This window comes from Pseudorasbora parva, chromosome 14 (genome assembly GCF_024679245.1).
Source record: "Pseudorasbora parva isolate DD20220531a chromosome 14, ASM2467924v1, whole genome shotgun sequence".
In the NCBI taxonomy this organism is placed as follows: domain Eukaryota; kingdom Metazoa; phylum Chordata; class Actinopteri; order Cypriniformes; family Gobionidae; genus Pseudorasbora; species Pseudorasbora parva.
Genome location: NC_090185.1, coordinates 40451107 through 40595285, shown reverse-complemented (window position 1 = coordinate 40595285; position 144179 = coordinate 40451107). Strand labels below are relative to the sequence as shown.

General features: G+C 40.0%; 3 protein-coding genes across 4 annotated transcripts; 1 reads left to right on the top strand and 2 right to left on the bottom strand.

Moving 5' to 3' along the window:
- Positions 1-6292: 6292 nt before the first annotated feature.
- Positions 6293-28321, bottom strand: mfsd8l1 (major facilitator superfamily domain containing 8-like 1). The gene is made up of 12 exons (XM_067416403.1): positions 27927-28321; positions 22042-22227; positions 21907-21969; positions 21711-21830; positions 20458-20537; positions 20061-20379; positions 17773-17846; positions 14481-14694; positions 14282-14404; positions 11198-11328; positions 11034-11119; positions 6293-7355 (listed from the first exon to the last, which is right to left on the bottom strand). Exons 1-11 carry the CDS (start codon positions 28000-28002, stop codon positions 11039-11041), a joined length of 1467 nt encoding a protein of 488 aa, XP_067272504.1. The 5' UTR covers positions 28003-28321; the 3' UTR covers positions 6293-7355; positions 11034-11038.
- A 14466-nt stretch (positions 28322-42787) lies between these two features.
- polr2h (RNA polymerase II, I and III subunit H) lies at positions 42788-58120 on the bottom strand. The gene is made up of 6 exons (XM_067414931.1): positions 57980-58120; positions 57752-57852; positions 50804-50887; positions 50608-50701; positions 43432-43515; positions 42788-43284 (listed from the first exon to the last, which is right to left on the bottom strand). The coding sequence occupies exons 2-6, from the start codon at positions 57822-57824 to the stop codon at positions 43167-43169; spliced, it is 453 nt and encodes a 150-aa protein (XP_067271032.1). The 5' UTR covers positions 57825-57852; positions 57980-58120; the 3' UTR covers positions 42788-43166.
- Positions 58121-58644: 524 nt separating this feature from the next.
- LOC137040624 (lisH domain-containing protein ARMC9) lies at positions 58645-124008 on the top strand. 2 transcript variants are annotated; one of them, XM_067416401.1, is made up of 26 exons: positions 58645-58808; positions 59204-59289; positions 59371-59496; positions 62636-62806; positions 66312-66467; positions 66664-66756; positions 72266-72290; positions 75651-75808; positions 75900-75998; positions 79550-79585; positions 83613-83647; positions 84581-84692; positions 85038-85130; positions 87086-87176; positions 89789-89912; positions 91966-92105; positions 92283-92359; positions 93151-93225; positions 102791-102881; positions 103131-103195; positions 103312-103410; positions 103838-103947; positions 109530-109660; positions 116644-116752; positions 118971-119146; positions 123426-124008. In XM_067416401.1, exons 2-26 carry the CDS (start codon positions 59215-59217, stop codon positions 123446-123448), a joined length of 2490 nt encoding a protein of 829 aa, XP_067272502.1. In that variant the 5' UTR covers positions 58645-58808; positions 59204-59214; the 3' UTR covers positions 123449-124008. The 2 variants fall into 2 exon arrangements, with proteins under 2 accessions (XP_067272502.1, XP_067272503.1); XM_067416402.1 differs by lacking the exon at positions 79550-79585.
- The last annotated feature ends 20171 nt before the right edge of the window (positions 124009-144179 follow it).

Sequence of the window (144179 nt, the reverse complement as noted above, 5' to 3'; positions counted from 1 at the left end):
CAAAACAGTTGTATTTTCTGTGTTACTGAAGGAAATTTTCATTTATTTTAAGGAAATGTTTATTATTTTCATGCAAGTTGCTTTTTATGATTTTAAGTATTAACCATGTTGCAGATGATGTTTCACAGTCTACAAGAATTAAGTATACAGTATTAATTGTATTTTTCACCATGAAGTATTAATGATTGAATATAATGTTCATTATGTATTTATTATGTTTGTTTATGATGATTTAACATGCAGATGATTTTGCAGAAGCGCTATAAAAGGTGTGAAACGAAACTGAGGAGAAGTAGATGCAGTACGAGGTCAAGCAAGGGTGAGACAGCGGGGGTAGAGCATTTCTGAGAACCACATAGCTACAAGTGAAACTGAGGTTAAAGATGAAACAAAGATGCAGAAGGATATGTCTTATAATATGGAAAAATACCAGAGCTGTACTTTCTTTGTGTGTGTGTGGTTAACCTGTGTTCATAGAAATACTGCCTGGAGACTGATGATGCGGTACACCCAGATTGGAGGAAACGTGGTGTGGGGAGATGGAAGAACAAGAATATAAACATAGATGAAAAAGTTGTGCGGCATTCAGGACTGCCCTGATGCTTATATCTGTTGTTCTGAATCCTGAGCTCAGAAGCTTTTTTACTCGCTGTTACTTTTAATAAATTTATACTTTTAATTGATAACTCGACTCCTGGCCGATTATTGAACTTGGGGAGGACTTTGGGGAATAAAAAGTCCAACATTATCAAGATCCTGGGTCAGACGTAACAACCCAGTTTTTGGGTAGTTGTTGTGTTACACAGATCCTGGGTCAGATGTAACAACCCAGTGTTTGGGTAGTTTTTGTGTTACTCAGATCCTGGGTCAGATGTAACAACCCAGTGTTTGGGTAGTTTTTGTGTTACCCAGATCCTGGATCAGACGTAACAACCCAGTGTTTGGGTAGTTTTTGTGTTACTCAGATCCTGGGTCAGACGTAACAACCCAGTGTCTGGGTAGTTTTTGTGTTACTCAGATCCTGGATCAGACGTAACAACCCAGTGTTTGGGTAGTTTTTGTGTTACCCAGATCCTGGATCAGACGTAACAACCCAGTGTTTGGGTAGTTTTTGTGTTACTCAGATCCTGGGTCAGACGTAACAACCCAGTGTCTGGGTAGTTTTTGTGTTACAAAGATCCTGAAAGCTGAACATGACAAACTCCAGTATGAGATGGAGCTGTTACGGTGGAAGCGGGACAACAGAGGCCGCTCGATTACACTTGAATTACTTCTACAAGTCTAATTTTTACTTCTTTTATTTGTTAAACAAGCTTAAATGTAGGCAGTATTCATTTAAAAAATATATATAAAATGTGTGATACTGTACAATAATACAGTGGTTGTGAGTATTTTTAACAGTTTAATTCATTCATGTATGAAGTAAAAAAAAAAAAAAAAAAAGCTAGTATTATAGTAAAAATGAATCAACCCATTATGCTTGGTTAAATAAAAAACCCAAATTGCTGGGAAAAATGACCCCAACATATGTCTTGTCCTATATTTACCCAGCCCAAGTTGGGTTGTTTTTAACCCAGTGTGTAACCATTGCTATGACTATTGCAATATTCAAATTCCGACAGGATCGTTTTTTGACTTGGATCTTTTCAATGGTTTGGTTTAACTAATTCACAGGAAAAAGTCTGATTAACTCTTCCTCGAATTGGACTAATACACTTCTACACATTCTTATTATAAATTGCGCAACTGTGTATGAGCTGGCAAAAATCTTATTTTTAGTGTTTTTGTTTTCCTATAAAACTCATAGTGAGGTTTAGGAGTTTAGCATACAATCAGCATTGTATGTTTTTGTATAACACAACTACAATGGTAATTTCATTGGTAATGGTAATTTCTGCCGTTTTGCCATTCCATACGAAATTGGATTGCATCAGCTTACATAGCCTGTTTGAGGGACACTTGGCACACTATTTAAATGGCATTTTTCCCCCTATTATTATTATTATTTTCCCCCCCTATCACACGTTATAATAATCAACGTAAATTAGGAATCATTCCAACCACTCAGAATTTGTCCTGTGGAAACCGTTTGAACACTCTGGTGCTCTTCTGTCATTTTTGACTGAAAAATTTTACGTTTTGTTTTTGGAATGGTACAAAACTTGGTAAAGGTGTTGTAACTTGCTATGTGAACACACACACACACACACACACACACACACACACACACACACACACACACACACACACACACACACACACACACACACACACACACACACACACACACACTGTTTGCATGTTTTATGGGGACTTTCCAAAGGCATAATGGATTTTTACTATACAAACCGTATTTTCTATATATTTAGCATTTTTACTTTCTCAAAAAAACTCCTCTTGTATAAATTATAAGATGTTTTCCTCAAGGGGACGAAAAAATGTCCCGACAAGGTCAAGGTTTTCGGATAGATGGCCATCTTTGCCATCTGCGTTATTGTCATAAAGTTAAATTCGGCGTAATTGCATGCAAACGCCAACACGGCACCCATGACTTTTCCCCCCTAAAAGCCCACTCGACATTTCCTCATCGTCCAGCAACAAAAATCCATGATTTTCAATATTCATATTCATATGCACATCCATTATCGAGCAGGATATCCGACCACAGCCCTCAATCGCACACGTCCCCGCACTTCCAGAAAATGTCCCGCTGGATTATTTAAAGGGTTTTTTTTTTAGGCAGTGACACTTGATTTACAACTCTTAAAAGCATCATCCAACACTATTGTATAATCTTAATATTTCATAAAGTATAGTGAAGTGCACTCGGCAATATATTTTTAAAGTCTCAGTGATAGTGGCGTTTTTGACATTATAAAGTGCATAAACTGAAAGCGGAGAGGTTGACAGAAAGCACACAAAATGGCGCTTGAGAAGTCGCTTGAGCACGAGGTCAAACTGCGGTCAGATCTCGGATGATTTCGGTTATTTCTCCAGTGTTTATCAAATGTCGAATCTGTATAAACCCAAACAAACCCAAATAGGAACTCTCGCTGTCGCTGTGAAAGAATTAAGCGCGGTTCATCTGAAGTTCATGTGTCTGTTATCATAGATTTACATGGCCAAGAATAAAGGCGGATTTTTTTATTTGTTGTTTTCGGGGGGGCTCAAAACTCATCACAGGCTGTCATGTCAGCTATGACGTGACATTTTCTGAACTTCTGACCCCGATCGGCGGGTCATGGTTCGGTCAGAGCCCTCCTGCGGGCCAGGAGTCGGTTCTCTAAAACATAACCCAAATATCTCGCCATTGCCAGCCCTTCATAACCTGCCCCCTCCTCATCCAGAACCAGAGTTCACAGAAAGGCCAGCCACTCAGCTCCGCCCCCAAACAGCTTTGCTCCGCCCCTCGTTAAGCGACTCCCGATTCGTCAGACAGAAACACAGCGCCCCCTGTTGTTTGGAGCTGGAAAATACTTTTTAAAATAATAATTACATTATTACAAAACAACAGACCTACTCCTATGTTTGTTCAATATTTCAACATGATTTTATGGATGCCCTGTCAAATATAATATAACGTTTATTTTATACTTCCATGATCCCTGTGTAATTTACAAGTAACAACTACAATTCAGCATTTAAATCTTGAGCTTAAGCCTCATTATTAATATTTGTCACTTCCAAAATATCCTGTCTGTTTAAAAATATGACCTATAATATTCAACAGGCAATTTAAAAGGCAAGCACGGTATTTTTCTTTAAGTACGATTCAACAAGCTGTACAATAAATGAATGCCATATGTATTTATTACTCAATACATTTAAATTCAATAAACTTTTTATCTAAATTGTTTTGTATATATCATTTATAATGAAATTAACACACACACACACACACATATGTGTGTGTGTGCGTGTATACATATATTGAAACAATGTTTTATCAACAGATGCACAGCAAAATCTGGGATTAATATTTCATTTAATCCTGGAAATAACATTATGACATAAAATAAAGATCCTGCAACACAAACATTTACATTTCTCAAATCTTGCTGGAAAATATGATAAGCTTATTTTTTTTCAGGTCAACTTTTATGGAAGAAAATGAATGCCAAATGTATTTGAAACAAAAAAAAGCTTGTTGAATTGCAGTAACTGAATACATTGATGGTAAATGGTAAATGGACTGCATTTATATAGGGCTTTTATCCAAAGCGCTTTACATTTTTGCCTCACATTCACCCATTCACACACCATCGGCGATGTGTCAGCCTTGTAAGGCGCCATCCAGCTCGTCGGGAGCAGCTGGGGTTAGGTGTCTTGCTCATGGACACTTCGACACTTGGTCAGGCCGGAACCGGGGATTGAACCACCAACCTTTCGGTTTGTAGACAACCTACATGAACCACTGAGCCACTGCCGCCCCCATTGAAAAAGCATTGCATTGACCGAGCTTGCATTTTACGGGTTGGGTTACAGTTGTATATTTAAGCTGTGAATATTTCAACTCAAAACATTTTCACACACATTAAAAATTCAATAATCCATATTCACCTTTTAGATTTCACTTCTAAAATATTCAGTCTGTTTAAAAATACGACCTATAATATTTAACAAGCATTTTAAAAGGCAAGGTAATTCAATGTTTATTTTAAGTACTACAATTCAACAAACCTTATATTTGGCATTCATTTACTTCCATAATGTTTCATCTAAAATTGTTTTGCATATAATTCGTAATGAAAATAAAAATTGTTACATGTTTACATACTGAGTATATAAAGTTTTTGCAAATTAATATTACCATACAAAATGTAATATTATATAAAAGGAATATTAGTATCTTTTTAAAGAGAAACATCCTCTTAAAAAATGGAAAAAAAGAGAGACTGAGATTTGTAATAAAAGTGACTCATCCAGTTGTAGTCGGCCCGGGATGTTTCCAAGGGCAGATTATTAAAGAGTGTGGGATAAAAATAGGTTTTGTGGGAGGAAAACATAAGAGAAACACTGCAAAAAAGACGTGTAAGGCCGTGTGTGTCCAGAAACACCTGCATGATCCCACCGGAGACTAACAGGAAACCTCTGGCCAACACGGATTACATTATTACTGGCATGAGACTGAAAAGATTTACACTCTAGAAACGCTGGGTTGTTTTCACACGTTTGGGTCAAATACGGACAAACCCAACCATTGGGTTTAAAAATTAAAACCAATATTTTGTAGATATTTAATATTATATATACACTCACTCTCACCTAAAGGATTATTAGGAACACCATACTAAATGTGTTTGACCTCCTCTCGCCTTCAGAACTGAACTAATTATACGTATATATATTATATATATATAGGTTTGTCCAAACATGGGTTAGAACAACCCAGCATTTTTTAATAGTACATTTATATTTTTATTTATGTATTTATAGAGCCTAATGTGATATATTTTATATTTAACCCATATAAACCCATCAGATAAATCTGTGACCGATGTAAATTAATCAAGAAGTTAAAATGACTTTCAAAACACAATAAGACATATGTTTGCACTAAAAACTAAATTAAAAAATATAAATAAATATTGCTTTTTCCACATAAAGCTATAAGTCCGACCTTAAATTTAAATTATGCAAATTCATGCCACACATTAAGACACGCATATTAAATACGTTAAAACAAAAATTATATTCGTTGAATGTTGGCTAATGTTATAAATATTAAAGAGATATAGATATAAATAAAGAGAGAGAGAGCGAGAGCGAGCAAGAGAGAGAGAGAGAGCAAGAGAGAGAGAGAGAGAGAGAGAGAGAGCAAGAGAGAGAGAGCAAGAGAGAGAGAGAGAGAGGAGAGAGAGAACGAGAGAGAGAGAGCGAGAGAGAGAGAGAGGAGAGAGAGAACGAGAGAGAGAGAGCGAGAGAGAGAGGAGAGAGAGAGAGAGAGAGAGAGAGAGATTTTTATTGCTATGTTTATTTTCATGTAATTTTATTTTATTTGTATTATTATTTATTTCGTATAGTGTTATGAATGCTTTGGCAATGTAAAGATTTCCTTCACCATGCCAATAAAGCTATTTGAATCTTGAATCTTGAATCTTGAATCTTGAGAGAGAGGAGAGAGAGAGAGCAAGAGAGAGAGAGCGAGGAGAGAGCGAGAGAGAGAGAGAGCAAGAGAGAGAGAGAGAGCAAGAGAGAGAGAGCGAGAGAGAGAGAGAGGAGAGAGAGAACGAGAGAGAGAGAGAGCGAGAGAGAGAGGAGAGAGAGAACGAGAGAGAGAGAGCGAGAGAGAGAGAAGAGAGAGAACGAGAGAGAGAGAGCGAGAGTCCTTTAAAACACAATTTGAGTCAAAAAGAATCTTGTGTCTTCTGCTAACATAGCCATTTTTGCTTGTCCTAAAATTATGTCCTCTTAAGAGAGAGAGAGAGCGAGAGAGCGAGAGAGAGAGGAAATGACTGAATCAGAAACACTGAATTATTCCCATTGAAGGCTTTCTGTGGTGAAGGACGTCCTCTAGTGTTCACATGATGCACTGCCGTCTCATACAGGAGAATAATCTCAGTCTAAAACTGAATCTGCACAAACATCAGTCAGTGTTTTAGCTTTTATTTCTCTGACTATAATGCATTTGCACGTCCCTATTAAACACCAAGCCATTATTAAGGGTTATTATAAAAATAAAACAGGTTTAGTCAAGATCTAGTCATCTTTTAGAATCACATCCTGGCATAAGAATATAATCTCTGATAAATAATATCATATTCAATCCTGTAACATTCAACCCCAAAACACTTTTCGGATGTAACTAGGTTTACTAAATATTTTGGAGAAAGACAATGCACCTTTCTCCAGTAATAATCGACATATCTTACGGTACTTTGGGCCTGAGGCTGTCAAAGGTGTCTTTGTGAAACATTAAATTAAATACATGAAGAAAAATTACACCCATGTGAAGTTCACTATTTAAAAATGCATCAGTAATATCTCTTTTATTCATATATCAATCAGCAAAATATCCCCAAAATAGATGGTCCTAGACTTAGTGCATTAATCTCTTTATGAACGGATTTCCCTGGGAATGTGACCTGTTCGTTCTTAATCATAAAACATTTGATCTACTGAAATTTCCACAGGAAATAAAGCAGAGACGCACATTTATAAAAGAGTCTTTGCCTTGACCGAACCTCCGCACAGAGCAGAGATGAAGATCAATCCAAATATTCCCGTCCTGGTGTCCGTTTGTTTGTAGATGTGGTCTTACCCCAGTCCTGAAGCTGAATGCAGATTCTCTTTAGCCCTCAAAAGACTGCAAACCACTTACTGCAAATGTTTCAGTCAACCAACAACAGCACATTCTAGAAACCAACAAAGACAACTGTTAAAATCATAATAAATATATAAATAGACACCTGGGCCACAAAACCAGTCATATGGATTTTTTTCCTTTTTAAATTGAGAAGTATGCATCATCTGAAAGCTGAATAAATGAGCTTTCCATTGATGTGTGGTTTGTTAGGACAGAAGCATCTCTGAAAATCTGCAATCTGAGGGTGCAAAGAAATCTAAATATTGAGAAAATCTCCTTTAAAGTTGTTCAAATGAAGTCCTTGGCAATGCATACTACTACTAATAATACATTTTTATGTATTTACGGTAGGACATTTACTAAATATCTGGATGTACATATAGAACATGATCTTAATATCTTAAAGGGGGGGTGAAACACTCAGTTTCAGTCAGTGTCATGTCAATCTTGAGTACCTATAGAGTAGCATTGCATCCTGCATATCTCCGAAAAGTCTTTATTTTTTTAATAATTATATAAGAAAGATGCGCTGTTCCGAGTCTTTCCGAAAAAAGCCGAGCGGGTGGGGGCGTATCGTGTGAGCGGAGCTAAATAATGACGTGTGCGCGCTGCTGCTATTGTGTTAAATCGAGTGCGTCGTAAAGCTGTGTCATCCCTAACAGCGGGAAAAAAACTTTATTCAAAATAAAAATATGTCTTTTAATCAGATACAGCCATACATCTATGATCCGGAATCAGACCCAGAGGCTGCAGTTGAACAGGAGCAGCAGCAAAAACGACTAGAGCAGGACGTCTCTATGTGGTACAAGTTAGACACTAACTATATAATATGCTTAGCGGCTTGTGTTATTTACATATTTATACTTGAATTATATCGTCGTATTTTTTTCTTTGAAGGTGTACATGTGGGAAGTGCAGTTGTGCACGTGTGTGTGTGTGTTTACGCGTGGTTTGTGTAGACATTTGTAGTAAGCGGACTGGTTTTGCACCGCAGGCTAGTGTTTAACGTTACATAGAAAGACACGGAATAGTAGCGCATTTAAATGAAGAAGCGTGCTTATTTAGTTCAACATATTTCCCCCCTCTTTGTGTATTGTTGTCTGGAGTGCTTTTACAATACACAAACATAAAGTTTTACATATAGTGGCCAGCTAAACAAATGTACACGCACTACACATCGCATGCTCCATTGATCAATTAACTATACGTGATCATGTTTGGGCTACTTGATGAGCATAGGCAAAAACACAGACATTTGAAGCAGTCTCACTCACCGCCTACGGTTCTAACGTTGGGACCTTTATCGTTGGGACTGCTCCATCCTTCAGCATTAGGCGATCGGAAAATCCGGCGTCGAGCTGGGCCTTGTTTATGAAACAGTCGGCACCGAAATGCAGCGAACAGATATAAACATTCGCGCAACTCAGTTGCTGATCCGGAAAAGCAAATTACATCCACTGTTGCCTTACCGCGGGGTTTTGGGGAATCTGTGCAGGACTGTCTTGGTCTGGCAACCAAAAACGCACTTTTTTGGTGACATTGTAATTGTGCACATCACCTGTGCAGCAGCCTACAAGCCAGCGCTTTAATGGGCGTAGCCTGTTACTTTCGCTCTCTCGCTCTCTCTCTCTTACGCTCTTCCGGTAGAATTGTCCGTAAGGCCCATACAAGGAAATTCCGCCCCCATTAACGTCAAAGGGGACGCATGATCGCAAAAAACTTGCCGAAACTTATGACTAACCGGAAGTAGTATTTTTGACAAAGAAATACTCCCATCAAACATCCACCTTAACTTTTGAAACTTTGTCTATGTTTAGTATGGGATTCCAAGTCTTTAACAGTGTAAAAAGATCAGTATGCATGAAACAGCATTTCACCCCCCCTTTAATGATTTTGGCATAAAAGGAAAATGGATAATTTTGATCCATACAATGTATGCAGGACTGGTGAAGTGCTCCAGGGTCACATAGATTCAATTTTATAACTTACTAAAAAAAGTATATACAGGTATATTATATTATATTATATATATATATATATATATATATATATATATATATATATATATATATATATATATATATATATATAAAATTATGTATTTATGTATGTTTCTGCTTGTTGGTTGTACCACATGGCTTTGATTTGGTGGAGAAATATTAATGAGCAATTTAATCATTTTGTAAAAATATATATTTTTCCCCTCTTAAAAATCATTTTTAAGGTACTTTAAGGTACCAAAGTACTTAATCAGGGTTTATTTTCAATACTTTTGTGCATTTAATATCAAAATTAATTTTAATTCATTAATTAAAACATGTTCATCGTAGTGGGGGTGTATTTAGTAAACGAGGATATCCCATGCATCCCTATGCAATATGCTCAGCTTCACCTTACAGCTCCTCTTTGGGATAAACATTTGACTGTAAATGGGAGAGTTATGTTTATACAATTAGGAGAGAAAGATACTAAACAACACTTGATGAAAAACGTGAGTAAGTCAGGTGACGAGACACTACAGGCCAATAGGGAATTTTTTTAAACTACAAGATATTACTATGAAACTTCTCCAGTTTGTTACTGGCATAAACATACGAAAAAAATGTATTACAAGTTGTGTGTAAATTCATGTTTTAACATGCAAATGAGGCATTATATACTTAAATATATACACTCGTTTGCATATATTTCCAAAAACAAAATCTGGAAATTGGAAAGGACCAGGCTCAAAATGTTTGGTTCTATTTGTTGACATATTAGATGAGAGGGCTTTATTCTGGATATCTAATTTTGTGCTTTAGTAAATTATAGAATACTGACAATAGCCTTAATAAAGCCGTTTTATTTAGAGTAAAATGACCTATAACTCAGGATATGAATGATATATCAACAAATCCCTCTGTAAAAGCCTTCACAATATAGTTAAGTATAAGACTGGAAGAGTTGGTGCTTGTAGATGCTACTATATCTGACACTGAGTGTGAGAAAAAACTCATTTTGAGAAAAGGCCTTTAAAGTTTTGTATTAAACAATTGCTTAAATAGCCACCAACCTACAGACAAAATAGATATTCAGTTCATTAATATCAGCAGTGTATAATATTGAAAACACATTAAAATTAATAAATTATTAATGCCAAAAGCCTAAGAGAACTACCTTAACAAACACATAACAACGGTCTCAAAAACTGTCTGTTTGTATGTTCATCTATAACTATTTCAATCTAACTCTGATAGGGTTGTCCTCTAATCTGTTGTTGTTTACCATCTTTTTATCAGCTCTTGCTACTTTGTCCTTTCGGTGAACATTTATGAGCAGATTTCGGCACATTTTCTCTCTCAAGCGGATACACAAAGAAGCGGCGGCACGTATGACGTAATGTGAAATTCACATCGGCCAATCAGATGTGTTTTTCGGGTGCAAACTATTGCGTTTGGTTAGTTCTACATAGACAGTCTCATACACAGCACTGAGAGCTTTATAATGATACCAGACGTGACATGTTTCTGTGAATGGAGACGGCACGGGAGCTCGTGTTGGAATAACTTCTGATGATTTCGGGTAGAACTCTAAAGGCGCAAGTTGACAAAATATAGGGAATTAACCACTTTAATGTGTAATGTCGACATATTTTCGCCTTAAACTGGACTTATTATGCCCCTTTTTACTAGATGTAACAAATGTCAGGTGCCTGTGAAGTTCCCGATTGATCTGATGAAGTGAGCACCTGTGTCAGTCTTCAGACTCAGCGTGTGTCGGACTGTCCACCGTTACAGGCTCCACCAGACGCTCATAGGACACCACCAACATGATCTGCAATCATCATCAGGAGTTACACTTTAACCACAGAGATCAAGCATTCAGTGTGTGTTCTCACAAACAAGGACTCACGGTAAGCAGGGCAAGCAGACCCATCATCACGCCCATCATCACATAAAGGTCAGAGGTCAGCCCACCGGCCCAAAGAGGGCCGAGAATGGTGGCCAATCCCCCGACAGAGCGGCGAATCCCCTGGCTGAAACCTGAGAACAAACAAACAGGGCTGGGACTGACAGGCGAACCAGAAAAACTAGAACAAGTTTGTCAAGATGAACTTTGCCTGACAATGCCTTGCCTGGGAGTTCCTTACATTAGCACATTCTTTACACATTAGCACAATTTCAGAGGAATTTTCACACAAAAAGGCCCATTGTCAGTGGTCAATAGTGTAGTGATGTATGAAGCACAGCTCACACTGAAGTCACACTGTGCGGAAATCACCGATCAGGTGCAGTCTTATTAAAATTACTGGATTGTGGCGCTGAAAATGGTAAACGTGACCACGGCTTGAATGCAAGAGTTGTTTCAGGCAATGGACCGTTCGCAAAGACCCGCCCCCTTTAGTTACTGTTACATGTCCGACAAGCCATGGCGCTCGCATGTTGAGGAAATACATGGCGGAGCAAAGATGACACTGATCACACGCCAAAAGAGCAAGTTACTTTCGATATAAAACAGTCTCAACTTTCACATGTTGTCATTTTTTAAAGAAATTTAAACAATAAATAGTGTTTTGCGGCTCTTTAATGTGTTGTGATCACTAGCGCATCAGTTTAAAGCTGCCTGCAAACCGATCATCTCTTCCTTCTAGTTTATTGATAAGCATCAAGTAAATATGAATGAACACTAAAAGAACAGTTGTTTCCACCATGTAAAGACATCATTACACACTGTTTTTCAAGTCCAAGACCACCGACGTAAATCTACTAACTCTCCTGACAGCTTAGTCAGACAAAACAGCAGATTCGACGATGTGATTGGTCAGATCACCTGTCAATCAAACTTGCAGCAAAGGGTGAATTACTGTGTTTCTTAGGTGTTGCAAAAGTGTCTTGAATGTTTGCTATTAGAGGCTGACCGATTCATTGGTTTTACCGATTAATCGGCACCGATAGCAGCAAAATCCACACTGATAGTTTTTCGGATGAGAGGGGTGTGTCATCATTACACAGTACAAGAGCGTTGAGAAGGGTCTTCTGGCATTATATAGCACGAGAGCAGCCTTTAGACGGCCAAATAACAACTTGTGTTGTTTATATTGACACGCGAGGCTAAATGCTGCAAAGAGAGCGCCCACACATCAGATGCGCGTTTAAAAAACCAACAGCGAAACAGTATGAATACAGAACACTTCAGTACATGTGGCCAAATCTTATAAAGTTATTAATTTGTTGACTAGATGCTGCATTATCAGGGAAAGAAGTGAGAAAGAAAACTGCATAGTCATGCATCTGACAGAAATATGAACAAATCAGAAACGCATTCAATTTCAATACATATGTTGTTATTTTGATTAGATAATCGTCAAATGTTCTATAAAAAAAAAAGCTGTTTGGATTTACAAACCCGATTCCAGCCTGCAGTCCAGATCTTTCACCCATAGAAAACATTTGGCGCATCATAAAGAGGAAGATGTGATAAAGAAGACCTAAGACAGCTGGGCAACTAGAAGCCTGTATTAGACAAAGATGGGACAACACTCCTATTCCTAAACGTGAGCAACTTGTCTCCTCAGTCCCCAGACGATTGCAGACTGTTATAAAAAGAGGGGGTGCCACACAGTGGTAAATAAGGCCTTGGCCCAACTTGTATTAGACGTGTTGATGCCATGACATTTAAAATCACTTATTTTTCATTTTCAAGTTTAAAAATGTTGTATTCTGAATAAAATATTTTAATTTGAAACTTCCACATCATTGCATTCTGTTTTTATTCACACTTTGTACAGTGACCCAACTTTTTTGGAATCAGGTTTGTATATGAAATGATAAAACTTAACAATAAGATTCCATTTGTAACATTAACTAAGATTAATAAATGCGGAGAAGTATTTTTAGAAGTACCCTTTTTATTTGATCTGTTAAAGGTGCACTATGCAACTTTCCGTCCACTGGAGGGCGTCTATTCAAAACAAATGTGTAGTTTGATGACGCAAAGTGTGAGCGCAGCATCTTGGGACATGTGGTCTTCACATCACAGCCGGTGGGAAATAGGACTCGGGCAGAAATCACGTTCATGGATGTGGTTATTAACGTTACTGTAGTCTAAAGCAGAGCAGGACCGAGTGTTGTGGAGCTGAGCACGGCCGCTGGAGCGAATGTTAAACAAATACCCGCCTCGCGAACAGCGGGACTTTTATTATGACGGGACGGGACACAGTCGCCGGGCGCCTGCACTGATCCGCTCTTCCGGTTATGATTTTGAGGTAATGTAGCTCTGTTTATCATATTAGATACATTTAAGTGTGTTTAACACGATGTTATGTGGTTACTCCGTGCGTTCAGTTGTTCACACTGCTAAGAGTAAAGCGCTCCTGCCAAATAAAAGCCGAAACCGAGGGTAGCGCAGATATGACGCAATTGACAGGTGCTCCCTCATTTTTCTCACAATTTACAAATAGTTGGAAACATTTGGGATATTGTAGGTACTCAACTGAACAAAATATATAACACCGGCCTAGTGGTTTTTGGATATTTTACTGCAAAAATACTACATAGTGCACCTTTAACCTTGAATGAACAAGTTCATTGCTCAAATATGAATACATGCTGTCAAATGTATATTGCGTAATGCATGTAAGCTAGCTAAATAAGCCAATAGATCCTTGCTAAAAAATGCAACTTGCAAAGTGTTACCTATGAACTGTACATGCATGTTTCTAGGTTATAACTAAAGAAACACATTTGACCTGTAATATTTGAATGTTTAAATTATTTTCTGTATAATTTATTCGACAGACAGACAGACAGACAGATATAGACAGAGATAGATAGATAGATAGATAGATAGATAGATAGATAGATAGATAGATAGATAGATAGATAGATAGATAGATAGATAGATAGATAGATAGATAGATAGATAGATAGATAGATAGATAGATAGATAGATAGATAGATAGATAGATAGATAGATAGATAGATAGATAGGCCTGACCTTGTGTCTTCTGTGATGTTATTTTGGAGAAGAGAGACACCTGGGCAACCGCCACAAAAGGGAGGCCCAGGACCTGAAGGAAAACACCAATGATGAACTCTGCCAGCTGCCACGCAAATCCACCTGAACCAAAGCAACACCTGTGAGCCGTGTGGGATAGAGCAGCTTATAAGCATCCGGAGCGGTGCGCTGGCCTTACCCTGAGGATTGGCCAGGAAGATCAGGCACCAGACGCAGGAGATATTGCAGAGGATGAGGCCGAGGGCGAGCACCACTCGCTCCGCCACGCGCCCGCTCAGCCAGCGCACAAACAGGAAGCCGGCGATCACCTCCACGCCACACACACAGTACATGATGCTGTTCTCCAGCTCGCCGAAGTTAAAGAGCTTCTGCGTCAGAGGAGTCACCATCGTCTGGAGGGACAGATGCCAAACGTGCTCTCAGTCTCAAAATAATGGGTCATGAAACCCAAAAACACTTTTTTTGAGATGTAAACAGATATGCACATCATTGAAAACACTAAGGGTACTCATTAATGTTATTCATATGTGAAAAGTAGTCATTTTTCAGAGCAATTTCTGTCTTCCGGTTTGAAAATACACGCAGTAAAAGTTGACTTCCTGTGTCCAGTTTAAAATGCATTTGAAAAGATTTTTAAAGGCAAGTCAGGTTTGTGATCATTAATTATACAAGGTAAATGATTTTTAACATGTTCTTTTACTGCGTGTATTCAATCCATTGTATTTAATCTGTATGGTGTGTTTTTGAGGATTTGGTGTAATCCTGCCCAGGGACAACAGATGAAATTTAGCTGTGTAGCTAATGCTGGGGTAGTATTTTATCGTCCAGTGTCCCTGTCAAATAAAGAATAAATACATTTAAAAAACATTTTTTTAAAGCTGAGTCGGAGCAACGTCACAAAATCTGACAGCGTGTGCTTTTGCCCATGTGGGAACATGCTGACGTTGACCGTTTCGAGCGATTCTCGATATACATTCATGACATAAAGCTCATTTAATCCGATCACTGCGCTGTAGTGTGCATACAAGATAATTTAGTTAATATGCATGAGACAGTCACTTCTGTCAGGCTCGTCTTCCAGCATTACTGTAGAGACAAAGTTTTGGAAGCAGCGTGCGGTAAAGTCAAGGAGGAAAGTGAGGCTTTGTGCTGATCAATCAGTCAATCAATCATATCGCGCTTTTACAATGACGATTGTTTCAAAGCAGCTTCACAGGGTCAAACAGGACAATATTGCAACAAAATCTGATTTGGCTGTACAGTCGTTCTGGAGAAAACAGTGATGTTATCAGCTTATTTTAAGTTATCATAGAGCGACAACGTTGTCAGATCAGTATTTGATATGATACGAAGTAACGTAAGTTTGCCGAGCGAGCTGTAACCGCGACACCGTCTGTGGAAGCCAATACTACAAAGGCTCGGTAAAGTTAAATTAACTAGAGGAATCGCACGGCACCTGCAAGCGTTGACATTCATATCTTAATTTATGTCAGGAGTGCAAAATAAACGATCTGCAGGCTAATGAACAATATTTTAATGAAATATCAACAAGAATCAAAAGCCACGTCTTCTCCGTTTTATTTGTGCCGTTCTTAAGTATTTCATTTAGTCTGAATACTTAGGATCTGTGATATTTCAGTTTCTCTTTTTTAATAAATCTGCAAAAATGTCAATAATTCTGTGTTTTTCTGTCAATACGGGGTGCTGTGTGTATATTAATGAGAGAAAAAAATACTTAAAGCTCCACTGTGTGATATTTTCCCCCATCTAGTGGTGTAAAGCTATATGACCATCCAGTGAATAATTGTTTCTGCTCCTCTCAATTTCGATTTCGTTTCAACTCCTACGGTGGCCGATTTAGTCATGGCTTCAGTTCGACCTCTTCGGTGAGTGTTGCTTCATGTGATGAGGTAACTTTTGAAAACTATTATAATTTGCAGTTATTTAATTTACCAAATGATCTATGATCAAGTTAATCTATGTAAAATGAATAATAGAACTGAATAATAACCAGTTCATTGCTAACATCAGCTATCAGGTTCCCAGACGAATGCAAGCTAATCTTAGTAAAGTAACTTTTATCAGAGCTATCATTATTCTGTATATTGTACAACATCACTAGAGTAAGGCATAAAATATTAATCTCATGTTATCCGTCATAGAACACGGATTTATGTTATAAGGTAAACAATACTTTTTCATCATTGACGCGAGGAAAACTATCCTAGACGTCGTTCTAGTGTTATGCTCAGCACACCATGATATAATTAGCCAAGCAACAATAAAACTTCCAATATACACAAATAGGCTGAATTAATATTTCCTGTCGAGAAGAAAGCAGGCAACGTCGGCGTTCTTTTTAAAATCGTTGCTCCTCATGAGCTCTTTCCATCTTGGAAAGGCCACTCCAATATTTACTTTTGTCTTGTTGATTTGCCTGTTGCGTTGCCGTCTTAATTCTCTTTTCCGCTTCCTTGGCGACTCTGATACATATCCCGCAATGTTACTAGGTCCCCGACCCGGGTCGAATTCGGTAATCAATTCCAGGACGTGGTTGCTTTCACACAGAAGGCGACCCGGCAATGCTCCGGGAATATTGCGGGTCCGACGTGCAGTGTGAAAGGGGCTTAAGAGTGATCCTCCATCATCATATCGCAGCCTCAAGCAATCCTCCTCTTCACATTCGACACGGTGCCATCGAGTGTAAAAACGCGAAAAGCGAAGCTTGAATTTACGGGTATGTCCCTCTTTGGCAAATGTACTTTCAAGATGGAGGAGCAACATGGCGACCGGCATCCGAACCCTCAACACGTATGTGTTTTCAATGGTATATTAATTATAAAATTACGAGAATACATTATTACTTGAAAGAAGTAAATATACATTAATGAGCACATATATTTTTGAAAGAACTAAGTGATTTTAGCTAAGAATAAACTAAAATAGTTACACAGTGTAGCTTTAATGATTCAAGCAAATGGCTGCAATATAACAAAGAGTAGAAAATGTAAGGGGGTCTGAATACTTTCCGTACTCACGGTTTACTGCAAAATTAAACTTTTGTTTTGATGGCATAATTAGTTAACAGCTAATGATGACATTTTTTTTTTTGACATTGTTTCACTATGTTAAATCTAAATTACAGTTTAATAAATTGTAGTGTCATTTCAATTCAAAATCCCATGTCACGATTTCAATTCAAATCATATGAAATTCAAATCCACATATATATTCAGATTCAACATTCTGTGAGATGTGTGCGGCAAATTCAATTTAAATTCCAGTTAAAATCTCTTTAAATCCAAATCCAGATCAATTCCAATTCAATATGGGAGTATGGAGTGTGTGGTAAATTCAGTTCAAACTAATGAATTCACACAGAATTCATTTGCTGGAATTTAAATTGAATTGGTGTTGGAATTTAATTTACATTAAACTGTGTGAGTGTGTGCGTGTGCATGTGTGTTCACCTCCAGAGCGGTCTGATTAAACAGTGTGATGAACTGAGCCGCCAGCAGCACCACCACCTCCTCTCTGAGGAACTCTGAAAGGAAAGACAATCAGGCACACAAATGTACATCAAGCCAAAGTCAAACTGACTACCATAGAGCCTGAACTTTACAGCACCAGGACCAGCACCAGGACCAGCACCAGCACCAGGACCAGCACCAGGACCAGCACCAGGACCAGCACCAGGACCAGGACCAGCACCAGGACCAGGACCAGCCATGGCCATGTTTGTTAATATTTTTTAGTATAGTAATATGCAGCCATGTGCCTTCTCTGATGACGAGGGCGGGGCAACCTGTCACTCACATGAGATCAACCAATAGCAAACCACAGCCATCCAATCAATTCCACACCGACACAACCAAGCCCCGCCCTACATTTGTTCTTGTTTGAGAAGAGCTTCACTCGATATACGGCACAATAAAGAAAAGACGTGTGCAACTTCTGTCTGATGCTGACTCTAACGCTGCATTCACACGGGGCGTAGGCGTTAACGCTTCCCATTTACTTTGAATGGGTGACATCATCCGTTGGCGAACTGAACTGTGGGTTCCGTCGCGGTGCTTCACTCGCGTTGCACGCGGCAGAAGTTGAAGATTTCTCAACTTTTCAAGCGCCAGCGCAGGCGTCATCCAATCAGATCGCCGTATGCAAATATCCTACAGCAGACACTAGCCAATTGCGTTCATTACTGCTCCGTGAGCCCTCCAGACGCAGCTCCCGGACCACTACGTGATATTCTTCCCGCTATCTGCGCTTTTTCAGGATTTAATGTACTTAACAGCTTCTTGCACCTGTGCAGTGCACTGACAACAACTACACGGGCAATCGCACTCACACATACAACCAAATCGGGATCCATTTCGTCTGACAGACTAGCTGTCATTAAAAGGCGCTTTTTTGTGTTGTGTTTTGGTCCAAGCGGCAAGTTAATGTGATTGGCTGTTGTCACTATGACGATCGCGTCAGCACCCAGCGTCAGCCACGCCCTCCGTCAAGCGTTAACACCTACGCCCCGTGTGAATGCGGCGTAGGGCCGCATCTACACTGCAGGTCTGATGCACGATTCCGATTTGATGACTATATGCGTTTTTTTTGACGACCCGCTTACATCATCTTTTAAAAGCGGCCCGTATCCGATATTTGCATTTACACTGTACACTGGCGAAACAGCCCAAACATTCTTAACCTGAAAAGGAAGTAAAACGGTGCGATATGCAATGGACGCAGACAAAATGATTTATACAATGTTTTGCTCTCCGCACTTTTCCACACATCTTTAAAGGTCAGCAAAACATTTCTCTCGTAAGGCGGAGAAAAAGAGGAGAGCCCTTGACTGGGTTGCCAGATTGTCACAACAAACCCACCTAAATTGCAACTCAAAACTGTGTTAAAGTACAGTCTAGACGAGTCGAGCCACGAGCGCTGTGCTAAGTGAGCTGGTCCATAGGAATTAAGTTTGTGAAATCTAATTACATGGACATATTTATTTTTATTCATTTATTTTCTCTGTCACATTCAGTGCTTTCTTCCGGAAACAACGGACCATATGAGATTCACAGTCACAGTTCATCACTTAGCACAGACCTCGTGGCTCGACTCGTAGAGACTGTTTTCCAAAATGGCTGCCATCTGTAAAAGCGTAATGTACTGTGTTTATAAAGTATCTTCTTATTAAACTGCTTGTACTCTTATAAAGTTCTCAATGCTTGGGTTTGCATGTAGGGACCCTCATTATGCTACCGTGTTAGTGTGAGGCTATTTTGAGCCTTGTTAGTGGTATTAACTAGCCATTTAATTTCACTACCCAGTGCCCCATAGACAAGCTAATCTGATTTTAGAGATAAAACTCTTTACATTTGATTTTCATGAAAACGCATCACAGAGAACGATCTACTCGGTAACCATCTGTTAATTACCCCTAGGGTCATTTCTCACCGCTGCAGTTTGTGTCCGCCTAAGCTGTCCTTATTTGCTTTTCTTAATGACGTGCGACTCGCATTTACTGGGGAATATCCGATTGGACGCTTACATGGCAGACACAAATGCACATTTGGGATTTATTCCCACATATGATATGAGTGAGGCCTGAATCCAATCTGAGGATATCGGAATCCATTTGTTTTTTTCACTTCATATCCGATCTGTGCCACATGAGAGGGAGAAATCGGAATTGGGTCACTTGGACCATGCAGTGTAAACGGGGCCTAAGACGGTGTAAATGTTCTGAGAATATGTAATCCGTCACCCTTGCTGGCGCTGAAGCTCTTGAAAGGACTGGAGCGGATGTCCTCGGGTGGAGGCGAAGGCGGAGGGGAAACGCAAATCACATCGCCATTGGCCACTGAAGAGACTCTGGACTGGACACTGGTGACCGTCCCGTATGACCCAGTCAGCTCATTCGGCCCAACCAAAGGCTTGCACTCCTCCTCCTCCTCCTCCTGCTCCTCCTGCTCCTCTTCCCGCACCTCTCCGTTCCTCCGACGCTGGTCGTCTTCAGGAGTGAAGTCCCAGTACATGAACAGGACTGCAAACTGAAGGAGGATCCACAGCAGGCACATGAAGAGCTGAAACACAGTAAATCCGTTTGGGTAACGTCCACGGACGCGTCACACAATGCCGACTGGGACGCTTCAGAGTCTTACCCCCGGGGAAGTGTATTTGTTCACTGTAAATGGGCCGATCTGGAAGTCACACAGTCTGAGGAAGATATTGAATGCCGGACCTAGAAGACAACAGGGAAAGGTTAGCATGCGGAAAACACTAAATTAATACCAAAACTGTGCTGATATTCCAAGAAAAATTGATTATTTTCCATATACGCAACTGTTCAAAACTCATGGGGATGAAAGACTACAATTCCCAGAATGCGTCGCTGCCCTGCGAGGCCACTCCCAAAGCCAACGCTACTGGATCACTTTCCCACCGTGTTAATTTTTATAAAATCAGTTCAGTTAGAGAACAGACACTACAATTAAAAACTGAAGGTGTGTGTTCAATTTAATGTGAGTGAGCTGAGTGAGAGTCACGGCACAAATGCAACAGCAGTCAGATTACACTCATCAGGAGAGCAAAGAGCTGAGGTAAGCGCGGGCGTGGCCATCATTCTCAACACATGTTCAGTCTGACGCGTTTTCAGTTCATGCCTTTGGAAGCTTAACTTTCATAGGAATTCATTTGAAAAGTTGAAACACTCCCGTTCCCATGAATATGCGATCCCAACCCCCATGGACAGGTTGAAAACATGTGGAAATAGCACCTTCTACTGGCTGTAGTCTTTAGCCTCTGGCCAAAAAATCTTCAGATGACGCAAAATGACGATATTTACATCATCAAAGGATTTTTTTCCAGAAATAATGGTTGGTTATTTGTGATGTGTGCTGTGTAGTATCGGTGTGGCGTGAACGAGATCGGCCCGTGTATGAGCTCGCACTGCGCTGTCTATTACTGCCCCAAGCTGATGAATGCTCAAACGAGTAGCGTGGTTCTCTTCCGGTTTCGCTTTATTCACCGTGTCTCATATGTAACAGAAATGGCAGCTCTTATAAGTCGTGGCCCTTGGTGGAGGCACCAGTGAGACCACAGACAAAATGTAGTCGCACCAGCAGGAAAAAAGATCACAAAATGAAAGCTGACACAAATCGACCCGAGTTTGAACCTGCCTTTTGCCAAATTCCCCGTTTCCCATCACATATCCGATCAGAAAGGCAATTATTTTCAATAAAAATGAAGAAAATATTCTGAGGATAAAGTGTCTAACGAGTGTTTATGTTAGGGTATAGGTGTAGTGAGGGCTTTATTAGCCGCTGCCAAATAAATAAACTTAAAATAGCATCATATGACCCCTTTTTTGCGTTTTATTTAAAGAGTTTTGACCTAATCTTGCTTTTGCACCTACCAATGAGAAGCCCAGCCTGACGGCAGGCCATGACCGCAGCGAAGACGGTCGAGCGGTCCTCAGGGGCCGTGTTTCTAGTCAAGAAGCCAAAGATAGACGATCCAGCACCGGTGCCGATACCTAGAACATTAGAAACCGGTTCAAGCACCATACACACATATCACCCTAAGGAAATGACAGATTAAAGAAGCTTCACCTGCAACTAGACGACTGCCGAGCAATAACCATTTGGAGTATCCCATAAAATACATGAAATTACCTAAAAACAGACAGGAAGAGATGTTACGCACAAGACACTGACGCTCCAATAGTAAGTTAAGCGCGAACTTACCAACAATCTCAAAGACATTGGCGAACAGGATGATTTTCTTGGTGCGGAGCGTGCGATCGGACCAGAGCCCGAACAAAGGGCCGGCGAGAAGCCCGCTGAAGCTGAAAGCTGATAGGCTGAGGCCAAGGAAGTACGTCGCCGCATTCAGCGTCTGCAGATACCGCCATATTGTGGGCAGAATCACAGCTGAAACAGACATGCTTACTCATATCTGCACATACATCAGATCTGGTATTATAATAATTATCTCGATAGCTACTCAGATTAGTAACCATCTTTAAACACAAAGAGCAACTCTATGTCTCTTATATAAGAAACAAGTGTATTAGAAACAATGACCAATTCAATCACTGTTATTAGCAGCATCACGGTACACGTTTGAGATGAATGTGACAGTCTCCGCTATTATGGAGTCGGAAAGAAGGGGGATTTACGGTGCATCCGGAAAGGGTCCACAGCAGAGCTTCTCTTTATCCACATTTTGTTATGTTACAGACTTATTTCCAAAATGGATTCACTTCATTATTTTCCTCAAAATACTACAAATAATCCCACATAATGACAACGTGAAAGAAGTCTGTTTGAAATTGCTCTCTTTGCAAATGTATTAAAAATAAAAAAGGGCAAAATGCACATGTACAGAAGAATTCACCTAGCCTGACAAGTCAGACCCACATCAAGATGTTTGGTCTGGAAACTCACCATTGACAGCTCAATCCGAGGGGCGGATAAACGGTCGTCTTTCAAACTCCCTCTGCACGCGATAGGATAGCGCTACACCAACCAGAGCAACGAAGCGGAGCTGACAGATTAAACATTCGCCGTATCCGGTCGGCTAAACTCTGAACACATCTTCCCTTTTTAAGAATGACTTCAGTGCCGTTCTTTGTCCTAAAAGCTTAACTCCAAGTCTTCCAGAGTCGCGGTCAAAGCTGATTCGAAAGACCGCCGCCGTTCGCCAGTTTCTGTGTTTACTAGAAGCACGCAAACGCAACTCGGCCGTCGTCATTATGGCTCCGCCCACCGACTCTATACACGACGTGATTGGCCCGTCCAGATTGTGAGGAATACAGCTCAGACGTGTATTGAGAGTTCCTAGACGATACTTGCAGGCAGATAAAATTTGCTGCCGCTAGGGTGCGTCTAGATTTCTAGGCTAGAATTCACCGCCTTTGTTGAAGCACTTCTGGCAACAATTACAGGCTTAAGTCTTTTTGAGTTTGATGCTACTGGCACACCTATTTTGGGGCATTTTCTCCCGTTCTTCTTTACAGGATCTCAAGCTTGTTTAGGAGCATCGGTTCACCGCTATATTAAGTCTATATAAGTTCCCATAACCCAATGGGGAGCAAACCAAGCCATGGAGTTCAAGGAATTATTCCTGTTACACATAGTGATGGGGAGTCGACTCCAAAAGAGTACAGGAATCGCCTCTCGGTGTCGACTCTGTTGCGGTGTCTGAAATCGCTCGTGTTTACTGAATCTCTCATCTAAAGTGCATGGCAGTTGCGTGCACTAAAAGCAAGGAGTGAATGAAATGAAGCGATCCACGAGGTAATATACTGACGTAATACACCATCATAATACATGTCAGACAGCTGTTGCAGAAACTGTCACACACATTTATTTGAGTGCTTTAGAACCAAAACGAATCACAGGAACTTTAGTTTGTAATTATAGGCTTCCTTCATGCTAGCTTTAGTTTAATTGATATCGCAATATAAATACAGATTTGGTTTCCCATGGTTAACCATGTTTAAACTAACACTAAATCATAAAAATATCAAGAAGAAACACATCAATAGCATTATTTTATCTTTAACTCAGCTCATGTGCGTTTAGCGCCATCACTTGACAACATCTCTTTTGGTGACTTTACTATGTAAAATGATGTATTGGCAATAGACTGGCCTACAGAAACATAGCCACGAAAGTCATCACTAATATTTGACTAATTTGGACAACCACGCTAAAAGTGTGCGGTTTTAATAAGATGATTTTAGGACATAATTTAAGTGTGTAACCATAGCAATTTTGTCTGATTTCTAATCCTGTTGTGATGTAAAGTAAAGGGAGTCGGGAATCGGAGATGACTCCAAAAAACCTGGAATCGAACACCCCTAGTTACACATTCTTCCTGAACTAGATACGACTGTGTATGTTAATATTCACCAAAATGGGCTTTGTGACATTTTTTTTGAGTGTTTTATTAATTTTATCAGTAATAAGCTGGGAAAAGGTATTTTTGCACTTGTATGTCAGAGACGGCTTTGTGTGTGTGTGCTTCAGTTATGAGTGTGAAATCTGCGGGAATGAGTAGAGAATTATGTGCAGTCCGCATGAAATTCAGACCCGTCACACCCTCACTATTTAACCAGCACACTAGTGAATGAGAGGACGTGGTGCGGGTCAACTCGCTGTCGGTCAGAGAGGAGAGATAGAAAGCACAGCTGGTATCACTGTAGCGATACTGTAGACAGGAGTATTGGTATCGTTTCAGATATTTCAGTATCGACACATAACATTTTTGACAACACTAGCCTGGAGTTTGCCAAAAGCCCCTGAGGGACTCTCAGACCATGCAAAACAAAATTCTCTGGTCTGAAAAAACAAAGATTGAACTCTTTGGCCTGAATGGCAAGCGTCATGTCTGGAGGAAACCAGGCACTGCTCATCATCTGGCCAAGACCATCTCTACAGTGAAGCATGGTGGTGGCAGCATCATGCTGTGGGGATGTTTTGTGGACGGCAGGAACTGGGGGACTAGTCAGGATCGAGGGAAAGATGTACAGAGACATCCTTAATGAAAACCTGCTCCAGAGTGACAAAGGTTCACCTTCCAACAGGACAACGACCCTAAGTTTAACACTAAATATTGAAAACACTGTTGGAATGTATTTCACTAAGTCCAATGAAGTTAAAGATATGCCTAACATTTATATTAATGGACAAAAAAATGTACATCATGACAGAGATAAAATATCTAGGTGTCCATTTGGACCAAACTCTAAGTTTTAAAAAACATATTAAAATTTTTTGCAACCCTATTAAATATAACATCTCTATTTTTAGACATTAGGAATAGTTTGACAATTAAAGCATCTTTTATGTATTTAATGCCATGATCTCTCCACACATCACTGTTTGTCCTGTTGGTCTCAAGCCAACGAGACTACACTCAAACCGCTTAGACCGGTCTATAATCAGGCGCTAAAGGTACTTAAAAGAAAAGCTCCTCGCTATCGTCATTGCAATATTCTTAGTAAATATAAAATATTAAGTTTTGACTCCCTAATTGACCCTTCGCTAAGCCCCGCCCCCCGTAGTTACTGTTGCTACGCCTGTCAAGCTTTCGCGCCTGGCACATCTATTACAGTATGTATGCGCCGGTGTCAGACATTTCCGAGGAGATAATTAGTCATTTCTGGCGAACAGGGGAAATATCTGAGCGAGTAAGAAAAAAGGGACTGCAGTATGTATTTGCGGGATATATCCGCGACATATTATGCAACCGATTACAGAATAATTTCAATAAAATTGAAGCTAAAGCCTTGTCTCAGCGCAATCAGCAGCTGCCTCATATGTATGTTCATGCACAACAGGGTAAGTAAAATGAGAAAATAATCGAATAATTATAAATCAAACAACTTATGAATAAATCTTGTGGAATAAACACAAGACATTAGCTTGAAAACTTTGCAATGATTCTCCGGCTTAACGTTATATTTAGCGCGCCGGGCTACTGCTCACATGTCGTGTGTCTATAATCTACTCCTTGGACCCGGCACTAGCCTTATTCTGACCTGAGCCATTCATCAAAAAACACACATTTACTGAAACCTTATAACAGAAAGCCAGTCTCTCAAACATGATGGGTTTTTATTAATATTATAAACACAGCCACTGCAACAATCCTCATGATGAAGGTCTTAATTTGCACACATTTTGTCTGAACAAAACTACAATACAAAACTAATAAATAAAGCTAAGACAGTTCTTTTTATAGTCTATATACTGCATCATATGTAATAACTTGCATCAGTCAAAAACCTCATGTATTTTCAGTTTGTTGAAGCAAACGTAGGTGTTTTTGTTAATCCTGACGACATTTAACTTTGTGAATGGGGTCTCACACACACTGCTTGATTCAAGGCTGGTATTTCTTACCTTCAGTTTTACGTTTTGGGGAAGGAATTTGCACAATCCATACACACAGATTTGCATTGGCATGTTTCTCTCGCTCGAAAGCTTGACAGACCTTCCGTGCCTAGTTACGGTTGCTAAGCCACGATTGGCCTGTGGTGGTATTCGGGCGTGGCTTAGCGAAGGGTCAATTCGATATACAAATTAAAGAACTGTTTTCAAAATTGTTGATAATATTGCTCCACCCTCAATGAAAAAATTCATCAAGCTTTATTCTGAACTGACGACCCGAACATCTCGCTCCACTGCTCACAGAAATTGTGCCATCCCGAAAAGATCCTCTGCCTTTGCACAGACAGCTTTTTCATTTAAAACCAATTATTAAAACATTACTGAAAATGATTTGTAATGTAATGTTTTAACAATGTGTGCACTTGCCCGGGGACTGCAGATGGAAACTAGCATTAGCTAATTCTGGTACAAAATTAATGTATTTTATTCATTGTCCCTGACAAATAAACGAATTAAATAAAAATAAATAAATAAGCACACAGCCAATATAACAAAGGAGTGGCTACGGGACAACTCTGGGAATGTCCTTGATTGGACATCTTTGGAGAGATCTGAAAATGGCTGTGCACCGATGCTCCCCATCCAACCTGATGAAGATCGAGAGGTCCTGCAAAGAAGAACGGGAGAAACTGCCCCAAAATAGGCGTGCCAAGCTTGTAGTATCAAACTCAAAAAGACTGAGGCTGAAGTTGGTGCCAAAGTTGCTTCAACAAAGTCTGAGCAAAGGCTGTGAATACTTCTGTACATGTGATTTTTTGCAATGTAAGGCTGTAACAACAAAATGTGAAAAAGTGAAGCGCTGTGAATACTTTTCAGATGTACTATAATGTATAACAGTTATAATGTTAAATGTACTGAAACATTTAGCAGTTCTATTAATTTATATATTTTACATTCATTTTTATATTAGGAATCCAAATAAAATAAAAAGCACCAGGTTAGTACCATTTTTTACCATATCAATATAAATATTTTGATGTGTACCAAGGTAATGTTATGGGATTTTGGAGTCCCATTTACTTGAAGTGTTATGGTGTTAAATTAATGATAACTCTTCTGTATTAAAGTATCGGTGATTCAAAGCAGTTCAAATCCTAATCCATTCAAATTTAATTCAAATTTTAAATCAAAATGGACAAACACACACACACATATATATACATATACATAAATATATATATACATATATATATATATATATATATATATATATATATATATATATATATATACATACATACACACACAATTGCATTATCAAAGAATGTTTGATAAAGTAAAATGTGTTTTTGTATCTCTTATTTGATTCCTTTATCCATCTCTCTATAAGGATCAAAAGAGATTTATTTTTATTTTTAGGGGGACATGGTACCACAATAATATAAATATTTCGGCTACACTTTTATATTTAAATGCAATATAAAAGTGCAATTACATAATTAAGTACTGGGTAACATTAATTAACTAACTGATAGGATTATGGTAGGATTAGGGTTAGTTGCATATAATAATGCATAATTTACTGTTATTACTAAATGTAACATGTAACAAGCACACTGTAAAACAAAGTGTTCCTGATATTTCGATGTGTACCTCTGTAATGGCATGCTAGTGTGGAGTACCAGTAGCTTAAAGTAAGTGAAGTTATATGTAATGCTGTAAACGCTTACCGTACTCGATGCCGCTCAGTAAGAAGATCAGTCCTATCGTGATGAATGTCAGTCTCCTCTTGCGTCTGTGGTCCATTTCACACTCTCTAAACACACGAGTTATAGCTTATCGCAGCGACTTTGAGCCATTTTATCGCGTCCCGCAGCAGTAATGATCAGGACAGTGCGACCAATTACTTCAGTCTACACACACACACACCGCACTGCGCACTACACAGGCATACTTACAGGACTGATATAAACAAACACACACACAGGGCAAACGACCGTGGTGTAACTCAGAGTCCCTCTCTAGAGTCAGTAGAGTACAGATTATATATATCTATGATTTATAGCATGTCAGTCCTGCATTATTTGAATGTTGTGATTTAACAGTAACCGCAGTAAAAGATGCACCTTACTGACGTCACTTCCTGTTGGTATTAAAAGTTCGATTAAATTATCTAGAAAAGCATCCAAAGTACGCACTGGCACACCCGAACCGAGGCCAAATCTCACCTTTAAATCAAATAAAACAAAAATATATTATAAACATAACCATAGCATTAAAAATGTTTTCAACAAAAAACGTATTTACTCCTCAACCTGTTAAACTAACTATTCATTGCACTAAAAATCATTTGAAATCATTGCTAAAAACGCAGAGCAAGCCTCTCACACACACACACACACACACACACACACACACACACACACACACACACACACACACACACCCTGTTACTGCGTGATTTGATCAACTTCTAAAATCCATAAAATAAATTGTAGTTAAATTTAATTGTATTTTTTTTTGTAAGGACATGTTCATTAATACCTTTTTTCTTCTAGAAATAAATACAATATACATCAATGTTATTTTAATAAAAGTAAAAAAGTTATATACACACATATCTGTGTATCTATCATATATATGTATAACATTTTTACTTTTAATAAAATAACGTTGATCGGGCCCAGCATGCTTATTTGAAGTGCATTCAAAATATATTGAATTGCATTTTAATTTGGGCCCTTAGAAGTCAGTTTTCTATACACACACATACATGGTACGGGGGCCCAGCAAGTTGGTTTGTACCCAGGGCCCAAAATTTGGTGCTACGCCGCTGCTGACACCACCTAATGTTAGACATCTAGCAGCTTCAGCACTGGGTAGTCATAATATATAGTCCTTTTCTAAAGACCTTGATGAATCTGTTTAAAGTCGATGTGGGGACATCTGTCTGTCTTAAAACAACTATTAAAAAAAAACATTGTCAAATGCATTGGCAGAAAATATCATTTTAACGTACACACTGTATAAAATTACAATTTAAATTACATTAAAATTGTGTTTACTAGAAGCACGCAAACGCAACTGGGCCGTCGTCATTATGTCCCCGCCCACCGACTCTATACACGATGTGATTGTCCCGTCCAGAGTGAGGCGTTTACAGCTCAGAAGGGTATTGAGAGGCTATTCTCTGAGAAAAGAACAAAGAATGGCACTGAAGTCATTCTTAAAAAGGGAAGATGTGTTCAGAGTTTAGCCGACCGGATACGGTGAATGTTTAATCAGTCAGCGAGCTCTGCTTCACCTTCGTTGCTCTGGTTGGTGTAGCGCTATCCTATCGCATCCAGAGGGAGTTTAAAAGACAACCGTTTATCCCGCCCCTCGGATTGAGCTGTCAATATTGTCATATTTTTTTTAAGTGCATCATACTTTTACACGGATTGACTTTTTCTTGATAGATTACAGGTTAATTTCTTCTGCGGAGACATGCTCATACACAGCTATCGTTATTTCAGACCATGCACCAGTTAGTATGAAGGTTTGTATCAGGGAGCTTGATGGTGTCGTGATGGTGATGAAGGGGAGGACTCAAATAGCGGTAGAAAGAACAAGTTTATTCAGGCCAACCAGAGACACCAAAAAATAAACAAAAGGCAACAAAAAGACTGGAAACTGTCTGAGAAGACTGTCTGGTGCTCCCGCTGTGTCAGTGCACACCACAGCTGACACGCTGGCTGGAAAGACCACCGAGAATACAGGAGGCAGGACGACCCCGCAAGAAACGAGACCCAGCCAGCAAGGTAACAACACTTGCTGCAACTGCTCGTCTAAGGGTCCTGAATGCAGAGTAAAAAGACAGGTAAGACAGACCGTAGTGCAGACATCCAACATCAACGTGACAAGAAGTGATCTACTGACAACAAGAGATAGACACAGCTGGGTATATAAAGGGTAGAGGGAACAAGTGACAGGTGTACAGGTGACAGCTCGTGATCAAGCTAATTACTCCAATCACGAGCTGCAGGAAAATGACAGGATAGGACAGGACAAACAACAGGAAGAGCCAGTGTCACACCCTGAACCTGTGACAGATGGCACTCGGCCACCTTGGCGTTTAAATACCCGTTTGTTGTCAGACGAACATTTTAAGGAATTTGTGTCCAATCAAATAGATGTGTTCATATCAACAAATAGACCTTCAGATGTTTCAGCATCCCTTCTTTGGGAAACTATGAAGGCATACATACTTAAGGGGGGGAATCATTTCATATACTGCATATAGAGAAAAAATTAGGAAAAGTAAAATATTAGAGATTGTTTAGAAAATTGCTCATATAGAGAACATCTATGCAATTTCTGCCGATACATACAAGGAGCGTCTTGGGCTGAATTTGACATCCTTATAACAGTTTTATTTTTCAATTTTATAAAATATTTTTAGACAAACTGGCCTGCTTAATGATTGACATGTATCTTGAGTCATTTGATTCACTCAAGCTCCCCCAAACACTTAATCAGGCTTTTATTTCTTTAATTTTAAAGAAAAATATAGATCCCCGTCACTGCGCTTCTTACCGGCCAATCAGTCTCCTTAATGCTGACTTTAAACTCTTATCAAAGTTATTAGCGTTACATTTGGAATCCATCTGATCATCCATTATCTCTCCAGACCAGACTGGGTTTATTAAAAATAGACACTCTTTATTTAATATTAGGAAACAATCCCTCCTCTTCTACTGTCCCTGAGGCTGTAATTTCATTAGATGCTGAAAAAGCCTTTGACCGGGTGGAGTGGAAGTATCTTTTTTACACTTTAGAGAAGTTTGATTTTGGCCGCAGATTTATTTCTTGGGTGAGGTTACTATATTCTGCCGCACAAGCTTCTGTCAGGACCAACAATACTCGCTCAGCATACTTTTTCCCTCCACCGGTCCACTCACCCTTTGAGTCCACTTCTCTTCGCCATTGCTATTGAGCCCCTCTCTATTGCACTACAATCTAATTCTTCTATAATGGGCAAATGGGTACAGAACAAAAGGTGTCCTAGTATGCAGATAACCTCCTTCTCTATGTTTCGGATTTGGATAGGTCAGTATCTGCAGCCCTTAATCTCTTAAAATCCTTTGGGTTGATTTCTGGTTATAAATTATATCTAAGCAAGAGTGAGATTTTCCCACTAAACTCTGCAGCTAGAAATGACCCTTTACATAACTTTCCATTTAAGATCTCGCAACATAGATTTACTTACCTTGGCGTTTGCATTACAGATAAATGTAAAGATCTTTTTAAATGCAACTTTGCTAATTTGCTTCTCCAGATGGAGAAAGACTTTGAGCGCTGGTCACTGCTTCCCCTGTCCTTGGCTGGAAGAATTCATTCGGTTAAAATGAATATCCTTCCAAAATTCACTTATTATTTTCAGTGCATACCCATTTTCCTTCCTTTACACTTTTTTCTGAAAATTGATTCTCTGATTTTAGGATTCATTTGGAATAAAAAGATCCCCAAAATCTGTAAGGCATTCCTTCAGAGACCTACAATTATTGGGGGCATGGCTTTACCTAATTTTCAGTTTTATTATTTGGCTGAAGATCTTAGGCAAAACCATTCAATACTGCTTAAATCAAGATCATTCCAATGATTCCTCTGTGTGGCTTACCATGGAGGCTATTTCATGCATGCCCACTTCGCTAGCAGCATTATTACATGCCCCCATTCAATGCTCAGCCTCTCCCTATACCAAAACTATTATTGTTAAAACTACATTAAGAATCTGTAAGCAACTCCGACACCATTTTGGTTTACAAACCTCTTCTATTTCTGCCCCTATAGCAGCAAATTTAGTTTTCCCACCATCATTAATGGATAGGACCTTTTCTCAGTGGTCAACATTGGGTATTTTAACATTTAAAGATCTTAATTTAGATGATGTATTTGCATCTTTCCAGCAACTACTTGAAAAATTTGCTTTGCCAAAGCACCATTTTTTGATATCTGCAGGTTCGCAGTTTTGTCCGGGACGCACAGCCTCAGTTTCCTAACCTCCCTGGTGTTACTCCCATTGACTTCTTCCTCAAATCTATCCATGTTATGAAAGGTATGCTCTCCCATTTTTATAAAGCAATCTGTACCTTGCGAGAAAGCTCACTTGCATCTATTAAAGATCAGTGGGAGGAGGATATAGGAGAAAATATTTTCTGAAGAACAATGGAAAAGATTTTACACTGCGTGCACTCCTCATCCTTCTGCGCCAGACATGGTCTGATGCGGTGTAAAATCCTTCATTGCACCCACTGGACCAAAGTCAAACTTTCTAAAATAGATTCCGATGTGGATCCCATGTTTTAAAACATTATCTGAAACTCTTGGAATTCACGTTGAACCTTGGGCTGTCACAGCTTTATTTGGCACCCTCCCCCTTACGCTTGCCATGCCAAAATATAAGACTGATTTCGTAGCTTTTGTTACACTCCTGGCAAGACGTCTAATTTTAATAAATTGGAAATCGCCTACACCCTCTACTCATCCGTCATGGATTAAATATATATTTTTTATTTGATCAAACTAGAAAAAAATCAGACATACAGGTGTCTGAACGGCTCTGCCAGGACCCATACAGGTCCTGGCAGAGCAGCCTGTTGGGTCTCCCGTTGGATATGCTCGTGGAGCACCCACTGGATCGGGCTGACAACCATGGCTGGAGGGAGGATGGTTTCAAGGTGCTCGGGCTCAGGGTCGGCTTGGTGGAGACGAGAAAGGGCATCCGCCTGGTTGTTCTGGTTCCCTGAAAAATACGACACCTTGAAATTTAATCTTGTGAAGAAGATGGCCCAGCGGGCCTGATGATGATTCAGCCGTTTTGCGCCACGAAGATATTCAAGGTTACGATGGTCAGTGATGACTTCAAATGGATGTTCTGCTCCCTCCAGCCAGTGTCTCCATTCATCCAGGGCGAGCATGGTCGCCAGGAGCTCCCGGTTGCCGATGTCATAATTCTGCTCCACTGGGGATAGCTTCATAGAGAAGAAGGCGCATGGATGGAGTCGTGAGGGTGTCCCCTGCCGCTGAGACAGAACCGCGCCGACCCCAGTCGATGAGGCGTCCACTTCGACGATAAACGGAAGATGAGGATTGGGGTGGACCAGGATCGGAGCGGAGCGGACTGGACTGGAAGGCGTTCTTCAACTGGTGGAAGGCCTCCGTGGCCGATGGAGTCCAGGACAGAGACTTGGGCCGGTTCTGGAGCAGAGAGGTGAGTGAAAAGCTGAGCAGGCTGTAATTCTTTATGAAGCGGCGGTAGAAGTTGGTGAATCCCAGGAAGCGCTGCAGCTCTTTGATGGTGGTGGGCTGAGGCCAATGGGTGGGTCCATCTGGTCCATCTTGACTCCATGGTTGTCTATGATGTACCCAAGAAACTGGACAGTGGAGACGTGGAACTCGCACTTCTCGAGCTTAAGATAAAGGTGATGGTCTCGGAGCTTCTGCAGGACTTGACAGCATGCTCTTCATGCTCCCTCAGGTCACTAGAATAGATGAGGATATCGTCGATATAGACGATGACGAACTTGTTTAAGAATTCACGAAATACCTCATTCATGTAATTTTGGAAGATGGAGGGTGAGTTGGACAGCCCATACGGCATCACCCGATAGTCATCGTGACCTGAGGGAGTGATAAAGGCTGTCTTCCACTCGTCTCTCTTGCGAATGAGGTTGTAGGCACTTCTGAGATCGAGCTTGGAGAAAATGGTGGTCCCACGGAGCTTTTTTCTTGGGCGGATGGGACCAGAGGATGAGGATAACTAAATTTGACACTCTGAGAATTAAGGTGACGGTTGTCTTTACACGGCCGCAAGCCTCCGTCCTTCTTGCCCACGAAGAAAAAGCTTGAAGCGGCAGGGGAGGTCGATGGACGGATGAACCCTTGTTGTAGCGCTTCTTGCATGTACTCCACCATGGCCTTCTGTTCCGGGATGGACAGAGGATAGACCCTTAGGTAGAGTAGCCCCAGGCAGGAGGTCGATGGCGCAGTCCCATGGCCAATGAGATCATCAGGGCAGGCTTTAGACGACCCTGTCTGCACACGCGCTGGAACAAACAATCTTTGCCGGTGTTGTAAAATAATTTAATGATACACAGAGTACTTACCATCATGATCATCATTTCAGAGAAAAATAGTGAAGGTGATGCAGATACAAACAAGTTCCCCGTTTAGGGTTAGAACAAATTCAATCCAAGCCCCTTTGATGACGTGATGATTGCTACTGTTGATCCTCTCTCCGTCATCGGCTAAAGCCCGCCCTGATGATGTCATTGTTTTTTTACAATAATTGTTATTTTGAGATAAATGGTTTTAAATGTAGAATATGTTTTTTCAATGTAGTGTAATGTCTTGTATTTATGGTATGTCATAAATTGTATTGTCACATGGTATTTACAGATCATAGGACCCCAGGAAGAATGGCTTTTAGCTCATGCTGAAGCTAATTGGGATCCAAATAAAACAAACAAACAATCATTGGTCAGTCATCTGTCCGTCATCGTCTAAAGCCCGCCCTGATGATCTCATTGGTCAGTTTCTGTTGATCGTCTCTCGATCATCGTCTAAAACCCGCCCTGATGATCTCTTTGGTCAGTTTCTGCTGATCATCTGTCCATCATTAGGCTTGTTTGAGATGAGCAAAATCTGCGCAGAACCGATCACCGGTGATCAGCGCGAGATGCACGCCGGTTAGATATGTGTCCGAGGGCGGTCCACCTTGCTCTGATGTCATGCTGACGTATGTCAAAAATCTCTCGCGAGCGAAAGGCGGATGTGTCGGTTTCTGCAGTCGAGCGCAGTTGCTCTCCACCGACTGCGCTGACCAAAAGCACGATGGGAAACGACTTGCTGACGACACAGCTTAATGCTTATTGGTTTAAACAACTGTGATGTAAGGTTACTTTTTAAAATATTTGATTTTAAAACTCTGATATCATGTTTTAATGTGTATAAATTATGTGTGCATATTCCCAAACTCTCGGACAGTGCAATCTCTCTGTGGGTTATGTGATTGTTGTCATATTAATAAAATATATAAAAACATGTATGTAATTAAAATAAAAATGCTTGATAAACAGGCCTTTCGAAAGGAAATAAATAACAAAAACTTTGGGTGTCTTGTTTATAATATTTATTTTCATATAAAAGCAACAGAACTTAAATGACATCCAGTTTATCAGCAACAGAGCGCACGAGTGTGAATCCCGCGATATCCGCAACTGATCTCGCAGGTGTCTGATCCACTACGAGAAGAGAGAACTGTCCGGCTTGCCTGCACTTTTTTCACTCCTCCCCTCACTCTAGCCGCCTAATCTTGCCTTTATTTCAGGCGAGGCAAGGCGCATCTCAAACAAGCCTATTGTCTAAAGCCCGCCCTGATGATCTCATTGGTTAGTTTCTGTTGATCATCTGTCCGTCATCGGCTAAAGCCCGCCGTGATGATCTCATTGGTCAGTTTCTGTTGATCATCTGTCCATCATCGGCTAAAGCCCACCCTGATGATCTCATTGGTCAGTTTCTGTTGATCATCTGTCCATCATCGGCTAAAGCCCGCCGTGATGATCTCATTGGTCAGTTTCTGCTGATCATCTGTCCGTCATAGTCTAAAGCCCACCCTGATGATCTCATTGGTCAGTTTCTGCTGATCATCTGTCCGTCATAGTCTAAAGCCCACCCTGATGATCTCATTGGTCAGTTTCTGTTGATCATCTGTCCATCATCGGCTAAAGCCCACCCTGATGATCTCATTGGTCAGTTTCTGTTGATCATCTGTCCATCATCGGCTAAAGCCCACCCTGATGATCTCATTGGTCAGTTTCTGTTGATCATCTGTCCATCATCGGCTAAAGCCCACCCTGATGATCTCATTGGTCAGTTTCTGCTGATCATCTGTCCGTCATCGGCTAAAGCCCGCCCTGATGATCTCATTGGTCAGTTTCTGCTGATCATCTGTCCGTCATAGTCTAAAGCCCACCCTGATGATCTCATTGGTCAGTTTCTGTTGATCATCTGTCCATCATCGGCTAAAGCCCACCCTGATGATCTCATTGGTCAGTTTCTGTTGATCATCTGTCCGTCATAGTCTAAAGCCCACCCTGATGATCTCATTGGTCAGTTTCTGTTGATCATCTGTCCATCATCGGCTAAAGCCCACCCTGATGATCTCATTGGTCAGTTTCTGTTGATCATCTGTCCATCATCGGCTAAAGCCCACCCTGATGATCTCATTGGTCAGTTTCTGCTGATCATCTGTCCGTCATCGGCTAAAGCCCACCCTGATGATCTCATTGGTCAGTTTCTGCTGATCATCTGTCCATCATCGGCTAAAGCCCACCCTGATGATCTCATTGGTCAGTTTCTGCTGATCATCTGTCCATCATCGGCTAAAGCCCGCCCTGATGATCTCATTGGTCAGTTTCTGCTGATCATCTGTCCGTCATCGGCTAAAGCCCACCCTGATGATCTCATTGGTCAGTTTCTGCTGATCATCTGTCCATCATCGGCTAAAGCCCACCCTGATGATCTCATTGGTCAGTTTCTGCTGATCATCTGTCCGTCATCGGCTAAAGCCCACCCTGATGATCTCATTGGTCAGTTTCTGCTGATCATCTGTCCGTCATCGGCTAAAGCCCACCCTGATGATCTCATTGGTCAGTTTCTGCTGATCATCTGTCCATCATCGGCTAAAGCCCACCCTGATGATCTCATTGGTCAGTTTCTGCTGATCATCTGTCCGTCATCGGCTAAAGCCCACCCTGATGATCTCATTGGTCAGTTTCTGCTGATCATCTGTCCGTCATCGTCTAAAGCCCACCCTGATGATCTCATTGGTCAGTTTCTGCTGATCATCTGTCCATCATCGGCTAAAGCCCACCCTGATGATCTCATTGGTCAGTTTCTGCTGATCATCTGTCCGTCATAGTCTAAAGCCCGCCCTGATGATCTCATTGGTTAGTTTCTGTTCAGGCATAATTACTCCTCTATGGATAAAGTCCAGACTGAACTGCCCGAGTTCCGTACATTTTTGTAAATTTTGTAAATCTTGAACACAAAAAAAGTTACAGAGAGCAGCTTTAAACATCTGCAAGAGAGATGAAGAGGGCATGTTAGCCTGACCACAACAGACACATTCATGGGAAATATAGGTCAAAATAAACCACAATTAAATGGTGCAGGGGTAATACTGATGTGTTTTTGACTTCAGTACGAGAGAACTGTAAGTGCAAAATGCTAACTGGCTTCCATGTTTTGGCCTACAAAGTGATGTCCCACCTCTCTATTATCTACATACTCTGAAATACATAAGCTGCGTTATTGCTTTAAATAACAGTCTCAGTGTCTGATGAATCTCTGCTCACTGTAAGGGGTGTTGGTGGTCTTCTAATCCTATGTTCAGTGCTGTATAGTGTCGACAGACAAGAGGAGAAACAAGCTTGATGAAGATATAGTCAAAGCTTTGAAAGGTAAACTGAGAGGTCATGGAACTGTAATGCATATCTATGCAAATTATATATTAAATATTCTATTCAAACATGGATGCAAAACTGTTAATTTATTCATTTTATATAAATAGTTTTTTTTCCACTTCAGAGATCCTGTGATAAAGAAGTCTTCAAACATTAGTGTCTGAATTGCAAGCCCTCAGTTGTAGAAAATGCAAGTCGTGAAGTGACCGTCCACTTGAAGATGGGGTGGCATTTAAACTCTTTGATTGGTTCAGTCTTTTGCCGGCCTGTTTCTTAAATAAATAAATAAAAAGGTTCTGCACTCCCAGGTGAAAGACATACTATTAAATGTATCAAAAATGTACTTGGATATGTTTTTAGAACAATTCAAATATAATATGCATTTTTAATACATTTAATAGTACGTCCTTTTCACGTGGGCTTGTTTTCCAATAACTTTTATTCAATGTCATATTCGGTGTGTGCTTTTCAGTAAAACAGGTATAAGTTAACTACAGGTGGATAAAAAATGGCTCTTTCATAGCATTTCACTGATCTAGCATTTATTATAATGTATCTGTCAAGAGATTATGTATGCTGCTGTACTTTTTTAATGTAATGTGTATGATATAATGTATATGATATAGTACATTAAAGTTTCCTAGATTGTCTCTTAACATTTATATTTAATAATTTTGCACTTTTCACAATTTTGAATACTGAAAAAAACTGCTTTATAATATACTAGTAGTGTAATACTAATGGATTTCTAATATACTGAAATGCTATTAAAATGTTCTTGAAGTGCTTCACAATTATTTATTAAAAATATATTTTAAATTGCACGATATGTACTTAGAGTTGTTCCATTTTAGCACTATTTAATATTAAAATATATTGCAAATAGCTTAACATTGATCTTAAAATGCATTTAATATACTCTAAGTTGTTTCAAAATAATACATTTAATATGCACTTAGTATAGTATAATTTAAATATTTTTATTTTCGCCTTCTTCCCATTGTGCATCCTGGGGCCATGTGTTCCTCAGGTGAGCCAGACAAACACCCGGCCAGCCACGTGATGTGAAAGAAAGTGTGATTCCTCAGACCAGGCCGCCTTCTTCCATTGCTCCGTGGTCCAGTTCTGATGCTCACGTGCCACTGTTGGAGATGCTCTGACCCAGTCCTCTAGCCGTCACAATCTGGCCCTTGTCAAACTCACTCAAATCCTTACGCTTGCCCATTTTTCCTGCTTCTAACACATCAACTTTGAGGACAAATTGTTCACTTGCTGCCTAATATATCCCACCCACTAACAGGAGCCGTGATGAAGAGATCATCAGTGTTATTCACTTCACCTGTCATGGTATATGAATTATATATTAAGTTACAATGGACAGGGAGTGCAGAATTATTAGGCAAGTTGTATTTTTGAGGATTGATTTTATTATTGAACAACAACCATGTTCTCAATGAACACAAAAAACTCATTAATATCAAAGCTGAATATTTTTGGAAGTTTTAGTTTTTAGTTTTAGCTATTTTAGGGGGATATCTGTGTGTGCAGGTGACTATTACTGTGCATAATTATTAGGCAACTTAACAAAAAACTAATTTATACCCATTTATACCCATATACCCAAAAAGCAAACAAAAACAAATCAGTGACCAATATAGCCACCTTTCTTTGCTAGGACACTCAAAAGCCTGCCATCCATGGATTCTGTCAGTGTTTTGATCTGTTCACCATCAACATTGCGTGCAGCAGCAACCACAGCCTCCCAGACACTGTTCAGAGAGGTGTACTGTTTTCCCTCCTTGTAAATCGCACATTTGATGATGGACCACAGGTTCTCAATGGGGTTCAGATCAGGTGAACAAGGAGGCCATATCATTAGATTTTCTTCTTTTATACCCTTTCTTGCCAGCCACGCTGTGGAGTACTTGGACGCGTGTGATGGAGCATTGTCCTGCATGAAAATCATGTTTTTCTTGAAGGATGCAGACTTCTTCCTGTACCACTGCTTGAAGAAGGTGTCTTCCAGAAACTGGCAGTAGGACTGGTAGTTGAGCTTGACTCCATCCTCAACCCGAAAAGGCCCCACAAGCTCATCTTTGATGATACCAGCCCAAACCAGTACTCCACCTCCACCTTGCTGGCGTCTGAGTCGGACTGGAGCTCTCTGCCCTTTACCAATCCAGCCACGGGCCCATCCATCTGGCCCATCAAGACTCACTCTCATTTCATCAGTCCATAAAACCTTAGAAAAATCAGTCTTGAGATATTTCTTGGCCCAGTCTTGACGTTTCAGCTTGTGTGTCTTGTTCAGTGGTGGTCGACTTTCTCCCTTTCTTACCTTGGCCATGTCTCTGAGTATTGCACACCTTGTGCTTTTGGGCACTCCAGTGATGTTGCAGCTCTGAAATATGGCCAAACTGGTGGCAAGTGGCATCTTGGCAGCTGCACGCTTGACTTTTCTCAGTTCACGGGCAGTTATTTTGTGCCTTGGTTTTTTCACACGCTTCTTGCGACCCTGTTGACTATTTTGAATGAAACGCTTGATTGTTCGATGATCACGCTTCAGAAGCTTGGCTATTTTCAGACTGCTGCATCCCTCTGCAATATATCTCACTATTTTTGACTTTTCTGAGCCTGTCAAGTCCTTCTTTTGACCCATTTTGCCAAAGGAAAGGAAGTTGCCTAATAATTATGCACACCTGATATAGGGTGTTGATGTCATTAGACCACACCCCTTCTCATTACAGAGATGCACATCACCTAATATGCTTAGTTGGTAGTAGGCTTTCCAGCCTATACAGCTTGGAGTAAGACAACATGCATAACGAGGATGATGTGGTCAAAATACTCATTTGCCTAATAATTCTGCACTCCCTGTAAATGTATTAAAGAGGGGGTGAAACACTCAGTTTCAGTCAATCTCATGTCAATCTTGAGTACCTATAGAGTAGTATTGCATCCTTCATATCTCCGAAAAGTCTTTAGTTTTATTATATTTATAAAAGAAATATGGGCTGTACCGAGTCTTTCCGGAAAAAACCGAGCGCCTGGAGGCGTATCGTGTGGGCGGAGCTAAAGAATGACGAGTGCAAAGCGGTGACGTCCTCAAGCGTGGAGAAACCCATCTATCTCAGCTAATACAGATAATGATCCAGAATCATTCGGAGGCTGAAATAAATTGAACAGGAGAAACGGCAACAGCAGGACGTCCGTCTCTGTGGTATGGACTGTATTTAGTGGCCTGTCAACATTTGTGTGTGTTTACTCGCAGTTTATGAGGACATGATTCGGTTTATGGACTATTGTATGCGACTAAACCTTAGCAGTAGCAAGCAAAACGGTTTTGCACGTCAGACTAGTGTAACGTTTTACAGAGAACAACAATGGAGTAACCGTTAGCGCATTTGAATGACGAAGCACGCGATCGTGTCGTTTACTGATGTTTACTCACGCGACGATAGCCGAGGCTTGGGCGGTATCCAAATTTTGATACCGTCAAACCTCCTCCCTATTTTACCTCGGTATACGGTATTACCGTGAATAATTAAAACATTATGATGTAAGGCTCAGACAGCGTCAACAAACTGTTGGCTTGGCTTATATATATATATATAGGCCTATATTTTTATTTTATTTTTTACATTTGAACCCCTGCCCCTGAGAAACTCTCTGCACGTTTTATGCTTACCGTTATGAGACAATTGTCAGACAATTGACATTTTTTTTTTGTGAGTCCCATGTCCACTTGATTTTTGTGGAGTTCATGCTTATTGCTTACATTGCCAGCTGTGTGACAAAAGGCTTCGGCAATATTACAGCATAGTCCGAGGGTGCGCTCGGTTTTTCATCCACGCAGCAGTGAGTGGATGGTGGTTTCGGATATGCGCCCTTAGGTTCAAGGTATTTCCATCTCTCGCGGTCATCTTTTTGTTGCACAATTTGCAAATTGCCTCGTCTGTATTTACCGTCAAAATCCAAAATACTTCCAAACTGCAGAAGTTGTGTTCTTTTTCGAGACCGAATAACTCAGTGCCCGACTCGCCGTCTTTTCCCCCCTCTCTCTCTCTCTCTCTCTCATCCACGCTGTCACAACAACGCATACACATATTTAGGCATTTAATAAATAAATAGTATTTAATATGTAAATAGTTTAATTAGTTCAACTTATTAAATATTTAATAATTAATTGTTGATCAGCAATATGTAAGTTGATCTGTTTTTTTTTTTGACGGTTTGACGGTATTGAAACTGATACCGTTGCTATTTTTAGATCCCGCGGTATACCATTTTACCGTATTACCGCCCAAGCCTAGCCGACAGCACAGACATTTGAAGCAGTTTTACTCACCGGCTGCTTCCAAAGCAGGACCGAACCTTTATCGCTGGGACCGCTCCGTCAAAAACACACTTCTTTGGTATGATTTGGTGAAGTCCTGACAGCAGTGACCGTGGAAATCCACTTTTGCGTCGCGACTGAAGCGATGTTAGGAAGCTTCCCGTCATTTCTGCGTTCAAATCGGTTCAAATGCAGCGCTGCCTTCCCAGAATGCTGTGCTGAAGCGCTGAAGTCGCTCGACGTCACCCATAGGAATAAAGTGGAGCGCGGCGCCTGGATCGACTGGATCTGCACCTGAGTGTTTATGGGCGTGCATTTCCTCTCTCTAGTCGCGCGCGCACCCTACCGGGAGAAGAGCCCGTACGGCCCATACAAGGACCTTCCGCTCCATTAACGTCAAGCGGACCCATACTCGAAAAAAACTCTCCGAAACTTGTGAGAAACCGGAAGGAGTATTTTTGACACAGAAATACTCCATCAAACGTCCAACATTAGTTTTTGAAACTGTCTATGTTTAGGATGGGAATCTAAGTCTTTAACAGTGTAAAAAGCTCAGTATGCATGAAACAGCATTTCACCGCCCCGCCCCATTAAATGTTTTTTTCTAGAAAATAATGTATTTTGACATGTAATGTTTCTCCAGTATCTTGAACTCTTGTCACTGTATAAAGATAACCATGGGTTAAATATCTCATCCCCCTTCCTCTGACTGAAGCGTCCGTCTTATGATTTCTATTATGAGCCACTCACTGCAAACCGTGTCACACACTGACGCTTTTATTTCTTTTAAATTCATTAAACTGCATCTCTATCCATGTTGGGACGCCGATGCTTTAACTTTAGTTTTCAAGACCCAGAGTGCAGTTTGTCAGACTGAAGAAACACAATGTCTCGTTTACTGATAAACGATTTAAAACAAAACAAATGTACAAAATGTTACATGTGTCTGATGCCATTAATGTAATCCAATAGGGATTGGGTAAAAACGTTTGGCCCAAGCACACACAATGAGAAAACAGTTCATCAAACCAAAGTGTTTTCTACATAATTTACCACGGGCCAGTTTCTCATCAGAAGAAGCCATGTTAAAAAAAATCCTCAGTCCTCAAAAGTGAGAGGAAATATGATCAGAAAGCCAGTTTCTTCATCAGCAGGTAAACCCTGGAGTCCACCTCAAAACCGTGCAAGTTATTGGCATCTCCCTGAAGACGCATCAGCAGACCTCCATAAGACACGTACGCCGATCTGCGCACACACACACAAATGTTACAAAACATCATGCATGAATCCATTATGTAACATTATAATTCATTTCAATAAGAAAATGTGCATGTATTGCACTCACAATGAAAAAATGTCCCAACTAATATTCATAATAAAGCCGGCACTCACAGTCGCGTGGCCGCTTCTGTTGAGGTTTCATCGCCTTCGATCCTGTAAACCTTTCCATACATGACATAATCAAACTGATCCGCCCTGCAGAACAACACACACACACACACCGGATATTAACATTAAAACAGCTGAGAATACAGTGTGATTTATTCCTGTGATCAGAGCTGAATTTATCATCATTACTCCAGTCTTCAGTGTCACATGATCCTTCACTAATCACTCTCATATGAGGATCTGATGATCCAACACACATTTATGATTATTAACCACTTATTACCATATCTTAATACCAGCAAACAGAGCCAGTGATGACGTGTTTACTGGCGTGAGGGCGGGGCAACCTGTCATTCACATGAGATCCACCAATAGAGACAGAGCGTATTTAGGCCACGCCCACCCCAATACTTTGTAATGCTCCTTGTCATTTCGGACTTCTTTTTTATTTTTTTATTTTTTTTATTTTGCTTTTTTTAACATGAACATAAGTCAGAAATTAAGTGTTAGCAGTGACATGTTTTAAAAAAATTTCCCAACAAAATATAATCCCACAAAAAAAACAAAAAAAAACCAATACAAAATAGCACATATAACAGGAAAGTAAATAACAAATACTCAGATCATTAAAAAGATAGGTTACAGTGGAGAGTAGAGCTGGGACAACGCGTCGACGTCATCGATGACGTCGACGCAAAAAATACGTCGACGCAAAATATGCGCGTCGATTCGTCAGACTCAAAATAAAGATGGCGGCGCCGGAGAGTAGTAGCAACCATAGATGTACATAATAAAGTATATTATGTAATTAAGTATATTATTTATTATGTATATCTATGGTAGCAACACGAGTGGCTCCTCAGACTTTCAGAAGTGCAAGGCTTGCGGGTTGGCTACAGTCTATGGTGTTGGCGCGCGGTGCGCACAGAGCATCACAGGCATGCGTTGTCACGGCTACATAAACAAATTTCTGCACACAGGAAGACAGATGTTTTGGTAATATTTGATGTATTTTAATCACAAAAACAAACGTTTGCATCAAGTGAAAGCATCGGGCACATTGGCTACGTTACCTACATAATAAGCTGTTTTAAATTTAAAATGTTCAATGTCTAATCGCGCTGATGTGACCGAGGGTATCCATCCTCTAAGTGAGCAGTTTCATCCCAGGGCTATTCCGGTTTTAAACGGAGTATTGGCGCCCGTAATGCACTCTACATAACTGTTTTCACTGTCATGCCGCGGATGCGCGTGCCGTTTCTGTTGCGGGTCAGCCAACAGAATAGAACAATAGGCGCTGCTGCTGCTATTGATGCGGAGGGAAGCCCTATTCCTAATGTTAAACATAAATAGCCCACTGATACAGCAAAGAAAACGTCGGCAGTAGCCACATATCTGGTATTGACGGCAAAATAGGCTTCAGAATATTTCGTTCTGTATTGACAGATGCAATATTTCAAAATCGATAATTGACGTTTTTTATTATTACCATTAGGCCTATATCTGCATTTATGTAAACCTACAGACTTTCAAACATGAAAATGTAATTTAATATATGTAATATAATATGTATTCGTGTCAAAATGATATATAAACATCTTTTCCTATTCTATTTTAACTGGAGACGCTCCCAACACACGTGAAAAATAGGCGCTCTTCTATTTCCAGCATGCACGCGTTTTCCGCGCGTCACAGGCAGTGTGCAAACTCCGACCTGTTAACATGGGAGCCGAAACAAAAACGGACACGCCACGCAGCCGAGACGCTCACGCTTGCAGTGTGTCCCCTGATTTGATTAACCAACTTGTTGATATTTAATCGATGGGCATAGCCTGTAGGCTGAGTTGCATACATAGAAAAATCGTATAATATGTTTCTTTGTTGTAGGTTAATACTTATTTATTTGTGTGTGTGTACGTGTGTGTGTGTGTGTGTGTGTGTGTGTGTGTGTGTACTTTATGTTTTGAAGGTTTTATTGAATGCATTGTATAGTCTTACTTTGGAATTTTAAGAGCAATAAACCTATATTGCAATGTTAAGGAATTCGTTTTTTCATTCAGATAATTAAATCAACATGTATAAATTGCTATTAGGCAATTAATGGGAGATAATCGGTAATCGAATCGAATCGTAACCGAATCGGACAGGAAAAATTAATCGTTAGATTAATCGATGCATCGAAAAAATAATCGCTAGATTAATCGTTTAAAAAATAATCGTTTATCCCAGCCCTAGTGGAGAGATGAAATAAACAGAGTTTAGACTTTACAGGAATAGTATGTTACAACACTGAGGTAAAGGTCATATCTGGAGGAGGTTCATCCTCTTTTTATGATACGTTCTCATTTAGGGAAAGAAAGGGACCCCACATTTTCATAAACTTTACTGGTGTGAGGGCGGGGGATTCTACACCCAGAAGCCATAGCTAAGCGGCACCATTGCAACTGTTGTCGAGATATATGTATGTCCTCCGGTATAATACCCAACATACACAAGGCGGGATTTTTACACAATGACAGGTTGAAAATATTATTAACAAACTGCACAACTTTCTCCCACATTTCCTCTACCATGTCACATTCATATAACATATGAACCATAGTTCCTGTATCTTTGTTACACCGCCAGCATAGTGCAGTATCCCTTAGATTAAGTCTAGCCAATCTGCTAGGAGTCCAGTAGCATCTGTTAAGAATTTTATAATTGACCAGCTGGGATTGAGTTTCACGAACATTTTTATGCCATTTTAATATAGTCTGATTCCATGTTTCTTCCTTGATCATCCCTCCTAAATCTCTTTCCCAAGACATTTTAAGACCAATTAAATTAGGTGCATTAGCATCTCTAATATAGGCATAGAAACCTGAGGCCCCCCCCCTTTTTTGTTGCCAATAGAAGTAGACAGAAGTTGTACATCCGTTGGTGGGTCAGGACCATCTTTAAGGGTTGCATGGAGGCAGTGTCTTATTTGGAGGTATTTCCAAAAGTCTGTGATCAATAGTTTGTATATTTGTTTCAAGCGATTAAATGAGACCCATTTCAGACTTCTTAATAAAAAAACTGAATAATGGCTAAACGCTGATATGTGACAAGGTGTGCGGCAAACAAGCTAAAAAACATAAAACTACGTTTTTTAACTCTGTCGACCCAAAAAAAAGAGCATTTAAGGAGACAAAAGCGGATACGGGTATTAAGACGTGAAGCTTTCGCAGGAAGAATGGGTCAATTTTGGGATCCTGACACTCAGTATGTCTACGTGTGCAGTAAACATTCAGTCAAATATCTAATGTCAGTTATATATATGATATTTCCTGTCGCTGATTACTTTCCTCTGCAGTGGGCGTAGTTCTCACTGTAATATAACATGCACTTTTATGTCTTTAAACGCTGTTTTTTTTTGGGTCAACAGCTTATAAAAACTTCTGGGTTTATGAGCTTGTTTTCTGTACACCTAGTCAAATATCAGCTTTTAGACATTGTTAGTTTTTTTTGTTACAAGTCAGAGATAACAAGGAGGCCGCCTCACGCAATATAAAGTCAATGGAGACGTTGGTTTGTAGCCCCCGGTAGGCGTGGCTTTCCGATTTTGACCCGTGTCGCTCTGTCTCTATAGCAAACCAAAGCCATCGAATTAATTCCCCACAGACACAATCAAGCCCCACCCCTACAGTTGTTCTTGTTTGAGAAATGCTTCATTCGATATACGGCACAAGAGAAGAAAAGAAGAGTGCACCTTCTGTTTGAAGCGCACTTTTAGGCTTTAGATTTGGCTTAAATATATAAAAACATATGTCCAGTGTGTCAGTGAAGAGCGCCTCTGTGATCGGGATTAAACACTGCTCCGTCTGAAAGACTGAGTTTGAGTCGCTTTAACCTGCGTTTGACCGTCAGACGTCTTCACAAACTACTGATGCCAAGCGCTCATAAACCTGTTCCACAAAAGACGCCGTTTAATAACATGCTTTTCCTCACTTCATACCGTCAGTCGAGTGTTTGAAATGTCCTGATGTGGCTTATCATCACAGAATGAGGCAGATCATTCATTATAATATAATATTCTATATAAGTTGATTAGCATTGCATTATAATACACTTTATTCTTATGAAAATACCCGAGAAGGCTTGAACTCAAATATATTGCCGCAGTCGTGTTTATTGTCTTCATGTTTAATCAAAGTGTTTCTTTCTTCCTTATATTCAGCTACAGCGCAAGCTTCACATTAGGGATTTCCATAGACAGTAAAAGAAATGGACACAGCGACCCCATTGACGTCAACGGCGAAATAATGAAGTCAACCTAGGGGCACTCACTTCCTGATGGCTGAGTGAACTGCGCAGGCTCAGACTGAGCTTGAGGACGTAGATGTGACGTGAGCCTCCTGTCTGACAGCTGTAGGTCTTCTAGTAGTTGTGGAAAGTGAAATCTGAATCCCGTTGTTTAAATATTTTCTCCCGTTGCTTTTGGCTCACTATGGGCTTCTCCCCATTCTTCCCTCTTGACTTTATCAGACTTTATGTCTCCACGTCCCCCAGACTGCCTCATAGACAGTAGAAGATTGCCTGCGAGCGTCTCCTCAGGTCTATACGGTAATTTCTCAACTGTGCGACAGAGTCGCGTTGGTTATGACGCAATCGTTAGCCTATTTTTACAAAAACAGCTTCTACATAATACGATACATTCATGATAGTGTAAGATACAAGGTAACGGAGCCTTTTATGCATTGTCGAGTTTCTTTAGAAATAAACACTGGACAAATGGAGTCTTTAAACGCCTCAGATGTAAAGTTATTCACTGTCAAAGTGACTCAAAAATGAATGGGAGTCAATGGGATGCTAACAGCAGGTGATGGCTTGGTTAGCAATGGCAGCCCCTATGGGAGGAACGCTTTCCGAGCGCTAGATTACCCCCTTGGGGATTTCCTGCAAACTTTATATTGCTGCGTCCCAATTCGCCTACTTATACTACGTCCTAAAAGTATGTACTCTTTTTGTGAAGAAAAGGTATATACTTTTGAGTGTGTAGCAGAAAAGTATGCAAGCTTCGGGACATACTACTTCGCCATCTTTAACGGACTCTGTCGCTTAGTTACGTGCATCCCGTCACCGTTTATCTGCCCTGTCAATCATCGTCAGATTCGTCACAGTTCAAATCCTTCACATTCAGTTTAATCTCCTGCCGTAAGAGAGAAATGTAGCCGCTCGTTGATCTGCCATGTGTGGGTCTTTGTGGGTCAGAGACTCTCCTCATGTGTTTGCAGTTTAAATATAAGGATGCATTTAAAAGTTAATGGCCAAACGTGTCATTAGAAAAGTTCTCAATGCTGCTGCAGGTGAAATATAATGTGGACAACACTGAATAAATATATTTTTGTCAGGTTAAATATTGATAGTTGGTCACTCAAACCCCTTTATCTAAACTTCTCTACTTAACCGTCGAACTCGCACATCCGTCATGTTTGTAGTTTTTTAACGCTTTTTATCCGCGTTTGTAGTTCTAATCGAATCCTCGTCCAACTCGCAATGGGTTGTGGGCAATATCAGCCGTTAGAGTGCCCATCGATCCATACTGTGAATTCGGACCGGAAATAGTAAACCATCCGGGAATCTTTGGAATACTCTTTTCAACATACTACGATTTGGGACATACTAATTCTATTTTCGAATACTATTTAGGATGGATAGTATGCGAATTGGGACGCAGGGTATGACTTCTCTCTGAGGCGTATGTGGTATTTGTGCTCGAGGGCGCCCTCTGGCCTCCAGGATGAATGAATCATGAGTGTCATTAGTGCTCAGTAATGCTCACTACATCCTATTATGGGTAAAAATTAGGGATGCACGATATTGGATTTTTGCCGATATGCCGATATTTTTCAGCTCATTTTGGTCGATGCCGATACCGATGCCGATATATGTTTATTTTTTCCCTTTGTTTGGAAACAACACCATTTTGGGCAAAAACTATTTTTTTTCATTCTGGTTTCAGATTTCTGAGGTCTCCTTAATAAAAGGATTCTTGTTGAAGATAAATAAATGTTAATAAAGTTCTTTTTATGATAAGAGTATATTAAAAGCTCTGAAAATAACAATAATAAAGTCAGTAATTTTTCACCCCAGATGCAGCTGTAACCTAAATATTGTATTTTTGGATTTAGCGTTTGTGCACATGAAGTGGGGGTGGCATGACATCCATTGATGCTGTCTTTTAATTCTACAATTATTGTAGAGCTCCTTGGATTATTTTTCATCATCCACTTCGTAAAATTTTATTACAGATTAATACACTGTATATAAAAGTATTTAATTTACAAGTGTCATGCTTGTGATTTATGTGACATCATTACTGATTTGTTTATTCAGAACAAGAAGTAACTTCAATGTATTTGTGTATTCTACTTTTCATTGTATTAGTGTAACAACAGCGCACCCACTACATGTATAAATATATAGCGGTCTAGCTGGAGGGCACTAGGACCTGGAGGAGCTTCTGCTGCTGTGGAGGCTGCCGCACGCGCTAGAGAGTGGGGAGACGCGATTGGGCTTGTTTTGTTGTGAAAACGTGGCAAATCTGCTGCTGACGGTCACGTCCTTCTGTACGTGCATTCAGAAATTCAAGGCAGCATTTAAAAACAGTCAATATAAATCACTGTACATGCAATGTATTTTCTTGTTTTCACTTGAAGAATGACTGCAGTGCTGACATGGTCTTATCGCTGTAGCACTCCTTGCACACGTGAGTTATTGCAGGCGCATATCAACACGTTATCATATCGGCAAGGCATATCGGCATAATGTTTTCATATCGACCGATGCCGATTTTTATATTTTAAGCGTTTATCGGCCGATTCCAATGTCGTGCCGATAATATCGTGCATCCCTAGTAAAAATAAGGCAAAATAATACTTCTCTCTGAAGAAATGTATATTGATATCACAGATTTATATAATATCTTTTAATAAATCCTTAGACCTTTCTAATGATTAAGATGTTTTATAGTCATAGCCTTCCTGCATGTTAACACCCTGCAGTTTTCAGTGAAATATAAATATTATAATAATTTTTTTTATTGTGTTATAGTTTTAGTGTCCCTAACTTTGCATTTATAATTAATAAATGTTAATTTAGTTGCATTTTTTTATATTAAAAAATTGCATATATACGCCATAAGCACATGATTACCTAGACGGCCTGTCATCTTGAGGGTTGTATTCGCCGTCATCCGGCGTGCCGTCCTCATACAGCGTGCTGGCGATCACCAGTCTGAACTTATCACCTGAGGAAATAAATAATATGTGTGTGTGTGTGTATAAATCTCTACAGAAATAACAGTGACATGACGACAATATGAAAAGGAGACTGAACATGACCGACTCACCGAGATCCACAGGATAGATCTGGATGTTCACATCAAGGATCAGGTCCATTTTGAAAGACTCACTTTCACAGTGAAGACGGGATACTAATAACAACAACACATTTATCATTGTAATGAAATTATATTAATAAAAATTACACAGCGGTTCCTTCTGGTTCTGTAATCTGATTGGCTGAGAGCTTGATCGAATGTCACACACACATTACAAATCCACCATCGTTTTACAAATACTCCTGTCGGTGTTTCACGAAATGCAGTTTAAGAGGTTTTTTAGGTGAGAATGTAGTTATTTAGACCTCAAATATGCAACTCGTATATAAACATAGTGCTTATTTTACAATTAGCTTAGAAAATTCCCAAAATGTTGGGCATTGATCCCGAAGTCAAACTGTTGTTTTCAATTCTTGTTTTTTTTAAATGAAATTGATGGAGGAAACTCATCTCAGAGTGGCCGCAGGATATATAAAGTATCCTTCTCTGAAGGTTTATTTGTAAATCATTTAAATAACTTGCTTTTAAAATGTAATTACGGATGCTCCTGAAATGGGCCATAGCCCAGCAGTAAATGCCATTTAAAGCATATTATATAAGAAGCATTTATTGCATGGTTAAAACTACATTGCATGTCTTAAAGGCATGTGCACAGTTAAGTTAGGGTGCGTTCACACTTGTAGTTCGGTTCGTTTGGTCCGGACCAAAAAACAAAACATATAGTCCTGGTCTGCTTAGCGTTCACACTGACATTTTTAACAGCGAACCGAAGGTTACCGAACCAAAGGCTCAGGGAGACGCTCACAACCTGATTGGTCGGCTTGTATGACGTATAGGAGCTGCTTACCGAACATTCAGAACAACGCTGTGTGCTGATTAAACGCCATCATTTTATGCGTGTACATATGGCATTATTTTACCCGCTGAGAACTCATGAAGAGCTCATAAAATGTTCAAAACATCGAAAACAGCAGCAGGATTTCCTCCGTTGTGCAGAAAAGAGACGGCCGTTCTGTCGTCTGTACCTGCTAATAATGGCCAACGGGTCCTTTGATGAGAAGCACCAGGTTTGCTTTTTGTGCGTTTTTTCTACCATTTTCGAAACATGCTCATCACACCAAATATTGATGAGGCACCTCCTCGTTGCTCCACGTTTGCCCTCTGAAGCTATTCAGTTTGGTAACACCTATCGTTTATTCGTTGGTTTACATGTCTTTGGTCCGTGTTGCGTTCATATATCAATCGAACCGCACCAGAGTTGGTTTGGAAGCGGATCGAGACCCGTCTCTTTAGCGCTCTCGGTCCGCTTGTTTGGTGCGCTCCAGGGTTCGGATGGCAGCGTTCACATATGTTCAAATGAACCGCACTAACCGAGCAATCGCACCAGGGTTCATTTTAATCCAACCAAACATGACAAGTGTGAACCAGGGATGGAAATTAACTTTTATGTCCACCGGCCACTGTGGCTGGTGGATTTCAAAATCTACCAGCCACTCAATGTTTTAACCAGCCACTTTCTTGTTTTTAACCGATAATGTGTAACTGCACGTGAAAAATTAATACTACAAGCTCTACAATACTTAAGCAGTTTATTTAATCTCAAGTCTCAATGAAATACTGACATTTTCTCTTATACACACACAAGCCATTAACTGATATACATTTTATTAAATGAGTAGGGCTCTGTGCGCTCTTTTTTTTTTTTTTTTTTTTTACCTGGATGTGGCATTTGGATGATTTGTGGTCTTTTATGGCTTCCAGTTTTAGGTTTTTAGTCCCAACAATGAAACTACTAGTTTTGGCATCTTCTGAAGCGTGTTGACGACACACCGAGCAGAACATTGTCAGTAGAGATGCACCGAAATAAAAATTATTGGCTGAAACCGAAATTAAGAAATTATGCCAATTATCCATTGCATTTATGGCTAATGCTGTGACTGTGTAACTTTACTAAAAAAATCAAGGCTTTACAATTCCATTAATTAATATTAAAGTTTCAAGTAATAAATCAATTACAAATTATGCAAATATTTATTTAGCACATTGCAACATCAAACAGTATAAAATAAAATTCAAACTAAAATGTGTTTTGTTCTTGACCTCACTCATGTGTACATTAAATAATAATGTATTGTCCTACTGGCCTGCAGAAAGGTACAGAAATTGAATAAAGTAATCAAATGTAAAATAACTGCATATTTAACTGTTTAAATTAAAGATTAATCCTTATTAAACTTACGAAAACTATTCAATCAAGAGCAGAGCGTGATGTCCTTTTGTTTGGCATTAAACAGAGCAGTAAAGGCTACTGCCCCTTTAAGACCTAATAGAAGGATATGCTCGTCTTTCTCGACTCTATACAGTCCTCTTAAGGTATATATAGACTATGTCTGCTTGGACACTCATCAAGATGGACATGTTGACATACTTTTTGTGTGAGTTTGTCCGTTTAAGCGCAAGACTTGAAAAATAACTCAATATTTGCGCGCTGTGAGACGAGTGCGCGCTTTCGGATGATGCACAGTGACGGATCTTCTCTCAGCGTGCGCGAGTTCTTATTCGCGCCTTCTGGCACTACATCTGGGAAATGATGGCGAAAACGACTGGTCATTTCTCTATGGGTCATTTCCGGACATACGGCCGCACTCGCATGCATTGAACAAAGTTTACAAAGAGGGGAAACAGCATGCTATTTTTATTTACCCGCCACAGTGGCCGGTAGGTGAAGAGAGTTTACCCGCCACAGCTCAAAATCACCCGCATTTGGCTGGTGGCGGGTGCTAATTTCCATCCCTGGTGTGAACGCACCCTTAAATGACAGTTTACTAAAGTACTTTTGCACAGAATGTATGAGGCAATTAACCGCAATGATCTAAGAGTCCGCAGTTTGATCAACAGGAGGCTCTGGGCCATTCATCTGGGTGATTTTCCTTTCAGAATTATCACTGGATTATAGAAAGAAACAACATTTAAAAATTAAAATAAGACCCTCACATCTGCCGCTACCGCGCTCAAAGCCTACTGTTGTGGCCAACATAACCGTTTCACAATTTGAACTAAAATGGTGGCGTTTTTGGGTGCGAAATGTGGTAAACTCGTCCACAATGCAGGATCACAGAGGGAAACGATGACTATAAACAGCATTAACCTAAGGCAGCGGTTCCCAAACTGGGGTGCGCAGACTGACCACCGGGGGTGCGCGAGAGAATGTTTGTAATGGCAGAAAATTGTCTCTTTTTTCTTTTACGCATCTAACTTGGATAAAATTCACATGTCAGAGTATTATTGATAAATACTAATTTCACATTACAAGCTGTAGTAAATTATAGTAAATCATATTTTCATTTCATTTTACAAGCTCGTCTGCGTCAAAGCCCTGCCCTTTTCATATTAGGTCGAAAGAAAAGTGCGTTTTTTCACAAAGTGAGCACATTCTCTGCAGTCCGATCGCGATTCACTTCAAGCTCATTCTAATAATTAACACCATCACCGCTTACAGTACATGTGTTTTATTGAACTAAATACATTACAATCGGCTAAAACTAATACGCAGGTAACTTTTCTGAACAAAAGCGCTCGAGTCCGTGTTTCTCTCACTGTTTACGTGAATCGCGGCACAGTTCGGCGCTCACACACACCAAATACCGGCATTTCAATGGGGAATGCGCAGCTCTTAAAGGGGCCACACTATACTCCTACTCGTCTACTATGGACCTCCTCCAGGCATGGTGTGGTAGCTAAACTAAGCATTTCATATTTGGCAGCTGTTTTAGGATTAAAATGTTAAACTACCGATAAAAATAATCAGGCAAACTAATAAACCTTTGTTTAATTTATAATGTGATTTAATGTGATAATTAACTATAATGTCAATGTGAGAGGACAAGAAACATTAATGAATATGTTTTCTGCAGATAAAAAAAATATTCTAACTATAAATTTATGTTTTGTTGAATGCATTAGGAGGGGAAGAGACATTGCAAAATAAGAAGTGATGGAGATGAGGAGAGAGCAGGAATTGACCAATAATTTACTGCCCACTGACTTAGTATTAAAGGGATCCCCTGGTGTTGAGACATGTATGGCTTAATATAACATAAATGATGTCTCTTACTGAATTATGTAGTAGAAAACCCATGAAAGATCGACGTTATTTAAAAAATCGATTTTATATTTGGACCATGGGCGGCGCCATTTTGTTTGTGTTCTAGGTTGATGACGTAGAGTGGTTGAACTCCTCAATCAGCTGGCGTTACCCGTAGCTATTTTTACCACAACGCAACTCGAAAATTGTTTCAGAGTTAAACAAAACCAATGAATTGCTTTGTAATTGTACTTAAAACACACTCAAACATACATGTGCACACAAACTCACCTACACAAGTCACAAACAGATCGGCGGGCGGGCACACGACAGGCTCTGTCTCAATCGAGATGTTGGGCTGCTCAGTCTCCACGACAGGGGCTGAATCTGAAATCGACCCCCTATACCCTTAAATAGGGCATTATTTGAAGGGACGGCCATTTGTAGTGTTGTCCGACATCATAGGGACATGTTCGAGTGCAGTCATTCAGTCTCACGTTCACCGCAATAACGAGTGTACAGCCGATTTACAACAGCTGTCCGACTTCACGCACTTGATCGTCTTCATTCACTCCTTCAAGTTGTATTAGTGAACTAAAGTAGGGAATGTTATTTGTGTCTTAAAAGTGAAAGTTTAAAGATTGAGGTTAATTCACTGAGCTTGTGCTCAAACTTTAATGCACAAACCAATCCCATGCATCATCACCAAAACATCCTGCCTCTCTTCCTCACATACGTTACCCTATCCCATCATCCTACCTAGATATTTCCCTCTGCTGGTCACATTAGGCATTACAGTTAATCTACTGCATATCAACAGTCTATCTATGATATCAACACAGGGAATAGTGATGTATGCGCGCACGCAGTACGTGTGTGTGTGTGTGTGTGTGTGTGTGTGTGTGTGTGTGTGTGTGTGCCGATCTGTTGGGGTGTGTGAGTCTGTGTGAGAGAGAGAGTTTGTGTGCACATGTATGTTTGAGTGCGTGAAGTCGGACAGCTGTTTGTAAATCGGCTGTACACTCGTTATTGCAGTGGAACGTGAGACTGAATGACTGCACTCGAACATGTCCACTATGATGTCGGACAACACTACAAATGGCCGTCCCTTCAAATAATGCCCTATTTCAGGGTATAGGGTCGATTTCAGATTCAGCCCCTGTCGTGGAGACTGAGCAGCCCAACATCTCGATTGAAACAGAGCCTGTCGTGTGCCCGCCCGCCGATCTGTTTGTGACTTGTGTAGGTGAGTTTGTGTGCACATGTATGTTTGAGTGTGTTTTAAGTACAATTACAAAGGAATTCATTGGTTTTGTTTAACTCTGAAACAATTTTCGAGTTGCGTTGTGGTAAAAATAGCTACGGGTAACGCCAGCTGATTGAGGAGTTCAACCACTCTACGTCATCAACCTAGAACGCAAACAAAATGGCGCCGCCCATGGTCCAAATATAAAATCGATTTTTTAAATAACGTCGATCTTTCATGGGTTTTCTACTACATAATTCAGTAAGAGACATCATTTATGTTATATTAAGCCATACAAGTCTCAACACCAGGGGATCCCTTTAAAGCTATTTCTCATCATTTGTTTGCCTTTCAAATGTCTTAGAACGCTCATAAGTAGATCAGAAAATTTAAAAAAATATGCCCCCGAACACCCCTAACTCTATGCTGTATATATATTACAACCGAAATGTTGATTTGTGTCTTATATACAGAGGATTTTTGTATTTAGTTATTGCTATTAAAAATTTGATGTTTAACCGAAATAAGGTGGTGGGGGTGCTTGACAGGTATCAAACATTAGAAAGGGTTGTGTGCTACAAAATGTTTGGGAACCACTGACCTAAGGGAACCAAAGGTAGGACAATAATCAGAGATAGGTGTTCATATATGGCTTTATTTAAACGTTTCAGCGAGGCATACTGTCAAACTAAGTAGTTAGCATTACGTTCTAGTGACGTTTAAATTAATGCTAAACTCTGCTGAACTGGAAAGGGCTCTTAAAGAGGATTTGAATTGACTCTCGATTCCCAATGCCTTGCATTTACATTAAAATATACATTAAAAAGTCAATAAAATTAAGTTAACAATAAAATAAAATAAGGTAAACCGTTAAATCTTTGGACTTATTTTTTCCCCTAAACTTTAATGTTTTTATGTTCAGTATCAAATATTAAAGTAATATTTACTTTACATAATAAAATATTGGCATTCAAATCAAACAAATAAACTAAAATATACTTAAATCTAGATTCTTGAATTACTTTATTAATCCATTTTTTTATGTGTATGCACTAGCTGTCTATAATTCAGATGTGTTTAATGTTTTTAAAAGAGGCACTTCTGCATTTATGTGATTAAAATACAGTAAAAAAACAGTAAAATATATTTATAGCAAAATAACGATCTTCTATTTTAATACATGTTAAAATGTAATTTATTCCTGTGATCAAAGCTGAATTTATCATCATTAATCCAGTCTTCAGTGCCACATGATCCTTCACTAATCACTCATCATGCTCATTTATGATTATTATCTGTGTTGAAAACAGTCGTGCTGCTTTATATTCACGTGGAAACTGTGATACATTACTATTTAACAATTTAGGGTAAAATTATATTCAATAAGGACACATTAAATTGCTCAAAAATGACAGTAAAAATGTTACACATGATTTCTATGTCAGTTAAATGCAGTTTTTTTTACTTTTGTTCTAGATCCTGCAAAATAAAATGTAAGTATCTGTTTTGTTTCATAAAAATATGAAGTGACTTTACAAAAACATAACATATGACAGCCAGTGTAATAGCACGCTAATAAGCTAAAGTAAGCTTACTAAAGCAGTAAATATTAAAGTCATATTCTCACCTCTGTCAAACTTTTTCCCATCCGGATCAATATCCTTCACATCAAAGATGTCCTCGAACAGAATGCCAGCCATCTGCACTCACTCGACACGACGCGTTACTCTGAGGAAACACAAACAGCGACACATTTAACACGCTTCATCTCAAACTATCAATCCATCACATGTCAATGCTTCATAAAGACCGGCTCTCGCGGTTTAAATGACCGCTTTCTGCAGACATGACATACTTTCTCCAGATATAGTGTGCGTGAGATCGCTCCCGTTAAAAACCGGAGAGGAAAACTGTACAAATAAACAACTTTCTTTTTCATTCAACACAAATATGAAACATGCCGCGAAACAACGTGCTTCACCTCCGGCCACGTGATTTACTACTACATCCGGGTCACGGCACGACGGCCAAATATTTATATTTTACAGTATAATTTAAAGTAAAATTATATAATTTCCATAATTTTACTTTGCTCTAAAATATAAATATCATACTATCGTAGTAATTCCGTTGATTTAACTTGTTTTTAATAAATGCGCTGATGTTTTGTATGAATTAATATTTGCCTGCATATTATTTAGACGCAAAAAAATATATATAGTCTGTGTTTCCTCGCATTTAATAATATATTTGAGTAAACATATGAATACACACGATCCTATTTACATAAATAGAGCAATACATAACTAAGAATAAATAATTATAACGGATTACGTATAACTTCTTTTTAGGAGGCTTGTAAGACATTATACAAACTCATACTCAAAGAAACAATCTAATAATTCGCTCTTTTGAAACTCTCCATCATCAAGAAAAACACAAATGACTACATTTTATCTCACGTAAAACTACAAATGTTTTACAACACACCTTTCCGGCAGCTGTTGTTCCGTCGCGGTTGTTAGGAGAAAGCGTCTTCCTCATGGTTACGGCGACAGTTAGCCAAACAGCTTCTGTTTACCCCGCGGAAATCATCTTTAATAGCACATATATCTCGACAGATTTGACATAAAACACATCAGATATGCTGAGAGACGGTTGTACGGTAAAATTTTCTCAGTGAGGTGAGTTATATTATATTTAATCTGTAAACTGGCTATCAAACGAGCACGCCAGCTAACGTACGTTAACTGTAAATATGTGATATACGTTATAAATGTGTATTCTGCTCATGATTATACACGGATACATATGCGTAGTGTTTTCAGCAGAACATATATAAGTCGTTTTGGCTTAATTCTGCGTTTATTTCGCCTCGAGCTGAAGGCTGTCCGCCAGTTTCTTTTTTTGTAAAGCAGATGATGTGTTTAGATGGTTTAGTGTCGTTTTAATTCAAGTTAAACACACTCTGGCCTTTATTATTTCGTTTTTAGCAATGCCATCTTCGCGTTGAGATGTAATATGTTCTGTATGCTCTTTATTTACGTGTGTGTGTGTGTGTGTGTGTGTGTGTGTTTAGGTAGTGTCTCAATGAGCCGCAGAAAGTCTCACAGGATGGGTGAGAATCTGGCCAGTGAGAGTGATCTGCTGTCAATCATCAACGAGGTGGCTTTACAGCTCAGTATCAGTTCATGTAATATTTCACAAATATGAACATATAATGACAGATATTGTAATAATTGACAGTATCTGAAGTTTGGTGAGTTTGAAGAGACTGCGAGAGTGTTTGAGAAGGAAGTGAGGCGCAAAGGAAAGCCTGCCCTCAGAAGTGCTGGAGCGCCGGGCCGAGACTCCAGAACCATCAGCGTTCATGTGAGACACACACACACACACACACACACACACACACACACACACACACACACACACACACACACACACACACACACACACACACACACACACACACACACACACACACACACACATATCAAACACTGACACACACACACATCAAACACTGATACACACACATCAAACACTGATACACGCACACACAAACACTGATGCACACACAAACACTGATACACACACAAATACTGATACACACACATCTAACACTGATACATACACACACAAATACTGATACATACTTAAATACTGATACACACACATCTAACACTGATACATACACACAAACACTGATACACACACAAACACTGATACACACACATCTAACACTGATACACACACATCTAACACTGATACACACGCATCTAACACTGATGCACACACATCTAACACTGATACACACACATCTAACACTGATGCACACTCATCTAACACTGATGCACACACATCTAACACTGATACACACTCATCTAACACTGATACACACACATCTAACACTGATACACACATCTAACACTGATGCACACACATCTAACACTGATACACACACATCTAACACTGATGCACACACATCTAACACTGATGCACAAACATCTAACACTGATACACACGCATCTAACACTGATGCACACGCATCTAACACTGATACACACGCATCTAACACTGATACACACACATCTAACACTGATACACACGCATCTAACACTGATACACACGCATCTAACACTGATACATACACAAATACTGATACACACGCATCTAACACTGATACACACGCATCTAACACTGATACACACACATCTAACACTGATACACACTCATCTAACACTGATGCACACGCATCTAACACTGATACACACGCATCTAACACTGATACACACGCATCTAACACTGATACACACGCATCTAACACTGATACACACGCATCTAACACTGATACACACACATCTAACACTGATGCACACACATCTAACACTGATGCACACACATCTAACACTGATACACACGCATCTAACACTGATACACACGCATCTAACACTGATACACACACATCTAACACTGATACACACGCATCTAACACTGATACACACGCATCTAACACTGATACACACGCATCTAACACTGATACACACTCATCTAACACTGATGCACACGCATCTAACACTGATACACACGCATCTAACACTGATACACACGCATCTAACACTGATGCACACACATCTAACACTGATGCACACACATCTAACACTGATGCACACACATCTAACACTGATACACACACAAACACTGATACACACACATCTAACACTGATACACACACAAACACTGATACACACACATCTAACACTGATACACACACAAACACTGATACACACACATCAAACACTGATGCACACACATCTAACACTGATGCACACACATCTAACACTGATGCACACACATCTAACACTGATACACACACAAACACTGATACACACACATCAAACACTGATACACACACATCTAACACTGATGCACACACATCTAACACTGATACACACACATCTAACACTGATACACACACAAACACTGATACACACACATCAAACACTGATACACACACATCGAACACTGATGCACACTCATCTAACACTGATACACACACATCTAACACTGATACACACACAAACACTGATACACACACATCAAACACTGATACACACACATCGAACACTGATACACACACATCAAACACTGATACACACACATCGAACACTGATGCACACACATCTAACACTGATACACACAAACACTGATACACACACAAACACTGATACACACACATACACTGATACACACACATCTAACACTGATGCACACGCATCTAACACTGATACACACACATCTAACACTGATACACACACAAACACTGATACACACACATCAAACACTGATACACACACATCAAACACTGATACACACACATCGAACACTGATACACACACAAACACTGATACACACACAAACACTGATACACACACATACACTGATACACACACATCTAACACTGATGCACACGCATCTAACACTGATGCACACACATCTAACACTGATACACACACAAACACTGATACACACACATCAAACACTGATACACACACATCGAACACTGATGCACACACATCTAACACTGATACACACACAAACACTGATACACACACAAACACTGATACACACACATACACTGATACACACACATCTAACACTGATGCACACACATCTAACACTGATACACACACAAACACTGATACACACACATCTAACACTGATACACACACATCTAACACTGATACACACACATACACTGATACACACACATCTAACACTGATGCACACACAAACACTGATACACACACATCTAACACTGATACACACACAAACACTGATACACACACATCTAACACTGATACACACACAAACACTGATACACACACATCTAACACTGATACACACACATCTAACACTGATACACACACATACACTGATACACACACATCTAACACTGATGCACACACATCTAACACTGATACACACACATCTAACACTGATACACACACAAACACTGATACACACACATCTAACACTGATACACACACATCTAACACTGATACACACACAAACACTGATACACACACATCTAACACTGATACACACACAAACACTGATACACACACATCTAACACTGATACACACACATCTAACACTGATACACACACATCGAACACTGATGCACACACATCTAACACTGACACACACAAACACTGATACACACACAAACACTGATACACACACATACACTGATACACACACATCAAACACTGATACACACACATCTAACACTGATACACACACACACACACACACACACACACACACACACACACACACACACACACACACACACAACACCACCTGTCATTCATTTTACAGAGCATTTATTGTTTCTGGCCATTACCATTTTGAGAGTAAAAGTTGAGAAGTGACTGAAGTGTATTTTTCTGTTTAATAACTAAAGTGAGTTCATGATTTGATGATGACTTTGTTCTTCTGTTTGCTATAGGAGGATTTTCTCAGCTCATTTAATGACGGAGACTATAAGGTGTTCTCTGAGATGTGGGCTAAAAATATTCCTCCAGAGATCCGGGACTTCGATCCGGCGGCACAGAAACTGGAATTCTACTTACAAATTCACTTCACAATATACCCTCTGAAATCTCCTGTGGGAAGCCACGTAAGTGCACTGCACTGTGGGTAATGGTCCTAAAGTCAGCGTTTCACTGGATAGACATATGACGAGTGTACTCAGTGTGGCCAACAGATGTCCCCAGAAAACTAAATGTTCAAGCAAGCCTCTGGTTTACTCTAATGCATGACTTTAGTCAATCAGTGTTTAAGTGCCATTGTGTTGGCTTTCAGTCAAGATGCAAGTATTTTTTTGTAATGTAAACACTGCAAATCGTACATTATGAAACATTTACTAGACAAGTCAAATTTATTGTCTTGTTTTGGGAAGAAATAACTCAAAATTAAGAGAGTTTTTGCTTAAATTCAGACAGATAAGATTATTTTTCTTACCCCACTGGCAGATTATTTAGCTTATTTTAAGCAAACACTCTTAAAGCTACACTGTAACTTTTTTAATTTATTCTTAGCAAAAAACACTTAGTTCTTTCAAAATATATGTGCTCATTAATGTATATATTTAATTCTTTCAAGTAATAAAGTATTCTCGTAAGTTTATAATATGCCATTGAAAATACATACGGGTGAGGGTTCGAATGCCGGTCGCCATGTTGCTCCTCCATCTTGAAAGTACATTAGCCAAAGAGGGACATACCCGTAAACTCAAGCTTCGCCTTTCGTGCTTTAACACTCGATGGCACCGTGGCACCGACTCAATCATCTCCCCAGTTCACTAGTCAGGGCACTGATCAGGGAGTCAGCCCATTGACTTATGTCCTGATCAGTGCCCTGACTAGTGAACTGGGGAGATGATATCCCAGTGTCGAATGTGAAGAGGGGGATTGCCATGTTAATCTTGGACTAAATCGGCCACCGTAGGGGTTAAAACGAAATCACATTTGAGAGGAACAGAAACTATTATTTCACTGAATGGTCATATACCCTTTCACCGCCAGATGGGGGAAAATATCACGGTGTAGCTTTAATTTTGAGTTATTTCTTCCCAAAACAAGACAATAAATTTTACTTGTCTAGTAAATGTTGCTTAAAGGGTTAGTTCCCCCAAAAATGAAATGTCTGTCATTAACTCCTCTCCCTAATGTCGTTCCACACCCGTAAGACCTCCGTTCATCTTCACACACAGTTTAAGATATTTTATATTTAGTCCGAGAGCGTATGCAAGTGTATGCACACTATACTGTCCATGTCCAGAAAGGGAATAAAAACATCATCACAGTAGTCCATATGAGACATCAGTGGGTTAATTAGAGTCTCTTGAAGCGTCCAAACAGAGGTGGACAAAGTACACAACTCTATTACTTGAGTAAAAGTAAAAGTACTACAGGTCAAATATTACTCCGTTACAAGTGAAAGTTGTAAAAACAGATTTTTACTCAAGTAAAAGTACAGAAGTATTTGTTTTCAAAAGTACTTAAGTACCAAAGTAAATTTCCTTTTTTATGTCGCCGCATTATTTTATTATTGTTGTATGAATGCTCATTATGCCATCGTGGTTTAAGCCATTCAGTGACGCTCCATCTGACATACTAGCATACGACTAACTTAAACTCATTTAAATACTTGTATATAAGTTACAAAGCTCTTAATAAAGCTGCTGTCACTTTAAGGCCGAACGCACGGATCCAATACACTGATACACATCTGATATTCTCCCAACTTTACTCTTCTCTTTCTCCCAGACGTTTATATTTTTAATATTTTATAAGACATCAAGTGTATGCCAACTAAACTAATCTTGATTTTTTTTAAACTGAAACATACTTTCAAAGTATGGCTATGGGTGCACACACTGGCCCTCATTTATCAAAAGTGCGTACACCAAATTTCCAGCGTACACCTTGCGTACACCCAAACCCACGGTGACTTTGAGATTTATCAATATGGACGTTGGCGTACGGCTCGCTCAAATCCTACGCCAGCTCAGGAGGTGGTGTACGCACGTTTGAGTTAGTGGGAAAATGCGCAGAAAAACAATTCCTAACACCACAAAACGCACTGACAAGATATGCTATATGACCCACTGTTAAAAACCACAACAACAACATTCAGTGTTTATTTTTGTGCAACATGAACGTCAATGTTTAATTTGTGTGACTTTACCAAAGCGTTTGATTTGTAGGCATATGTATTGCTCCAGTCGCGAGCCTGTGCGCTTTATCTGACGGTTCAGGCCCGCCTGGCCCGGCAGCTGCGCACGGACTGGGACTAAAATAATTCAGACTGACAAAATAATAAAAATGACCTTCTTCTTTTAAATAATAATAAAATCAATAAAAAACGACATTCTTCTTCTGAATAACAAGCATCAATAAGAATAATAATCATAATAATAATAATAAGAATAAGAATCTTACAAATTGTCATGTAATTATTAATGTGAATGAATGGTAGTACTCCACATCACATCATCATCACTGTCGTACACCCCAATACATGTGCCGTGATACGAAATTAAATGCTAATTGTTTCAAAACGTGCTGTAAAATAATGCAGTGATGGTAATTTATCATCCAAACAGCTTTAAACTGCTGGAGTGCGCTTCTCAACCTCCTAAGAGTACTCGTAATTTTGGGTCCATATTTTGTTTTTGTAGGTGCCTTTAATTCCACTCTTTAAACTCCCAAATAAAACAATTTCGTTTTTGTTTTTTTCACTTCCCTGGTGATGGTCTCGATGGGCTCAATCATCTCACTAGTTCAGTAGTCAGGGCACTGATCAGGGAGTCAGCCCATTGACTTATGTCCTAATCAGTGCCCTGACTAGTGGACTAGTGAGATGATTGAGCGCGCACACATGCTCCAATCCTACGCCAGCTCATTGTGATGGTAATTTATCATCCAAGCAGGTATTTAACCTGCTGGAGTGCGCTTCTCAACCTCCACACTATTAACAGTACTCCTCATTTGGGTCCATATTTTGTTTTTGTGGGCGCATTTAATCTCACTCTTTAAACTCCCAAATAAAACAATTTCGTGGGTTTTTTTCCACCTGGTGATGGACTCGATCTCCACGTCGGAGAAGTTTCGCTTCTTTGCCGTCTTCTGTTTGTCCATGTCCTCTAATAAAGATTCAAACGGTTATGAATCAGCGTATTGATCAATGATTCGGGTCGCGTGTCAAACTGCTGAAATCACGAGACATTGGCGATCTGAATCATGAATCAATTCGCTGATTCATAACCGTTTGAATCTTTATTAGAGGATTGAAAACAAACCCGGAAGAGAAGACGTAGTTTTTGTTATTTTTGGACCAAAATGTATTTTGGATGCTGAAAATGTATTATAGTGTGCATACCCTTGCATACACTCCTGGACTAAATATAAAATATCTTAAACTGTGTGTGAAGATGAACGGAGGTCTGACGGGTGTGGACAGACATTAGGGGGAGTCGGGAGTTAATGACAGACACTTCATTTTTGGGTGAACTAACCCAAAGTTTAATGTAAGAATTTTTAGATATTTTTGACTAGAAACAAGATAAAAATACCAAGTAAGGAAAGCATTTTTTTCAGTGAAAATATTGTGTAATGCAGGATAAAGGAGAGTTTGAGAACAGGATCACACACTTCAAGCACTACCTGGAGACCAGAGGGGCGTCTCTGAGCCAGACCACCGAGTTCCTGCCATTCTACGCCCTGCCGTTTGTGCCCAATCCCACGGTTCATCCCTCCTTCCAAGAGCTCTTCCAGGTAAAACACGCATCCTCTAACAGTCACCAAAGCACCAGCTGACTGAGTCATGGCAAAGAATTGCTTTGAAAACAGGATACAAGATACTGCACCATACTATATTAAAATATTAATATTTATGCATGACAAACATCAATTACACTGAGCACTTGCTGGATGGAGATTAAAGTGTTGTCATTTTTCTTCTTAATCGTAGGATTCCTGGATGCCAGAGTTGAGAGAACGGCTGGAGAAGTTTCTTTCAGTGACTCTGAAAGCGTCAAACACACCGAGGCTTTTGACTTTATATGTATCCTTTTTTTCCACAAAGGTATCATTTTAAAACTATGATTTCTTGGCTTTATACATGTAAGAACTTAGATAAAGTAGGTGTAATAAACCTGGGTAATAATTACATTTGTTCTACCTTCAGAAGGTTTCTAAATAAAAATGATTAACTTTTAATTGACTAACTGAACCTCATCAAATGTCACGCTTCTAATCTCATGGAAAACGCTTCCGTGTGGAGCTTTTCTGTGTTGGACATCTGAGTTTATGGGGAAAAGGGGAAGAATAAGCTGTCAAGGCAGATATACAGCTGAAGTGCTGTATATTGTGAACACTTTAGATATATGTTTTATATCTTTATATGTTTTAAGTCTTCAGCTGGTCATGTGATCTCAACATGGCGGCTAACATGGGGACATACCATTTTACTGAATAACCGTGTTTTAGACTTTCACTTAAAACATGCATATACAGGATTCACAAAACATTCTTAAGAATAAAATTATCTTTTTAATTGGCAATTTCTTCTTATTTTCTAACTTAAGAAAAAAAAGATATATTTTGTACCTTTCTTAAGAATTGTCTTATCTTTTTTCTTAAGAAGTATGCATATTCCCGAAAAAAAATGTTCTGAAAAATCATGGTAAATGACTTAAAGTTAGGATAACCTCCAATCTATCTTAAACACACAAATGCAAGATGTTTAATTAATTTTTTGGGTTGCTTCAAATGAGAACCATCACAGCATAACAGTAGCTAGTTAAATATAATATATATATATGTATATATATATATTAATAATAATAGTGAATGTGGACAAAAATACACACACACACACACACTGATAAAAAATGCAGTAACAAACATATTTGTACCATTTTTCACAAAAACTTAGCACCTAGAGGATTTTTTGTCTATTATTGATAATATTACCTGAAGACAGTTTGGTTAATATCCTTTAAATATTGTATTAATAACAACAACAAAAAATGGATTTAAAAATGTTGCCTACCAACATTAATTTCAAGATACTTATATATTTATGATTTATGCTCCTTTTGTAAAAGTGAGAGAGCTGTTGAGCTGTTTTTCAAATGTAAAATTATTCAACGTTTTTGAAGGGATTTGGCAGATTTTGTGTTTGATTTAGTGATTTAAATGTAATATTATTTAATATTAAATGATGTTATTGTATATTATGAAAACAATGTTAACAAATGTCTTGCATACATTGTTCATTTATTTATATTGTGGGCAAAATTTCATACACATAAACAAAAGTATGTAAATTTATCCCCCAACTTTAAGATGTTTATAGTGGAATTTGACTCTTTTATGTCTTCTTTAAAATTGTTAAAAAATTAAATAAAATACATTTTTAAAATACAAACACGATTCCAAAAAAGTTAGGACACTGTACAATTTGTGAATAAAAACAGAATACAATAATGTGGAAGTTTCAAATTTAAATATTTTTAAAATACAACATTATGATATGTCAAATGTTTAAACTGAGAAAATGTGATTATAAATTCCATGGCATCAACACATCTCAAAAAAGTTGGGCCAGGGCCATGTTTCCCACTGAGTGGCATCCCCTCTTCTCTTTATAACAGTCTGCAAACGTCTGGGGACTGAGGAGACAAGTTGCTCAAGTTTAGGAATAGGAATGTTGTCTCATTCTTGTCTAATACAGGCTTCTAGTTGCTCAACTGTATTAGGTCTTCTTTATCGCATCTTCCTCTTTATGATGCGCCAAATGTTTTCTATGAGTGAAAGATCTTGACTGCAGGCTGGCCATTTCAGTGCCGGATCCTTCTTCTGCGCAGCCATGATGTTGTAATTGATGCAGTATGTGGTCTGGCATTATCATGTTGGAAAATGCAAGGTCTTCCCTGAAAGAGACGACGTCTGGATGGAGCATATGTTGTTCTAGAACTTGGATATACAGTGGGTACGAAAAGCATCCAGACCCCTTAAATTGTTCACTCTTTGTTATATTGCAGCTATTTGCTTAAATAATTTAAGTTAATTTTTTTTCACATTAATATACACACCCATATTGACAGAAAAACAAAGGAACACATTTTTGCAGATTTATTAAAAAAGAAAAACTGAAGTATCACGTGGTCCTAGGTATTTAGACCTTTTAGACCTTTTGCTCAGTATTTAGTAGAAGCACCCGTTTGATCTAATACAGCCATGAGTCTTTTTGGGAAAGTTTTTCACACCTGTATTTGGTGATCCTCTGCCATTCCTCCTGCAGATCCTCTCCAGTTCTGTCAGGTTGGATGGTAAACGATGGTGGACAGCCATTTTCAGGTCTCTCCAGAGATGCTCAATTGGGTTTAAGTCAGGGCTCTGGCTGGGCCATTCATGAACAGTCATGGAGTTGTTGTGAAGCCACTGCTTCATTACTTTAGCTGTGTGCTTGGGGTCATTGTCTTGTTGGAAGGTGAACCTTCGGCCCAGTCTGAGGTCTTGAGTAGTGATGGGGGACATCTGAACCGAGGCTCCGGAGCTTGTGTCGAGCAAAAAGGGGCATTACAGATGAAGCCCTGATTTGAGGCTTTTATCGTTTCCGTGAAAATCACGTGACGATGACAAACGAGGCCTCGTTTTCTGTTGAATACGTCATTGGTTCATTCTGAGTATCGCTTTCGGATAAAAGTGGTTTGAAACCTCAAGCCTCTTGTGGGGTTTGCAGTAGGCGTTTGCATTGATGTTGAGGTGTTGGTTGTACATAGTAGCGATATCATTATCATTATATATTATAGCTTGTATTATATATTATATTACATTATATTTAGTTTAGAAGATTATTAGAGTAAATTAGCCTATCGAGTTGTAATACCTATACTACGTAATTATATGTGTATATATATATATATATATATATATATATATATATATATATATATATATATATATATATATATATATATATATATATATATATATATATATATATAAAATACACGTGTGTGTGTATAGCCTATAATAGTAGGAGTGTTATTATTATATACATTATTGCTATTATTATTATTATAAGACTAGACTGTATTAGGGAAAGCTTTACCCATCGCTGTTGCAGTTTGCTGTTCCACAATTCCAGTCCCATAAGCACTGCACTATTGCACTCACAATAATTTATTTACAATCATTCTGGGCATTCACTGTCATCACTAACCCAAAGAACTACTGAATAGTTGAACACAAAGTTGTGTGTTTGTGTGAGTTGTGTGTGCATAGGTTAATACAAGCAGAGTAAAATACTTTATTAATACACAGGCAATAGAAAAAGGGTGTGCCCACACTATGACAATTTGGTTGCTCAGGATGAATAGATTTGTGTGCTATACGTTGCTTTGCACAGCAGGTGTCACTAGGGAGCACACTGTTTCATGAGCCTTCGGGTAAATGAACCTTTTGGTGAAGCAATGGGCTGGAAAGCCTCAGTGGTTCAGGAAGCCTCATTTGGCCATCACTAGTCTTGAGCACTCTAGAGAAGTTTTTCGTCCAGGATATCCCTGTAAGTAAGTCCAATCAGTATAATCAAACACAGCTGGACTCAAATGAAGGGATAGAACCATCTCAAGGATGATCAGAAGAAATGGACAGCACCTGAGTAAATATATCAGTGTCAAACCAAAGGGTCTGAATACTTAGGTTCAGTCAGTTTTTCTTTTTTAATAAATCTGCAAAATTCAACAAATCTGTGTTTTTCTGTCAATATGGGGAGCTGTGTACATTAATGAGAAACAAATGCCTGCATTATAGCAAAGACTGAAACATGTAAATGGTTCTGAATACTTTCCGTACCCACTGTACCTTTCAGCATTGATGGTGCCTTTCCAGATGTGTAAGCTGCTCATACCACACACACTCATGTAACCCCATACCATCAGAGATGCAGCTTCTGAACTGAGCGCTGAGAACAACTTGGGTTGTCCTTGTCCTCTTTAGTCCAGATGGCATCCCAGTTATCCAAAAAGAACATAACATGTTCACTGGGGCGGCAGTGGCTCAGTGGTTCATGTAGGTTGTCTACAAACCAGAAGGTTGGTGGTTCAATCCCCGGTTCCACCTGACCAAGTGTCGAGGTGTCCATGAGCAAGACACCTAACCCCAGCTGCTCCCGACGAGCTGGATGGCGCCTTACATGGCTGACATCGCCGTCGGTGTATGAATGGGTGAATGTGAGGCAAAATGTAAAGCGCTTTGGATAAAAGCCCTATATATATAAATGCAGTCCATAACATTTTGATTCGTCTGACCACAGAACAGTTTTCCATTTTAAATGATCCTTGGCCCAGAGAAAATGCCTGCGCTTCTGGATCATGTTTAGATATGGCTTCTTTTTTGACCTATAGAGTTTTAGCCGGCAATGGCGAATGGCACAGTGGATTGTGTTCACCGACAATGTTTTCTGGAAGTATTCCTGTTGTGATTTTTTCATTACAGTAGCATTCCTGTATGGGATGCAGTGCCATCTAAGGGGCCGGTGACGAGTGTTAATGAGTGCCAGCTACGTGACACACCGGTCTCGGCTCGCGGCCAAGTGACGGGAGCATAAAAGGAGAGGCAAAGGCAGCGGAAGACGAGAGAAAATCCAGGCCTGGTCCTCTCTCATCTTCCGCTGCCTTTGCTCCTCCTTTTATGCTCCCGTCACTTGGCCGCGAGCCGAGACCGGTGTGTCACGCAGCTGGTACTCATTAACACTCGTCACCGGCCTGCTCTCGCGGTCCCTCGCCACGCTGCTTGCCACATGAATAAAATATAAGTTTATGAGATTTGTAATTAATTGCATTCCTTTTTTAATTCACAGTTTGTGAGTCCCAACTTTTTTGGAATCGGGATTGTATTTCATATAAATGCTGTTCTTTTAAACTTTCAATCCTCTAAAAATCCTGACAAAAAAGTAATCACAGTTTCCATAAAGATATTAAGCAGAACAAAATTTAGGTTTGTTAAGCACTAGAGAGTAATTTCAATGCATTTATAATTGGTAGTGTTTCCTATTACCATAAAAATATAATTAAAAAAATAGGTTTAGGGGAATGTTGAAGTTGCTGAACCTAGGTATAAGCCATTTTAAAAGCAACACTTGCCTTGGAAACAGGTCATGTTATACCACGTCATCTCCTTAAATAGCTTTACCTAAGACCTGAAATAGCCGTGTAAAATCAATACATAATTATGTAAGAGCTGCTGAACTGCTTGTGTTTGAATTTTTTTGAAACTGCTTTACAAATCTCTGTCGTAATATAGGAAAGCCTGAGGATTATGATTGCATAACTATTAAACATTGTATGAGCGTATTGTATATACTTATAAAATGTTGATATTCTAGGGTTGTGTCAGAACAATGGGCTGTGGATTGAGAAAACAAGTCCTCTGAATGATGTGTTTGATGAGCAAACGTGGCTGCTTTTGCTTGGTGTAGTTTGAGGGCATGGAAAAGTGCTGACATTAATCCATCCAAATGAAAAATGATTTGTTGGCATGACTCCTTAACACAAAGAAACCAGAACGATGGTGGAAAAGACAACACAGGTGAATTATGTCTTAAAGATTTCTACTGTTGTATTGTTGGTAGGACCCACGATTAGCTAAGTCATGATATAATATTTAATTTCCATGCATATGAAAATGCACCTGTCATAAAAACATCACTATTTTGTTTTACATTTGTATATTATATTCATCCATTACACACAGACTGATATATTTCAAATATTTCTTTTAATTTTGATTATTATAACTGACAACTAAGGAAAATAGCAAATTTAGTATATCAGACTAATACAAAGACAGGATTTTTAGAAATTTTGGCCAACTGAAGAGTATGAACATGTTCAAAAGCGAGTCTGCTGGCCAGTTAAGGGATACCATGGTCCTTAAACCAGGTACTGGTTGCTTTGGCACTGTGTGCAGGTGCTAATTCCTGTTGGAAAATGAAATCTGCATCTCCATAAAGTTGGTCAGCAGCAGGAAGCATGAAGTGCTCTAAAACTTCCTGGTATATGGCTGCGTTGTAGCCTGACAAGCCAGACCCACATCAAGATGTTTGGTCTGGAAACTCTCCATTGACGGCTCAATCCGAGGGGCGGTTGTCTTTCAAACTTCCCCTGCACGCGATAGGATAGCGCTACAACCAACCAGAGCAATGAAGGTGAAGCAGAGCTCGCTGACTGATTAAACATTCGCCGTATCCGGTCGGCTAAACTCCGAACACATCTTCCCTTTTTAAGAATGACTTCAGTGCCGTTCTTTGTTCTTTTCTCAGAGAAAAGCTGAACTCCAAGTCTTCCAGAGTCGCGGTCAAAGCTGATCCGAAAGACCGCCGCCGTTCGCCAGTTTCTGTGTTTACTAGAAGCACGCAAACGCAACTCGGCCGTCATTATGGCCCCGCCCGCCGACTCTATACACGACGTGATTGGCCCGTCCAGAGTGAGAGGAACACAGCTCAGAAGGGTATTGAGAGTTCCTAGACGACACTTGCGGGCAGATTAAATTTGCTGCCGCTAGGGTGCGTCTAGATTTCTAGGCTAGCTGCATTGACCTTTGACCTCAGAAAAACACAGTTGACCAACACCAGCAGATGACATGGCACCCCAAACCATCACTGGGTGCGTTTACATCCACACCAGTAAGCTGATAACTCCAAAAAATCAGCTTATTGAAATAACCAGTTTTCCCCGTTTACATGCAAACCAATAAACGGACAACGCAAATTAACCGCGTTTACATGACTATTTCTAAACCGGGTTATTTCCTTGTAGTGACGTCAAAAATAATAATGTCCCGATATCTGACTGAGTTTTTCAAAAGTTACGTCAGTTGTGATGTTAAATAAAGCGTGCACCGTGTCAGCGGGAGATTTACGGCTCATAGTATCCCTTATGCAGTTTTGACTGAACCTCTTCTACTTCTGCTGCATGAGAAAAGAGAACACCTCTTTACAATTTTCTGGGTCTTAAACGAGTCTGCGTTTGTGATATATGTCCTTATTCAATGCAAAACGCTAGCTCGCTCTGTCTGGTTTGTGTTTTTGTTAACGTTACCTATCACACATGCGCACTTCAATAAGCCGACAGAAAGCAGGTTAATGTGTTTACATGCAGCGCGAAATCGAGGTAAGAGGCAAAAAACTACCTGTTCCGACCGGTTTATGCTTACGCCGTTTATGACATTACTCCGATAAAGGCGGGCGTACACTGAGCGAATTCGGACACTCGGAAGGTTGTGAGATATTGCAGATGCTACGAGTCATTTAATTTGATCATCGCATCAAATCAGATGGTACACGGCACGACTGTTTGTACCGCGAGCCGGCCGCGATCACACGGGTTTTCATGTAACACAGACGCCGGAGCTTTCAATGTTGCTGCTATAGCTTCAGATACAAAAAATAAAGAAAAAAGGTGTGCAAATGATTGGTTGAAAAGCAGAGAACAGTAGCCATTCCTTTCAACCGAAACAACCAGAGGGAGAGAGAAGAGTGCATGTGAGAGAGATAAAGTGTGTGTGTGTGTGTGTGTGTGAACGCAGTATGTTTGCAGCCACTGTGCTAATAATACTCATATATTGAGCCTATGTGACGAGCTAGGGGACAGTCATATGCTGGTAAAAATCGGGTTGACTCCCCGAACTTTTTAAACATGTTTAAAAATGATCGTAAGGTCGGGAGGTGCTCTTAACGTGCTCGTCTCGTCTCGTATTTCCTCTCACACAGTGCGAGCCGCGACCATACGAGCATCCACGATGTCCACCCGATTTCTCCCGAGAAAAAAAATCGTCTGCGAGTTCGTACGACAGCAAAAATCGCACCGTGTACGCCTGCCTTAAAAGAAAACGGGTTACCGCGTTTACATGACCAAGTTCATTGTCGGCTTATTGGGCATAATCGGCTTAACGTGCATGTAGACGCACCCACTGACTGTGGAAACTTTACACCGGATCTCAAGCCACAAGGATTGTGTGCCTCTCCTCTCTTCCTCCAGACTTTGGGACCCTGATTTCCAAAGGAAATGCAAAATTTACTTTCATCAGAGAACATAACTTTGGACCACTCATCAGCAGTCCAATTATTTTTCTCTCTAGCCCAGACGAGACGCTTCTGACGCTGTCTGTTGTTCAAGAGTGGCTTGACACAAGGAAGTCGAAGCTGAAACCCATGTCCTGCATACGTCTGTGTGTAGTGGTTCTTGAAGCACTGACTCCAGCTGCAGTCCACTCTTTGTTAATCTCCTCCACATTTTTGAATGGGTTATCCCTATTGCTTGTAAACTTTTTTTCTACCACATCTTTTCCTTCCCTTCGCCTCTCTATTAATATTCTTGGACACAGAGCTCTGTGAACAGCCAGCTTCTTTTGCAACGACCTTTTGTATCTTGCCCTCCTTGTGCAAGGTGTCAATGGTCGTCTTTTGGACAACTGTCAAGTCAGCAGTCTTCCCCATGATTGTGTAACCTACAGAACTAGACTGAGTGACCATTTAAAGGCCTTTTCAGGTGTTTTGAGTTAATTAGCTGATTAGAGCGTGGCACCAAGTGTCTTCAATATTGAACCTTTTCACAATATTCTAATTTTCTGAGATACTGAATTTGGGATTTTCCTTAGTTGTCAGTTATAATCATCAAAATTAAAAGAAATAAAAATTTGACATATATCAGTCTGATATGACATCAAGTATAATGACAGTATAATTAATTAATATAATATACAAGTTTCACTCTTTGAATGGAATTAGTGAAATAAATCAACTTTTTGATGATATTCTAATAAAATTACCATTGTTGGTAGAATGCATGGTCATACCCTTAAATTGTTAACTTTCTGTACTGCTTTGTCTTTTTTGCTTCATGCGTGCACACCGAGCCCTTATTTGACTCTGTGTGTTTTGTCATGCAGAAGCGATTCAGCAAATGCAGCTCCATCTGACCGAGGCAGAAAGGAAGGCCACCTTCTACATGAGGAAATTCACTAAGCTGCAGGCCGACCATCACAACCTTATAGGCGTTACGGCAGAGCTGGTGGATTCACTGGAGGCCACAGTCCGTGGAAAGATGGCAAGCAAATTACACACACGATTTCAGAAATTCTAATAATTATGCCTGACGAAGCTGAAATGCTCAAGGGAATATGGCTGATGTTTTGCAGATCTCCCCAGAGTACCTGCAGGGCGTGTGTATGCGGCTCTTCAGCAGTCACATGAGACAGAGCGCCGCTCAGAGTGTAGACTTCACCAGGCCGGGCACTGTGAGTCACGGAGGTCACGCTCTCCCTAGATGGGGATAAAACATTTATATGCATGCATTTGACTCCCAAAATGTTGGATACAAAGTTGCAATTACTTTTCTAAATGGTAGGCTTTGTTCACACTGGACCCAAATCCAAATTGTTTTTCAAGCAAAGGATTATCTTAGTTCTGTGTTTATTACTTAGTGACTTAAGGTCAGTCCAAATTTAAAATAAAGGTATAATAAATCATATTGTACCTAATATTTGAACTATTATGACTTTTGCATCGTGACATTATATTCGTGACATTTAATCACATCTTTTCCTTAAATATTGTCATTACTGTAATGCAAATTTTAAAACTGTGGTTGTGGTAGTCCCTTTAATAAATGCAAATATAATATATATATATATATATATATATATATATATATATATATATATATATATATATATATATATATATATATATATATATATATATATTAATTTTGTATAATTTTTATCATACAAAATATTTTATACATTTCTTAATGTATACATGTGTGTTTATTTATTTATACATAATAATCACACACAGTACACACACTTATATTATGTAATTAAGTACAATTTTTACTTATATTTAATTGTACACTTTTACTTTTGATTTAACATATAACATATAATATTATGATATGGCAGGACAAATAAAAAATGCATTATTGTCATGAAAGTAATGTTTCAAATGCAAAATCTAATTTAGTTGAGAGCACAGAAACCAAGCCATGTTTAATCTGCTCATGTCCGTCCAGCATTCCTTGTGTAACACACTCACCACTGCGCGTTGCATATGAGTTTACACACAACCAGTTTTTGTCATTCCATCGAGCAGCTTTCCCATCGCTTTTCTATGTAAACATGCTCCAGACAAACACGTTTGACCATTGTGTCTCTTTTCTTTTCTTTTCTTTTTTTTTCAATGGTGAATCATTGCCATAATAATATTCCAAAAAAAAAAAAATAATCAGCGTAAATTAGTGTGAATTAATGAACACTACCAGAATGTCATTTGTAACTTTTGTGTCATTTTTTCCCCCATCAAACTACATTAATTAGAATAGTTTTTTTAATGCATTACAGTGATAACAATTTGGAGAGTAATGGGCTTAATTATCATAAATATAATGATTAATAATGGTAAAATACATAGTAATGTTAAAATAAGCCTAATTTATGATTTTTCATCTTCCTTGACATACAGTATCTCTCTTCAACTTTTTCTCTAGACCTTTTTCTTTCTTTACACTACCGGTGTCTCACTTGTTTCAAACAAAAAACACATTCTTTGGTCTAATTTTCCTCTGTACCGCAAATTTCCACAAGCAAAATCCAGTCAGTTCAATAGTAATCAACGCGAAAGACTAAGATATGATATGAAAGATATGCAAGTACAATTTCACTAATTAATATTCAGTGTATATTCCATTATGACTTAATATCATATTTATTACATTACATAATGACTTAAATTCATTTTATACCTAAAGTAAGCTTACGTTAAAAGTTATGACTTTTTCATTGACATATACAGGTCCTTCTCAAAAAATTAGCATATTGTGATAAAGTTCATTATTTTCCATAATGTAATGATAAAAATTAAACTTTCATATATTTTAGATTCATTGCACACCAACTGAAATATTTCAGGTCTTTTATTGTTTTAATACTGATGATTTTGGCACACAGCTCATGAAAACCCCAAAAATTAGCATATCATGAAAAGGTTCTCTAAACGAGCGATTAACCTAATCATCTGAATCAACTAATTAACTCTAAACACCTGCAAAAGATTCCTGAGGCTTTTAAAAACTCCCAGCCTGGTTCATTACTCAAAACCGCAATCATGGGTAAGACTGCCGACCTGACCGCTGTCCAGAAGGCCATCATTGACACCCTCAAGCGAGAGGGGAAGACACAGAAAGACATTTCTGAACGAATAGGCTGTTCCCAGAGTGCTGTATCAAGGCACCTCAGTGGGAAGTCTGTGGGAAGGAAGAAGTGTGGCAAAAAACGCTGCACAACGAGAAGAGGTGAACGAACCCTGAGGAAGATTGAGGAGAAGGACCGATTCCAGACCTTGGGGGACCTGCGGAAGCAGTGGACTGAGTCCAGAGCCACCGTGCACAGGCGTGTGCAGGAAATGGGCTACAGGTGCCGCATTCCCCAGGTCAAGACACTTTGGGCTACAGAGAAGCAGCAGTGGACTGTTGCTCAGTGGTCCAAAGTACTTTTTTCGGATGAAAGCATATTTTGCATATCATTCGGAAATCAAGGTGCCAGAGTCTGGAGGAAGACTGGGGAGAAGGAAATGCCCAAATGCCTGAAGTCCAGTGTCAAGTCCCCACAGTCAGTGATGGTCTAGGGGGTGCTGTCAGCTGCTGGTGTTGGTCCTCTGTGTTTTATCAAGGGCAGGGTCAATGCAGCTAGCTATCAGGAGATTTTGGAGTACTTCATGCTTCCATCTGCTGAAAAGCTTTATGGAGATGAAGATTTGGTTTTTCAGCACGACCTGGCACCTGCTCACAGTGCCAAAACCACTGGTAAATGGTTTACTGACCATGGTATTACTGTGCTCAATTGGCCTGCCAACTCTCCTGACCTGAACCCCATAGAGAATCTGTGGGATATTGTGAAGAGAAAGTTGAGAGACGCAAGACTCAACACTCTGGATGAGCTTAAGGCCGCTATCGAAGCATCCTGGGCCTCCAGAACACCTCAGCAGTGCCACAGGCTGATCGCCTCCATGCCACGCCGCACTGAAGCGTCATTTCTGCTAAAGGATTCCCCACCAAGTATTGAGTGCATATCTGAACATAATTATTTGAAGGTTGACTTTTTTTGTATTAAAAACACTTTTCTTTTATTGGTCGGATGAAATATGCAAATTTTTTGAGATTTTGGGTGTTCATGAGCTGTAATGCCAAAATCATCAGTATTAAAACAATAAAAGACCTGAAATATTTCAGTTGGTGTGCAATGAATCTAAAATATATGAACGTTTAATTTTTATCATTACATTATGGAAAATAACGAACTTTATCACAATATGCTAATTTTGGACCTGTATATTCAAAATAATTAAGCATATTAACTTACAAATTGCCATTACTGTAATGCATAGAAATCTGATTATCATTGCCGTATTGCATAGAAATCTAATGCTCATTATCACATTGCAAATTACAGTTATATATAGTGGTAGTATTTATCATCTTCAATTGATGTTCATGTAAACGAATTATTATTATTATTATTATTTTTTAATTTTTGATTTTTTTTTTGGGGGGGGGTCAGTTTCTAACATGATTTATTAACTTAAAGCTACTAAAGTGTTACATTACTTACTGTATGTGATGAGTATTTGTAATATACAACATTTTACACTTTCAGAGCTTCTTAAGAATTGCATAGTGGTTGGATAATTTGACATTCCCTAAAATGTTTCATATTTGACTTGCTTTTGGAGCTCGTGTGTCCTCAATCATATCTTCCTGTGTGTTTGTGTGTCTGGCCATCTGTTCATGAAGGGATATTACTCTATGAGCCCTTATGATGATGGATATGTAAGTTGCTGCAATGTTTCATCGTCTTACTTCCTGTCTCCCTGCTCGGTCTTGCCTGCATAGCCTGTCTTCTTCCCCTTTGTGTTTCGTCTCAAAGCCTTCTAGTTTATCTAGTTTTCATTAGATCACCCTAGTGTCATGGGACGTACGTTCTTGTTCAGTATAAGAATGATCCACTTTGCCCAGCAGGCATGTGCATTGTTACTGAATCCCAAAAGAAGGACATACTACTGATTGCTTTGAAGACTGCTCAGTATGTGTTTCACTTATTTATCTCCAGTTCCCCAGAGTAGACAGTATAAACTCAAAACTGTTTCAAAGGGCAAAACTTACATATTGCAGGTCATGCCATGAAAAAGATTTCCTTTTCCCCTTTTGATATAATCTGTGCCTTCCTGGCATCAGATAAATAAATCACATTCCTTTTGTGATTTTGAAGAAGGAGGAAGAACTTTGCAATAAATAAAAAAATAATTTACATGAAAAATCCTAGCCAGACAATTTAAAGTAGTTTTAAAAGCTGGACGTCTGAAGTAGTTGACACATTGCTAACATGATTAACCTGTTGATAACATGATTTAACACATTGCTAGCATGCTTTAACACGCTGCTAACATGATTTAGCACTTTGATAGCATGATTTAACATTTTGTTAGCATGATTTAGTACATTGCTTACATGATAAGCATTTTTTAGCATATTTTAACATTTTGCTTGCATTGTGTAAGATAGCTAGCTAGATTTAAAATGATTTATGACATTGCTTGCGTGATTAGCATTTTGTTAACATGATTTAGCATTTTCTAGCATAATTACAATTTTGCTAGCATTATTTAAGATAGCTAGCTATATATATAGGTTTAAAATGTTAACATGATTTACTACATTGATTTCATTGTAAGCATGTTGCTAGCATGATTTAGCACATTGTGAACATGATTTAGTAGATTGTTTGCATTATTAACATTTTGTTAGCATAATTTAGCATCTTGTTAGCATCTAGATAGATAGATAGATAGATACAGTGCCTTGCGAAAGTATTCGGCCCCCTTGAACTTTGTGACCTTTTGCCACATTTCAGGCTTAAAACATAAAGATATAAAACTGTAATTTTTGTGAAGAATCAACAACAAGTGGGACACAATCATGAAGTGGAACGAAATTTATTTGATATATCAAACTTTTTTAACAAATCAAAAACTGAAAAATTGGGCGTGCAAAATCATTCGGCCCCTTTACTTTCAGTGCAGCAAACTCTCTCCAGAAGTTCAGTGAGGATCTCTGAATGATCTAATGTTGACCTAAATGAATAATGATGATAAAGATAATCCACCTGTGTGTGATCAAGTCTCCGTATAAATGCACCTGCACTGTGATAGTCTCAGAGGTCCGTTTAAAGCGCAGAGAGCATCATGAAGAACAAGGAACACCCCAGGCAGGTCCGAGATACTGTTGTGGAGAAGTTTAAAGCCGGATTTGGATGCAAAAAATTTCCTAAGCTTTAAACATCCCAAGGAGCACCGTGCAAGCGATGATATTGAAATGGAAGGAGTATCAGACCACTGCAAATCTACCAAGACCTGGCCATCCCCCTAAACTTACAAGGAGAAGACTGATCGGCCAAGAGATCAGCCAAGAGCCCCATGATCCCTCTGGAGGAACTGCGGAGATCTACAGCTGAGTTGGGAGACTCTGCCCATAGGACAACAATCAGTCGGATACTGCACAAATCTGGCCTTCTGGAAGAGTGGCAAGAAGAAAGCCATTTCTTAAAGATATCCATAAAAGTGTCGTTTAAAGTTTGCCACAAGCCCCCTGGGAGACACACCAAACATGTGGAAGAAGGAGCTCTGGTCAGATGAAACCAAAATTGAACTTTTTGGCAACAATGCAAAACGTTATGTTTGGTAGTGTAAAAGCACCACAGCTCATCACCTTGAACACACACCATCCCCACTGTCAAACATGGTGGTGGCAGCATCATGGTGTGGGCCTGCTTTTCTTCAGCAGGGACAGGGAAGATGGTTAAACTTGATGGGAAGATGGATGGAGCCAAATACAGGACCATTCTGGAAGAAAACCTGATGGAGTCTGCAAAAGACCTGAGACCAGGACAGAGATTTGTCTTCCAACAAGACAATGATCCAAAACATAAAGCAAAATCTACAATGGAATGGTTCAAAAATAAACATATCCAGGTGTTAGAATGGCCAAGTCAAAGTCCAGACCTGAATCCAATCGAGAATCTGTGGAAAGAACTGAAAACTGCTGTTCACAAACGCTCTCCTGTTCTCCTGTTCAGCTCGAGCTGTTCTGCAAGGAGAAACGGGCAAAAATTTCAGTCTCTCGATGTGCAAAACTGATTTTCAGATGAGGCTGAAAACCTCATATATGATGAATCACATCTAGTATTCCCAGGGCCATTACATCCATCGAATAAGGTCAAAACACCGGCAGCGTCATAGATTTATACCTCACATGACAGATCCACGCAGGCACTATTGAGGAATCTATACATATATCTATGATCGCACCAGTTTTTTGACTTTCTTTGGCGGAAGTATTATGAAAATCTTAATTTGTGTTCTACTGAAGAAACTAACACACCTACATCTTGGATGCCCTGGGGGTCAGCAGATAAACATCACATTTTCATTTTTGGGTGAACTATCCCTTTAACTTCTTGAGCAATTTGAGCTCGTCTGTTTGATCGGACCACACGGGCCAGCCTTCGCTCCCCACGGTCATCAATGAGCCTTGGCCGCCCATGACTCTGTGGCCGGTTCTCCACTGGTCCTTCCTTGGAGCACTTTTGATAGATACTGACCACTGCAGACCGGGAACAGCCCACAAGAGCTGCAGTTTTGGAGATGCTCTGACCCAGTCCTCTAGCCGTCACAATTTGGCCCTTGTCAAACTCACTCAAATCCTCACGCTTGCCCATTTCTCCTGCTTCTAACACATCAACTTTGAGGACAAAATGTTCACTTGCTGCCTAATATATCCCACCCACTAACAGGAGCCGTGATGAAGAGATCATCAGTGTTATTCACTTCACCTGTCATAATGTTATGCCTCAGTGTATCACAATACCAAATACACAGTAATCAAATATTAAGCAACATTTCAACATTACTAATAATCATCATTTTTTTCTTGAGCAGCAAATCAGCATATTAGAATGATTTCTCAAGGGTCATGTGACAGTGAAACCGGAGTAAATTTTAAAACATATTCAAATAGAAAACAATTAACTCAGGGTGTCACTGATTTGTCACCTGTATTTGTGATCAAATAAAAGCCTCTGAGAGCATTAGAGACTTCCTCCATCCAGGATACACTCAGTATGTGCAAACCCTAATCATTGTGAAATGCACATACGCAGACGTACTGCAAATATCCTGAGCAAACAACTGAAATTTGCAAAACTTGAGAATGTCCGCATGCATAACTTTGGCTATCTGGAATATTCTCCTCAAACCAGTTTGAAGTCAAATGTGCATGATGTAACTGGTCCTTCAGAGAAGGATGTCTACATTGTATACTGACCAAACTAATACCAGCATTCCTGACACTCCAAATAATGCGAAGCTCGACTGGCTCACTCGATCCGCTTCTCTTGGGTTTCGGCGTATCCCTCCCCCATGGGAAAGCCTCTAATTGCATCCCGAGATGCCAGAACGTTCTGTGCCTGTTGGCTCCGCTGGAAATGAGATCCCGCAGGTGCAGCGTTGTAATGATCTTGGGGAATTCTCCTCACTAACCCCCTCTCCGAACCCTCAGCTTTGCAGACCGCTCGTTTATTTGTCTCAGGTCATTCATTGCATGTAAATGTACACGTCCTGCATGCGGTCACAACTGCTGTAAAACGCATGCTAGTTTATTACTGAGTACTCGCATCGAGCCAGACTCATAGCATAACCAGCGAAAAGTTCACTAACACACACACACACACAGACATACATTTTATTTGTATGTGCAAGCCAGTTTATCAACACTTGTTTTTTTGTTTTTGTTCATCATTTAGGCATCCTCAATGCTGCGGGCATCGGTTGCACCTCAGTAAGTGTTTTCTTTTACTTTAAGATTGGTAGAAAGTCTTGTTTCGGCAGTAAAAGAGGTTATACAGTGGCAAGAATACGTTTGTAAACCTGATTAATTTTAACAAAATAAGAAGGATCATACAAAATGCATTTTTTTTTTCTATTTTTATTGAATACCATGCAGAACAAGATATTTTGCATAACATTTATTTGCATATAGTCCACAACGCAAAAAAAAAGCTGAATTCAAACTACCCTGTGCAAAAGTTTACACACCATTGACTCTTCATCCTGTTCGTCACTCCCTGATGATCAACAGCTGTGTGTGTGTGTGTGTGTGTGTGTGTGTGTGTGATGGTTTTTCTTGAGTCTCTTGTTTGTCCTGATCAGTCAAACTGACCAACATTCTTTAGAAAATTCCCTAAATTCTTTAGTTTTCCAGCAGGGATTGTGAATCTGAGATCTGAGGACGATTGAGGGACTCAAACACAACTATTAGAAAGGTTGAAACATTCACTGATGCTCCAGAAGGAAAATGGCGCGTTAAGAGCTGGGGGTGAACACTTTTGCACAGGGAGATTTTTTTATGTTTTGTTTTGTTTAAATATGTATATTTTTTCATTTGGCCCTGCCTTTCAGAATCAACACAAGATGCTCACATGTTTCCCTAAAGACAAATTAAGAACAATTTACCTGCAAATTCAAAAAGTTTTAACCCCCTGTTCTAAATAATTGTTTAATATCTTAAGCTTTTTGTTAACTTTGCCATCTTGTGCTTGCCAAGTCAGGTCATTCCAAAGTAATTCTGTACATGCAATCAGACCGGATCTTGGAAACATGATCTGTTTTGAGATGGAAAGACATTCTTTTCAACAGCAAAAAGTTACCGCCAGTAACCTGAAAAGCAAGGTTTTGTGTGCCAGTTTATCATCTTTTTACTTCCTGCTCTCAGGAGGCCCAAAGACGTGCCGTTGCTGCCTTCGCTTGACTACGAGAAGCTGAAGAAAGACCTAGTGAATGGATCAGATCGACTGAAGGCTTTGCTGCTCCAAGCTTTGCGCTGGGTAACTCAGAATCACTGATAGGAAACGGAAAACACCAGCACACTTGTGGGATTGCATCCTATAGTTTCTGCCACAAAATCAGAATTACTGCAGTTACAGATACCTTCTAAATCAGGGATCACTGTTAGTATTCCTCAAACATGATAAAATATGTTAAAAGACAAACAAACAAGGAACCAGAGAAAAAATAGAGACTGGAATGGATCGTTTGACAACGGCTGCATAGAAACTTGTTGTTTTATCTCCATGTTTGAGGTGTTTTGTCCTTTTGAATACACATTGAAGTACATAAGTTGGTTTTCGTATTACATGCCAATTTTCTTGTCATTTCTCATTGGTTGGCAGAGGTTGACTCGATCTCTTCATGGTGAGCAAAGAGACACGGTTTTGCAGGCCTTCATCAGCAATGATCTTCTGGATCAGTACAGTACCAAACAGGTACATTACAAAAATGCTAACTTTTTTTGTTTATTGTATGAAAACTGCATGCAGAATCATTTTACAATTCTAAGATAGATTTATAGTCAGTTGTCAGTCACTACCCAAACACTGGGTTGTTACGTCTGACCCGGGATCTGGGTAACACAAAAACTACCCAAACACTGGGTTGTTACGTCTGACCCGGGATCTGGGTAACACAAAAACTACCCAAACACTGGGTTGTTACGTCTGACCCAGGATCTTGGTAACACAAAAACTACCCAAACACTGGGTTGTTACGTCTGACCCGGGATCTGGGTAACACAAAAACTACCCAAACACTGGGTTGTTACGTCTGACCCGGGATCTGGGTAACACAAAAACTACCCAAACACTGGGTTGTTACGTCTGACCCGGGATCTGGGTAACACAAAAACTACCCAACCACTGGGTTGTGACGTCTGACCCAGGATCTGGGTAACACAAAAACTACCCAACCACTGGGTTGTTACCAAGCGGCAACCTCCCGCGATCTCTCTTGAAGCCAATACGGAAGTAATGTAAACTGCAATTCCTCAACTGGCCACTAGAGCGGCTCCAGAAGGAGCAGAATCTCATTGAGCCTCATGTTAAAATGCCCAACTTTACAGCAGAAAAACACATGTTTGCAGCCTGGGACAAATTGTGTTTTTTGCCTATACGGCTAATTTTGAGCTTCATGACAACTGTGAGGGGGTGAATTTTTTTATAACTCATTTGTTTACCTTAAATAAAGCCTTAAAGTTCTGCATAACTAAGGGCGTGGTTACAGGTGGATAGCCATTTATCTGCCGTCTATAGTCATTGCGTCACCTCAGCTCCGCCCTCATCCCGCCTTTTTGCCCATTTTATGTTATCCGGGAGTGACACGCGATGACTCGCTCACAAGATGGCAACGCCCAGCTCATCTCTACTTTAAGCTTCAGAACGGCTTATCGGAATCCTATGGGTGACGTCACGGACACTACAGCCATATTTTTTTACAGTCTATGATTGTTACGTCTGACCCAGGATCTGGTTTACACAAAAACTATCCAAACACTGGGTTGTTACGTCTGACCCAGGATCTGGTTTACACAAAAACTATCCAAACACTGGGTTGTTACGTCTGACCCAGGACCTGGTTTACACAAAAACTACCCAAACACTGGGTTGTGACGTCTGACCCAGGATCTGGGTAACACAAAAACTACCCAAACACTGGGTTGTTACGTCTGACCCAGGATCTGTGTAACACAAAAACTACCCAAACACTGGGTTGTTACGTCTGACACAGGATCTGGGTAACACCAAAACCACCCAAACACTGGGTTGTTACGTCTGACCCAGGACCTGGTTTACACAAAAACTACCCAAACACTGGGTTGTTACGTCTGACCCAGGATCTGGGTAACACAAAAACTACCCAAACACTGGGTTGTTACGTCTGACCCAGGATCTGGGTAACACAAAAACTACCCAAACACTGGGTTGTTACGTCTGACCCAGGATCTGAGTAACACAAAAACTACCCAAACACTGGGTTGTTACGTCTGACCCAGGACCTGGGAACACAAAAACTACCCAAACACTGGGTTGTTACGTCTGACCCAGGATCTGAGTTAAACAAAAACGACCCAAACACTGGGTTATTACGTCTGACCCAGGATCATCTGATATCATGTGTCATCAAAAAATGTAAAAAAAATAGATTTAATCAATAAAATCTAAAATGTGTCATCTCCGGTATTTTAGGATGAAATCCTAAAACATTGTGGAACAAACCTGACGTTGTGACTTATTTCCTGCCATTGTCATCAAGTTCCTTCAGGCAACCTAGCTGGAAGATATCATCTCATATTACTATAATCCAAAATAAATAAAACAGTCTTTTGCAAAAACACACATTGTACCAAAAGTAACCTTTTGCCCAACTGGTTTTGTGTACTTTGCAGAAAACTGTCCTTCATCTAATAAAGTCCAGAAATGAGGTTGTCAGACAGTATATGGCACGACTCATCAATGCGTTTGCCTCACTGTGTGATGGTAAGTGGCAACGACTACTTTGTTTTTCTTTCTTAAAGCAGTTTTTGCGACACACTGTAAACCAGCTAAAACCTGCCAATCATTAACACACACATAATACACACAGTTTTTAGGTAACTCCAGAACTGAATGGGCTAATATCAAAATCTGTAACTAACTAGAGCTATTCAAGCATAGTTGGACGCTTGAACAGTTTGAGTTTACTCGCTTAATTTGCGTGTGAAATTGGCTTCATTCACTGCACAACAGAGGCAAATTCACCTCACGGAAGGGGCTTCTGCCAGGCGGATCGCCTCGTTGCAAAATGGCTGACATGGATCGTTTTTAAATATGGCGATTTAGCTCAATTTGCAGGTTTTAACTAGCTTGTAGTCGCAATAAGGTGAATTCGGGGTGATTCGGACACTTTTTCCAAGTCATCTCAAAGGCAAAAAGTGACCCAGTCATCCTAAAATCACCCAATGTATAGCTCAAAGTGAGTAAAGAGAGGTTTTTTTACAACTTATTAGATTGTTCGACCTCCTCACTCACTTCATTCCAAGCAAGATCCTTTTTATTCCTGTTTCTATAAAGTAAGATGATGTACCGTACAGCTCTAGGTATCCACATAGGATTTTGTCCTCATTGCTGTCACTACTAGAGCAAGCTCCTGATTGGTTAACGCGGTGCGAATATCTGCCAAAGTTCAGATTTTTCTAACGCTCTATTTGTGTCTTTGCATTGACTTAACATGTAAATTACTCGTGTTCGTCACATTGTAGTCTGGTGTGAACGCACCGTTAGGCTGCTGTGACTTTAAGGGTATTTTCACACTTGGGTCCTCTTTAAAAGAACCGAACTCAGACTCCTTTAAGTGGACCAAGAAGTGAACCAAGTGAAAAAGGACCCAGTTCTCTTTACGTTCACACTGTCCCTGTCTCTGAAAGAGGACTCAGATCATTTTTGGTCCCCTTTAGTAGGAATGTGGTCTCAGACCCCTTTGTGTTCAGACTGTTGCTTTTTGGATCTAGTCCAGTTCAGTTTTTGATGGCTGACCCTATGGCGTTCAACATTTGATCCCATTCACTTACATTGTTTGTTCCTCAGTAACTCAAGATATTTGTTTGTAAAGATTATTATTACTTTATGACAGTACAAATGCTGTTGTATTAAGTAGTTTATCTTAAAAAAAAAAAAATATATATATATATATATATATATATATATATATATATATATATATATATATAGGCCTATATATATATATATATATATATATATATATATATATAATATTACATATTCTTGCACTAGCTATATAACACGTCCTTCTTTTCAACTAACATTTGAATTGTTTTCCTTGATTCATGTTTATTTTATTGCAGAAGGCAATGATAACATCAGCATACAAAAAATAAACAACACAATAAAAAAATAAAAGAAAGATGCAAATTAAATAAACTGCTTTCAATTTCCCAGGTAAAGTATAGATATGCCTAAAAGCAGCATTCAAGAAAGAAATGGAATAATCACATGAAAAAATAAAACCGCATTCTTCACTGTATGAAGAACTGCATATTCTGCACTGATTCTTTTATTAGGCTAATGCAGATGTTTACATTCATTTAAGACAAAACCACCTGTTTATGTGAAACTTGTGTGTTTTTGACGCTTTAAAATAAATGCAATAAGACGCTAAAGATTCAGTTTATTTCACGCGCTGTGACAGCTGCTTCTGCATGCGCTAGGTGCGTGTGCTTGTAACACCATTTTAAACTGGCGCGCAGCCGCGTCTCTCTCACACAGTTCGGAAGCGGTTGAAATTGCAATAAACAAGTGTGTGTTGTGAACGAATAATTTGTAGAGATTTGTCAGAAGAATCAGCCGCGATGAACAGCCGATTTGTACGGAGGCATCTGATGACCAAACTACATTGGAATTCAAGAACAGAAAAAATCAAGTAAGCCCAGAGCGGTTTGTGTTCAGACTGCGTGTTTTTAGCGAACCGTACCATAAGATGAGATCGAACCGTACCCAGACCACCTCCCGTGATGGTCTCGGCTCGGTTCGCTTTAAAGGGGTCTGAGATCGTTAGGAGTGTTCACATATGGGCCAAAAATCACGCGAACCGCGCTCAGACCCCTGAAAAGGACCAAGTGTGAAAACACCCTAAGAGCTGCACAGATCCAATATACTGATACACATGCCTTTCCTTTCTCAACTGTTTATGTTCACTTAAGACATAACAGGCTGTGTTCACTAATTTTGTGTGAATATGTCCGTTCAAAAGTGTGAGAAGACGTGAAAGAGCGCTCAAGCCAACACACACACACTGTCTGAGAAGTGGCTTTGTGTGTGTGTGTGTGTGTGTGTGTGTGTGTGTGTGTGTGTGTGTGTGTGTGTGTGTGTGTGTGTGTGTGTGTGTGTGTGTGTGTGTGTGTGTGTGTGTGTGTGTGCACAAAACGTATCATGCTATTGAACTTTGCATCTTCTTTTGCTTGAATATTTAAATTGCCAAGGGTTTAAAACATGCAATGGATGCTGGCCCTGGGCATTCCTTATAGTCGAGCCCTGGTCTCTGTCTTAGCTCTGAGATGTGTTTATTGTCGTCTCGTGATATTTTGCACACTCAGGGCGCATGTACCTGTCTCAGATACCCTCTTTACTGAGGTTTCTGCTTGACTGTCTGAAGACTGAAGAGAAAGAGTCTGTAACTCGAGAAAACGTGCTCGCTTCGCTGCAGAAACTCAGCCTCAGGTACGTCATATGTTCAGAAATGGAAATAAAACCTACAGACTGTAATATGTTTTCTGTTGTTTCTCACTTTGGAAACGTTTCTTTCAGTTATATCTCACAATCCTGAAAAAAATATTTAAAAAATATATATATATTTTCCGCATTTGCAAAAAAATAGAACAGTCAGAATTGTGGCAAAAAAATCCAATTACCTTTTTTAATTACAAATTTATATCACAATTCTGGGAACTTTTTTAAAATTGTGTTATAAACTTAGAAATGCAAAAAAAAAAGCAATTTAAAGATATGAACTTGTAATTGCAAATTATAAAGTCTAGATTTCGAGATATAGACTTTTTTTCCTCAGAAGTGCAAGATATAAACTTGCAATTGCGAGAAAAGTCCAAATTTTGACATTAAGAAGTCCAATCACCTTTGTAATTGACAAATTTATGTCTCAGAGTCCTGAGAAAAGGAATTGTGAATTATAAACTCGGAATTGCAAAAAAATTAATATGAACTCACAATTGCAAGTGATAAAGTCCAAATTGTGATTATATAAACTTTATTTTCCACAGTTGCGAGACTATAACTTCCGATTCTGACTTTTTTTCTCAAAAAGAAATAAAATTGCAACTGCGGGAGAAAAAGTCAGAATTGCAAGACACTTGCCATCGCCATTAATAAAGTCTGAATCATTGACTTTGCGAAAAATTGCAGTTACCTTTTTTCAATTGCAAATTTATATCTCACAATTCTCCATTTTTTTGCAATTTTGAGTTTAAATCACAATTCTGAGAAAAAATGTAATTAGTAATTTGCAAGACATTATAAAGTCTGAATTGCAATTACTTAAACTTTATTTTACGCAATTGCAGAATTATTACTTGCAATTCTGACTTTTTTCTGACTTAAGTCCGAATTGTGACATTCAGAATTCCAATCACCTTTTAATTGCAAATTTATATCTAGAAATTCTACCTTTTTTTGCAATTTTAATTTTATATGACAATTCTGAGAAAATAAAATAAATTGTAAGTTATTAACTAAATGCCAAAAAAAGGAAGTAATTTGCAATATATGAACTCGCAATTGCAAATTATAGTCAGAAGGATTTAAACTTGTAATTCTGACTTTATTTTCTGCAATTGCAAGAAAAGTCAGAACTTCGACAAAAAAAATGTAATTACCCTTTTTTAAATGCAAATTTTAAAAAGTCTCATGACTCGACCTTTTTTTGCAATTTCAAATTTATATCACATAATTCTGAGTAAAAAAAAGAATAATAGTAATTTGCAAAATATGAACTCACAATTGCAAAGTTATAAAGTCAGAATTGCAATTTATAAACTTTATTTGAAAAAAAATAATAATAAGAATAGATTAATTTATTATTATTTATTTAAAAATTAATTGTGATTTATAAACTCTGAAGTGCAAAAAGTAAATTTGCAAGATATGAACTTGTAAATTATAAAGTATGACTTGCAATTATATAAGCTTAATTTTCTGTGATTGCAAGATTATAGACTTTTTTTCTCAGAATTGTGATATAAACTCTTTATATATATATATATATATATATATATATATATATATATATATATATATATATATATACAGAATTAAAAAATTTATATCTAAAATGTATTGCATATAATAAATATATATATATATATATATATATATATATATATATATATATATATATATATATATATATATATATAGTATTAAAAAAATGTATATCTAAAATGTATTGCATATAATAAATATATATATATATATATATATATATATATATATATATAGTATAAAAAAAATGTATATCTGAAATGTATTGCACATAATAAATTATATATAATATATAATTATATATAATTTATTATATATACAAAAATATATATATATATATATAAAGAAATAAAGCCGCAGTTACCCATTTTTATTCCGTGGTGGAAACAAGCTATTTTAAAAAAAATGATATTTCTCATCATAGTTTTAATAGGAAATACTTTGTGATTTCATGGGGTCTTCAAAAGAAGCCTAAACCCTGAGTGTGTCTGTTGTGCAGGCGAGCGCAGCAGTCTGCTATGATCAGAGATGGCCTGATTGGCTGGTTGGTCAAAGAGCTCCACGACTCCGACTGTCTGTCAGACTACACGCTTGAGTACGCCATCTCCCTCCTCATGAACCTCTGCCTGCGCACTCAAGGTAACAACTGGAGTCATAAACCAATCACCATATCAAAGAAAGAAAGATGCGTTTGAACAATCCCACTGTGTGTTCATCATCCTTTATCGAGTTTGTTTAGACTTGTCTCTGTGTCGCTTCCAGAAGTCTTTACTTTAGGAGCTCAGTGTTTACTCTGTTATGTCGCTCATGTTTCAGGAAAGCAAAAGTGTGCGGAGGAGGCCAAGCACGTCCTGAAAGTGCTGACGGAGCTCCTGGGACATGAGAACCATGAGGTAAATCTATAATTGCTCACAAACAGGGCGTGTTATTTAAGTTAGATCTCACCGCCTTCACCATTAGTTATCCTGAAGGCGTACATCTAGCTTAGTCCTTTTTACGTCAGCTGGTTCTCAAATAAGAGCCGGTTCTTTTGTCGACTTTGGATTAAAAAGTTTGTCTTGCAAGTGTACCATGAACGTTTCAATCCTTTTTTTGAAACTTTTCAAATGGAGAATCAAACTTGCACTTTATATTCATTCATTAATTCACACACCAGCCTCAAAAATCCAATTAAAAATTGCAATATTAAAAAATTAAACTATTAATAATTAACCTTTTTTAATAGTTAATTCAACATTAGCTGATATACATAGTAACTTTTTCCCACGTTTTCCACTAATTGTGTAATATATACGGTAGTATAATAGAATATTAAAAGGTGTATATAATAATAAACATCATTGCTTTCCCATTATGATTCTCCCATTTAAATAAAAAGGCACAATTTATAAGTAAAGTCATAGTGTTTTATACAATAAGTGAAAATGTTGCAACACTCCTCAGTTATGCCTTACAGAAGAACATTATTTACCTCAATGCTAATCTAATTCAGTTGAATGGCAGTGGTTCATCAATTATAAAGCAAAGTGCCATAATTGTGTACGAAACTAATTTTAAGCATTTGAGATTTTTAGATCAAAATGTTTTTGAGCTGTGTCTCCGAACCTTTGGCCTGTGAAGTGTGAATGCGTCTCCAAAGTTTCTAATGATCATTGCATGTCTGTGTTCATGTGTGTGAATGTAGATCCGGTACTATGTGAATGGAGCTTTATACAGCATCCTGTCCATGCCAGAGATACGAGAGGAAGCCAAACAGATGGTATGTGTTTAATCATGGTTCATTCACAAAACTTGAGTAATACAAATCCCATTCTTTGCTTTAGCGATAGCATTCAAACCTAAGTTAAACAGTGAATGTGCCCATGTAGCCGTCACAACAGAGAAGCCTCATTTAAAAATAAAAATAATAATAATTTTGATAGTCAAATTCCTGTTGAAAAATGACACTACCCATTATCCTTAAAGTGTTAGTTCACCCTAGGGATGGCTCGATACCACAATTTTGGCTTCGGTACGGTACCACAATCTAATACCGAAGTACCGATATTAAATCGATACCACACGGTCTAATATTAGCGCGGGTATATTGCACGCGAATGAGAAATATTATGCAAGTTTTGAGTTTATAAAGTGGGAAATTACCACAAATGTTTATTAGTAAATTAATCAGCGAAGCTTATCACATCAAATCAGTCATTTAAAAACTTTCTTGTGAGAAATAATTTCAGCAAAAATCTCTCAAAATTAGCTAATTGCTTCTGGTTTCAAAAGACATCGCACTACACTAAAGCAATCTGCATAATCCGATTCAACATTTCACTCTCGTCTCGGGATGGAGAACGGAAATCATTTGAACACGCAAGAGATTTTATAGCATTTCGTAATAACAGTTACAGGAGACATGAGCTTATAACAACGACACACACACACACACACACGCCTGTCACTTAGTCACGCTCGCACATTACACATTAAGTTTCCTTAAACAGTCAAATACACAGAATTATGTACAAATGTCCGTCTTTAGTGAGTATTCACATAAACACAGTCGGCGGTGTCTAACGCGAATGTAAACAGTGCAATAGTATGCGTGCAAATATAATGAGATCTAAATGTCATTGGTTGAAACGAACGCTGGAGATTGTTATATTTGATCTTATGTTAGGCTGTGTGTGTGCGTTGATCAGTGTTAAAAAAACAAAAATGTCTAAATGAGATGGTTTGAATGATCCACTGACCTGTCGATCTCTTCAGAAGTCTTAAAGTCAGAATAGTGACAGATGCTTCTTGGCTAGGTTTGATGGATCAGTTTTATAAGCAAAGTCATTACAAATGTCACTTCTACTCCTCTCTTTATTCATTCGTTTTGGGCATCTTGAGTGAGATTCAACTGCTTTATCCATTTTGTCCGTCTATGTTGTTGTCACATTTGCCGGTTGTTTCGGGTCAGTTGGGGTAGCGCGCTGCCATCTAGCGGTGAACTTCGGAAAAGCAGCATTTACCGAAATGTGCCAAATCATGATATCGTACCGTTTTAAATAAAATATATACCGGTATTTTTCCTGTACCGATATATCGCGCATCCCTAGTTCACCCATAAATGAAAATCCTGTCATTAATTCTTCACCCTCATGTCGTTCGACACCCGTAAGACCTCCGTTCATTGGTGTCAATGGAGGACTTTCTGAGCCATCAGATTTGTGTTCAGAGGATGAACAAAAGTCCTACGGGTGTCGAACAACATGAGGGTAAGTAATTAATGACAGGATTTTCATTTTTGGTTGAACTAACACTTTAAGGATAATGGGTAGTGTGAAAAGTGAAATCCACCAATCAGAAAAGTCCCTGTCAAACAGAAATTGTGCTGAAAGAGCTCAGGAACCCAATCCCTTAAACACTGCGTATGAGACAGTGACTCTATAATTATATATTTATACATGCTACTAGATTTTTATATAGATTTATATAGAATTTAATACTTTTATTGAGCAAGGATGCATTAAATTGATCAACTTTTGAATACATTTATAATGTTACAAATAATACACACCCACCTAAAGGATTATTAGGGACACCTGTTCAATTTCTCATTAATGCAGTTATCTAATCAGCCAATCACATGGCAGTTGCTTCAGTGCATTTAGGGGTGTGGTCCTGGTCAAGACAATCTCCTGAACTCCAAACTGAATGTCAGAATGGGAAAGAAAGATGATTTAAGCCGTTTTGAGCGTGGCAAGGTTGTTGGTGCCAGACGGGCCGGTCTGAGTATTTCACAATCTGCTCAGTTACTGGGATTTTCACACACAACCATTTCTAGGGTTTACTAAGAAAGGGGAAAAACATCCAGTATGCGGCAGTCCTGTGGGTGAAAATGCCTCGTTGATGCTCGAGGTCAGAGGAGAATGGGCCGACTGATTCAAGCTGATTGAAGAGCAACTTTGACTGAAATAACCACTCGTTACAACCGAGGTATGCAGCAAAGCATTTGTGAAGCCACAACACGCACAACCTTGAGGCGGATGGGCTACAACAGCAGAAGACCCCACCGGGTACCACTCATCTCCACTACAAATAGGAAAAAGAGGCGACAATTTGCACAAGCTCACCAAAATTGGACAGTTGAAGACTGAAAAATGTTGCCTGGTCTGATGAGTCTCGATTTCTGTTGAGACATTCAGATGTTAGAGTCAGAATTTGGCGTAAACAGAATGAGAACAGGGATCCATCATGCCTTACACGTGCGTACACTTGCGTTACAAATGACGTCAGAAAATAATCAGTACATCATAACTGGTTATGGTCTATTACTGACCCGATACCAAATCGTCCACGTCTGCATCACGATGCATCGAAGAAACTTATTTTCGACACCCCCTACTAAGGGCCTGAAGATCACGGGCATCCAGTATGGTTTTCTGGCCTTGACCCTTACGCACAGAGATTGTTCCAGATTCTCTGAATATTTGGATGATATTATGCTCTGTAGATGATAACTTCAAACTCTGAAATTTTTCTGAGAAACTCTTTTCTGATATTGCTCCACTATCGTTCGCCGCAGCATTGGGAGAATTAGTGATCCTCTGCCCATCTTGACTTCTGAGAGACACTGCCACTCTGAGAGGCTCTTTTTATACCCAATCATGTTGCCAATTGACCTTTTAAGTTGCAAATTTGTCCTTATAGCTGTTCCTTATATGTACATTTAAAGGTGCCCTAGAATGAGTTGAAACAATGTTAAATTGTTCTCTGATATCTACATAGAGAGTATGTGGCTTTTTTAAGGGCAAAAATTGTCCAGATACAGTTTTACAGGTCCATTTACAACCCTATAAATTGTTTCTAGGATGTAATGCTCTGTTTTTGCCTTATTTGGAAGGGCAGGGCTCATTTACACCTGAAAATTACTGCGTGTGACTGTAAAAAAATGTTTAGGTGCACCGGTGCGAGTGACCCGATCAATTCTGATGAATGGATGTGTAATACAATCTGAATAAAAACTACAACTCCCAAAGTGCATCAACACTGAGAAACTGTTAGGCTACGTTTCCTACTGCGATCATCTGCTTTTCATGCTTTTCAGTCAGCGGAATAAGTGCAAAAACGTGTGCGACGAACTACACTTAAAACAACGATTGTTTACGAGGTGAAGCGGGACGACGCATCCATGCCAGACACTGCACTCTGATGATTTAAAGCCAATTCAAAATGAACTGGAAATACCACATCGGGATTATCATAAACAAGCTCAGAAATTAACGGATGCTTGGGGCAAAAATGCCAGCAAAAAATAATGTGTTAATAATACATTTAAAAAGCCCTTGAGTTCTTGAGTTTAATCTTTATCACACATGCTGTTTCAAAAAAAAATACTAAATGTATATAATGATTTATATACGATAAGATTTTAAATAAAGATTTTTTCTAAACTGTGTTTTTGACTTATTCTAAATCACTATGGTACACATAAAACAAGCGTTTATATTCCCGCTGCGGATTAGCACAGTATCTGCGCGACTCACCATAGACACAAACAGAGAGAAGTAGATCCGGCTGCAATGTTCTTCTGCGAGACGCTTTCGGTTCTGTTTATGAAGCGCCAGAGCGCCAAAAGTCACGGCTTACTATTGCTCCGAGTATTGGCATGATTGATTGTGTGATACTGATCTTGTACAAAAATCCAATAGACAATTTGATATTAAGTAACAACGTTTTAGCCACAACAATGTCTACTTGGTGAAAATCAAAGTCACACCAGAACTGATTCGTATCTCCAAGTGATTCGATTCAAATGAATCTGTGTTTTGAACTATTGACTGAATGAATTGCTGCCACCTACTGGCGGTTTTATTTTCATATTTATACTTTGCATGGACTTTTTATTTAAAATGTTAAACTTTTAAAGTTTAATTTGTACATATTTCTAAAGTCAAAAACTTACGTTCATTCAAAATTATTTACACATGTAAATGTGTCTAAATCTCACTTCAGATTGAGCTTCTGTGCCACTTCTGCAGTGCAAATATAGATCTTTTGATGCTTATCTAATTTGATTGGAAACAGTCTGATTGTGTCCAATTGTTCTAACTGAATTTATTGTTTAAATTAACATTTTAAAAACAGCTTTTCTATTTTAATTTAGGAAATTGACAGATGATGCATACATTTATTAAGATTAGAAAACATTGCTCTTATAATGGTAAAAATGCCCCTGGACATTAATTTAAGGGGATACATATGTCCTGTAATGGGAAAGTTATAACTGGAATGTGTTTGATGGATTAGAAAGTGCTTTTTTGAGTGTGAACAAGGAGCACAAGTGCTCCTCAAGAACAAAGTTAGCGTAGAGCCCTGAGGGGTCATGAATATTAATGTTGAGCTCTGCTCTGATTGGCTTATTTCAGCAGCTCACAGCAGTTCAGTGAAGCGGCTCGTGAGTTCTGACTGTCCTGACAGAACACAGACCGACTGAATGACACTTTAAGCAGAACATCTCAAATGGAGATTGATCAAATGCAGCTTACTTGTTTATTTGTGTTTTCAGATCATCCGCTCACGAGAAAGGCCTCGCGTTCGTGCGGTTGCCAGATTTCAGTCATTAAATCCCCCAAACAAAGCTTTTCTGTGAAAAAAACCTGTATGATATCCAGTGTTATACCTAAACATGTCCAATCTGGCAACCATATGCACGCGAGCTCTCTCTCATGCGCACAGATGATCTGAAAACACCAATAAACAAATAAGCGGCACTTTATCAATCTCCATTTGAGATGTTCTGCTTAAAGTGTCATTCAGTCTACATTTTAGACTTTTCGTCAGAGATATTGCATGTTTATATAACGTTAGTCACAATGTAGGCTAACGTTACGCAGTGACTGTGATGTAGCCTAATCTGAAATACAAATAGGCAAAAACATCAGAGGAAACACCATACTTCAGTTCTCAAAAATATGAATATATAACTTATATTTTTACTAAATCAATAGCCTTGTCAAATGACTATTGTTTTAACTTATATGGTGGAAAAGGTGACGTTTGCTAGAAGGATCGAGTGAACGATCTAAGCAAAGTATCTATGGTTGTATTTTGTAATACAGAATAATATTACCCTTTGTCATTAGACACACTATTTAGTTTGGTATGGTACTTGGTGTTTCCTATTGTTACTGTACTAGCATCTTGTGTTATCTAGACAATGCGGTCTCTCTAAGAAACTTTCAATTTAATCAGAAATTGTTTAAACAGTCAATAAGTGGATAAAATCGTTAAAAAATACTTACTGCTTGCAGGAATACAGTAAATTGTTAATGAATATGTATAACAGTTAATGAATACAGTAAATTGTTAATGAATATGTATAACAGTTAATGAATACAGTAATTGCCCCTTTCTCCAGTTTAAGACGTTGAGCGAAGCTTGCTTGAAATGGGCCGAACAAACGAACGATCTTGAATTAAATTGTTGCGGTATCCGATTATAATAAACATCAACCTTGACTGTTGACATTTTTTATCTGTGGGAAGGGTAGAAAAGTCCTCTCGTCTCCTGCACAGCCTGGAACATGAAGTGTGTTCATGCGAGCAGCTTGTTTTGATGATTCGTCTGACAATGAACATGTTTGGACAGATGCAAATGTTGGGGGCATTCATATTAATGATCCCCAACGATTGCGTCACGGTTGGGTTTATGTTGAGAATCACTTTGTTTTCCGTGGCGTTTTGGATTTACGAGATTTGCATAAGAAGCAGAAGGCAATGGTGTTTGAGACTCACAGTATGTGATGTCCATGTACTGAACTCTTATTATTTCACCATGGCAAATGTTTTGAACTCTTATTATTTCACTTATTGCTACCTGTCCCAACTTTTTAGGAACGTGTAGCTCTCATGAATGTCACATGCCTGTCCTGTCTTGTGTGCACATGTGGGTTTTGTCATTCTGAGCATGAGCTCATGTAATTGTCTGATCCCTCCCCCTTGTTATCTGATTAGTGTTTGATTTCTCCCACCTGTTCCCTCTTGATTTCTTCCCTTTATAAGTTCCTTGTGTTTGTCAGTCTGCGTCGTATCCTTGTACTGTCTACGTCTTCTGTTCCCCTGTGACTTCTACGTGGTATGTGTTTAGTTTCAGTTTATGTATTTACTAGTTTACGTTTTCCCCCTCATGGGTTTTGTTTTATATTTATGTTTTATTTGTTGTAAATAAATTATAATTTTCCTGCACTTGAGTCCTCGCACCATTTTCCGTTGTGTGTACGTGACATAAGGATATGACCATGTTGAGGACTCAGCAGAGAGAGGACTCGATCCCGGAATCGCTCACCACCTGTCCTCAGTACGAGCGGATTCTACGGTTTCGAGTCCTCCACCTACTCCGCCAGGAGGGAATGGAGATCAGGAATTTTGCAAGGAAGTTCCTGGAGACAGCCAAGGGGCTGAAGCTCAGTGACTCTGCACTCAAGGACCTTTTTAATTATGCTCTAGATGAGCCCATGGAGTGGTGGCTCAGAAGGGCATATGGCGGATGCACCTTTGAGGCAATGGTGGAGGCTATCGCCCTTCAGCAGGAGAGAGCTGCCAGGGAGATGGCCCCTGCCCTGGCGGTCCCAAGATCGGTGGTCCCTGCTCCAGTGGCCCCGAGACCTGTGGTCCCGAGGCGTGGGAGGAGAAAGGCTTCCTCCACACCCACTCCAGTGGTCCCAGTTCCGGTGGACCCTGTTCTGGTGGTCCCTAATCCGGTGGCTCGTGATCCCGCGGACCCTGTTCCGGTGGTCCCAATGCCGGTGATCCCAGTGCCGGTGGTCCCTGTGCCGGTGGATCGTGTTCCGGTGGTCCCTGTGCCGGTGGATCGTGTTCCGGTGGTCCCGTTGCCGGTGGATCGTGTTCCGGTGCTCCCAGTGCTGGTGGAACGTGTTTCGGTGGTCCCAGTGCCGGTGAATCGTGTTCCGGTGGCCCCAGTGCTGGTGGATCGTTGTCTGGTGGTCCCAGTGCCGGTGGATCGTGGTCTGGTGGTCTCAGTGCCGGTGGTCCCAGTGTCGGTGGATCGTGTGCCGGTGGATCGTGTTCCGGTGGTCCCGATGCCGGTGGTCCCAGTACCAGTGGATTGTATTCCGCTGAGGCGGCCTGCGCCACCGAGGCGCCCTGCTCTGCCTGCACCACTGAGGCGCCCTGCTCTGCCTGGACGCAGGGGACAGCACTGGCCACTTCAACTTTGTAGACCACCATGGCCTCCTGAATTTTTAGTTTTCCCCATGTTTCCATTGTTGACCCCTCCCTTGGATGTTCCTTCCTTGTCTGTTTCCCCTGTCCCCCCCGTCCCTCCCTGGGCTGTCCCTCCTGTCCCGCCCTGGTCTGTTTCCTCCGTCCCACCCTGGTCTGTCCCCCCCGTCCCGCCCTGGTCTGTCCCCCCCGTCCCGCCCTGGTCTGTCCCCCCCGTCCCGCCCTGGTCTGTCCCTCCCTGGGCTGTCCCTCCCGTGCCTCCCTGGGCTGTCCCTCCCGTCCCGCCCTGGTCTGTCCCTCCCGTCCCTCCCTGGGCTGTCCCTCCCGTCCCGCCCTGGTCTGTCCCTCCCGTCCCGCCCTGGTCTGTCCCTCCCGTCCCGCCCTGGGCTGTCCCTCCCGTGCCTCCCTGGGCTGTCCCTCCCGTGCCTCCCTAGGCTGTCCCTCCCGTGCCTCCCTGGGCTGTCCCTCCCGTGCCTCCCTGGGCTGTCCCTCCCGTGCCTCCCTGGGCTGTCCCTCCCGTCCCGCCCTGGTCTGTCCCTCCCGTCCCGCCCTGGTCTGTCCCTCCCTTCCCGCCCTGGTCTGTCCCTCCCGCCCTGGTCTGTCCCCCCTGTCCTGGTCTGTCCCCCCCGTCCCGCCCTGGTCTGTCCCCCAGTGCCTCCCTGGGCTGTCCCTCCCGTGCCTCCCTGGGCTGTCCCTCCCGTGCCTCCCTGGGCTGTCCCTCCCGTGCCTCCCTGGGCTGTCCCTCCCGTGCCTCCCTGGGCTGTCCCTCCCGTCCCGCCCTGGTCTGTCCCGCCCTGGTCTGTCCCGCCCTGGTCTGTCCCCCCCGTGCCCCCCTGGTCTGTCCCCCCCGTGCCCCCCTGGTCTGTCCCCTCCGTGCCCCCCTGGTCTGTCCCTCCCGTCCCTAGTGGATTGTCTAGTAGCCGCTCTTTAAGGAGGGGGTAGTGTCACATTCCTGTCCTGTCTTGTGTGCACATGTGGGTTTTGTCATTCTGAGCATGAGCTCATGTAATTGTCTGATCCCTCCCCCCTTGTTATCTGATTAGTATTTGATTTCTCCCACCTGTTCCCTCTTGATTTCTTCCCTTTATAAGCTCCTTGTGTTTGTCAGTCTGCGTCGTATCCTTGCACTGTCTACGTCTTCCGTTCCCCTGTGACTTCTACGTGGTATGTGTTTAGTTTCAGTTTATGTATTTTCTAGTTTACATTTTCCCCCTCGTGGGTTTTGTTTTATATTTATATTTATGTTTTATTTGTTGTAAATAAATTATAATTTTCCTGCACTTGAGTCCTCGCACCATTTTCCGTTGTGTGTACGTGACAATGAAATCCAAATGAGACAATATTTGGCATGGCATTTCACTTTGAACATTTGATATGTTATCTATATTCTATTGTGAATAAAATGTAAGTTTATGAGAATTGTAAATTATTGCATTCCTTTTTTTATTCACAACTTGTACAGATTGTCCACATTTTTTACATTTTTACACTTACATTTTTAACACATTTTAAAATAATTTTTACACCACTTCACATGAGTACTTTTTTTTTTTTTTTTTTTACAATTTTACCCGTACATTTTTTACATATTTTAAACATTTTTACACTACTTTCACACAAGTAATTTTTTTTTTACATTTTTAAATATTTTTACAGTACGTCACGTGTAAAATATTATTTTACATGTGTATATACTTACATAATTTTTACACATTTTAAAATATTTTAAAATACTTTACATGAATCAAATATTTGTTTATATTTTAACACTTACACTTTTTTACACATTTTAAAATCACATGACTAAAGCATTATTTTACACATTTACATTTACTTTTTTAGACATTAAAAAAATACTACTTCACATGATGAATAAAATATTTGTCAACAGTTTTACACTTAAGTTTTTACACATTTTAAAATATTCTTACATTACTTCACATGAGTAAAATATTTTTTATATTTTTACACATTTTAAAGCTACTTTACATGATCGGTAAAATATTTATAAAAAAAAAAAATTATTGATAAGAAAAGGCAAGGTTGCTGGTTGTTCTCCATAGCTACGATCATAGAATAATAATGTGAGTATTTTGTTGTTGTGTTTAGAGTATGGAAGAGATCCTACGCTGTTACAGTAAAGAAGAAAATCCTGAACTCAACAGACAAATTGAATTCATCATCAAACAGCTTACCTCAGGTAAGAAGAAAAAGCAGATCACCGCAGAAACACCATAAATATATCAGAAACTCTGGCCATGTGACATGGAGTGGAGTCTTTTGGACTACTTTTTAAATTATTCTATGATTTCTTTTTTGGCACTTTCAACTATTGCTCCAGGGATGTCATACGGGTTTAGATCGACATGAGTAAACAAGGACAGATGGGTCCCATATTTGTTCCATTATTTCAGTTATTCTTTTATATTCATTTATTATTCGTTCTCAGCGGACATTCCCGAAAATGAACCTGAGTCGGGTGATGAAGAGGATGACGACGATGATGATGATGAGGTACAGTAATTCACTTTCTTGTCTTCTAAAACAGATTATTGCTCAGTGTGATTTTGATTTCGTATATCTTATTCCTGTCATTTGATCTGTCTGTAATTCTTCAATCTTGTAAACAGGAAGATGTTATGGAGGCAGATCTAGATAAAGAGGAAGTCCTGCAGCCTCAGCCAAAAGAGCTCAGCGGAGAGTCTTTACTGACGACAGAGTATCTAGGGGTAAAACTTCATGCTACATTTACGATAGAAACCATATCCAGACCAACTTCACACGCAAGGGTATTGTGGGTCAAGAGTCAAGACACTTAAATATAAATTGCCAATTATAAATATACACTATATTGCCAAACGCATTTGGACACCCCTCCAAATCCTTGAGCTCCCTTCATGGCCACAGGTGTATAAATCAAGCACTAGGCATGCAGACGCTTCTACACACATTAATGAAAGACTGATGTACTTCAAGTTTAGATGAAGAATGAACTGGTGCAGCATCATTATGAAAAAACCAGGCCAGAAGTTCATTTGGAGAGCAGCAGGCGACATAAATGTAGCATGCACTTACAATAAACAGAGCATTATCGTGATTTATTTGAGATGTATCTGCTTTATTCTGTGTGATAAGTGTCTCTCTGGTGCTTTGTAGATAATGACCAACATGGTGAAGATGAAGAGAAGATCACATCCTCCATCATCTCGCAGCACAGACGAGCCCCTCCAGCGGCCAGTTACGCCCAGTTCTCACAAAAGCTCCATGTAAGAGCCTCATTCTGCATGCCTGCTCATAACAAGACAAATGTTTTAGGCAATAAACATAATAATCTGAATCAATGGCTGTTAATGCGTCTGTTCAGACCAACACAGAACATTCACATGCCGTCAGTGCGACAACATTTTGTTTTGCAGGCAAGTATTAGTTGATTAGTTCAATTTAAAATTCTAATAATTTAAAGAAAATGTATAATTTTTAATAAGTTCACTAACAAGGTTGAATAGTTGCTCTTCTTTGATTACTTTGCTAACGGTTGAATGTTTGATCACTTATAATTTTTATAACTTTGAAAAAAAATAAAGAATAATAAAATAAAATACTTTAAAAAAAATACAGGATGTGCTGACACACGCTAGTAATGTGTGTGTGCGTACAGATCAAGCGGCTCCTCCCCCAGTTGAAGCCAATACTGAGGTGACTTAAACTGCAGTTCATTGACTGGCCACTAGAGACCGGCATCTCATTAGCCGCGTTTCCATTACCCTTCAAATTGGTCTTCAGATTGAAAATACGCCCAATGGAAACGTGGCAATTTCGCAAAAACTCCCATATATCGCAAAAAAGTTTTTACGCTCTCAGAGGTGGTTTTTCAGGCGATTCGAAAAAGGACATTTGCGCAAAACTGCAATAGAAACGTTTTTTCCGCATTTACATGTCACCTGTTGCGGTGACGCATTGCTGCAACATAGGGCCTATATATTATATTTTCCACTCAATTGTGTCGTAATAACAAGATAATGTAGTTAAAAGGACATATATTTTCTCCTAATAAAGACTACAGGCTATATATACTGTAATTAAGACAGATATTCAAGAAATGTTTTAAAGCAGAAAGAGCCAGCCTGTATTTTCAGCCTTACTCAAAGGCCGAGGAAACAGACCAGCTACGCACGTCAATCCATTCCAGACGATCTTAGTTTGCTTCTTATCTAATAAACAGGCAATTAATTGATGAAACATCGGTCAAAATAAAAATACAATTTATACAAAACTGAATTTTTTTTTTTTAAGAAAGACTTTCTAGAAAATAAAACTCAAAGTGATCAAAATCATGTGACGCCCCAGATCTCAAACATATTGCGATTCTTACTCATGCTGCTCACTTTTCATAATCAACATATAAATTAAAATAATAATATTACAGGCTAATGTTTAGGCCTAAACGTAGCCTATTTAGATTCGTAGTTAGGCTGTTTTCTTTAACCCACGGCCGATAAAAGCGCAGACGTTCTCATTTTTTCCTTCTTCCTTTAAGAGAGATGAAACTATTTACAATACTCTTGTCATTTTTAGCTCTACAGATGAGTTCAAGACATAATTATAAACTATAAACTGTCTATTTTTATTTGTGGACTCAGGGAACTAATTATTTTGCATGCACTCACTCCAAACGCGGTCTTCATTTAAAAAAAATTATTTCGTTTATTAAATGCCAATATTTTCTTTTCCAAAGCATTTCTAAATTCAATTCATATGCCCATCAAACGAAATATCTAGCCAAAATAACGAAAGTGGTAAAAAATAATAAATAAATAAAAACATTTAAGTTAACATGCAAATTCAAACATTTCGCTTTACTCTATGCGTCAACCTGGCGCGCGTAAATGTCGATCATTCTTCACAGATGATGGTTTCGGTTTGTTTGGAGAGAAGACGAGACGGAGTTCTTTATTAAACTCATAAAAGACAGTATAGGATTACAGGAATACTGGATTCTAAACACAGAAATGCTACATTATCATGAAGACCTTGAAGCAGATCTGACACACACACACACACACACACACACCTCATATCCGTGCCGCTTAAGTAACCTAAAATAATAGTGTGGTGGATTGGATATACAAACCTACCAAGTGCCATCGTTGTGGAATGACCTATCGCGAGAGGAAAGTAACATGTTTTAGTCGCATAACTGCAGCTATGGAAACGCTGTCATTTCGCAACAGTTTTTATCGGCATTTAAGAAATATCGCAAAAATATCGCATTTTCGCAAATCTGTAATGGAAACGCAGCTATTGAGCCTCATGTTAAAATGCTCAACTTTACAGCAGAAAAACACGTTTGCAGCCTGGGACAAATTGTGGTTTTGGTCTAAACGGCTAATTTTTCCCTTCGTGATGACTGTGAGGGGGTGAATTTATTTATAACTCATTCGTTTACATTATATAAAGCGTTAAAGTTCTGCATAATTAGAATCGATTGATTCACAGAAATTGGTGGTCTTCTTTTTCATATGTGGCTCCGGTATCGCTAGCAAAGCATCAAAGTGAGCCACTGACATTTTAAAGTAAACTTTGAATCGGTCTGCATAATCCCGCAGCTCCTTGATGACGAGGTGGGACTCTCCTTCCCCTTTACATGATTGCAGGAGTGGATGGACCCAATATTTCTCCTTTCTTTTTCTCTTTTTAAGAGAGAGGACGAAAAAATCATTCTCACTACTTGAAGACGGCATTTTGTATTGTTTTTTTTTCCGTAACGCATTCATTAATAGGCATCGGACTCGGTGTGCAAGGTCTCTGTGCCTGATGAATTTTTCGGATCACGAATACGGGAAAATTTCGGACTCGGTGTGCAAAGGCCTTTACACTTGAAAAATGTGGTTGAAAAAAGTTGGCCAATTAATACGATTTGCGCTATTGATCACATGCCCAGAATCACTGCATAAAAACGAAATAAACAAAACGCAAACAATATTTTGCAAACGGCAGAAGTATTGCGGCGCTGTCTGTGCCTGATTAACCAGGGTATTTTACAGTCAGAGAGTGGATGTGGATTCTGATATTTCTTAGGCAATAAAAGACGTGTGAAAATTGAACAGAATTTTGTGCCGAACATTTGTGTCGATATGAACAGGTCTTGGTTAACGCATTGGGATGATATTATAGATTCACACCAAAATCAACAGAGGTGGACAAGGTAAACAACTGTATTACTTGAGTAAAAGTAAAAGCACTACTGGTCAAATATTCCTCCGTTACAAGTGAAAGTTGTAAAAACAGATTTTTACTCAAGTAAAAGTACAGAAGTATTTGTTTTCAAAAGTACTTAAGTATAAAAGTAAATTTCCTTTTTTATGTCGCCGCATTATTTTATTATTGTTGTATAAATGCTCATTATGCCATCATGGTGTAAGCCAGTCAGTGACGCTCCATCTGAAATACTAGCATATGACTAACTTAAACTCATTTAAATACTTGTAGAAAAGTTGCAAAGCTCTTTACAAAGCTGCTGTCACTTTAAGGCCAAAAGCACGGATCCAATACACTGATACACATCTGATATTCTCACAACTTTACCACTCTTTCTCCCAGACGTTTAATTTTTTAATATTTTGTAAGGCATTGGGGAAATGTAAATGACTATAAGAGTGATTCCTGATAGACTGTCTGCAACTACAACAACAAAAACCTTTTAAAGAAGGAAAAAATCATCCTCTGACTTTCAGAGCTGCAACAGAAATGATTTTCGACCTTGATAGAAATGTAGTGGAGTAAAAAGTACGATATTTGTCTTTTAAATGTAGTGAAGTAAAAGTAAAAGTATCCTGAAAAAAATAATACTCCAGTAAAGCAGAGATACTCAAAAAGTGTACTTAAGTACAGTACTCGAGTAAATGTGCTTAGTTACTGTCCACCTCTGCAAATCGAGACCCATTAGGAAACCTAAACCAGTTGTCAACCTAACTTTTTTTTTCATTGACATAAAATGGAGCATTTCACATATTAACTTCATTCAACTTCATATTAAAATCATTCAGAAGTCTTCTTCCGTCACAAATCTTGAACTGTACAAACTCTGAAATAGTTATATTTTAACACAAACCCAGCTATGGTTCATGTGCATGTCGTGTTATTTAGTTAAGTACATCTGCACTCGTTTGCATCCTTGTTGGTACAGTAACTACTTGTTTTTTTTTTTTTTTTTTACCAATTTAAGTGTTGTCATTGGAGGCGTTAAACGTGGAACTTAAACAAAGTGACTTTTTCTTAAAACAGAAGTGCAAATGTGTCTATACTCACCTCTGGCCTTGTCGCCAATAGGGATTAGTCAATAGTTCTGCCCTCAAGTCAAATACTGTGTTAATGTGCAAGCAGGATGTATAAGACTCCATCCTCAGTTGGATATATCCTCATTGTTTCTACTGAAGCGTTACAATCAGTGATGGGAACAACTACGGACAATTGGTTGCGTGACTGTCAATGTTTTGACCTTGCCGCTTTGAAATGTTATGAATGAAAGAATACAGCATTGTATTTATGTCCTTTTATCAGCGTATGCTTTATAAGTTAATATATACTAAGGACGTTTGGAGTAAACCAAATTAAGAAAGATTTCTGAAGGATCTTGTGACACTGAAGACGGGAGTAATGATTCCATAACAGGAATAAATTATATTTGGCAATATATGAAAATATAAAACAGTTATTTAAATTGTAATAATATTTCACAATATTACTGTTTTTACTGCATGTTTGATCAAATAAAATCAGCTTTGGTGAGTTGAAATCTATTTTTTTTTTATTGTATAAGCACCAATATGCAAACAATACATAGTAAAAACATCAATATTAGACAGTAACATTTTAGAAGCATGTCAAATTTCAAACATCCGTGACGATCATATTGTTCAAATCAAATTACTGTTAATCTTGATTTCCCATCTATGTCAGCATCAATTGAATTACAACACATCTTTTGTATATCAAATACTGAAGTCTATAGGAACTGAACTCGATTTTATTCATCTTAAAGGGTTAGTTCTCCCATAAATGTAAATTGTGTCATTAATCCCTCCTGTGGTTGGACAGCCGTCAGACCTCCGCTCATCTTCACACACAGATGAAGATATTAGTGTTGAAATCCGATGGCTCAGAAAGGCCTTCATTGACACCAATGTCATTTCCTCTCTCAAGACCCATAAAGGCACTAAAGACGTCGATACAAAGCCCATCTCACTACAGCGGCTCGACAATCATTTAATGAAGACACCAGAAGAGTTTTTGTGTGCAAAAAAACTAAATTATGACTTGTATAAGTGATGGCCGATTTCAAAACAAAGCTTCGAGCCGTTATAAATCAGCGAATCAATTCATGATTCGGATCGCCAAAGTCACGTGATTTCAGCAGTTTGACACGCGAGCCGAATCATGAATCGACTCACTGATTCATAACGGCTCGAAGCTTTGTTCACTATATCATCACTATATACGTTATTTTTATATTTTTTGCGCACAAAAACTCTTCTTGTGTCTTAATGAAGTGATTGTAGAGCCGCTGTAGTGAGATGGGCTTTGTAACGACGTCTTTAGTGCCTTTATGGGTCTTGAGAGAGGAAATTACATTGGTGTCAATGAAGGCCTTTCTGAGCCATCGGATTTCAACACTAATATCTTCATCTGTGTCTGAAGATGAACGGAGGTCTGACGGCTGTCCAACCACAGGAGGAATTAATGACACAATTTACATTTTTGGGTGAACCAACCCTTTAATAGGCTACTAGCTTCCACTGCCATGTTAATGTTCATGTGTGCATGTGGGTGTGGGTGTTTTCCTATGCAGAGCTGGTGGGGACGGAGTCTACCCGGTTACCCGAATGAGAAGTGACGATAGCCAGTCTGGCTTCAGTTCCCGTCCACCCACTCGCTCCGGCAGTCGGCCCAGCTCTGCTGAATCCATGCACCAGACACTAGGTATGTGTGCCGACGACTGACAAATATTTACATATGTGCTCCGCATGTCTTGCTCATGTCTTGTTCTTACTCATATCTTGTGTTTTAACATCATTTTCTCATTGTTTTTCATTCACCTCAAAAGTTTGTAATGTAATTTTACCTTTTCTATTCTTCAAATAAAAATGTAATTGTTTTGTAACCCTTCAGAAAGATGAGATCACAGTTCCGTCTTTAATAAATATACAATGTTTTTCTGAAATGATTTTAATTTTTCGAGACTCTTGACCATGCCTTGACGGATTTCTCACTTGCGTTCCAAATGCACAGCTTGATGAAATCACTTTAATGTGGTTTTCAGTTGCTGCAGGCAAGGTTTGTCTGAGAATGAAACCATCAAACCACTAAATCAAACAAAACCAGATATGAATCGCTTTATTCATGCAAGTGTTTTTCTTTCTTGTTTGCATTGTTCCCTCTGAAACAGTAGTAGTAGTCCGTAAAAAGTTGTTTATTCAAATTAGTCTTTTTTATATATATATATATATATATATATATATATATATATATATATATATATATATATATTTAATTATTATGGACCCGTTTTATGGGGCTTAACTGTTATGTACTAACATTTTAATTATTCATTTTAATTAATCATTTGATGCATTGCACTTACTGTGTACGTGCAAGTTTATACATTGTACTTACATTTTTAAAATGACATGCATTTAATTACATATGTAATTAAATTTATAATTACAATTTTGACACTTCCCTTACACCAAACCCCACCCTTAAACTGACCCACACCACCACACCTGTCCCTAACTTTACCCTTAAACTGACCCGCACCACCACACCTGTCCCTAACTTTACCCTTAAACTGACCCGCACCACCACACCTGTCCCTAACTTTACCCTTAAACTGACCCACACCACCACACCTGTCCCTAACTTTACCCTTAAACTGACCCACACCACCACACCTGTCTCTAACTTTACCCTTAAACTGACCCGCACCACCACACCTGTCCCTAACTTTACCCTTAAACTGACCCACACCACCACACCTGTCCCTAACTTTACCCTTAAACTGACCCGCACCACCACACCTGTCCCTAACTTTACCCTTAAACTGACCCGCACCACCACACCTGTCCCTAACTTTACCCTTAAACTGACCCACACCACCACACCTGTCCCTAACTTTACCCTTAAACTGACCCACACCACCACACCTGTCTCTAACTTTACCCTTAAACTGACCCGCACCACCACACCTGTCCCTAACTTTACCCTTAAACTGACCCACAGCACCACACCTGTCTCTAACTTTACCCTTAAACTGACCCGCACCACCACACCTGTCCCTAACTTTACCCTTAAACTGACCCACACCACCACACCTGTCCCTAACTTTACCCTTAAACTTACCCACACCACCACACCTGACCCTAACTTTAGCCTTAAACTGACCCACGCCACCACACCTGTCCCTAACTTTAGCCTTAAACTGACCCACCCCACCACACCTGTCCCTAACTTTACCCTTAAACTGACCCACACCACCACACCTGTCCCTAACTTTACCCTTAAACTGACCCACACCATCACACCTGTCCCTAACTTTACCCTTAAACTGACCCACACCACCACACCTGACCCTAACGTTACCCTTAAACTGACCCACACCACCACACCTGTCCCTAACTTTACCCTTAAACTGACCCACACCATCACACCTGTCCCTAACTTTACCCTTAAACTGGCCCACACCACCACACCTGTCCCTAACTTTACCCTTAAACTGACCCACACCACCACACCTGTCTCTAACTTTACCCTTAAACTGACCCACACCACCACACCTGTCCCTAACTTTACCCTTAAACTGACCCACACCACCACACCTGTCCCTAACTTTACCCTTAAACTGACCCACACCACCACACCTGTCTCTAACTTTACCCTTAAACTGACCCACACCACCACACCTGTCCCTAACTTTACCATTAAACTGACCCACACCACCACTTCTGTCCCTAACTTTACCCTTAAACTGACCCACACCACCACTTCTGTCTCTAACTTTACCCTTAAACTGACCCACACCACCACACCTGTCCCTAACTTTACCATTAAACTAACCCACACCACCACACCTGTCCCTAACTTTACCCTTAAACTGACCCACACCACCACACCTGTCCCTAACTTTACCCTTAAACTGACCCACACCACCACACCTGTCCCTAACTTTACCCTTAAACTGACCCACACCACCACACCTGTCCCTAACTTTACCCTTAAACTGACCCACATCACCACACCTGTCCCTAACTTTACCCTTAAACTGACCCACACCACCACACCTGTCTCTAACTTTACCCTTAAACTGACCCACACCACCACACCTGTCCCTAACTTTACCCTTAAACTGACCCACACCACCACACCTGTCCGTAACTTTACCCTTAATCTTACCCACACCACCACACCTGTCCCTAACTTTACCCTTAAACTGATCCACACCACCACACCTGTCCCTAACTTTACCCTTAAACTGACCCACACCACCACACCTGTCCCTAACTTTACCCTTAAACTGACCCACACCACCACACCTGTCCCTAACTTTACCCTTAAACTGACCCACACCACCACACCTGTCTCTAACTTTACCCTTAATCTTACCCACACCACCACACCTGTCCCTAACTTTACCCTTAAACTGACCCACACCACCACACCTGTCCCTAACTTTACCCTTAAACTGACCCACACCACCACACCTGTCCCTAACTTTACCCTTAAACTGACCCACACCACCACACCTGTCCCTAACTTTACCCTTAAACTTACCCACACCACCACACCTGTCCCTAACTTTACCCTTAAACTGACCCACACCACCACACCTGTCTCTAACTTTACCCTTAAACTGACCCACACCACCACACCTGTCCCTAACTTTACCCTTAAACTGACCCACACCACCACACCTGTCCCTAACTTTACCCTTAAACTCACCCACACCACCACACCTGTCCCTAACTTTACCCTTAAACTGATCCACACCACCAAAAATGAATAACAAGTAAAAATATAGAATACTACAAACAATCAACCAACACAGAAAACAGAACAGAAACAGAGCTGATGGTGAACAGAAACAGAGCTGGTGGTGAACAGAAACAGAGCTGATGGTGAACAGAAACAGAGCTGATGGTGAACAGAAAACAGCTGATGGTGAACAGAAAACAGCTGATGGTGGAAGTCTCTGTTAGCTCCGCAGCACACTGTGGTCCACTCCATGTTTCAGATTTCTCCCAGCGGCAGTGTCCCGATGACATCGCCGAGGCACGACAGCTGAAGACCAGATGATGGGTCTTCTTCATGATGATTCAAACGATGGGGATCGCTGCAGCACCATGCAAGAGGCAGAACATTCCTCCGGGCACTTCTGTGGACACACCGGGGCCGGCGCAGATGTCGCTCCACGGTCGCAATGCAGGACGGAACAGCGGCGCAGCCGAGAAGCAGAACATCCCAACATCATGCCGGACGCCGCCGACGAGAGCCCGGGTGACGCTAGCCCGGTGCAAACTTCAGCCACCATGCAGCTTAAGCCCAAGGGAGACCACCAGTGAGCACCCGCGGCGAGAAACATCAAATGTCCTCCAAACCAGAAACCAACCGCAGCAATTCAAACGTAAACATTAGAGAAGCGGTGGAAAACGGCGAAACGACGAACAACGACCTCTCAGTGGCTGCCAGCAATCAGCAACAGCCCCAATAGTAGCTCTGACTGTTAGACTAGTCACAAACATAAGGAAATAAAATAAAATCTAAGTCTAATAGTACATTAACATGATTTGTGGGTGGAGAAGCGGCGAACAGACGACGCCAGCGTCCTCTCCCCCACGTTGCCTAGCGACCAAACTTTACCCTTAAACTGACCCACACCACCACACCTGTCCCTAACTTTACCCATAAACTGACCCACACCACCACACCTGTCCCTAACTCTACCCTTAAACTGACCCACACCACCACACCTGTCCCTAACTCTACCCTTAAACTGACCCACACCACCACACCTGTCCCTAACTCTACCCTTAAACTGACCCACACCACCACACCTGTCCCTAACTCTACCCTTAAACTGACCCACACCACCACACCTGTCCCTAACTTTACCCTTAAACTGACCCACACCACCACACCTGTCCCTAACTTTACCCTTAAACTGACCCACACCACCACACCTGTCCCTAACTTTACCCTTAAACTGACCCACACCACCACACCTGACCCTAACTTTACCCTTAAACTGACCCACGCCACCACACCTGTCCCTAACTTTACCCTTAAACTGACCCACACCACCACACCTGTCCCTAACTTTACCCTTAAACTGACCCACACCACCACACCTGACCCTAACTTTACCCTTAAACTGACCCACACCACCACACCTGTCCCTAACTTTACCCATAAACTGACCCACACCACCACACCTGTCCCTAACTTTACCCTTAAACTGACCCACACCACCACACCTGTCCCTAACTTTACCCTTAAACTGACCCACACCACCACACCTGTCCCTAACTTTACACTAAAACTGACCCACACCACCACACCTGACCCTAACTTTACCCTTAAACTGACCCACACCACCACACCTGTCCCTAACTTTACCCATAAACTGACCCACACCACCACACCTGTCCCTAACTTTACCCTTAAACTGACCCACACCACCACACCTGTCCCTAACTCTACCCTTAAACTGACCCACACCACCACACCTGTCCCTAACTTTACCCTTAAACTGACCCACACCACCACACCTGTCCCTAACTTTACCCATAAACTGACCCACACCACCACACCTGTCCCTAACTTTACCCTTAAACTGACCCACACCACCACACCTGTCCCTAACTCTACCCTTAAACTGACCCACACCACCACACCTGTCCCTAACTTTACCCTTAAACTGACCCACACCACCACACCTATCCCTAACTTTACCCTTAAACTGACCCACACCACCACACCTGTCCCTAACTTTACCCTTATACTGACCCTCACCACCACACCTATCCCTAACTTTACCCTTAAACTGACCCACACCACCACACCTGTCCCTAACTTTACCCTTAAACTGACCCACACCACCACACCTATCCCTAACTTTACCCTTATACTGACCCTCACCACCACACCTGTCCCTAACTTTACCCTTAAACTGACCCACACCACCACACCTGTCCCTAACTCTACCCTTAAACTGACCCACACCACCACACCTGACCCTAACTTTACCCTTAAACTGACCCACACCACCACACCTGTCCCTAACTTTACCCTTAAACTGACCCACACCACCACACCTGTCCCTAACTCTACCCTTAAACTGACCCACACCACCACACCTGACCCTAACTTTACCCTTAAACTGACCCACACCACCACACCTGTCCCTAACTCTACCCTTAAACTGACCCACACCACCACACCTGACCCTAACTTTACCCTTAAACTGACCCACACCACCACACCTGTCCCTAACTTTACCCTTAAACTGACCCACACCACCACACCTGTCCCTAACTCTACCCTTAAACTGACCCACACCACCACACCTGACCCTAACTTTACCCTTAAACTGACCCACACCACCACACCTGTCCCTAACTTTACCCTTAAACTAACCCACACCACCACACCTGACCCTAACTCTACCCTTAAACTGACCCACACCACCACACCTGTCCCTAACTTTACCCTTAAACTGACCCACACCACCACACCTGTCCCTAACTCTACCCTTAAACTGACCCACACCACCACACCTGTCCCTAACTTTACCCTTAAACTGACCCACACCACCACACCTGTCCCTAACTTTACCCTTAAACTGACCCACACCACCACACCTGTCCCTAACTTTACCCTTAAACTGACCCACACCACCACACCTGTCCCTAACTTTACCCTTAAACTGACCCACACCACCACACCTGTCCCTAACTCTACCCTTAAACTGACCCACACCACCACACCTGTCCCTAACTTTACCCTTAAACTGACCCACACCACCACACCTGACCCTAACTTTACCCTTAAACTGACCCACACCACCACACCTCTCCCTAACTTTACCCTTAAACTGACCCACACCACCACACCTGTCCCCAATTTTGGTTCCTTCCCACTGTCCCTTTGGCTTGGCTTGCTCAGTTGTGGACACTAAAATTTAATCTAATTTTTCAACTAAATATCCAAATGAAATGAATTACTAAATTAACCGTATCAACTATATCTGATCAACTGATCTGCCCACATTCTCGCCATATGATCAATTGAGGTGGGCTGATGACATCACTGTTTTCTCTGGAGCAGCTATACAGCCGATTCAGGTTTTGTTGCAGTGTTTTCCTGTTTGGCACTGTGAGGCTTTTTTGAAACAATTGTCATTGTAAAAGTACTATATAAAAAAATAAAGTTAAGAGTTGATTACTTGAACTTGACAAATGTAGTCAACATATGGAATTTATGCCTTGCTTTAAAATTTGGACCTAATTTGTGTAAAGCAGCATAACGTGTGTTTCTGGTTCTTCAATCTGATTTGATGTTCAAAGGTGTTTGCAGCTACAAAAACCAAAAATACCACACAGTTACCACATAACATAACACACAAAATTAATTGGCCATTGTTTCTAGAAGGTAATTTCCTCTCATGGCACTTTTTTTTCTTAGCATTTGTCTTTAGTAGCGGCTTTTTCTCTCTGACTTTTTCTTTCTTAGCAGCTATTCCTATTAAATTTCCTTACGAACAGCAACCATATAGCACATCTCTTCTATACCACTTTGCATTTCCTTGTGAAAGTGAACAGCTCTCAAGTCCTCCACTGTGGCGCGTGTGTGTTAATGATGTCGGCTGCATATGAGGTGTGTGTGACATCTTCTAGTCTTTCTCCAATCAGCCTCTGATTCTGAATGCTGGCGTTCCTCTGTGGAATCGGGGCTCACGGGGTCCCCGGAAAGACGTGCGCCTCCACCAGGCCAGAACAACACCAACGGCCGAACGTACAGGTGAGTTGCTGCCCATTCAGGGTATTTTTAACCCAACATTACCCTTCCCAGGATCTTCCACAGAAGTTTTACATTAACCAGAGGTTTAAGGACCCAGGTGCGACATTCCATGCTCACTGTGGCACGGCGTATCTAAAATGTAAAGGTCCACAGGATCCAGTGTTATCAAGCGTGTCACAGGCTGTAACTCAGCTCTGGAAGGCAGCGAGCTTGCGAGAGACCAAAGGAATTTGGGGTGGGAGCGAGGCATCGAACCTTGAGTCTGCATTGCCACAGGACAGACTTTGTCATGAGAATCCAACAACTGCTAAACAAAGGGCTTATTCAGGTACCCTCCTTCCCAAATCCCTGTCCTGCCTGACTCCTGGAGACCTGTGTATGTAATGACCCTTTGAACACATGTGCATCACATTCTCTCATCCCACGAGGAAACCAAATCAAGAGTATGAGCTGAAATCATTTATTTGTAAGGCCTGAAAGATACTCTACGTATGGAAATATTAGGGCACAAACATTTCAATAGGCCAACTCACACTGCACCTACAGGCACTTTGTCGGATCAGTGCGTATCAGTGTTTTGTGTCATTGGCCACCGGTTGTTTCAGCTGATTGAACATGTTCAGTCGAATCAATCGTGCAATAGCTGTTTGTTGGATCATGTTGGAATCGCCCGCGTTGGTCGATGTAAAAGTAGTTTTTTTTTACTCTCAGTTGTTGTTGAATAGTGGAAATAGTTTAACTTAACTGTCACCGTTTTTATCGCCTTTTTGTCATATCACATATTTTAGTAATCATTCTGAATTAGGTATCATTCAAAAGCTTTCTTACACGAAATTCATCCTGTGAAAACCATTGTTGAAATTGGATGTTGTGTTACCAAAGTTGTTGAAACTACTTTATTCTTCTAGCGGGCTCCTCCCCTAGTGGCTGGTGTCGGGTTTCATATCACAACATTTATTTGAACTATTTTATATTCAAAACCTTTTCTAATGTCGACAAAACACGTTGTCGGAAAGGTCTGAATCTCAAGGTTATATGTTTGGTGACTGTTTTGTCATAGAAGTGATATTTGGACAGAAATGTATTCATCTGTTTCAGGAGACGGCATTAAAAAAATCTATGGAATGTGTGACATTTATTTTTGGTATTATGCCTTAACAAAAGCTCATGGGAACTTCATTTTTGTGATATCAACTTCAAATTTGCAACACAACTTGGATAGACTTATGGCTTTGACTTTATAGTAATTTTAGAGTAAAATTGTATAAAAAACATTTTGTTTAAAATTAAAAAATATTTAGTACATTTCATTTACAGTAAATTCAAACTTTTTCATACTTTCATATTGTGAAGAGCTTTCGCTTCAACTCTTCAAATAATCTGCTGAGTGTTGTCTTTCAAACGAGACCAAACTTAGCTCAATATTTTAAAGCATTCGTGAATACAGCCATTTCGTTTTTGGGTAGTGCATTTTCACATCTAATCTCAAAAAGGGGGTTGATACTTTGTAAGGTTTGTAAGTTTGGCTTTATTCTAAGCTAAACTGCTATTTCGGTTTTTTTAACAAAACCTTTTTTATAAAGTTTTTTTTTTAACAAAAGATCTGTTAAAAAACTATTCTTCCAAAGGCTTGTTTTACTGTAAAAAACAACAAAACAGCTATCACTGCAAAAAATGCTTTTCTTTTTTAGTATTTTTGTCTTGTTTCTAGTTCAAACATCTAAAAAATTTAAATTCTTAAAACAAGAAGTGTTTACTGGACAAGCATAAGTAATTGTCTTGTTTTGGGGGGGGGGGGAATACTCAAAATTAAAAGAATTTTATCTTAAAATAAGACAAATAATCTGCCAATGGGGTGGGAAAAATAATCCTAATTCAAACTGAAAACAAGATTATTTTGCTCACCCCACTGGTAGATTATTTTTCTCACCCCACTGGTAGATTATTTTGCTTATTTTAAGCAAAAACTCTTTTCATTTTGAGTTATTTTTTCCCAAAACAAGACAACAATTTTTACTTGACTAGTAAATGTTTTTATTTTTAGATATTTTGACTAGAAACAAGACAAAAAACTAAGTAAGAAGAGCATTTTTTGCACTTGATTGAGAAGCGAATGCAAATGGTTCAAATGAGTCTGCTAGTCACTCTGAGCAGCGCTGGACGAAGGCAAATGGCGAATGTAAATTTAGTGGCGTATCTTTCATTCTCTTCTTTCTAGTGGCCAGAGCGTGGGCTTTTCAAGCCAGCCCAAGATCCCTCGCACCCCTGACAGTGACGCAGGAGGCAGTGCTAGCAGGTCTCGTCTGGCCCCCCAGTTCTCCAACAGCGAGCCCCAGCTGAGCGGCAGCAGGCCCGGTTCGGCAGGGTCCTCCGCTGGCCGGCACAGCCAACAGAGTAAGCCATTCACTCAACTCCCCCAAAAAAACATACTCTCAAATTGTCTCTCAAACAAAACTTCTGTGTGCAATAATCTTATCTATGGGATCAGACACCTATCCCACCCATGTTTGAAGAGTGTCCCTGCGATGCCTTTTTAATGTAAATCTGATGGCTTCTTGACATTTTGTATGTGTGCAGTGTAAGTACACACGCCCTTGTTATATACTTTTGCTCTCATGTGTAACATATGTTGTGTAGCATCATAGTGAGCGCTTATGTAGAAAGCAAATACACCAATGACAGACCATTCCTTACAGTGATTTTACTACAGTCAAAGAGCGTTTACCCCTCAACAGGTGCTTTAACTGTTTTCTTTCATTCTATTATTATTATATTAACAATATATGCATTTGATTCACTAAAAAACACTGATTCACTGAATAAGAGCCAGTATTCATTTACACCCATGGACATGCACAAACTTGTTAAAAATATATGACGTATTCATTTTTTTAAAAGGAATTCAATCATTTATTAATTATTATTAAATTATTAATTAATTATTTTGTTTTGTAATATTTTGTATTCATTTTGTGACACACAAAATTCACTTAAAACTATTCACAAACAGAAAATATGCACTAAAGTTTAAAGTGATCTTGATCCTCATAAAATTACATTTGAACAATGAAAGGAAGTTTAATGGAAATCTTGTCGTTTAATTTGGCTGGTGTTCCCAGAGTGTATGATTTCAGGAGGACAGGTTCGGTTACAGAAGTTGTGCTGCAGTTTAAGCTCAGTGTTTTTTTGTTTGTTTTGTTTAGTTTTTCTACATGAAGTTATGGGCAGTAAATAATAGAATAGAGTGGATTTTTAAAGGAAAGTCGGTGGAGATTATATTACAAATAAAGCGAGAAATTACTATAAATGCAAATATGAAGATATTTGACTTGAGATAAGGGAAGACTTTAACATGTCTTTATTTATTTACTCTCTCATTCAGTGGTTTGGTCTTGTTTTTTCTGGGAACAGATGTCAAGCAGTATGAACTACAGCTGCAGAACAGCTGAGTGTTTATGACGTCAAAGGATAGTGTGTCTTGGAGATTGACAAAGGTGTCTTTATATGTGCGTCAACATTTTTATTTAAATTAGCTGAGGAATGTGAAGGGTTCTTGGTTTAATAAATTAGTAACATAAGTGAGTAATAATTTCATTGTGATCTGGTTTGTGTTTGGGTTCCATTCCTCATAAATTACCAGTTGAACATTAATACATTTACCACTAATAATTTAGCAGACACTTTTTATCTAAAGTGACTTACAGTAAGGGAACATAAATGTGCCTTTCTCCTGAAGTAAATGTACTAAATCTCAATGGTCTTCTGCATAGGCGCCGATACTGTGGGTGCTCCGGGGCTCGAGCACCCACGGAAAATATCGAGCACCCACGTGTGCCAGACTGCCAGTCAGGGACGGATTGGCAATCTGTGCGTTCTGGAAAAGTCCAGAACGGCCGTCCAACCGAGGGCCATCGGCCAAAAAACCCCAAAAAGTATAATAACTGTCGCGATACTCAATGATAATAAAATAATGAGCTCGATCATTTTTCCGGCCGCGATAATTTCCATTTGCATGCTTGTTTGTTTTCGATGTTTCTCTCGCTGACGGAGCGCGCGCCTCGTCCGTTTGGGGAGATGTTTAAACTCGACGCGCCGTGATGAGACGTCAGGCTCGGCCAGATTCGTCTGGATCTCGTGCTTCTTCGGTTGCGGAGCCGCAGGCAAAGTTAAAAGATTTGACGGGCACACCGCCAAGCGAAACGGGGTCTCGCGCACTCCAGGTTTTTGCAGCGCGCACCCTCGCGCTCGTGCGGACGCGTATAACAGGACGCGAGTATAACAGGACGCGAGTATAACAAGGCAAACCTACACTGATGTTGGCAGTTTGATAAATGCAAGTTAATTCTTCAGTTCAATGTTTGTGTGCTAAAAAGGGCAATAAGTTCCTGTAGAGATACGTATTCTCTTTTTTTGACAAATAAAGGCATGTCATCAATGTCTTCTCTCTAGCTGTATCAAAATCTCACCTAGCTTTCCTCAGAGATGGTCAAGTTTTGTGCATGATTACATGATATATTTGTCTGTATTTGTGAGAATTGGCGCTGTCCTGATTTGAAAGAGATGCTACTTTACGGCTTTATTATCAATTAAATAGGTGTGTGTGTTCGTGTCGGCCGCTGTCCATTTCCTAAGGTTCTGAAATGCAAAAAATGTTTGACCAATTTTTTTAGGTCTTTCTTTAAAGGCCGTGTGCGCCAATGAGCACCCACGGAGGAAAACATAAATCGGCGCCTATGGTCTTCTGAGTTGGGGCTAGATAATAGAGTGTTCTGGTTGGTTGATAATAATAAAAAATTGTTAAATTTATATAGCGCTTTTCTAGGCACTCAAGTGCTTTTACATAGAAGGGGGAATCTCCTCAACCACCACCTGGATGATGCGACGACAGCCATTTTGCGCCAGAACGCTCACCACACACCAGCTGATTGGTGGAGAGGAGACAGGTTGATCGGTGTTTGGGTTGTTGGTAGGTGGGAAATGGTAAATGGACTGCATTTATATAGGGCTTTTATCCAAAGCGCTTTACATTTTTGCCTCACATTCACCCATTCATACACCGACGGCGATGTCAGCCATGTAAGGCACCATCCAGCTCATCGGGAGCAGCTGGGGTTAGGTGTCTTGCTCATGGACACTTCGACACTTGGTCAGGTGGAACCGGGGATTGAACCACCAACCTTTCGGTTTGTAGACAACCTACATGAACCACTGAGCCACTGCCGCCCCAAGGTGGTTTCAGGGCATTCTGGGTAATTGATAGTGTGTTCTGGTTGGCTGATCGGTGTTTGGGTTGCTAATAGATGGTTTCTAGGGCATTTTGGGTAATTGATTGTGTGTTTTGGTTGGTTGATCAGTGTTTGGGTTGTTGGTAGGTGGTTTCAGGGCATTCTGGGTAATTGATAGTGTGTTCTGGTTGGTTAATCGGTGTTTGGGTTGTTGGTAGGTGGTTTCAGGGCATTCTGGGTAATTGATAGTGTGTTCTGGTTGGTTGATCGGTGTTTGGGTTGTTAATAGATGGTTTCAGGGCATTCTGGGTAATTGATAGTGTGTTCTGGTTGGTTGATAGGTGTTTGCTGTTTGGGTTGTTGGTAGGGGGTTTCAGGGCTATCTGGGTAATTGATAGAGTGTTCTGGTTGGTTGATCAGTGTTTGGGTTGTTGGTAGGTGGTTTCAGGGCATTTTGGGTAATTGATAGTGTGTTCTGGTTGGTTGATCAGTGTTTGGGTTGTTGGTAGGTGGTTTCAGGACATTCTGGGGGATTGGTACTGTGTTCTGGTCAACATTGTTGTCAAACACTCTGAGAGAGATGCTTTTTATCAGGCCATATCAATCATTTAATGTCCATTCCCCTGTGAGGTCTCTCTCTCAGAAATGAGAGTGGAATTGTATTTGGCTGCGACTCCTTCCTGATGCATTACTGGAAAATCAATCATCCACTGTAATGGACACATGGTCGAAGCTCCACATTATATTCACTTCCTGTTAAGTGCTCCGTCTTGTTATCTCTCTGATCATAATGTTGCAAATAGGAAAATGCACTCCATGTGTGTTTCTGTGCCGACTATGATCTGATCAGTGAAGACCACAGGAAATATGAGCACTGACCTCAGAATACACCATCATTACTGCTAGAAGAGTGAAGCTCACAAAACCGGCCAAGACCATGCATGCTATATCTCAAGGACATATTAAAGCAGATATATTATTTAAACTGTGTAAAAAAATTAAAATTAAAAAAACGTTAAAAAAAACGTAATTGATTTAAAATAAATACAAAATAATGAGAATATTTGGTTCAATGTTTTCCAAAAAAAACTTTGATTTTGTATATTTCTTATGCGTGTTGTATTTCACCATATGATCCCGACACCACCTGTTGCCATAGTATTCATGTGCCATAGTATGAAAGACTTATTATGTATCTGGTATTTGAATAACTGTCTGAAATATGATGATGATTTATCTGTTCAGGGGCCCGCCTGGTGGTTTGTCCAGAAATTAATTTGTATTTTTCAGTGTTGGACTCATTATTCAGTTCTTATAGCCTGAAATAAGGATGTAAAGGAGTAGCAAAATTACTAATGAATGCATTATCCACTAATTAAAGTGACTGAAGCAGTTCTAACCATGACAGGGATGTTTATTATATCCCACACCTTCTGTTCACCTTCCAGGCAGCCAGTCGAATAGAAAGTGAAAAGGGGAAGCTTTCAGCAGAAGTCCATCGCCCGAGGAGCATCCAGCTTCCTGTAACAGCATCCACTTTTCTTATCAGCCCCGCGGAACAAAGCTGAGGATTGTGGCTCCCGAGGGCCTTTCAGCTCCTGCCACAGTAACACAACACACTTCAGCAATCATCAAAACAAGCGCTTTCATTATCCCACAACCTTCCCCACGCTGCTGCCCGCTCCGGCTTTGTTACTCTTGAACCCCGACCACCCTCGCTCAGGAGGAAGCAGATGTATTTAAAAACACTTTTCCGTTCATGTTAACTGTGTTGTTCTGTTGTCATAAAATGTCACATTTGACGTTTGTTTTGCATGAGCTGTATAAAAAAGACCTGATGGAGGAAACTAACAGATTGATGTTTAGATCTGCCATTTTAACTTTTGCTTTGTGCTTTTGAAGTTATAGATTGTGAATATTTTTGTACATTAAATATAAAACATTTGATATAAAAATGCCCTGTTGTGTCATTTGTCATAAGGTCGTTAATCTTTAGTGGTGAGATTGTAATAAAAATCCAAACCCACTTGTTTTGAAAGTATTTTATTCTTGCAAGAAGGCAGTTCTTCACACACTGATATCAGTTCTGTGCAGAGAAAGACAGCCTTGGGCTGCTTTATATACCGTCTTTATTACCGCTCTCCCTGCTGTGTTCCTGTTGAGTTAAAGATATATACAGGTCCTTCTCAAAAAATTAGCATATTGTGATAAAGTTCATTATTTTCCATAATGTAATGATAAAAATTAAACTGTCATATATTTTAGATTCATTGCACACCAACTGAAATATTTCAGGTCTTTTATTGATTTAATACTGATGATTTTGGCACACAGCTCATGAAAACCCAAAATTCCCATCTCAAAATTAGCATATTTCATCCGACCAATAAAATAAATGTTTTTAATACAAAAAAAGTCAACCTTCAAATAATTATGTTCAGTTCTGCACTCAATACTTGGTGGGGAATCCTTTTGCAGAAATGACTGCTTCAGTGCGGCGTGGCATGGAGGCGATCAGCCTGCGGCACTGCTGAGGTGTTCTGGAGGCCCAGGATGCTTCGATAGCGGCCTTAAGCTCATCCAGAGTGTTGGGTCTTGCGTCTCTCAACTGTCTCTTCACAATATCCCACAGATTCTCTATGGGGTTCAGCTCAGGAGAGTTGGCAGGCCAATTGAGCACAGTAATACCATGGTCAGTAAACCATTTACCAGTGGTTTTGGCACTGTGAGCAGGTGCCAGGTCGTGCTGAAAAACCAAATCTTCATCTCCATAAAGCTTTTTAGCAGATGGAAGAATGAAGTACTCCAAAATCTCCTGATAGCGAGCTGCATTGACCCTGCCCTTGATAAAACACAGTGGACCAACACCAGCAGCTGACATGGCACCCCAGACCATCACTGACTGTGGGGACTTGACACTGGACTTCAGGCATTTTGGCATTTCCTTCTCCCCAGTCTTCCTCCAGACTCTGGCACCTTGATTTCCCAATGACATGCAAAATTTGCTTTCATCTGAAAAAAGTACTTTGGACCCCTGTGCAACAGTCCAGTGCTGCTTCTCTGTAGCCCAAAAGTGTCTTGACCTGGGGAATGCGGCGCCTGTAGCCCATTTCCTGCTCACGCCTGTGCACGGTGGCTCTGGATGTTTCTCCTCCAGACTCAGTCCACTGCTTCCGCAGGTCCCCCAAGGTCTGGAATCGGTCCTTCTCCACAATCTTCCTCAGGGTCCGCTCACCTCTTCTCGTTGTGCAGCGTTTTTTGCCACACTTTTTCCTTCCCACAGACTTCCCACTGAGGTGCCTTGATACAGCACTCTGGGAACAGCCTATTCGTTCAGAAATGTCTTTCTGTGTCTTCCCCTCTCGCTTGAGGGTGTCAATGATGGCCTTCTGGACAGCAGTCAGGTCGGCAGTCTTACCCATGATTGCGGTTTTGAGTAATGTACCAGGCTGGGAGTTTGTAAAAGCCTCAGGAATCTTTTGCAGGTGTTTAGAGTTAATTAGTTGATTCAGATTATTAGGTTAATAGCTCGTTTAGAGAACCTTTTCATGATATGCTAATTTTTTTAGAAGGACCTCTATAAGAGTCAAAAGCGATCCCTCATTCTCTAGGCCCTGGTCTGAAGACGTCTAGACCAAGTGGAAACTTCCCCCAATTTCTGTTGAAGCCAATACGGAAGTAACTTAAACTGCAGTTCCTTGACAGGCTCCAGAAGGAGCAGAATATCATTGAGCTCATCTTAAAATGCCCAACTTTACAGCAGAATAAAACACGTTTGCAGCCTGGGACAAATTGTGGTTTTGGTCTATATGGCTAATTTATTTGTAACTCATTGGTTTACATTATATAAAGCCTTAAAGCTCTGCATAATTAAGGGTGTGGCCACTTTGATTGACAGATGGATTGCCGTTTGTCTGCTGTCTGTTAGTCATTGTGTCACCTAAGCTCCGCCCACGTCCCGCCTCTTTGCCCATTTTCTGACACACGATGTGCTGCCAAGATGGCGACGGCTCGTCTCTACTTTACACTCCAGAACGGCTCTTCAGAATCCTATGAGGGATGCCACGGACACTACATCCATATTTTTTTTTTTTACAGTCTATGGTCTAGACACATAACGCCTCTTGTAGCAAACACAATTTCAGCTTGTTTTGTCTGACACTCAAGATAGCACAAATACACAGTGATTTTCCACTGAGATCAAATGTCTGTTGTCATGCAAATAGAGTTAGAGCCTAAAGGTTTGGAGTTGGTTAGACTGACGAGCCTTCTAAAAACTGGTTTGGCTTTCCACGGGCTAGAGAGCCAGCTCAGCGCTAGACCTTACGTCATCTTACTCAGAAACGCTAGCGAGGCAGCGGGAAACACACACACACCATCCACAATGGCAGACATTGATTAGACACATGGATTAGAAATAACGAGAATAATCTATTAGTTTTAGTTTATAAAAATTATATTTAAAAAATGGTGGTCACAAGTTTCCCAGACAGCATAAAGTAATTGAAACAATGTTGAGTCGGTTTTGATTAACGTTACAAAGCGATGTTGCTATTCAAAAAAATATTTACGGTAAAAAAAAAACGGCCGCTGTGGTTGCCAGAACTTTACTGTAAAAAATACGGTAGCATTGTTTTAAGTTTTACAGATGTAGGTTAAATTTATAGTAAATAATCATATTTCATTGACGAGATGAGTCAGATGATGAATCAAAACTTTGAGGGGGACAATACACATATAGAGAAGGTGCACAATCACAATCACAGAAACCACCATCACGGTAACACACACGACATGTAAAAATGCAATAAACATTAATTATTAACAACATTAGACATAACATAAAACCCTAATGTACATAACTGATCAGAAAAAACGAAGAAGATTGTGAAGTGTCATGCAGGGCGATTCTGAGAATGTCAATTTACGTTTTTTTTTTTCACTGTGAATTACACGACTTGTTCTTTTTCACTTCCAAAAACTGTAAAATGAACGGTATGTTACTCTAAAATTACACCAAAAGTAAGCTTAGGTCTATAACAGTTATTCACCATATATTGTGTTGAAACTTTCTGTTAACCAGTCAGCTGTTTTTAACCATAGCATTTTTACAGTCTTTTACCGTTAAAATCGTGATTATTTTTTGTTATTCTTTGTGGCTTGATTCTGCCTCGGCCTCACCTTCACCTTCATCCACTGTTGCATTTCTGTGTTCTGTCCCTTTCAATCTCTTTATGACCTTAGCGTAACTTAATCCTTCCGTTACCTTCAAATTTATTCACAGCATTGTTTCTCACGTGACAACCCCATTTGCTGCACTATGCTCCTCTCCATAGTTGCAGCACTTTGGTTTCACTCCCTCTTCACATTTTCCATACTCATTACTGCCACTGTATTTTGTGCAGTGTTGGTTTCCTTTACACACCGACACCACGTCCATATTTTTGAAGCTTGTAGCATCTCAATGGAGGGAGGATATAAGGTCTGAATAAATCATGAATCCTAGAAACACTCTTTCTGGCATTTTATCCTCATCGAAGTGCAACATCACAGATAGGTTGTCCATTTTTTTCCTTGTTCTTTGTATACTTCAGTCGTTTAGCTTCAACCACTGAGGCGCCTGATGCTTTTCTTCTACAGAAACATTAGTGGGGATTCCTGTGATCACACCTCTAATCTGTGTTTTGAGAAAGGGACTTTGTGTCCCATTAGAGATTTTAGCCCAAAAGCTTTCTTTTGTTAAATGCTTTTCTTACAAAATAATATTGAGCATCTTAGCACTTTCTATGTTTCCTATCATTTCTTTTTAGGATTCAAAGAGATTACAACTTCTGGCATGAAGTTTTTATCATTACCTTATGTTCTTCTTTCCTCCTTCTAGTCTGATGATTTTCTCTCTCACTATTCGTACCAGATGCTTGGCAGACACTCTTTTTCCAATTCTCTACTAAGTTTACTTTTATTAAAGGGGTGGTTCCGTGGTTTTTGTCTTGGCTTGGTTGTGTTTATGGGGCGCAGTATAACATTTTTAAGTCTTAATACTTCTTTTTTTCTTTAAAACGCTGTATTTTTCTTCTATTCTCCCTTTATTCCCCACCGCTGTCTCCACTGTCCTCTGAACGGCCCGTTTGCTTCCTGCTTCTATGAAGCCCATCCCTCCGAAAATCGCAATGGTCTTAGATTGGTTAGATGGCCAATTTCCTGTATTTTTATTGGCTGAAGTGCCAAGCACAGGTTGCCGGAAAGGCCACGCCCCTTCCCATTACGGGCAGAAGTCACATCTGCGGAGACTAGCGAGGGTTTGTGATGTCACCAACCCAGAAAGAAGCTTGTTGTAGTCAAAACCGGACGTTTTTGTAGGCAATAAACTGCCGTAACTTTATTAGACAATATCTCCGTTTGCATTGAACTTTCAGCGCTGTAACTTTGCAGATACTGTTTATCAGGGACGTGCACAGGGGGGTTGCTCAGGTTGCCCGGGCAACTGCCCATATGCCCTTCTCGACTCACGTTGCCCTTCCGAGGTGGAATTTTTTTTTTTTTAAATCGTACAATGGATGCAGAATTTCACGTAGGCCTAGATACAAAAAAAAAAAAAAATTCACAAAGCCTCATTCACTTCCATGTTCGGGTACCCGTCCGAAAGTGAAAGTCAAGCAATTGCTTGGGGCCCCGAGCTGGCCCGGGGGGCTCCAAGACAACGACAGGTTAAGAATAAAATGCAACGACAAACTGCTTGAGCGCCCCTTTGATAGTCAATGCAGTAAAGTGCATTGACACTGTTATCGGAATCCCCCTCATGGGGGCCCTCTCAGTCGTCGCTGACAGCAGCCACCCAACCACGCGATTGCTGCCGGCAAAATACAAATCCTCCTCGGCGATCATGAAGCGGAATTATGCTTTAGGAAGTCAGAAAAGAAAAAAGAGAAAAAACAAGATAGTGGTAAGTGATAAATTACACAATATAAAATAGCTCTATTTGTACAAAAAATAGTGTAATTTAGCAGCAGGTAGGCTAGCAAAAATATGTTTATGTTAGCTAACGCTACCTGCCTGACGGCATATGCTGCTTGCAACGAACAGTTAGTGCAATTTTTTTTTTTTGAACGGACGGAATATGGTTACATACTGTAAGATGTTTTTTAACGGGATAAGGAATACGCAGATCTGTTCCAAAATAACTGTTCATTGTATTTAATTACATAAAATTGCTATAGCTTTGTAATAGGTTTTGATGAAAGTGGCATAGCATGCTATACTAACTATTTTTATGCTATGCATAAATAACCTGGAATAGTTAACATAGCATGCTATATTAACTATTATTATAAACATTATTTAACCAGAAAGAGGCAGAGGAACATGATTTTTTTTTCATATCTTATCTTAATGTGCTAGTGTTGGGATATATGGTAGTAACAGTTTATGCAAACATGATATTATTTTTATGAGTTACCAATGGATCTTGAACAGTTACTTTATTCTGTGTGGAAATTTGTACACTGTTGCATTTTGAAGTACAGTATCAGGACAACCCACATGTTTTACTGGTACTGTTTATTAACTATTTAACAGGTATTATAGTAATCTGTTGCAACTTCATAATAACCATCCCGATAATGTTTATAGACAGTTTACAAACCAACTAGTAACCCTTAACAAAGTGTTAGGAATATTTGGTCTGTCTATCTATGTAATGTTTATAGATGTTTTAAAAATGGTTTCTTAAAGTTTTACAAACATTTTTTAATCATTACCCGCTTATCTGTAGAAAGTTAGCCATGTCTATTTTTCTTGGGGCCCCCAAATTCCTTCTAACCGCCCTGGCTGAGCCTGCATGAGCGGCACCAGAAGGAGATTGTCGCGGTTGTCGGGTGAGACTTAACGTTGTCGGAAAGGTATAACAAACGGACGATCATAAACTGTTGATGGCAGTTAAATTAATATTGTCTTTTTTTATTTGACTATTGATATTGACTGGTTTGAGTTCTTTTATTGGTATAGGCAAGGGAAATGGCCTCAAACGCACCATAATGCAGGAAATCACATCTACGAAAAAAAAAAAAAAAATCTTGGGGGAGAAACCCCCAGTCCCCCATGCAAAAAAATGGCCCCACCTATAATATTTTCCTGAGCAGAACATAAATACCACTAGGGGGCATTGAAATAATAATGATAATGGAAATAACAATAATATGTAATTGGACAGATGATGAGGGGGTTTTTTTTGGTTGGGGGGGTGCCCTTTTTTAGGTCAGAGCAACTGCCCCTCAAAAATCCTGTGCACGTCCCTGCTGTTTATGCTCAAGCAGCAACATTACACACTAACTAAAGTTAAAAAAGTCAAATCGCATGCAACCATCCCTTTAAATCCTTCAAACACTCCCTGCCTGGGTCTTCCTCAATCTCCAGATTGCTTCCAGAACTATCGTTACTTCATCCTATCGAGTTGCCAGCCAACCAGCTTCCCGGTTTTTGGGAGCCCTAATTAAACACACCTGAAGCAGTGAATCAAGTTCATTGGGATCAATGAACACTTCCAGCGGGTGTTTTAAACATGTAGAGGAATAAACTGGTTACCAGCCTTCTTCACTCTTCTTTTGTGTCCAACATTTATTTATTTTAGTCATCTCACTTGGATCTGCATTCATTTAATCAGCATCACACAAAATAATCCTTATTATCACTGAACAAAGATGTAGAATAGATGTGCACTAAGGAGGTAATGTAAATTGTCATTAAACAAAAGAACAGGGAAGTAGATGTAACATATGGGTCCACTGGAGGCGAGGTTCAAAATCCAAGTGCAGTTTCTTTACTAAAGGGAGTTTAATAAACTACTTTGTTGTTTAAACTTCTAAATATAACTTTATCAAACAACCGTGGTGATTTGGATTAGTAAATAGACTCCATCAAACAACTTTGTGAAGTTTTGGATTCATCAGCAAATACGGTAAGCCATGTCTTCTTCTGTCATTGTCACTTGCACTGCATGCTACATGTTTAGCATATCTATCTCCATTGGCGAACAGGGCTAAATGATAAATGTAAGTAGAGAGTCAGGCTGACAGAGAAGATTTCAGAATTAGAGACACGCATCCAAGCTTTATTTCGAGAGTAGTGAGAATGTAAAAGTTTTAGACACTGATTTGGATGCGAATAGCTTAGTGAACTCTGTACATTGTTCAGTTCTGGCTGTAGAGCCCGCGCATCAGGACAACTGGATGACGGTGAGACGGCATAGTCGCGGATCTAAAAAACACCACTCCGTTCAGATTAAAACATTAAACAGGTTCATAAATTCATCAATCATAAATTCTCTAAGATTATTATTATTCACGTCGGCACTAATAATGTTCGACTTCGCCAGTCGGAGATCACCAAAATTAACATTAAAGAGGTGTGTAAACTCGCAAGTACAGTGTCACACAAAGTTTTTTGCTCTGGTCCCCTACTTGTTAAAAGGAGTGATGAAATAGTTAGCAGATTATCATCACTCAATGGCTGTTTGTCTAAGTGCTGTCCGCAAAATAACATAGGGTTTATAGACAATTGGAATAGCTTAGTTAATTAGTTGATTCAGATGATTAGGTTAATAGCTAGTGTAGAGAACCTTTTCATGATATGCTAATTTTTTGATATAAGAATTTTGGGTTTTCATGAGCTGTATGACAAAATCATCAGTATTAAAACAATAAAAAACCTGAAATATTTCAGTTGATGTTCAATGAATCTAAAATATATGAAAGTTTAATTTTTATCATTACATTATGGAAAATAATGAACTTTATCACAATATGCTAATTTTTTGAGAAGGACCTGTATACATGGGCACCATACAGACTTTATCAAATAATTTGCTAATTTGCTATCAGAGTTAGTACTGGCTGCAAATAAAGAACTAATTGTTGGTGATTTTAATATCCATGTAGACAATGAAAAAGACGCATTGGGATTTGCATTTAGAGACATTTTAAACTCTGTTGGAGTAAGGCAACACATATCAGGACCCACTCATTGTCATAATCATACTTTATACCTAATACTGTCACATGGAATAAATGTTGATGCCATTGGAATTCTGCAGGAGAGCAATGACATCTCAGATCATTACCTAATATCATGTAAACTTAATTTAGCTATGGCTGCAAAGCCATCCCCTTGCTTCAAATGTGGCAGGATGATAACCGCTGTGACTAAAGATTGCTTTGTAAATAATCTTCCTCATCAGTCTCATCTCATCAGCATCCCAGAAATCTCTCTTTTACAGCACTTTAGACACAGTTGCTCCCTGCCGCTTAAATAAGATTAAAGAAAATAGTCCAATGCGACAACGAGCACACTTGGGTCCTTAAAACAGCAGCCAGAAAAATGGAGCGCAGATGGAAGAATACAAAACTGGAGGTTTTTATGGAATTACCTTTGTCTCAATAAAACTGAACAAAACTTTAAAAAACTGAATAAAACTTTTTCAGAAACTATCAAAAATATGCCATTACAAAAGAAGAAAAACACATTGAAAATGAACTCAGTCACACAAATGTAACAGGATATTCAGTATGCTTCATTCTTTGTTAAAGGGGGGGTGAAACACTCAGTTTCAGTCAGTGTCATGTCAATCTTGAGTACCTATAGAGTAGCATTGCATCCTGCATATCTCCGAAAAGTCTTTATTTTTTTTATAATTATATAAGAAAGATGCGCTGTTCCGAGTCTTTCCGAAAAAAGCCGAGCGGGTGGGGGCGTATCGTGTGAGCGGAGCTAAATAATGACGTGTGCGCGCTGCTATTGTGTTGAGTCGAGTGCGTTGTAAAGCTGTGTCATCCCTAACAGCGGGAAAAAAACTTTATTCAAAATAAAAATATGGCTTTTAATCAGATACAGCCATACATCTATGATCCGGAATCAGACCCAGAGGCTGCAGTTGAACAGGAGCAGCAGCAAAAACGACTAGAGCAGGACGTCTCTATGTGGTACAAGTTATACACTAACTATATAATATGCTTAGCGGCTTGTGTTATTTACATATTTATACTTGAATTATATCGTCGTATTTTTGTCTTTGAAGGTGTACATGTGGGAAGTGCAGTTGTGCACGTCTGTTTACGCGTCGTTTAGACAATTGTAACGTTAGTAAGCGGACTGGTTTTGCACGGCAGGCTAAGTTAGTGTTTACATAGAAAGACACAGAATAGTAGCGCATTTGAATGAAGAAGCGTGCTTATTTAGTTCAACATATTTCCCCCCTCTTTGTGTATTGTTGTTTGGAGTGCTTTTACAATACACAAACATAAAGTTACACATATAGTGGCCAGCTAAACCAATGTACACGCACTACACATCGCATGCTCCATTGATCAATTAACTATACGTGATCATGTTTGGGCTACTTGATGAGCATAGGCAATAACACAGACATTTGAAGCAGTCTTACTCACCGCCTACGGTTCTAACGTTGGGACCTTTATCGTTGGGACTGCTCTATCCTTCAGCATTAGGCGATTGGAAAATCCGGCGTCGAGCTGGGCCTTGTTTATGAAACAGTCGGCACCGAAATGCAGCGAACAGATATAAACATTCGCGCAACTCAGTTGCTGATCCGGAAAAGCAAATTACATCCACTGTTGCCTTAACGCGGGGTTTTTGGGGAATCTGTGCAAGACTGTCTTGGTCTGGCAACCAAAAACGCACTTTTTTGGTGACATTGTAATTGTGCACATCACCTGTGCAGCAGCCTACAAGCCAGCGCTTTGATGGGCGTAGGCTGTTACTTTCGCTCTCTCCCTCTCTCTCTCTCTCTCTCTCTCTCTCTCTCTCTCTCTCTCTCTCTCTCTCTCTCTCTCTCTCTCTCTCTCTCTCTCTCTCACGCTCTTCCGGTAGAATTGTCCGTAAGGCCCATTCAAGGAAATTCCGCCCCCATTAACGTCAAAGGGGACGCATGATCTCAAAAAACTTGCCGAAACTTATGACTAACCGGAAGTAGTATTTTTGACAAAGAAATACTCCCATCAAACGTCCACCTTAACTTTTGAAACTTTGTCCATGTTTAGTATGGGATTCCAAGTCTTTAACAGTGTAAAAAGATCAGTATGCATGAAACAGCATTTCACCCCCCCTTTAATGTTTTTCAAAGATTCTTTTTCGCAAATCGTGGATTGTGAATGCATTGCCAAAGATTTCGCTTACGTTTCTCAGTTTTTCGTTTGCAGTTTCGACACAAACCTCTCGTGGGGGTGGGCTTAACACTGATCTACTCTGATTGGATAAAAGGCTTTTGATGGACAGGCGGAATGATCTCGCGGTGCTTTGTATTAAGTTAGTTCGTAAAGATGAGCTCTCAGGAGTGGCGGCGGCTTCATCTTCTTCACCCGCTTGTTCTTCAAGGCAGCAATAAGTTTGTGTTATTGAAGTAACCAATAATATCGATAAAAGTCTCTCAGGACGCTGGTCTGGAGGCATGGCTATGCTTTGGACGTGGACAAGAGGTGACTGCTGGACCGCTGGACATAAGTTCTGAAACTCTTAAGAGGACTTCAGAGTCCAAACCATAACGAAAGCAAATTTTCAGTGTAATCTCACCCCAGGGCAAAACAATCCATGAAAAAGAAAAAGTCCTTGACAAAGTCCTCAATTGCTCGTCCTGCTTGAGGATTCAAAACCATGAAAACTGCTGAGCTCATGGTAAGCGGTCTGATATTCAATAAAAGGTCCATTGGAGGCTAGGTTCAGAACCCAAGTGCATTTTCTTTATTAAACTCAAAATCCAAACATAAAACAAAAACTTGAATTGGCACAAAGACATGGCTAACATAGCATAACTTAACAAAACTCACAAACAGTGGGTTACCACATTCAATATCAGACAAAGACACACGGCACACATGAGGGCTTAACTACACATGTGCTTATGACAAGACAGGGGACACCTGTGAACAATGATGAAACAATGACATGACAACAGAACACAAGACAAGGAAGCACATGGCAGGATCACATGAAGGTAAGGAGTACATGACAAGACCAGGAAATACATGACAAAACAAAGCATGACAGTGAACAAAGCAAACCGAGAAACATGACCATGAACATGGCAACGTAGAACCATAACAGTGAACATGGCAACTGAGAACCATAACAGTGAACATGGCAACTGAGAACCATAACAGTGAACATGGCAACTGATAACCATAACAGTGAACATGGAAAATTTAAACATGAAACATAACCCAAGCACACTGTGACAGTAGAATGGCATGCTCTTTCTTAGCATCTGTTTCCATGGTGTATGATTGATTCGTTGCTCTGTTGAGAATGTCTTGTGTGTTAACCGGGAACATACTCTGAACTTATTCCCGTACTCATTTTTGGAACCAGCATACCTCAAGATTTGGGTTAATCAACAGGGAGTTCAGGGTATATGTGATGGTAAGTTAACCTTGCTTTCTGGAATACCACCCAGTTCCATTCCTTAAATTTAATACAGATTCAGGTATATTAATGATTACCTGATTAATCAGGAGCAGGAGTTAAGGCCCAGGATAGCATCAAGCCCCAGGTCAGGGTATTCAAGAAAGCAAGGTTAACTTACTATCACAAATACCTTGAACTCTGGTCAGAGAGTGAGTTGCTTTGGTTATGTACACACCTTGAAAGTTACCTCCATTTTTGGACCAAAACTTGAGGTTATCCACTAACTAACTCTTAAACACACCCAGGTATGGAACATAACCTGCTTTCTGGAATACCAGTAGCACCCCAGGTGATTACACTGTCGACAATGACTTAACATTATAATCAATGTCGGCATTACCAGCAAGTTGCTTCTATTTTTTTTAATTGTCCGTCTTGATTGTCTGCCTTCACTCCCACTAAAGGAGAAATGTGCTCTGCCAGCACTGATGAAGACATGGGCTGTGTGTGGAGTGTGACAGTCCTGCTCATGTGCTTGTCTATTGCACTTCAAGAAATCTGTTAAATGATGTTATAACTTTATAGTTCAGGAATTTCCTAATGAACTAAAAAAGCAAGATGCTTTTAAGAATGTAGAAAAATGGATGCTCTGAAGTCAGACAAGTATGTCGGGGGGAACAAACACTCCAGACTTCTAGGATACAACTGTGTTTTCAGGTGTATCCTAGAAGTGCACATGCAAAACCTAAATGGACGTATATCAGTGGCCAATTTCAAACTACATTGGATAGGTGTGTTGGACATCGGCATCAGGCCAGCTGGGAAACTCACCTAAGGATTCTCTATGGGTAATCTGCATTTTCTGCCCTGGTTATGAGGCTCTCTTCTGAACGCTCGTTTTTGATGGGGGTGCCGCACAGAAGACTTGGAAGTAAATGCCCATGGCTCGGATAAGCTTTGCATATTTAATGAGCTTCAGGTGAGTACATGTCACGAAGTGACTTAATGCAGCGGAACCTAAAATGGCAGAAATAGTTCCACCTGGACCGTTGTCCATGAAACACGCAGCCAGTTCCTGTAACTCTGGGCAACCAAAATTGGGGATTATTAAGAACAGGTGTGCGAATGGACGTGGCGATTGGTGATCGGGCAATTCAGAGAAGAGGAGGCGTATAAAAAAGGCATCCGGGTGAGATGGAGCGATCGGTGTGTTGGAGGGACGTATTGCTGCAGATATTACAGACTGGACGAAGTCAAAACAGAGTACTGGGCTGAAGAAAACACTGCACAGACCCTTTCCACTATCCAGGACCTATTTCCTGGCCCAACGTGGTGAGGAGAGGGAAGCGATTGGCCCACTTGAGCAGCAACATCACATGGTGTGGTACCCTACCTCGATCTACCCACCTTTGTGATACCATCTGTGGGCGCGCTAGGCCCAGCGTGCAGCAGCCTCGACCTGTACCTCCATCTGCCCTGCTTGTCAGAAGCGAAGATTCCGCAGTATTGAGCCAAGGGCTCTGTGTCGTCGTGGGACTGTTCTACTACGTGTGGGAAGTCAACGTCAACGTGTTCTTTAGAAGTCTGTCCTCCTGAGGAAGGCTAGAAGCCCACTGTGTGTAAATACGCCCTCTCCAGCCACCCGAGTCTTGAAGCGCTAAAGCCTGATGTCCGCCTATCTACGGGGCTGTGAGTTGCATCCATTCCAGCTAAAAGCGTAGCATACTCACTTGTATACTCACTTGTACACCCAAAGCCAAGAGCCCAGTGTACCTTCATGTATACTCACATGTACGCCCAAAGCTAAGAGCCCAGTATACCGCCCTGTATACTCACTTGTCCACCCAAAGCCAAGGGCCCAGTGTACCTTCCTGTGTACTCACTTGTACGCTCAAAGCTAAGAGCCCTGTGTACCGTCCTGTATACTCACCTGTATGCCCAAGCCAAGAGCCCCGTGTACGCTCCTGTATACTTGCCTGTACTTACCCGTATATCTTCTAGACGCCTCCAGCTCTAAGCCTAGGCCCGCACCCGTATACCTTCTAGACATTCGTGTGTATTACCTTACATGCCTAAGTCCACCAGTAAGGTACTTACCTACTTACTCACCAGTGTACTTACCTACATTTGCCTTACGTCCAAGGAGGGAGGTTGGAGTGTCCACCGGAAGTCCATCTGGAAGAAACCAGGGGCGAAAGCTGAGAATACTCACTTGCAATTCACGTGTGGATACAGAGAGGGAGTTGGGAAGACCTACCTGCACATCCCCATGAGAGAGTCAGAAGCGACTCGGATTTGAAGTTCTCCAGTCCCAGAGAGCTAGGCCCTTTTTTTTTAAAGTATCCCTTTCCCCCTCCCCATACCCTTTTAAATAAATAAATATTGTGCTAACTTACCTGTTCCCGTCTGTTTGGTCATTGGGGTGTCTTTGGGACCTCCTCGGGGTGGAAACTGAAGGAGGAGCGAGACTCACGATAGAGGTGGTCCACTCCGACCTGTGACATATACACGTGAGGACTTGTTTTGAAAGCGTGCAGAGGAACACAACCGGGAAAGATTCGTCCCACAGGGCCCGCAAAATATTCTTAACCGCCAACCGTGTATCTAACACACACTCCTCACTACAGAGTGTGTTGCTTAATTCTTTCATGTAATCTCATCCTGTCTGCAAATCATCCTGTCTCTTGTTTACAAATGAATCCGTGGTAAAATGAAGGAACCTATACGTGCAATGTCCCTACGCGAGCTGGATATTCATTAAAAATAAAGTTCAGCCACACATATATAATATTGGAATCTGAATGAAGCTAATGCGGTGTGATTGTTGCTTGGAAGTTTGATCCGGTTTAGCTCCACGTAGGCCGATGTTATTTTTGTCAGGCACGAGTCGGTAGGTGGGGCTATAGCTTCAGTTGAGGCGATGTTTTGCCACACGATGATGTCAAGGTGAGATACATTCTGAGATCGAGCATTTGTTGGGTCTGGTGTCTATAGAAGCTTTTCTTTGACTAACAAGGAAGTTTTAGCTCCGAAACTTACAGGATATTCTTATATTACCATGACCTTTTATATATCAAAAGCTCAAGGGAAAGATGATTTCTCAATTTATTACCCCTTTAAAACAGCATCTGATTTTAAAAGAATGAAGTTCATCGCAAGCCTACACTATAATTGAAGTGGGGTCTATGCTTTTTTTCGATTATATTGTGATAAACATGACATTATAACATTGCGACTACATGAAAAGTGGTTTTACCATTATTTAAAAAAAACAGATATGTGAGAACATCTGTGTATTTGACAAATTTCAGCTGTGATAAGGTATGCAAACACAACAGAAGTGAACCTGCAGAAAGCAGAAAGTGTCCGACTTCACGTCTCCTTTCTCAGTTCCTCCCCGCCTGCACCCGGCAACTCTCGCCAATCTGTGTATCCAGCCGCAGCCGATGTCTAACACACCTACCATCACTGTCTCCACTTATGTGTGCTGTCGACTTTCAATACTGATCCCTAACCCTAACACTTTAAACAGTGCGATTCAATTTCAAGAAATATTATGATTTGGATCAAAAATCACAATTGTATTAATGTCACCATGTTATCTTGTTGATCATGGTAACGCAGCCCCCATGAAGTTAACACTTCTAGACCAGAAGACCTAACAGTCACCAGACCTTCGTAAAATAGGGAAGCTTTGGGATGTGGAGGAATGTTGGAGGAAAAAGACCAAACAAGGTAGGTGTGAAAGCACCCTTAGAGCTAAACCTTGACTCACTGGTGCCCAGGTCAGGAAGCAGACAAACTGGCTAAACCAACCGTCTGCTAGCTGTCCCAAGTCACCAGACTCAGCTGAATCACAGCACAGAGACTCTTTCACCTAGATATCATCACATAGAGACTGTGTCTGTTTCAAAAATAAGTAAATACAAATAAACAACAGATATAATACAGATAATAAATGATAAAGCTTGGGTTGCTGAATATTCGATCCCTTTCTCCAAAAGCGCTTATTGTTAATGATATGATTATAGATCATAACCTAGATGTGCTGTGTATAACAGAAACCTGGCTAAAACCTGACGACTATATTACTTTAAATGAGTGCACCCCCCAAGATTACTGTTATAAACACGAGCCACGTCTGAAAGGTAAAGGGGGAGGTGTTGCTGCAATTTATAATAATTTCTCAGTATTACTCAAAAGTCTAGTATGTAATGTAATGTAGTGTAAATGATAAATCCTGTTTGACATTTGTGTTGGCTACTGTATAAAGGTATTGTATAAAGGCTATTGTATAAAGGTGCTGTATAAAGTATAAAGGCTACTGTATAAAGGTACTGTATAAAGGCTATTGCTGCGCGTTTAGCTAGAATGCCATACAAAACCAACCCATTGGGCCACTGAATCCGCATTAACGACAACAGTTGGGGCAACAGCCTTAGTCCTAATGGGTTGTTATCATAGCTATCAAAATCCAGTGTTCTGTATTTTCCGTACGTGAGTATTTGTTGTAGCTGGCTATATAAAAAAAAATAAAAAAAAAAAATAATAATATATATATATAAGTTGTGTACGGTGCTAATTAATTGAGATTTATTACAGCTCTTACAGGTTGTTGGCCTTGTTTGTTTCGTTGCTTCTATTGCTCTACCCTTTTTTTGTAAGTCGCTTTGGATAAAAGCGTCTGCTAAATGATTAAATGTAAATGTAAATAAAGGTAGCCTGACAAGCCAGACCCACATCAAGATGTTTGGTCTGGAAACTCACCATAGACGGCTCAATCTGAGAGGCGGGATAAACGGTTGTCTTTAAAACTCCTTCTGCCCGCGATAGGATATCGCTACACCAACCAGAGCAGCATGAAGCGGAGCTAGTTGAAGCTAGTAAACGTGTGAAGATTAAACTTTCACTGTATCAGTTCGGCAAAACTCCGAACACATCTTCCCTTTTTAAGAATGACTTCAGTGCCGTTCTTTGTTCTTTTCTCAGAGAAAAGTTGATTTGTAAAAAGGTGATTTTACTTCTTTCTCAATTTGTCGCAAGCTGCTCTCATTTGCATGCATTTGTAGCACGCTTGTGCAAAGTAATCATGAGCTTCTGGTCGGTTGTTTGTAACCTATTCCTAGTGCCTCGCAATGATTCGCAATGCACAGATACTGTTATGATTATTTTGTTGTCGATCAGCTCAAAGCAGATCAGAATGGCTCAGTATATTAGCCTCAATCATTCCACTATGAATGCAACCTCAAACAGGGGTTTTAAAGCAACATGCACCCAGTTAATCAGGGCTTCATGATTAACTGAAGTGAAGCTGTTATCATGAAATGCTCAGTGTTAGGAGATCGCTAAAGTTGAAGGAAATATGACATATGCTCAGCGTGGTTTATAGCCAAGTACAGCACCTATATCAGTGCATTGATCTCGCATTAAATGTTGCCAGATTCCTCCCTGCAAGCACTGCGAGTCACCAAATACAACATGTAATTAAAACTAACACAACTTAACAGTTGCTTAGTGTTTCAGACCTGTTATTCAGCAGAGAACGTGTTCTCAACTTACGGGGCAACCAGTGTTGTAATTACTTCCTTTGTGACATGGAATGCTTTCCTATGAGGGAAACCCATAGCATTAAGTGTTCCTATAAAGGCTATTGTTGCATTTTGCATGATAAATATGCTTTAAAAAAAAAGGGGGTATCACATTATCGTGTGCCTTTGTCCTCGAGTCATTTCAGTAATTTATCTACCGTGATATCTGGATGCCTCTGTTAATTAGGAAAGTAAATCATGTTACATATCATTTGGTCTTTCCGTGCTAGGACGTATTAGCCTGACGTGGTCACACTCAATTCTAGTCAGAATATGAGTCTACTGCTCCAGTGGGCTGTGATTATGGGGCGTGTTTCAACCGAAACCGGAAAGACCTCAATTGGATAGACCAACAAACAAACAGAGCAACAAAGCGACGCATTGTCAAATGTCAACAGAGCTCGACTGCACTGTTGCCAAGTCCGCGTTTTTTTCCCCGCGCGTTGTTTTCTATGTCCGCGGGTTGAAGCAACTATTATGTGATATATAGACCCATGAGTGCGAATTTTAGCAGGCAACCTTGTCAAAATAACACACATTTTACCCCCAAACGCCATTTTTTCCCCGGAGAACCCCCCGAGAAGCTATTGTTTAGGGCTAGTAGTTGGCGGGTTTTGCTGTAAAAACTTGGCAACCCTGTCTGCACGCGCGCTGAAATCAGGCTAAAATACACGATATTTGCCGGTGTTGTAAAAAAATAACATAATTTAATGATACACAGAGTACTTACCCAACATGATCATCATTTCTGAGAGAAATTGAGAAGGTGAATGCAGATACAAACAAGCTCTCCGTTTAGGATTCAATCAAATATAACCCAAGCCCCTTTGGTGATGTGATGATTACGTTACTGTTGATCATCTGTCCGTCATCGTCTAAAGCCCGCCCCGATGATTACATTGGTCCGAACAGTTTCTGTTTGGGGATAATTACTCCTCTATGGAGCGAGGCCAGATCGAACTGCCCGACCTAAAAATGTTGTGGGCGGGGCTGAGTTCGGCTGGCATCCAGGCTAAGGACATATGGCTACGATTTTGAAATTATGGGTAGCTATATCAAAGGGTTGCATACACACAATAAGGTTTGACTTGTTATTTGACAGCAGCACTAATTTTATTCTGTGCCAATCCGTCACATTTTGCATAAGAATTGCATTCATATAGCAAATTAAATCACATAATGAGGCAATGTACAAGTGCGAACCACTCACTCTTGATTGTGTATTCTGTTTTATGCAAACTACTCCAGTTGGTCATTGCATTCAAGAACTCAGCAGTCATGTCTGTGAATGGCTATTCTCATCACTGCAAAACATAGTCCGTCTTTCTGGGAGAATTGGCTAAACTCGTTAAATCACCAAAGTCAGCAACATGTATGCTTGACCCTATACCATCAAGTCTACTAAAAGAGATGCTTACAGAGGTCATAGATCCCCCTCCTAATATCATTTCACTAGTTCACACTTACATCAAATTAAATAGAGTAAAGATTTAAAGATTATGCGTATTTGGCGTGCTTTCCGGGGGAGGGCTCCGGGCTCGGAATTTGGCCCGAACCCAGAGTAGATTTTCTAGAACTGGACTGGAGTATATCATAGATTGTGTTGACATCTAATAAGAGTTTGTTAGAATCAAGTGAAGAGATGGGGTGGTGGAGGGATGCTAAAATGAAAATGGTCAACGAAAGAAGCTAAATCTGCTGTATATATACACCCCTCTTATCGTTGATTAGCTTGATGTGCTCCACTTGTGTTTAGTTAGGTTTAATTACCTGCATGTGCTCCTCCCGAAATGTTGTTAATAAAAACTTCACTAAATCATTCTTGACATTAGGATATGTACCAAAAACTTTTAAGTTGGCTATTATTAAACATCTTATTAAAGGTCCCGTTCTTCGTGTGTTTTCGAAGCTTTGATTATGTTTACAGTGTGCAATATAACATGAGTTCATGTTTCGCGTGTAAAAAACACAGTATTTTTCATACAATTGACTTATCTGTACAGCGCTGTTTCCTCTGTCCTAAAAACGGCCTGATGATTTCCTTGTTCTATGAAGTCCCTCCTTCAGAAACACGTAACGAGTTCTGATTGGGCCAGCGCTTCCCGTGTTGTGATTGGACAGCAGCTTAGCACACTTTGCCCGGAAAGGTCCCGCCTCTTACCATAACGGGGCGATGCAAGCGCTGAATGCGCGCTCTTCTCCACGTGGGAGAGCAACGAGACCACGCCCCCTATTTTGCGTGTTCTTGTGGGCGGAGCTTTAGTCAACAAACGGTTCTAGTGACGTCATCACAGCAGGAAGTGCAGCGGTGTAGTCCAAACCGGCCGTTCGCTGTAGGCGCTGAAAGGGAACTTCTGTTAAATAAAATATCTCGCTTGGCATTGAACTTTGAGCTTTATAATTATTCAGGTATTATTTATGCTCCAACAGCAACATTACACACTAACTAAAGTTTGAAAGATGGAATCGCGAAGAACGGGACCTTTAAAAAAAACGCAACTTAATCCTACAGACTTAGTCAATTACAGGCCAAGCTCAAATCTACCGTTTCTTTCAAAAACACTAGAAAAGGCAGTGTCCTCACAATTATGTTCTTTTTTAGAAAGAAATGGTATATGTGAGGATTTCCAGTCAGGATTTAGACCGTATCATAGTACTGAGACTGCTCTAATTAGAGTTACAAATGATTTACTCCTATCATCTGATCGTGGTTGTATCTCTCTATTAGTGTTACTCGATCTTAGCGCTGCATTTGATACTATCGATCACAATATTCTTCTGAATAGAATCGAAAATTATGTTGGCGTTAGTGGAACTGCTTTGGCATGGTTTAAATCGTACTTATCTGACCGTTATCAGTTTGTAGCAGTAAATGAAGAGATGTCACACCGATCACAAGTTCAGTATGGGGTACCGCAAGGCTCAGTGTTAGGACTGCTCCTCTTCACCCTGTATATGCTACCACTGGGAGATGTTATTAGGAAGCATGGCGTTAGTTTTTATTGTTATGCTGACGATACTGTCACAAGCACGCCAGGCTCCACCCATTCTCAACCACCACGCACAGCATCTCTCGAATACTGATCACCCACACCTGCAGCTCATCATCACCTCATCACGACCTGGACTTAAGCCACACACACACTTTAGCTGTGTCTCATTTCGTTAAATTTTGAAGGCTGCATCCTCCGGAGGACACGTTCT

Coding starts and splice junctions, on each gene's coding strand:
- mfsd8l1 (XM_067416403.1), bottom strand. CDS start 28,002: ATGGACCACAGACGCAAGAGGAGACTGACATTCATCACGATAGGACTG. Junction 14,405..14,480: donor CTTCCTGGCCAATCCTCAGG/GTAAGGCCAGCG, acceptor GCTTTGGTTCAG/GTGGATTTGCGTGGCAGCTG. Junction 11,329..14,281: donor AACATCACAGAAGACACAAG/GTCAGGCCTATC, acceptor GTTTGTTCTCAG/GTTTCAGCCAGGGGATTCGC.
- polr2h (XM_067414931.1), bottom strand. CDS start 57,824: ATGGCTGGCATTCTGTTCGAGGACATCTTTGATGTGAAGGATATTGAT. Junction 43,516..50,607: donor CAAGATGACAGGCCGTCTAG/GTAATCATGTGC, acceptor GTTGTTCTGCAG/GGCGGATCAGTTTGATTATG. Junction 43,285..43,431: donor ACAGAAGCGGCCACGCGACT/GTGAGTGCCGGC, acceptor GTGTGTGCGCAG/ATCGGCGTACGTGTCTTATG.
- LOC137040624 (XM_067416401.1), top strand. CDS start 59,215: ATGAGCCGCAGAAAGTCTCACAGGATGGGTGAGAATCTGGCCAGTGAG. Junction 79,586..83,612: donor GCCCTTATGATGATGGATAT/GTAAGTTGCTGC, acceptor TTCATCATTTAG/GCATCCTCAATGCTGCGGGC. Junction 83,648..84,580: donor CGGGCATCGGTTGCACCTCA/GTAAGTGTTTTC, acceptor TCCTGCTCTCAG/GAGGCCCAAAGACGTGCCGT.